The sequence below is a fragment of the Simochromis diagramma genome, unplaced genomic scaffold (assembly GCF_900408965.1).
Source record: "Simochromis diagramma unplaced genomic scaffold, fSimDia1.1 OVJJ01000531.1, whole genome shotgun sequence".
NCBI lineage: Eukaryota > Metazoa > Chordata > Actinopteri > Cichliformes > Cichlidae > Simochromis > Simochromis diagramma.
In genome coordinates this window covers 1-144,179 of record NW_024387353.1, presented here as the reverse complement: position 1 = coordinate 144,179, position 144,179 = coordinate 1, and the positions used below count along the sequence as shown (strand labels likewise).

The window sequence follows — 144,179 nt, the reverse complement described above, 5'->3', positions numbered from 1 at the left end:
AGCTGGGTTTTAGAGCAAACCACAGCACAGAGACAGCTCTGCTCACAGTGATCAATGACGTGCTAGTTGCCGCTGATGATGGCAAATTCTCTGTTTTAGTTTTATTATATTTGAGCGCTACAGCATTTTGGGGGGTCATCTTCAGTACTGAATTGGCATTTCTGGTTCAAAGTAGGTCTTTTACTATTGTCACTGGCAAGTCACATCCACTTTCTATAAAGATGACCTGTGGTGTACTTCAGGGGTATGTTCTCCGACAGAGTTTCCATAGATACATCTGGTCCAGAATGCAGCAGTTGGCCTTACTAAAACCAAAGAAAGAGAGCACATTACTGTTACTTTAGCTTTCTTTTCACTGGTCACCCCCTCTTTTTAGAAGTGACTTTAATTAATTGATTAAATGCTCACTTTTAAGACTTTGAGCTTACACCAAAATATATATCTGAGATGACTCACTGACACTGTATGCCCCTGGTCATAACCTAGGGTCCTTAGCCAAGGCTCTGCTGACCATCCCACAATATCAGCTGACAAAAAGGGTGATGGGGCTTTTTTCTGTCAGGGCACTCTTTCATTGGAAAAACAACATCCCTGAGCAGATCAGACCTGCAAGCTCCTTGTCATCCTTTAAATCCCTCATAAAGACACATTTTTAGAATCAAACCTTTTCTTTGGCCCTGGTTATTTTGTTGCTCTTTCTAATTGTTTTATCATCTCTTTTTAGTGATAATTGTAAATCATATTAATATTTAGAAAAATGCTTTTAATTGACCTGTTTTTATTTTTATTTTTAAATGTTTATGTGAACGTTCTCATTCATCCAGATCATCATAGTGTAAGGAGTTTGAAAAGAGAAGCTTCTGGACTTCATTAGGTTTCTTAAAGATGTTTCGCCTCTTATCCGAGAAGCTTATTCAGTTCTAAGAGCAACTAGAGGAGTTCCAGATTTTAAGTCCTCTGGGAGTGTCCCGAGTCATGGACCCCCTAATGATCTTCTACCTAATCACACGAGCTAAGGTGTGAAAACGGGTGTAGGTCATAATCAGCCAAGGTTTTGGGTGAACCCACTATGAAACCTAGCCCCACCCTATCATGTGATTTCCTGAGGTCAAATGGCCCAGTCTGGGGAAGGGACTGTCGTAAACCACCACATCTGTTCGAAAATGGTCATTCACAGTAGACATAGATGGCTTCTTTCACTCCTCTTTCAAACCATTGATCTTCTCTGTTCAAAATGTGAACATTGGCATCCTCGAAAGAGTGACTTTTATTCTTTAGATGGAGATGAACCGCTGAGTCTTGTCCCGTCTAGTTGTCTCTTCTATGTTGTTTTTAAATGTTCTTTTTTCCTTGCTTTTAATCTCATTGTGCTGCCAGTCTCCCCCTTCTGAATGTAGTTTTACCTTTATCTTTTTAAACATTTTATCACTACTTGCTTCCTGTCTTGTCATGTGGAAGTTTGTTTTGAAAGGCGCTACAGAATAAAGATCATTATTTTAATATCTGCACCTCTGATTTTTAGCTAATCCGAACAGTTTCATGTTGTGTGTTCTTCACAAACATTCTATTTCTGCAAAGAAATCCCCCAAACAAAAAGCTACATTGTGGTCATTCATCCAGCAGAATAATTCTCCTTCTGCAATTACATGAGATGGAGTGAAATGAGAGAGGGATGAGAGAAACAGGAGGATGAGTGCCAGGGATGAGTGATGCTCTGATTAAAAGGAGGAGAGCTGTGATGTTAATGACGCGTCTGTCCGCTGCACCTGACCCTAATACCTGCAAATGGCCTCACTGACATCTATCGGGGGGTGCATCTGTCTTTGAATATCTGTAACAGCCGTTATCCCTCTAGGAATCTGACACGTCTTTCGGCATCTTCTTATTTAGACACCTGGGGAAGACAGTTACGGATGGACCACCTGCAGCAAGATATTTAAGGATGGACCGATGAAGGCGACCGAAATGCTGAAAGATCCACAGACAGTGAATATCTCCAAGGCAAAAAAAATTGATCCTTATGTTGAGGCAACTCAGGTCAAGCTGTAGGCATTGAGAGAGGAACCACACACAGATTTGTTGTTTAGCACTGCTTACTATTCAAGACGATTTCTTATTTTGTACAATAACTTTAACATATCTAATGACTTTCACCCTGATATGAGTTATGCGTCGAGCATATCCTTTTTCCACATTTTAGACTTTATTAGTTCATGTACAAGTGCATTAGATTTTAAGCTCATATTTCAGCTCTCTACAAAACTGCAACTGCAATTGTTACACCATCTACAAGCGTAGTAATGCTTTAATTAATTTTTTTTCTTTTTTTTTTTTTACTTAAATGACCTTGGACAAGAAAACCTAATTTCTGCTGTTTAATACTGAAGAAATTAAAACTTTTTAAAATTATGCAAAATTGCAGAATATTTTTAAGGTTATCTGCTATAAAAAGCCAGGCCAGGAAAATCTCCTTCATGTTTTTCTGTGTTTTATTCTCAGTTACTTTGACACAAAGGCATCTGCTGTGATGCTCACACCTCTGATAAAGTCTCACAGTATCAGTACTGATAAATGATCAGAAATTTAATATTTCTGACTATGTGAGGCATAATTGAATTGAATCGGGACCTCGTGAATCGGAATCGAATGGATTATAGAAATCAGTGATGATACCCAGCACTAGTGAGCAGCCTAGGCCCGGCAGAAGTGGATGGAGCTGTGGGTAAAAAGAAAAGATGAAAAGAACTGTTGATACATTTTTTATTAAGGCCTGATCCGTCTGAAATTCATAGCCAGTGCTCTGACATGGAGCCATCAATCTCTCAACGCTGAAAAAGCACAGTGTGTCCAGAAAACACATTATATGCTGCTATAAATGCACTGCCCAAGTGTCTCCTCTCCCCACTGCCTTTCAGTGGCAGGCAGCAGCAAACAGGTCATCAGAGGAGGCCTGTGTGATGATTAAGTTTAACATTGTCTACAATATTGCCAAAGAGTGCCAAATCACTTTCAGCACAAGCACTTTTTCATTTTGTGTAGAAATGTGCTTCAAATAAAGAACTTTGTGTTGACAAGATTGTTAATTAATCGTTTGCAAATGAATATTGTCTGTAATAACAGCAATTTCCCCCCAAAAAAGTGCACATGTAAAACCGCAGTGTTAAAAATTTGGGTGCACCTAAATTTTTTTTTCTTTTTTTCTTAGGCGCACCAGTGCAACCGTGGCAAAAAGTTAGTCTAGAGCCCTGCCCTATGCTTAATCGCTTTGGGGAAGAGTTCAAAAGGGCAGTTTGGGTACAGTTTCAAGGGTCATACTACAATGTGGGGTATGTGGCTGTTGAAAACAAGTTATAAAAGATGAAAAAAAAAATCATTTTTGTAATCTACATTTTGATGCCAAGTTCATCTTCCTGACATGAAGCCTTCTGTTTCAAAAATGATTTTATAATAGAGTCATATGCCACTTATATCACACTTGTGATAATAGTTTTGGCTGTAAAAAGGAGGATAAAAATTGCTGTTCATGTTCTAACATATAGTTTTGTGCCACCGTTCATTTCTTTTTATGTTGCTTGGACAATGGAAACAGAGAAAAGGAGGCAAAAATAGAGATTGTGCAGTGAGCTTGCATGTCAGTTTTTGTGACCACCTGTGTTCTTCACCACAGCCTTAACTCTCTTAGACAAGACTTGTAATTTCTTTAAGTAGTCTTCAGGAATAGTTCTTCAGGCTTCTTGAAGGACATTCAAAGCTCTTTTTTCAGTGCTGGCTAGTAGTTGTTCTATGCTTTGTAAAGACGGTCCAATGCTGCTTCAATAATGTTGAGCTCCAGGCTCTGTGGCGACCAATCAATTACTGATAGTGTTGCGTTGTGTGTTTTCTATCTAGGTACACTTTTACTGCATTGGCAGTGTGTCTGGGATCACTGACAAGCTGAAAAATGAACCTGTTGCCAGTCACTCTCCAGATGGCATTACATGGTGGATCAACATCTGATTGTACTTTTCAGTGTTCATGATTCCATCAGTGTTGACAAGATCTCCAACACAACTGGCCGAAATGCAGCGCCAAACCATGACCGAGACTCCACCATGTTTTACAGATGGCTTTAGAGACTCACTGTTGTATCGCTCTCCTGACCTCCTCCCTGCATAGTGATGATAATTTGAACCAATAATTTCACATTTGTCCAGTTTTCGAAGAACACACAGCACAAAGTGCATATGGCACGTTTTGAGCTAATAGCTCTTAGTACTATTTTATGACTTTCAAACATAAGTTACATGTGTCTTTGCCATTTTTAGTAGATTCAACTGAGCGCTAGTAACAAAGTGCCTATCACTGTTAAGGCAGTGTTGTGCAGACATGACACTTTGAATGACTTATAGGTCAATCTTTAAAGTGGCTTAACAAACAGACAAACAAACTAACAAAGAAAATCATCTAAAAAACATTAAGGTACAAGGATTGTACTAAAAGTGAGAGAAAAAGCAGCCAATTTCCAAAGAAAGCATGAAGATCAAAGGTTCAAGACCGCTACAATATTACAAAAAAAAGTCAGTTTCCTTCGAAACAAAATGTAAAGTAATGAGAGGTGGCTTACGGTATTTGCACAGTACTTTATAACAGTTTGGATTTATAACTTTCTTAGTTATATGTTCAATTATATGTCCAACTATTGTTTGGACATAAAATTGGTCCAATAACTTTCTTGAACAAGTTTTATTAATGTGAATTACCCTGGTAACATTACATTTTTGTGACAACCCTGATCAACACACAGAATGGTCGTCAAAGTGAGCAGTTTGGTTGGTTTAATGAAGAAAGTACTGTGTGATGAAGTCTGGTTTCACCATGCACTCATACAGGCTTTCCATTTAGTCAGCATGTTTTATCACCTTATATTTCCATTCAGTATTATTTATATAGCACAGCAGGTGCTTTTTCCTTTCAGAACCTAAATAATCAGACAAATCCTGAAGAGCAAGCACTTGGCGACATCAGAGAGGAAGAACTCCCTTTACACACGGGGCATCTGACAGAACCAGTCTAAGGGAGGGGTTGCATTCTACCACAACTAGTTGAGCTTTGAGGGGAAAGTAAATGGAGAAAAGCAAAATAAAGACAGACCAAAATGAACAAAGTTAATGACCTACATTAGAAGCATGTAAATGCATGAATGAAAAGAAGGGAGAGGCAAATCATTCATTACAAGAAGTGAGATTCAGTTATTTGTTGGACTGGCAAACAGCCCACCTTGTCATCCTGCATCAATTCAAGAATACATTTACAGAAAAAAAATACTTGTTTTCTCCCATTTCTCTCTCACCCGACCTGTGAGGTTTAATTTATGTAAAAATTCTGCAATTAAACGATCAGAACTTCTCCACCTTCATGACGTCATTTGTCCAGCTTAGAGGACTAAATGAAAACACATAACCCACAGTGTATTTAACATTATCAATGTGTCCTGACTGGCCATGGCAATTTATTAAAAGGAAGGTCATAAATGTTGGTTGTTCCATTAATTTTTTATAAAGCCCTTATTTAAAAACATCATGATTTCCATTATTAAATATGACGCTGTCTCATCTCGTGCCCTCGGTAATGGCGGCAGAGGTAATCCTGGGTAAGTCTCCATATATCAAGCCTCCAGCATGAGTTCACTGCCAGTAATTGCACATGTGGCATCAGGTCTCATCTTTATGGTGAAACACTGAACAACAACAAGAAAATGGGAGAGATTTACTGTAATGCTGAGGTCAGTCGTTTTTTATAACTCACAGAGAAAAACACACACACGGATCCACACAGTATCAAGCCAGACAGATATGACATCATCGTGGTCTGTGATTCAGTCGCCACTGGCGACTACCGCAACCAAAGCACATGACTGCACACTCGTATATCAAGACCCCTGTGGTGTGTGAGCGTGTGTGTGTTTTCTGATGGGGGATCTTTGAGTTTGGAAAAGCTGACAGCTCTATCCATTTTTCTGTCCACATGCTCCCCTGATGAATGTCAGTCTCTCTCAGCTTTTTCAGCTTTGATTGAGACTGCCTGTTTTTAACTTTTACCCTACGCATGTTATGTGTCTCTTTTATTGTGACTTTCAAATCATCCCAAACAAATACACTTCTCGTGACCTCACAGCCATTTTGCAGCACAAAGCACCAAGAGAAATAAAGAGGAAACGTTACTGGGGCTTATTCCATGAACTGCATACAAAAGATGGACATAGGCATGATGTCACCCATTGGTTTTGGACTCTGGAGCCTTAACGTTAGCATTTTGGCCACTGCCACGTTAGGGCTTTTCTTAGAACTAGAAGTTAAGGCCAGGAACCTGGGTTAGACCACAGTCACACACTCTAGGCCAAGTGGCTAGTCAACAATCTGTCTGGTTTTAAAGAAAAATAGATATTCCTTGATTGATTTTGAAATAGCTGGAGGCCGATGATATGGGAAGTTACACAGCAAAATCTCCAGTGTTAAATTAACACTGGAGAGTGTCTATATGGGTCCACACCTCTGAGTGTTAAATACAACACTGTTGAGTGTTAAATTAACACTTTTGACAGTGTTATATGTTTAAAAGTAACCTAGTCAGTTTTGAAGATTAACAATGGCTAACACTGAGCAGTGCTGGTTTTCTAACACTGGAATATTTCTAACATTTTGAGTTATTTTCCAGTGTTAGAAAATCACACTCTGTCAGAGATGTATAACGTTAAATATGATCCTTCTGCTCTAACGGCTATCTTTGGGGTGATACCTCAAGACATCACTTTGCCAAAATGCTATTCGAATTCTATTGCCTTTGCTTCACTTATCGCAAGGCGCCTTATACTTTTAAGATGGAAGCAGGAAGCTCCTCCCACACATGAACAGTGGCTTGCAGAGCTCATGAGGTTTTTACATTTAGAAAAGATGAGATATACACTGGCAGGTTCAACCACCAAATTTCTTAAGGCATGGCAGCCATTCCTGATGTACATGGAAACATTTAAAATGACCACCTTATCATGACCGGATGCCATATCTCTATATCACTATCATAGTTAACTGTACACTGAATGTCCCTTATACATTTTATTTTTATATTTGTTTGTTGTTGTTTGTTTGTTTTTTGTTGTTTTGTAGGGGTTTCTTTGGTTTGTTTGTTTGTTTTTTCCTTCTCTATTTCTGTTATCTTTTGGGGTATTGTAAATACTGAACAGCAAACTACTGTATGTTCAATGTTTTGTTGTTAACATGCTGCTGTGACTGAAAATAAAATTTATTAAAAAAAAAATTGTAGCACACTGTTATTTCTGCTTTATGATGTCATCATATGCTGAGGTCCACCAGTGACCTCTGATGAGGTGTAAATTGCACCAATTAGCTTCATGGCTCCTTCTGTGTCCGTCTGCCTCCAGAACGGTGCAATCAATTGATCTCATAAATATCAAATGCTGAATAATAAACGCAGACTCTCAGACTCTCAGACTCAAACTCTTAGACTGGATTGACCCCAGCCCTCCATTAATGCCCTGTGGTGCCCAAAGTGATCAATGCAACAATTTTCCTCATGGCGTCACCAGATATAAAGCGACAGGGCTCTTAAAACCCATTTTCTATTACCTGTTTAGGGAATACAGTTGCCAGTAATATAAGAATATTCAACTTAGTGGATTTAGCAGTATATTGACAGAAAGATAAATGTCAGTCATATTTAAAGACTGAATGATGTTATGCTTTGTTCAAGACGTGAGTGGTTTCTTATGCGACTGCTGTGTTTATAATGCCCAGGGTATGCAACCACAAATAAGCAGCAGACTGAAGCATACACTTTAACCCTCTATAACTGTTTAAAAACAGATCAATTAAAAAAATAATAATCAGCAGATGCAAAAATAATAAAAGCCAAAACAGACACGATGGAAGATGCAAGATGGCCTGACAGCAAAGACAGAGCTCATGATTCAGTCTAAGTAAAGCCAGAGTATAACAACCAATATATAACTGTAAATCTATGACTGTGTGACAGTTCAGCTATGGGAGGCGTAGAAAACACTGACCATTTCTCTGTGTCAGGAACAATTAAGAATAATTAGTATGTAATGCTGCTTATTGCAGGTTGAGCCATGTGCAAAGATGAACACTCAGAGCAAAGACATCTCCAAACAGCTGCATGCAAAATGTTCAAATCATGGTTCCTCATTGCAAACAGGGTCAGAAAAATCTCTTAGTACAAAAGAGTGTAGCAAAACACAGTTACCAGTGTGGCTTTTTCATGGATGCTAAAAATATATGCATACACCTCCACTAATATTTGGTTAAAGATCTCTCAAGTTGCAACTCAACTAGATGCTTTTGGTATCATCAACAAACTTCTTACATTATTCTGGCTGGATATTTGACCACTCCTCTTGTCAGAATTGGTAGAGTTCATTTAAATTGGTTGGTACAGAGGGCTTTTAAAAATAATCCACAAATTTCAGTAGAGTTGAGGTCAGGGCTTTGGGATCCCAGAAACTTTATGTTTCATCCATTCAAAATTTGTTTTTGATGTGTTTGTCATCATTTACCTGTTGGCACACCCAACTGTGTCCAAGTTTCAACCATCCATTGAGGTAAATTCGAAGAATTTGGATGTAGTCCTAATTCTTAATTATTTCATCCACTTTGCAATGTTCGAGTACCATTGGAGCCAAAATATCAGCAGAACTGTATCGCATCCATCTGCACAGGCATACGTCCCAAAACAGTCCCAAAGCTTGATGCTACCACCACCATGCCTGACAGGTGATACAGTGTTCATAGGTTTTAAGGTGTCATTTTTATTCTTCCAAACATACCTCTTGTCATTGTCGTCAACAGTGTTGGTCAAGTTACTTGAAAAAAGTAATCAGTAACTATTTACTGATTACTTTCCCAAAAAAGTAATCCCGTTACTTTACTGATTACTTATTTTCAAAAATAATCATACAAAATGTAATCAAATGGAAAAGTCTCATTTTAAAAATTGTTTTATTAGTTTTAATCTTTTAACTTTATGCATCAAGCAAAAATTTAATTATATGCAACATTCTCTGGTAATGAATGCTTTGGTTTAAGAAATTTGTTTAACATTTAAACTTATTTTCTGCACATTCCAGCACATAAAATAAAACATGTTTTTGTGTTTACACTCACTCTTTCAAATAAATGCAAGTGAAACACAGCAGAAAATAAATAAAATCAAAGACTAGCGGTCCTGTTGCTCTATTTTCACCTGTATAGCAGGCAGAGGTTTACCCTGGTGCAGGTGTGCCGCAGCGGTCAGTTGAAGAATCCGCGAGTTTCTCTGTGAATTTCACATTACGTGGTAGCGCACTCGGTGCTTGCTCAGAAGTTAAGGGGTTTTTTTGCTGTAAAAAGAAGTTTCCTTCCCACGCAGTGAACAGCGGTACACACAGCTGTTGTCACAAACATCGCAAGAAAATCACGGTTTTAGTAACGCAGTAACGCAGCGTGCTTACGGGAAAGTAACAGTAATTTAATTACCGTTTTTGCAATAGTAATCCCTTACTTTACTCATTACTCGAAAAAAGTAATCGGATTACAGTAATGTGTTATAAGTAACGCGTTACTGCCCATCTCTGGTCGTCAATGCCTCAATCGCTGACTTGTTTGAGCATAAAACTTTTCTCCAGAAGAAATTTGGCTTGTCCATGTTCTTGGTGAGGAACCTTCAAGTCCAAGGTTATGTAAAACTAGCTTCACTGTGGACAGTGATATGGTTTTCCAGCAGGTTCCAATTCATGACAGGCTTCACCCTTGGTGGGTCCTGGGTTGTTCTTGAATTTCCTAACCAATTTCCTCTGACATTTAGGGTCTTCTTCCAGACTCTGAATAAGTGGTGACACACTCAAATAACTGAAAACTGTTTGAACTGATGACCTTGACAGTTAGTGTAAATAGGTTTTGGACTTGCCAAATTGCCACTTGTAAAAAAGGATTTAAGTGAGTGTATGTATATCTATTTCTGCCTATATGTGTACTTTTGACACTGTGGATTAGACGAGATTGAAAACAAATTCAAACTTGTGCACCCAATTTTTGTTTGTTAAAGGCATTAAAGGTGTCAGTGCTGTACAGTTCAAAGAAATAATGAAAAGCCCATGATGAGTGGATGTAAATATCTGATCACAACTGTATACTGTGTTGTCAAAAAAACACAAACTATGAGCTGTAGTTGGTTTTTAAAAAAAAAAAAGATATGTGTGTATTTTTGTCTTTCATATGCCTTTTGATCTGCTGTTTGTGTACCAAAATGAAGAAATAGCAAGCAAGTCAGAAAGTCACTATATCCCCTCCAGCTCCAGAGGTGCTGCGCCAGCGCTTAAGTCTGAACTTTGACCTCTGCTGGATCAATAAACTATCACCTTATTATCAAAAGTTGGACGATCCCTCTGCTGGGCCAGCACTTTAGTTTCTTCCGCTTTTATCGGGTTTCACACTCCGGCAGCTGTTGAGTTTGAAAGCAGCAGGGTGTCCATCTCAGTTATGGTGTGCGCGGATGAGTGTGTGTATTTGTGTGTGTATGAACAGCATCAAAATGTGTTTTACAGCCTGGGACGGTACCGGCCTCGTGTTATTAGTGGACTGCATTCTTCTCTCTCTTCTCTTAATCACGTACAGACCTACAGTTCAACATCAGGGCAACACAAAAACACACTGCTTTCATCACAGAAAACATCTCTCATTGATATATTTTTCTCATTAGTTCAAAATCTTTTTCCTATTAGCATCTTATACTGTTCAATAGGATATTTTGCTGGAGTATTTGTACATGATAGCAGTATAATTTTCAAAGCGTGTCATGCTTTGAAAACTATATCGTTATCTTGCGTGCCAATGTTTTCCAAAAATGATCTCGCTTCTTATTTAAAAGAGGTTCACCTTTTGCTCCTAAGATCCCTCTGAGCCATGTTTATAGATTTATTTTTCTTTCTAATCAGGATCAAAGAAGCATTTATGATAAAGCTGCAGTCATAAAATGTGCAGAACATTTTGCTGTTTTGAAAAGTTGAAAAGAAGTTTTTTTTTTCTGGGCCAAATGATGCAATTTTCAGTAAACTTTTAATTGAAATGTAAAAGAACTTATAAAACCTAAAAGAAAAGCTATATTTCTAAGGCATCTCAGAGGAGAAAGCATTGACCTTCTTTTCATTGTTCTGTTCAGTTATTGTAACAGTTTTGAGGCAGGTCCTAATAAAGGACGTCAGTCCCTCATGCCATGGTCATAGAGACGGATGCTGACAATTTGGAGAAACACGCACATGGGTAGCCTGTCAGAGGTCATTTTGTAGGGCTGTGCAGCAGTTCAACTCCTGTTCCTCCATGCACAAAGCAGCAGATACCCATCCTAGTACTGAGGTAATGCCTTTCTACAGTGCTATCCAGCTCTTCCCATCAAACTGTCCTGCATACTCGTAAAACTGGAGGAAGTGAACTGCATGTGCAACTTTAATGCGCTGCAGGTACTCTCATATGAATGCAGATTTCTGAGGAATGTTTCCAGTGCCTTGAAGAATCAAGGCATGGCATCAGTTTCTATGTTGAACAACAGTCATCTGTAGTCATATTCATGGCCAATCTGTCTCCTCTATATAAAAATCTGGATATTTTCATCCCACTGTTTTCTTTGAGTGCTGTTAGCATTTAGTGATCAATCATTAAAAACTTCTGCATAGCATGTTTTAAACAAAATTCATTGGACCAGTGAAAGTGAAGGCAATTAATAAATTACTTACTCAGTTTCTGTGGTTTTGAAATTTACTTGCAGTCATTTTATGCAGTGGCAAATATATCAAAGGAAGCTAACATAAACAAAGCAAGCTAGCAAGCTAACATAAACGAGCAGGGCCGGAGGGGCAGTGTTAACATGCATTTTCACTCTTTGTTGCACATAATGTGTTTAGAACACAGTGGTCTAAATAATTATGTAATGAAAGAAGTCTGAAAACACTAAGATTCTTCCAGCTGTTGGCAGTCTGGCCAAACTCAGTATCCAAGCAAGAACTGCCACCCCCAGTGTTAACCAACAGGCTCTATGATAGAGCCCCATTAGAGTTTGTGAAAAAGGTTCAGAACTCGACAAGATGAACACCAGGACAACTCAACAGGTAGCTGATATCATCTCTATGGCAAAGCACAGTGGAAGCAGCCTTGCGCTTCTCAGAGGCAGTTAGAGAGACAGTCTGTGGCAGGGAAGGACCTGTTTCTGACGAACGACCTGAAATTGGGCTGTTGATTAAACTATCAGTACAACAGTGACTAATGTTTTCAGTTTGTGATTATGATTTATGTAGTTCAGATTAACCCTCTGTACCCATAACAGCCACAGCCAGCTGCTCAATGGATGCACTACAATTTGTATGTAAAACATTTTCTGCACACTATGTTTTAATGTCTTTGAATAATTTAACACTTACTATGAATCAGGAATAAAAAAGTGCTGATTAAATATTTTAGTGAAATTTTACATTTTTACCCCAAGTCACCTGTAATGCTCTTGCCAGCATTCATTGGTAGCAAGCAGGCAGTAGGCAACCTTTATTGTGGCAAATGCAAGCTCCAGAGTCCAAAAAGTTAATGACAATACTCAACATTGGCTGGTGACAAGCAGGGAAAGTTAGCATAATAAAAACAGCTAGACAAGACATGACACCAAAGGACAAGAGAACTGAGGTCATAAATACACAGAGGCTAATCAGCAGAAAAGAGAACAACAGGCAAATGAACCTTGCAGGAACCTCAGGATATCAACACACTTGCTTGAGTCAAAAACTGCTGGCAGAGCTGATAGCTTGTTCTTTAAGAGAAATTGGCTGCAGAATTCAGAGGAACAGTTCAAACTTCTCACCTCTCCCTCATCTCCCTCGCCTGTAATCTTCTCTAAGGCCATGAACCTGACAGGAGTTAAATTATACCTTTGTTCCTCCTTCCTTTCCACCACCTCTTTCCTCCATCATACTCTACTGACCTCTACACATGTACGCACACACATGTGGCACATGGGATGTGAGTACACGTGGGACAGGAACTAGCATGCTTGAATCTAAGAGATCTCTGCCATATATTATTGAAATGTTGTATCGTGTATTAAATTCAGGCAGCTGCAGTGGAAAACTGACTGACTGGGTCAGATAATATACAGCAGGAAGAAGGATAGCTCAGAGAGGCTGTTTGACAGAAAACACATTATGTTTTAGGCTTTATTTTAGCCATTTCATACAACAAGTACATGCATACCTAGATAAGAGAGGAAGCTTTCACAAAATGAAATGTTGTTTTTATGTGGTGAAAAAGGAGTGAAAATGAACAATTTAGTCATGAACTTTAGACAGATTAATTTATCTGCACAGATTTTAAATAACTGTAACATAATTTAGTATAAAAACCTGTCACTCTACATGCAACAGTCACAACCTGACAACATTGCAACGACACTGAAACTGATCATTAATCAATGAGGTTAGTACTTTAGGGTTGATGTGAGATTGAAAATATTTGAAATAACTGATAGACAAAAGATGGGAATTGGATCATTAAAATTGTAGGATGCAAGTGAAATAAATATATATATATATATATATATATACAGTGTTGGGAAGGTTACTTTTAAAATGTATTCCATTACAGAATACAGAATACATGCCCCAAAATGTATTCTGTAACGTATTCCGTTACGTTACTCAATGACAGTAACGTATCTGAATACTTTGGATTACTTAATATATTATCATGCTTTTTACAACAACATGAATGTACTATTGCTGTGTGATTTATTACTATTACTGAAGGTCTGCGACTCCGAACTGTAGTAAAGGGACCTCTGACTAATACGTCGGGGTCCCTGTCGGCTCGTAGCCGAAAAATAGCTTTACTTTGTTGTGTGGGTCAACTTTTCTTGCGAGAGACAGAGAGAGGCGTTGAAAGGCTGCTCCAACGGAACTTATTGTTTTCGGAGGAAAACACGAACACGGTGTACAGTCGAGTCTTAATAGCTTACTTACAACTGGGCTCGTCAGGCACTCTTCTTGGCTGCAGTGGTTATTATTATATTTACATGCTTCCAGCTCCCGTTTTTCCTCGATGACAACTCGTACCTTTCCACTCCCCTTTTTCTCCCTCCTCGCGCTCACAGACACATAACGTGTATGGCAGTCCATTCTCCCTGCAACACGGACTACACTGCCCATGATGCTACATTCTTTAGAGCTATGCTTGTAGCATTCTGCCTGTTAGCTTAGCACAACAACAACAACGAAAAGGCGCTCTCTCACCCAGGAAACACACAGTCGCAGAGAGAGAGAGAGAGCATCGCCCTGTAACCATGGCAACCATAACGCTGCCGCCTGGAACAAAAGAACATAGCTGTCAAACAAAACCCAAACAGTCCTGACCCGCGACAAAATGAAACAGGAAAGTACCGCAGTGTAATCCATTTATTTCAACAAAGTAACTGTATTCTGAATACCACCTTTTTAAACGGTAACTGTAACGGAATACAGTTACTCATATTTTGTATTTTAAATACATAACGGCGGTACATGTATTCCGTTACTCCCCAACACTGTATATATATATATATATATATATATAGGGTCCAATGATATACAAAATTCACGGTTCGGTTTGATACTTTGGTGTCACGGTTCGATATTTTTTCGATACAAAAAAAAATGTTCATGCCTTTTTAATTTGTTATTTATTAAATTTTCACCGCACATTCTGCACCACATCTCTGTGCGTTCATCATTTGTTTGAAGCCAGCTCACCTCCTGCAACTACTTTTCCGAGAATACGCGCTTCTTTTGTGGTTCGGACTCCTTCTGACATTTCTTTGGAGGTGGAGGAACATCACAGTAATTGCTCAAAGGAGCTTCTTCGACATCTTTAAGAGTTCTAAACAAACGTCTGTCCTCCTCCTGAAAATCTTATGTACGCAAACACGCATTGCAACTTCTTATCTTGTGCGCGTTTTTTAGTTTGACAGCGAATGCGCACCTGCGGACCACTTATGTGCAGCCCTGGTTATATAGCTCGTCATATTGCAGCCACAGAAATTATTTTGTCCATGAAACCATAAAGCTGCACTTTCTTTTTGCCTTATAGTCTGATTTGTCATAACCTTCTCCGTTTTGTGTTAAGCTTTTCTTTGGCTGTCACTTCTTCACCCTGACCTGTCTTATTTGGCTCAGCAGAACTGAAATATATATCCTGCTGCTTTTACACACGCACTCACATAACGCTCAGCGATTCTCTGCGCGATCAACCTCTCACATGTTTAAGCTTGCTGCGGGAGATTTTACTTGTCATGTTTGCGTAGTAAGCTAACGATAGATAAGACGATGTCAGAGGAATTGGTGCACAAATTATCATCACTCACCAATCAGTGCTGTCGCTCTCTATACACAGTTGGCGCGATTGGAAAAGTGAAAGCAAAAAACAAGCGCAAATTCAAACGCGATTTCAATATGTCACATATTGACAGTGGCTCACAGATGCCAATGACATAATTACCCAGCTACATTTCCGAAAGAATGCAAAAGCATTGACATATATTTTTCCTTCCTAGATAGCCTGACGGGCAGGGCAGAGATAGATTTTGGTAGCCCGACTGGAAAAATCGCTAGCCCCGAGACGTCGGGCTAGCGATTTTGCGAGCCCTGTATCTGATTGAGGAAACACTCATCTTTGGAAAAAAGAGTTTATTACAGAGAAATGGCTCTCTCCAAACTGAAAGCTATACTATACGCTTCTTCTGGGCTATATTCTCAGCAGCATATTAAACATATCAGGTCCCCATAAGGAGAATCATGTGCTAACGGCTGTCTAAATGACTCGGGTAAAGTTTGTAGCATGCGTGCTTGTTGTTTTTGTCTGCTTCCACTTGTCTTTGCACTAGGATGATGTAAATGTGCAGTCATATTCGTTGTGTTCCCACTAGTGCTGTCAGCGTTAATCTCGTTGAAATGACGTTAACACCACAACACGGCAAATCTCCATTAACGAGCTACCGCGGATCGCCCCGTGCATGGGGCTGGACGGCCAACATGTTAACGAGCTAACTGCGCTAACACACTAGCTCCCACCCATGTAATTGAGCATTGCGTGGCACATCCAACATACTGTTTTACTTTAGTCCATGACGCGCTTACCATCAGGGTCATACTTCACATGAAGACCAAAATAGTTCCAAACGCCAGATCTGAATGAGGGTGGGGGAGGTTCAATTTGCCATGTTGCAACGAGCTTAGCTTCTGTCTCGCTAGCTTGCCCTGCGCTCAGTGAATCTGCGTTCGACTACTCCGCCTAGGCTGCACTGTCGAGCGCAGATCTACTGAGCGCTCAACACAGACAACATCGTCAGAAGGAAAGTTGATAAAATAAATTACAAATTTTGTATTGTTCGATACATATGCGTACCGAACCGAAAGCACTGTATCGAACAGTACAATATCGATACAAATATCGTTGCACCCCATATATATATTTATATACATATATATATATATATATACATATATATATATATATATATATATATACATATATATATATACATATATATATACATATATACATATGCATACATATATATATATATACACATACACACACACACACACATACACACACACACACATATGAGACTTTGTGTTTTACACATCTTAAACCAAAGCATTCATTACCAAATGTGAAAACTCTCTGACACCATTGAACTATATACATATATATGTGACCATCACAGTCACAATGTTTCAGTTTGATTATCTGACAGTTTTCTAGCACCTGACCACCTCTACATGTTAAAATGCACTGATTTGCTGCCTTAATATTGGCTGAATACATATTTGCATGATGAAAGCAGCTAAAAAGGTGGACTAAGCAATGTGGACAGTGCATGCATATTGCGAAAAACATTTGTTTTAAGAGATTGAATGTTTTTTGGAAGTAATTTCACAAGCTCTTTTATGGAGATATTTGTGAATTGTCTTCAAAGCCCTACTCACTCATGGCACTCACATGAGCGTGTAGATTTAGCTGTGATGAAGCTGAAGGTTCTACGTGAAAATAGCACCTGTCCACATTCATAAATCACAGTTGGTTCATGTTTTAGCTACACTTTTTACAAAAGGAATTATTATTATTTTAGAGCCTTAAAGAGAGAAAATGTAGTTTATTATTTTGATTGACAACCAATAAAGTCGTCAAATGCATGAACTTCAAAAAAAAAGCAAAACAACGTTAGCGCTCATTTACAACTTCCAGTAGGTTTCAGCAAGTACCACTCAGGACTCGAGTGTGCATGCTTGCATTAGGAAATATTTACACATTCATGCGTCACTGTGCACGATCATGTGTATATGTGATCTTTGTGTGTCACTACGTGCGTCACTGAATAAAGTGGCCGTGTGTGTTCCCATTATGAGCTCCCTCTAACATAGGCAATGTTACAGTCTTACATCGGTAACTTGCGTTTCTTCCCACCCGATCATGCGTCAGCCTCCGGTTAGTAATCGCTCTAATCGATGCAGAGACAGAATTGCTCGCCCGTCTTGCCTTGCTCTTCTGAATAAATGCTGCCACAGAGTTCGACCTCCACTCTTTCCCCTCCTTTCATTCCCCACACTTTTCCGTTTCTTACAGTTTCTTCCTACTCGTGTTTCCCTTGCACTGTGTGTTTTAAGTTATTCATGGTCTAGATCCCATGTGTCGCACAGCTGCACCACAGATCTCACCAAATCCTTGACCCTAGTCTTGGATGGATAGGTGGACTGGATGAAGTGTGACTGCTGCTGCCAAGGTTCTCTCTGCACTGAAGCTTTGATCGTGTCCTCACCTCAGGTTTGTGTGATTTTGTGAAATGAAGATGTCTTAACATGCAAATCATGAGCACTTCTAACTGTAAGAAGAACAGTTATATAAAAAGAGATGTGATAGCAGCAGCATTGGTAGAATGCGTTTTGCTTTAGCTTCACCAGTGCAGGTGCTAATCCCCTTTGTGTTCAGTTTTTAAGTTGAAAATATTCACTTGAAACTCAGTGCTTTATTATAGCACTTCTGTTGTTATACTTAATATTCAAAACATGCTGATGATAAAGAACAAGATTTCCATACCAGATGGGTTAATAAGGACCGCCTCAGGTGCTGTTAGCCAACAGAGTGCTGGTGGAAACTGTGCTACTGTTGGCTGAAGACAAAGGCAGAAGATAGGGGGGGGGAGGCGTGTAGAGTGAACAGTGTTGTGGAGGAGATAGTAGGGACTTTAAATGTGGAGAAGGTTCATAGATGTAGTGAATAAGGACATGGAGAGGGTTGGTGTGATAGAGGAGGATGCTAGACATAGGGTGAAGAAGAAGATTATCTAATGTGCGTCCAAAAAAAGAAAGAAAATGTGTCTATTATATTAATTAGCATCTGGTTGCTTTGCAGAATGAATATCCATAGTTTTCAGACAGATTAGTAACTAGTTAAGGAAGATTTTCTTCAGGGGGAACAGGTGGAACGTAAGTGCTATGGAAAAACAAAATCTATTCATGTGCAGTTTCAAGTCTGGTGTGCAAAATTAAATAAAAGAATATAATTGCTGGCTTAGATGTTCCATTAGGAGGCTGCAGCTTGGCAAAGGCCTCACTGAGGATCAGAGTTTTCTCTTAAATGCCTGGCAGATCCCTTTGACAGAGGTCAACAATCAGAAAAATAAACGCTGGGAGGGTGTGGTGCAGTAACGAGAACAAGTAAGCATTTATAGATGAAGAAGGGGATTATTTAAGGTGTGGTCCAGCTGCTGAGAATCTGATAAACTGTCATGATCCTGTGTCTTTGACCCAGGTTTTTGAGTTTGCTTAGTGTTTTGCTCATTTCTCTCAGGTTATTCAGACACTTAACCCTTTAAAACAGGTCAGAGCGGGCACGCTCCGTTTTGCGTAACTATTTTTAAATCCCTGTAGAACCGAAACCATGTAAGCTAGCGCAATAATTTTTTTTGCATATGAAACCGGAGGAGTTGAAATTACATCTTATGCCATCAGCTTGTCCTAGGTCACAGTTTCCTTCCACATATCGCTTTGCAAAGATTGCATAAAAAGCACTTGCAGCAATAAAAACATAATATTCCAGAAACACGCTTTGCCGATCCGATCAGCTGTTCATAACACTTCCCACAATGAAATAGACGTCAGCGTGAACTATCGCATGTCCGCCATTACCTGCCCGAAACCAGAAGTGACGTCATTTTCGCAGAAAATGCAGTTTTATATTTATAGGCCTTATAAGCCTATAGTGGTGTTTTTAAAAGTTATGTTTGACATCAAGCTTTTCTGAATAGTTGCTGGGATGCTTAGAACTCAAACTGCACTGCTTTAAATAGTTTATTTTGATGCACATGCTGTTTTCTTTGCAAATTTGCATAATAGGATTGTTTTTCGTTTTTCCTGCAGTATATTAAAATTGATGTATCTCAAAAATAAAACTATGAAGACACTCAAAATAAATGTCATGTTGTTGTAAACTATTTTTTCAACTTTTCTGTATTTAAAGCTTTGAGGGATAAGCCTCTTAAATTTCTCTAAGTAGAAATATATGTAAAAAAAACAAAACAACCCAAAAACAATTTTCAATTTTTTTGTAGTTTATTGCACTTTTTTGCAATTTATGTAGTTACTATGGACTTAATGCATACATATTATTAAAATTTGGGCTATAACAGTTGTATTGATGTATAGCAACTTGAAATGCTCCCAGAAATGGCACTACAGCATGTAAAAATATAAAGTAAGCTCTGGCGGACTTGGTTCTGTGGTAGGTCTTAAAGGGTTAATTTGAGTTTTGGTGTCCGTGGTGTGTAGTCTATAAGGTCTGTTTATGGATGTCAAGTTTGGTGTTGCTCTCTTTTTTCTTTTGCTGTCTCTCTGCCTTTGTCTCCCTCTCACTCTCTTGTCCCTTGCTCTCTAGCTCCCTGGCTCTCTCTGTGTTTCAGCTCTGTCATGCCCGTCTACCATGTGTGCTGTTGTCTTCCCACATCAATTTGTGTGTCTTACTCTGCATCTCGGTGTGTGTTTCTTGCACTTCCTGTTTTATTCTGATAGTCACTTGTTCTTTGCGCATCATGTTCAGTTTTGCATCCTCTGTCTCATCGATTAGATTACATCCAGTCATGTTCCCCAGGTGTTTCCTCTCTGCCCTGATTCCCTTGTTTTTATTGTCTGCATTTCCTTCTGTTCCCTGTTGCGATCTCTCTCAATGCTGCATATTCTGTCCACCTAGTGTCTTTTCAGTTTTTTGTCTCTAAACCCAGCAATAAAGATGCCTTTAAGCTTAGTTCTGCCTGAGAGTCCTACAGTTTGGGTCCTACCCTGCCTGCCCCGCACCATGATAATAAATCATGTCAAATACAGCAAAACAGTAACAATAAAGTAAGTTTTGCATTCATTAGTAAAACCTTTGAAAACTACATCCCCCCCCAACACACACACACAACTAGCTGCACAGATTAAAATAATGTTACAGTGCATCTTTTGATTTTTCTGCAGTCACAGGGTGTTCCTGGTCTCTCCGTATTAACAACCAAACCAAGCAGGGCTAATCAAGCCCCAGCTTGCTGGTCAGAATAAAATAACCTTATAGTAAAAGTTGTGCAGAGTAAATTCTATCAAAATCTAATAATAGGTTTGGTTCCATTAACAGCCGCCCAAGGATAGATCAGCCCTGGCTATCTAGTGGCTTTCTTTGTGGCCCTTCTCCTCACCTGTCCTCTAATGTCCATATGCTTGAGGACTTTGGAGTGACCATCCAAACAAAACTCTACATCCAATCTCTGTGGGCTCACAGAACATTTTGTCAAGACACAAAGTAATGGGGATGAATTGTGTTTTTGTCATCTCATAGATGATGGTCGCATGTGGCAGCTGCTTGTCCACATCCACATGTAATCGCAGACAGAAGACCTGTCCTCATTTTTGACTGCAGTAAGAGTCTTTCACAAACGGGATCTTGTTTTTCCTCTGATATCATTTTCTTCTGTTTCATTTTTTTATTTTTATCGATCCTTCTTTTTTTAGATATCTGTCTCTTAACCTATCCCTTCTTTCTCTTAAACTTTATGTGTACAATACTCTGTCTGTGTGACCAAAATAGCAGCTCAGGTACAGTACCATGTTTTCCATATGGCTCCCATTCACTTACTGTGGAGAAAGGTTATATTGTAGCAACCTGGCCTGTAAAAACAGAGGCAACTCTTAAAATATAATGAAAACCCCACTTCGACATTTACGTTGCCTGTAGGAGTAGTTTAGCAGTGAAGTAGTGTGTCTGTGTTTGATCCTGGAAGAAAAAGCAGAAAAAAATATTAAAAAAAAAAAAAAGTCCTAAAAGTAAGAAACTGAGCATCAACTGTACCAACCACCTGAGGTACATTTTTTTTAATCCAGAGGAAAATTTTCCAGGTGAAACATGTCTGCACGAAAATAGAAATCACTAACTGTAAAAAAAAAAGTATTACTTTCATAATCATTTTACAGCGGGAAGTTACTTTTTACAGCTTTAAAATTAATTATTACGATTGTTTTTGGAACAAGCTATAAACAAAAAAAAAATCACAATTATATACATATAAATACACAAAAATGCACATTATGATTTTACAATGACAAATGTAAGCAGATAATTGCCTACCGTTTCATCACCGTCCTTTGAGCTCTATATTTGGTCTTCACCACCTCAACCAATTCAGATACTAACTTTAAAACTGAGGGTTGGAATATAAAAACAATACAACTAAAAGCACTGAGTGATGATTCTTTGTGCCTTCATCGTTGTGGGTAATCTCTTTCATATTTCTTTTCTATCTATTGTTTATATATTTCGGTTTAATGAACCGGCTTTAAATAATCGTGTAAACTTTTAGCAAACATGGAAACTACAGGGAAGTGAACCAGATAACATGTAGACATTAAAATAAACTTTTTTTGCTCTTCGTAAAAGATCTGTCTGTATGGTTTTCTTTTCTGATTTAAGCTGGAACTGATTTAAACTGGCACTCCATTGAAGTGGACGAGTATAAATGAAGACAAAATGCCAACACCGAGTGCGACTCGGCTGTTACTCATTGTTTGAACTCAGGAAGGAACCACACAAACCGACATGGATTAATTTAAAGATATCAAACATACAGGCAGAAACAGGCATTACTAAAATAATGAACTCTACTTTTCAGGCCCATTGTATTAGTAGAAACACATGGCTGACACACACAAACACACACTCTTCTTGGCTCACAGGCATTAATATCAGGGTGATATAATGACTCCCGAGGGCTCTGACCTTTTTAAGTGGGATGGAAAACAAAGGCAATGCTTAGACAGTGGCCCACGAGCTTGTACGCACACATCCACACTCAGGCGTACCATTCCAACTTTTTGCTGTGATTTATTGTGATAAAAGGGAGGACCATGGCCTTGGCAGTCTGTGATACATTTTCTGCCGTTATTTGTGTTGGTGCTCGATCGTGTGTGTGTGTTTGTGTGTGTGTGTTTCCCTGTGTGAGGGTCTAGACTGGTGTTAGTCTGTGTAGCCTTCCCACTACAGACTTGATAACTTTCCAGCTACTGAAAACATTTATTTATTCTTTCCTCCCTTTTTATACAAATGGTCTTTAGCAGTCGCTGGGAGCATGTGTGTGCAAGAGTGTGTGTGTGTATGTAGTAGGTTTATGTTTGAGTTTATTGGGTTTATTTGTCTAAGGTTTAAAATCAGTTTTGTATATTTAAGTTGTATTTTTATAGGTTTTATGTATCTCTGTGTGTAAGATTTTCTTTTTTTTTCTCATAGGGTGAAGTGAAAGAGTGTCCATTTATCAAACATTAGAAGGAAGAGAACATGTACAGAGTAATACATGAAGGATATCATAATTAAATAGCCATATGAACCAGTGCAATGCTTGATTGCGTCTGAGAATAATCTGTATAACTTAGAAAAAGGTCAGACAGGGTTAATGATCAGCAGCAGGGTACAACACCGCTTTCCTGCTTTCTTTACTCAAGTGCCTTTGAACAGTGATGTGACCACTTAGCTGAGAGGGGGGGGAAAGAAAACGCCAAGTGTGAGTGAAATTCAACAAATCTTTAGAGGAGGGGGGAGGTTAGATACCAGAAGGGACTACATTTGACTAATAATATACTATATGGGCGCATTACACAGACATATATATATATATATATATATATATATATATATATATATATATATATATATATATATATCGGCCGTAGTGATCGATGTAGCGGTTCCGAATGACAGCAATATCAGGAAGAAGGAACACGAGAAGCTGGAGAAATACCAAGGGCTCAGAGAAGAGCTCGAGAGGATGTGGAGGGTGAAGGTAACAGTGGTCCCCGTGGTAATCGGAGCACTAGGTGCGGTGACTCCCAAGCTAGGCGAGTGGCTCCAGCAGATTCCGGGAACAACATCGGAGATCTCTGTCCAGAAAAGCGCAGTCCTGGGAACAGCTAAGATACTGCGCAGGACCCTCAAGTTCCAAGGCCTCTTGTAGAGGACCCGAGCTTGAAGGATAAACCGCCCGCAGGGGCGTGCTGGGTGTTTTTTTTTTTTATATGTATATGTATATATGTATATATATATATATATGTATATATGTATATATATATATATATATATATATATATATATATATATATATATATATATATATATACAGGGCTCTAGAGTGCGACCAATTTGGTCGCAAATGCGACCAAATTTTTCAGTGGTGCAACTAAAAAAAATATTTGGTTGCACCTGTGCGACCAACTGTTCGGGTAGCAAAAGAAAAAAAAAAATCTGCAACCTTCACTGTGGTCAACAACAGACACACATTATGCCCCTATCGTGGACTAAACCAATCTGAGATAGTAAGGGGCGGGACCTCTCTGATTGGCCGTGGTCCAGTTGAAAGTGCAGGTGGAAGTGTGAGGTGACTAGCTTGAATAAAGCGATATCAATTCATTAAATCCTGAATCGACTTTTAAATATAACTGTGTTTTGCCAGAAACGCCAGATTCTCAGATCAAAGCTCACAAAACCATTTCAACAAGAACCAAACAGCAAGTGAGAGCAGGTACACGGATTCCACACAAAGACGTAAACACAGAACGGAACCGACGCATCAGAATCAGCTTTGTCTTTCTCGGCTTTCTCACCCGATGGCCCGTAGACGGACGCGCTGTCGGAGCTTAGCGATTCTGATGCGTCCGGTCCGCGCTGTCATTACGTCTTTTTTGCGCTGATTCTGAGCTGCAGGTTTTGTCTCTCTCCAACCAAAATTCACCGAGCCAGCAGCAAAAGAAGCACATTTGATCAATGTCGTCATGAATTTTGCTGTTTTGCTTCCACGACTATTAAAATCACACTTCATGCACAGCTAGCTCTCTCTCTATCTCTCTCTCTGTGCTTCAAGAACAGTTTCCCAATCTCTGTTTTCTGTATTATTCATTCGCTTATTACCCACCAGTCTACCGTTGTTTACAGCGCTGTGGCTGCTGTCTTTTTCTTTTCTGTTTTTTCACTTAAATGACCTCGGACAAGAAAGCCTGTTTTTTCTGTTGTTCAATACTGAAGAAATTTAAACTTTATATGCAGAACATTGTTGAATATTTTTAAGGTTATCTCCTATAAAAAGCCAGACCAGGAAAATCTCCTTCATGTTTTTCTGTGTTTTATTCTCAGTTACTTTCACACAAAGGCATCTGCTGTGATGTTCACAATTCTGATGAAGTCAGTACTGATAAATGATCAGAATTATAATATTTCTGACTGTCTGAGGCTAAGTTGAATCGAATCGGGACTTTGAAAACCGGAATCGAATGGATTATAGAAATCAGTGATGATACCCAGCCCTAGTGAGCAGCCTAGGCACGACAGAAGTGGATGTAGCTGTAATAGGAAAAGAACTATTGCTAACTTTTCTGTTAAGTTAAGGCCTGATCCTTCTGAAATTCATAGCTAGTGCTCTGACACGGTGTCATCAATCTTTGAATGCTGAAAAAGCACAGTGTATCCAGAAAAACACATTACATTATATAAATTATTATAAAATTTGTGTGCGCCTAACTTTTGTGCTGGTACGCCTAACTTTAAAAAGTTAGGCGTACCGGTACGCCCATGGCAAAAAGTTAGTCTAGAGCCCTGATATATATATATATATAATGGTACAGTTTTACTGATATGTCTCAAAGGAAGAAGGTTATTCCTGGGTTGCATGGAAGTTCCATGTTCTCCCCATGGCTGTGTGGATTCTCTCTGGATACTCCAATAGACCAAAGATATGACTATTAGGTGAATTAGTAATTTGGAGTGTGCCCATCAATCTTGCTCTAGAATAGCTGGGACAGACTCAAGCTTTCTCAGGACCCTAAATTGGATAAGGGGCAGAAAACAAGTAGATGGAAATCGTTTGACAATAACTGTCTTTGCTTTACTTTTCTTTCTTTTTTTGTTCTACCCTGTGAGGTCTAAGTCTATGATAAAAGATATCATTTGTAAAAAAAAAAAAAAAAAAGAAAAATCAGGGAACAAAGAATGAATGCAACTGAAACACATCAAAAGCTATTTACCCTTTTTTCTCTAAAAAAAACAGTCCTTTTGTTAGGGTTTGGGTCCTCACTGATGACACTGATTTTAGAGGATCAAACCAAGCTGTAAAGATGTTTATTCCCACATATAAATTTATGGAATTTTAACAAGGGGATCTATGGGGATTGGCTTGCTTTTTGAGTCAGCCACAAGTGGCCATTCCAGGAACCAAAGGTTTTGGCACTAACGTATTGTCATTTTTCAAACCAAGAGGTCTCGGTCTTATCTGGGAAGAACCACTTGCTGTAGTCTGCAGTTTGGTTAGCTTGAAGCAGGGTATGGGGTTTAATGTTTGGGAGACAACTTTAAATATGATGTCATCTTAAGGTGATGGGGCAGACGTTTTTATATTTACATTTTATAATTGCTTATTCATACTGCTGCCAGAGGGCACTTAAATTTTAAACCCAATGACAAAATGAGAGCTGTAAAAATGAGCTAATGGGTTGTTTTCTGGGAAGGATGCTCATTTTTTTCCACCTCATGCTTGCTTGATCTTTTTTTTCTGGAAAAAACGTCAAGGAACACTTAGAAAACACATCAGATGTCAATGGAACAAAAAGCCATTCTGGATATATATTCTGATATGAACTGGGTAATGTGTTGGGAATTAAATTATGCACATTGTTCGATGGAAATAAAAATTATCAACCTACAGAGGGCTGAATTCAAAGACAATCTGAAAACTAAAGTGAAAAAATTATGCACCAATCTGGTCCATTTCATTATAATCTGTTTACAGCAACTCAAAATGGTACTCAATAGTTTGTATGCACCATTACATGCTTGTGTGCAAGCTTGACAATGTGAAGGAATACTCCTAATGAAACTACAGATGGTGTGCTGGGGTGTCGCAGGTGTAACCTGGTGACATTGGATGGACTGAAACATGATGTCCCAGAAGTGATCTACTGGGTTTAGGTCAGGCGAACATCGGGGGTCAGTCAGTAGTATCAACTCCTTCATCCTTCAGAAACCCCCTGCATACTTGTCATCACATGACGCTGGGCATTGTCGTACAGTGGGAACAATACAGGATTCACTGCACCAGTTTGGGATCTGACAGTGAACCCATGGAATTCAAATCAAATCAAATCACTTTTATTGTCACATCACATGTGCAGGTACACTGGTACAGTACATGTGAGTGAAATTCTTGTGTGCGAGCTTCACAAGCAACAGAGGTGTGCAAAGTACAATAACATAAAACAAGCAAAATATAAGGACGGCTAAATCTGAGAATTATATGAATAAATATATGTACAATATAAGAGTGTATGCACATTACTGAATGTGTATACTAAATATGTATGTCTATGTGTGTGTATATGTGTGTGTACATATTTTACAAATTAAATAGAGTAAACAATAAAATAAATATATAAAATATACAGAGGTTGGTAGTTGGACATGTGCAAAACAAGTGGCATTTATATACAGTGTGGAGTGCATAATGTTGAAGTTCCAGTAGTGAAGGTGAGGTGTCTATGACGTGTTCAGCAGTCTGATGGCCTGGTGGAAAAAGCTGTGTCTCAGTCTGCTGGTACGGGACCAGATGCTGCAGAACCTCCTTCCTGATGGAAGTAGTCTGAAAAGTTTATGGCTGGGGTGACTGGAGTCCTTGATGATCCTCCCCGCTTTCCTCAGGCACCGCTTCCTGTAGATGTCCCGGAGGGAGGGAAGCTCACCTCCAATTATCCGTTCAGAGCACCGTACTACTCTCTGGAGAGCTTTGCGGTTGTAAGCGGTGCTGTTGCCGTACCAGGTGGTGATGCATCCAGTGAGGATACTTGAAGACGTTTCACCTCTCATCCGAGAAGCTTCTTCAGTTCTAAGGTCAAATGGTGGAGAGTCCCAGATATAAACCTAGTGGGAGTATCCCCCCACAGAGGGACAAAAGGACCCCCTGATGATCCTCTAATCGCCTGAGCCAAGGTGTGAAACTGGGTGTGGGTCCCAATCAGCCAGAGTTTCGGGTGAGTTCATTGTGAAACCTGGCCCCACCTTATCATGCGAATTCCTGAGATCAGATGGCCCAGGATGTGAGTGGGTGTTAAGGCGTCTGGGGAGGGAACTCAAAACTGGATTATAGATGGCAGAGAGTTGGTGTCGTAAACCACCACCTCTGTTCAAAGATGGTCGCTCACAGTGGACATAGATGGCTTCTTTCACTCCTCTTTCAAACCATCTGTCCTCTCTGTCCAAAATGTGAACATTGGCATCCTCGAAAGAGTGTCCTTTATCCTTAAGATGCTCTGGCTGATTGGGACCCACACCCAGTTTCACACCTTGGCTCAGGCATTTAGAGGATCATCAGGGGGTCCTTTTGTCCCTCTGTGGGGGGACACTCCCACTAGGTTTATATCTGGGACTCTCCACCATTTGACCTTAGAACTGAAGAAGCTTCTCGGATGAGAGGTGAAACATCTTCAAGCAACTTAAACAAGTCCAGACGCTTTTCTTTCCAAGCTCCTTAGACTACGATGACCTGGATGACTGAGAACCTTCACAGACACCCAGTGAGGATGCTCTCAATGGCACAGCGATAGAAGGTCCTGAGGATGCGGAGGTTCTTGCTGAATCTTTTCAGTCTCCTGAGAAAGAAGAGGCGCTGTTGTGCCTTCTTCACTGACAATTTATCTCAACACCTAATGGTAGTCTATGGCAAATGCCAACCACTAGAGAATGATGGTCCCTCAACCCACCCTCATGAAGTCAGTTTCTGATTGTTGGGCAAAGAAATTTACACCAGTGTCCTCCTGGAGGTCATTTTGTGGCTGGCAGTGCTCACTCTAGTGGTCCTTGCGCAAAGGAGCAGATTCCCATTGTTTGATGGGTTAAGGGCCTTCTACAGTCCTGTCCAGCTCTCCTAGAGTAACTATCTGTCTCCTGGAATATCCTTAACACTCATTAAGCATGCTAATCCGCTGAAACTGATAACCAACTCCCTCTGCTACTTATTTCACCAGATCAATATCCCAGAAGTTTAATTGACTTGATGCTATACTCTGATTAAAAAGTGTTCCTTTATTTATTTATTTTTTGAGGTGTATATAATAAATAGACATCTATTTGCAATGAACTGAAGAAAACAAAGGACAAAAATGTAGGTGGTCCTTACCAAAGAATGCTTTACAGTCTCATTTACTTTTGAAGTTGGGTCCCATCAGATCAGCCTGGAAACCCTTGCAAACTTGACATACCTGCTGAAGATGTGGAATGTTCCTCTGACCCCCTTACCACCAGGCTACTATGGAAAGCCTACTATATCCACTCCCCTTATTGGTTTCTCGCAATATGCAGAGGAAGCATTTTAAATTCTTGACCGCCCACACACACGCACAAACACACACACACACACACAGACACACACACAGACACACACACACAGAGTTAAAAAGTCCTGATTAATTATTGAAGCTGACTTGAAACAAAAAAAACATACATTACCTTGGGGGGGTAAAGCTAAATCAACTGGTGAGACTGTGATGAAGGTCACAAGCACAAAACACACACACTCACACACACACACACACACACACACACACACACACACACACACACACACACACACACACACACAGAAACTGCACCGTAATAGCCTGGGCAGTGCAACAGAGCTGTTATCCTAATGGGTTACTCTGCCGCTGAATCTGCAAAACACACACACGCAAGAGTTTGTCACACATGAAAATATACATGATATACTTTACAAACACACAGAAATACCGTGTATTATGTTACAGACACACATACAAACACACACCAACAAGCCTGTAAAAGCTCCATTAAATGTTCTGCGCTCTCTACCTTCAGCTCTAATTGGCGGAGGCTTGTGATTGGCTGCTGGAAATCTGCCAGCAACCAGTGAGAGGTCTCGGTCTGCTCGATCAAAACCATGGCTCCTAAAACAGCAGGGGGCAGAGAGTGCGTGGGTGTGTGTGGTCACCTTAGTCAACATTAATAACACTCACTGGCATACATTCATGGTTGTACCGCCCCACTGGCTACATGGATTACAGTGTACATTTACCATAAAACCTTAGATTAATGAAGTATGTGAAACATCCTGTGTGTTTGTGCCACATGTGCTGGACTCATAATACTCACAGTAGGAGGTCTCAAAGCCACAATGGGCACTGTAATGTAATTACCGCTGCACCACGAGGTGTCTGACACAACTTCAGACTGATACATACCACAGTGCATTATAACAAGACCCCCAAAAGATTTGCAGGATTCAAAGAGGCATATACATTTAAAAGTCAAGTGCTTTTAGTATTTCAATATAAAGTATGTTGCATATTACACAAGCTTTAGTGCCAGGCTGCAATCATGTTTATGTTGGGAACTATTTCTTGCACCTCTGTGTTGGCTTCATTTTATAACAGCTGGAAAATGAAGCCAACACAGAGGTTTGCACAGAGACATTGAAACAAAGTAAATGAACAAAAAACAAGAAAAAAAAAAAAGCCATGGCCACAAAAAGACACACCATCAGGCGAAACTGCCTGTCTGGCAATTCTCACCATTCACTATCAACCATGAATGAGCTATTCTGCTAGTCACTTTTGAATATTACATGATAGTATGGTGTTTAACCCAATGTGTAAATTCCCACGATTAACACATTAAGTACATGGAAACAACACACTCACTATACTAAAGAAAAAAATCAAAGTTATTCTGTCCAAAACAAAGAACCTATTAAATTCTAAGGAAGGGTGCACACCTACACTTCTTACTGGCTGGACCTGTGGGTGTGGGCCTTAAAAACAATGATAAATCATGTATATATATTTTTAAGGAGTTTAATCTAAAAGCTCAATGTTTTTTATGATGTGTCAGATCCTGGACTCACAGAGGGCTGCTGCTCCCCTGATGCAAACCTGGATAAGCAGCAGAAAATAGATAGAATTTTCATATATATATATATGTATATATATATATATATATATATATATATATATATATATATATATATATTAGGGGTGCAATGATACACAAAATTCACGGTTCGGTTCGATACTTTGGTGACACGATTCGATATTTTTTCGATACAAAAAAATGTTCATGCCTTTTTAATTTGTCATTTATTAAAATTATAAATATATATTTTAACTCAAAAGTACAGTTTTTAAATTTAATATTGCTGAAGCAACAAAGTAATAAAAAAAAACTATCTGATCAAGAAATCACTCCTCTTTGGAAAAGAGTGTATTACAGAGAAATGGCTCTTTCCAAAATAAAAGCTATACTATACGCTTCTTCTGGGGTATATTCTCAGCAGCATATTAAACATATCAGGTCCCCATAAGGAGAATCATGTGCTAACGGCTGTCTAAATCAAGGTTATTATTGCTAACGAAAACTAACGAAATAACGAAAACTAGAAGTGAAAAAACATTTTCGTTAACGGAAATAAAAATAAAAACAAAAAAAGGAAAACTAACTCAAACTGTAATGAGTGTTCACAAAACTAACTAAAATTAACTGAATTTATAGCAAAAATGTGTTTAGTTTTCATTGATGTGTGTGTGTCATACAATAGTCAAGGGTGAAAATGAAGTTTAGTTTCCAGATTTTTTTCTTGCTGTGTCTCATTATGCCAGCAGGTGGCAGTACGTTAGTCGAGTCGTCTGTGTTGCTGCTCCATCCACGCGCAGATTCATTTCAGGAAAAGTCGGGAGAAAGCGCCAGAGTCCAATTTGGGATTACTTTGAATATGACTGTGTTTTGGATAAAGCAAGTGTCATGTAGTGGAAAGAGACAAATTATGAGGGACATTTCTAAAGGGAAAAAAATCCCACAAACCTTAAAGTGCACTTGAAAAGCTCACACAAGAAGGCTAACCTAGCTTACCTTGAGAAGGTAAGGGAGCACTCTCAACCCTCATCCCCAGAAACAGACGCTAACCCCAGGCAAGGCAGCGTGATGCATCCCGAGACAACAGGACGGGGACATCTACATAACTGTGTGAGTCAATTGCCTTCAAAAAGTTTATCAATTCACTTGAACCAAAATTATGAACACCCGGTGCTGCAAGAGTTAATAGTCTCATTGGGGCCAAGATATACATTTTATAGTTGCCTGGTATCAATGGTTGTTCATCTGCCTTTATTTATTTATTTATTTATTTAAAGAACCCATAGGTGGGAATGTGAGTTGTCTGTCTCTGCGTGTTAGCCCTGCGACAGACAGGCGACCTGTCCAGGGTGCAGGGTATGGTAGCTGGAATAGCAACATACCCAAGGATAAGCAGAAGAGCATGACTGATATGATGAAACTGGGATTTTGTTACACTTAATTATTGCAAACACAACTAAAACTATAACTGAAACTAATCAAAACTAAACTGAAACTAAGGATTTTCAAAAAATAAAAACTAAACTAGCAAACAATTGGTAAAAACTAATTAAAACTGATATAAAATTGAAAATCTGAAGTCAAAACTAAATAAAAATAAAAACTAATGAAAATTGCAAAACTATTAAAACCCTGGTCTAAATGACTCGGGTAAAGTTTGTAGCATGCATGCTTGTTGTTTTTGTCTGCTTCCACTTGTCTTTGCACTAGGATGATGTCGGAGTAAATGTGCAGTCATATTCGTTGTGTTCCCACTAGTGCTGTCAGCGTTAATCTCGTTAAAATGACGTTAACGCCACAATACGGCAAATCTCCGTTAACGAGCTACCGCGGATCGCCCGTGCGTGGGGCTGGACGGCCAACACGTTAACTAGCAAACTGCGCTAACGCAGTAGTTCATCCCACCAGTGTAAATGAGCATTGCGTGGCACATCCAACATACTGTTTTACTTTTGTCCATGACGTGTTTACCTTCAGGGTCATATGTCACATGAAGACCAAAATAATTCCAAACGCCAGATCTGAATGAGGGTGGGGGAGGTTCAATTTGCCATGTTGCAAGGGGAGCTTAACTTCTGTCTCGCTAGCTTGCCCTGCGCTCAGTGAATCTGCGTTCGACTACTCCGCCTAGACTGCACTGTCGAGCGCAGATCCCCTGAGCGCTCAACACAGACAGCATCGTCAGAAGGAAAGTTGATAAAATAAATTAAAAACTTTGTATTGTTCGATACATATGCGTACCGAACCAAAAGCACTGTATCGAACGGTTCAATATCGATACGAGTATCGTTGCACCCCTAATATATATATATATATATATATATATATATATATATATATATATATATACATATACACACACAGCTATACGTCATATATATGTATATATATATGACATTATAGATACAAGACAGAGGTAAACTGCATAAAGAAGATACGTTGTTTAAGACATTAGGACAGAAGGAATAATGGGGAACGTGAATGCATGCGATGTGCAGTGTGTTAAAGGAGATGCTGCACTGCGTTTTGTTCATTTCCAGCACGAGAGAGATACAGACTAGAGAAAAATTATTTTAAAAGAATCAATAACAATAACAACATCCATTATAAAATATATAAATAATAGTTATTATAATAACAATCATCATTATTATCTTCTTCCCACTGTCATGATCATCTCATCATCATCAGTATCATCAGTACCACCATCTCTTCATCATTTTCTTTCTTTCATGTATATAGAAGATGTTAAGATGATCATATTTTAATAAGTTATTTATATATACATATTAGGTAATATAAAGGCTGTGACTAATATTCATATAAAGTATAGCTCATATAGATATATAAAGATAACATTTAGCATGCTTGGAAGGCCAAATAAATAGAAATTATCTTGCTTCATGTGTTTATAAGAAAATAAGATGGATCTCCATATTTTCTGCCGTATGCAGATTTATGCAGATTATAGATGCAAGTGAGCGAGGGAATTTAGAATGAGTCTGATTCAATAATGACTCCTCTTTCTTTTTGTGCTGGGTACGATTGTTTCCACACACATATTAATGAATGGAAGTCATAATGTTGTTTGTCATGTTCTCTGTAAATCACACAGTTTTGAAGCATGAATTCCAAAAAGAGCAAAGTGGAGGTGGAAAAAAACACAAAAACTGAAAGCTTCATAAAGGGACTTCCAAGTACTGTCTGTGCATCTGAAGCCCCACCGTCCCAAAACTGGTAAAAGCACAATAATGACCCCACTTCAGCACTGAGCAACGTCCTCCAATCACATGCATTTATAAACAACAGAGCCAATATAATGCAGTGTAAACAATATGGATGTGCCTAAAACCTGCATTCTATCTGAATGATGATGGCGCTAACCATGGTTGCAAAAAGACTTCCAGTCTATAGGAAAAAGACTGTCTGACATGACCTCTGTAAAAACTTTTACTGGGTGAAAAAAATTCAGTGGATTTGTAAATCAACGATTATCTGGGGTTTTGATATCTATTTTTGTGCAAACAAGATGAAGACGTCGGCTGATCAAGCCAAATATTTATCGATGCCGACATCGACACCAACGCTGGTATCAGTATCATACTCAAAGTTTAGTATATATAGCGCACAGAATTAAAAAAAAATGTTTTTTGTACGAGGTATCAGATTGGTAACAAATTTTGCAGTATCAGCCAGCACTAACATACACTACATTAGGGATATTCAAGGCAATGCAACATACCCACAAACATTTAGAGACATAATTAAGCAATGACAGCATGATGGAAAGTGCACTCTGACCCACTTGCATGTGGAAAATATCTGTTAATACACTCCTGTTACACACAATCATATAGTAGGTCAGCCGATTAGAGCAGACTAATAAGGGAAATAGTTTTATGTTAAGTGGAAACTGAGCAGAGCTGAGGAACAAAACTTACACTAATGTATAGCTCTATTGTAGCTCCGAACATGCAAACACACACATGAGCACACACCAGTGTCATTAAATGTCAGAAACACACACACACACTTGCTCACACATGCGTAAAACATTAAAAGTTTGGGTTTGTGCACATGCACACACGACAACCCTGAAACAGGCTGGGAAAACAAGCGGTAACCTCCGTTAAAATGGATTTATTTTATGAAATCTAATAATCGCAGCAATAAAAACCTATTGGAATAATGTTTGGGTCGTTTCCTCTCTGACGTCTGAAGCCCATTATTCCCGCTCCCATTCACAGAGGTGAGCGAAAGGATATGAGACTGCATGTGCGCCTTCTCGAGGATGCAAAGGGGAAGAATGAAAGGCTCCAAGTTACCCTAAAATAAAAGGATTTAGCCCAACGGGATGTTACATCATGGAGCTGGCCGGCATCCCAGCTGTCTGATTGGTCATTTTTCATCATTCCAAGTCCAAATGTTTAGTCTGCACCGCTTTAACTTTTACTATAGCGCTATAAGCCTCAGCTTTAGGAATTACACATAAATGGGCCATTTCATTTAAAGAAATACAGCAAGACGAATGGAGGCAACGGTGAAAAAGGGGGAAGAATTGGCAATAAAATTAATGAGAAGCACAGCAAGCAGACAGGAAAGTAAAAATAAAACAGCAGAATACAAGGAAAACATGAGTTATATTGCTTTAAAAGGAAAATAAAAGAATAATGTGAAAGACTGAAGTGAATATATATATTTTTTAAAGACCTGGGTTAAAAAAAATGACTGCAAATGGCTTTTCCAGCTTCCAGTTTCTTTACACAGCCAGTCGACATTCTTCAGCCTTCTAATGTTTCAGGATAAGGTAAGGAGATGGCACACACTCACATCCACTGGGAGTAGCTCGCAATATTATAATGGGATAAAAGTATTAAGCTGGGGGTCGTCTCATCCCTGAGACTGAAACCTCTCAGAGAGTTAGAGATCCATGAATAAATAGATAAATAGCACAGAATATACTGAGCAGGCCTGCTGGATATTCATTCTAAAACATCTGCACACGCAGGGTGAACTCGTCTCGGTGGTTCATGGTGGCTGGCATGCAGCGCTACTGAGAAAGGTCGTGACACTGGAAGGTCTGGAAGGGGTTAAATATTGGGTGCCGGGTCGGTACAGGGAAGTGTGTGATGTCAGAAAGAAAGTACTCTAGTGACTGTTTGCCGTTTATAACTCTTGTTGTAGATGAAGCTTTTGAACTCAATCCAGTTGACTCACTTGAGTCTAGCCTTCTGCTACAGCTTCACAGTTTCAAGTCTGAGCGTGAAGAAAATTTGCTAACTGAATATGACATACTTATTGGCTTATCTGACCTGGGGAAAACATGGAATAAAACACAAGGAGGGGAAACGAGGACTCACAGATACACAGGGGGTAAGTCACGAGGGGAAATCAAATAAGCAACATCTTAACAGAACAACCTAGGGACCATGGAATAAAAGAACAAAATACAAAAACACGAAAACTAAGAATGTTAGTGGATCATGACACTTACATCACCTGTGATAGGTCACTTAACTACGACCAGTAAAATCCAATCAGAACCACATCTTACATAGGTCAAAAAAATAAAACATCTAAACATCGTAGATATTTTCATTGCACGAGTCAGAAAAATCTGTGCCTGGAAGAGCAAAAAGGAAAAAGAACAAGGAAATGAAAAAACGAGCAACTAACAGAAGGGAAGACGAAAAATACAATGTGTCCTATTGGTTAGACAGATGTGAAATCTACTCACCCCTGTTAACTACACGTGACATACGGTATCTGTTATGCAAAAAACGTGACTACTATGACATACAATCAAAAGAAACCCTCAATAAGGAGTTCTTACACCACCATCAGGCCACTCCATCCTCAAGTGTGAGAAAACTCCTAAAGAGGCGCATGCATTGTTGGATGCAGTTATAAGCTTGTTCGCACTTTTAGAAGCCAAAGCATAAAGCTTATGAAACTAATACAGAACCTTTGCAAAGCATGCAAAAAGACTTTTTGTAGCTCAAGGTGGAAACATCAAACTTGTTTCACGACTTGACAAGGAAACACCGTGGAGAACAGAAGAGATGCTAGCAGATGGTGATGCGCAACCTAAATGTAAACAAATGAGTCCACTGAGCATCGCTAGTTGCGCTTTATGTGCACTCTTAGAGGCAGGTTAAAATGCTTATATAGCAAACCAGGTTAAAAAAAAAACATTTTTCATGTTATTGTGTGACAATATTGAGCAGCTCCTGAGGAGCCTCAAGGTTACATCACTTTAGCTATTGTTGAACTGAAGTGTTAAACAGTTATTTTATAGTTGTACCTGAAAGTTAGAGGCCTTCTCTGTGCTTACATTTGACTTAATTTGTTCATTTTGCTAAACAATCAAACTTACATTAAGCAAAAGAGGAGAAAAAAATCAGTTTTATGCTCAAATGATCCGTTTTTGACAAAAATATATATTGAAATGATAAACAAAATAAATGATGATGATAGAATAGAATCGTTTTGTGTATAAAAGCAGAAGTTTCTTTTGATCTATCCACCCTTTCATTTCATCTGTATTCAAAACACGCAACATGGTAGGAGTCTTGGTTGATGGTTGGAGACTCGACAAAAAACGTTCTAAACTTTTTAAATTTAATAGCGAAACAAATAAAAACTGAAGTGAACGTAAACATTTTTCAGACAATAAAAAAAACTTAAACGAGCAGCTCTGCTGTGGAAACGAACTAAAAACTAAACTCAACTACAAAAAAACTATAAAATCAAATCTAATTAGAAAAAAAATCTATAAAGCTCTGTGTTCAACCACAGTTTGCTTTGTGGGGTTCACGCTTTTGTTAAAGAGGAATGTACGGTAACATCTGAGCTCAAAGCCTTTGTTCCTAATGAACACACATTGTGGCCTTTTTGAAGACATCCAAAACTATGGATCTACCAGTAGTTTATTAACAGGATTGGTTTTCAAAAAATGCTGGAAAGGGCAGAAATGTTGTTTTATTTCGTAATTTATTGTGTTGGATTTAACAACATTATTAAAATGTTGGTCTTGACCTGGACTCTCTTCTGAACTGGACCAGGAGGAGGTCCGGACTCTGGCTGCGAGCTCTTTATGACAAATCGACATTTCCTCAGAAGTGTCACCAGCATTAACTCTGCTTTGCCAAACAGCACAGCTTGGTGTGTATGTGCGTACTTTTTTAAAAACCACAGCTGAGGGGCTAAGAGATGATGAAGATGGTGATGAAGAGCCCGGTGACCAACCAGCACGGCTCTCACACGAGACAAAGAACAATGAGCTGCACTAAAACACACTCAGTGTGCACTTAGATTTATAGAGCAATCATCACAGTACGAAACTAACTTTACTATCTATTGTTGCTCGCAACAACACAGAGGGATATTGTGCAACTGTGACCACCAGAAACCGCTGCAAACAGACACACAAACAATGGGCACACAAATATACTTTGCAATGCAAAAAAAAGAGAAGTGTGGGCTAAAACGTAATACACCAACATGTGCAATAAGGCACATAAACGCTGACATGCATGCTTGGAAACCCACACACACTCTTTGAAAGCATGAATGCAGAAGACAAACAGACAAACAAACAAACACGAGAGGACAACTGCCGAGGCCGGGAACATCTATGGCAAAAGCCATTCAAGCAGTAACGCACACTTCATTTCACTTCATTGCTGTTTTTACTGTCAGCCTCTGAGCTTGTTAAGAGCAGCGCTTAACGAGCAAATAAATAAATAAATTAAATGTTTGTTTCTGTTTTAAATTCCCTCTTTTTTAAAGCCTGAAATCTTATTAGTACTGATGCTAATTTGTAATCATAACATCCCGCCGCTGAGCTAAAAACTACGTTCAATAAAAGGCCACACGCTTTACAGGCACGCAACGATAGGAGGCCAAACAAAGATGGGCATTGTTGTTTGTTGGGGTGGTTCTTTGTTGTGTGTGTGTGAGACAGGACAAAGTTACAGTTCCCACAGTGGAATAAAGGTGAGGCCTGATTTTTTTTTTCATCCCCACACTAAAAAACAGGGCATTTTGGGTTTCTTTTGTCAGCTTCCTGTCCAGCACAGGAAATGGACAGGCATTCTACAGGAGCCTCTCTGCGACCGTGTGAGTGACACCCGTCAACGATGACCTTGAAGGTGCCTGAGGTCGAGTCACCTTCATTTAACGTTCGTCATGATGTCTGTGTCGTTTCCTTAAAAAGTCCCTTCAGGATAAGTCGGGACGTCCGCCCTTTGGCTCCTCTTCCTCCTTTTCTGCTCACTCGTAACTTCAGCTCTGTGGTTTAAACGCCTCGGACGTCCCAGACGTGGAAGCAGAGGACTTGGGAATATCTTGGGAAAATTACAGGAAAACATTGTGACCCTTCCCTGAGTCTTCAGGCAGACATGTTGAGTGGATGACGCCAGTTTTTATGGGAAAAAGAACTTTTCAAAAATCACAATAGGCACTGGGGACGGCGGGCATTATATTGAGGGTCAGATCAGTGGCAGAGCCTCTTTAGGAAGCACTGGGACATACCTCTGCGGCCCATACAGTTTGTATGGGTCAATCCGTCACAAACGAGCCAATTTTTCTAACAATTTCAGCTCAACTATCTCAGTTGCAAAGACAATACTGATCATTTCTGAATGGTTGATATTTAAATTTCACAATAATGCAAAATTAAACATGTAAAATGCTTAGAATTCACAGACAATGTAGAAAAATGATGTGCACCCTGTCACCATATTTGGAGAGAGGAGTGTGAAGTTATCAGCTCCTGCACAGGATAGACACACATATCTGCTAATTCGCTAGCTGGGCCCACGTCCACATTTTAGGTTTGACAGCATTTTATTAGATAAAGATGAAAGGCTTGGACGTGAATTGTGCTGCGGTTTGGGGAAGGCCTCGAAGGGGACTGGCGACAGCTCCCGAGCCTGGCAGATCGCCATGTACTAAAGAGGAGTGAAGAAGTTAAAGAATTGAAAAGGACAGGGAGGGTGGGGCACGTAAATGAGAATGAACAGCTTGTAGAACTGGGGGAACCTATATAGATAAGAACCGGAAGGAGCATGTTTGGAGGCGTGGTCCCTCTCTTGAAATGCAGATACTTTATCTCCAATTAGTGAAAGAGACTCACCAAACCTGTAAAAAAAAAGCTTTTGGGATGTCTGTTTTACACAACAAGTCATAATTTAGGTAATAATCCTTTAAAAACGGTCCAGAAGGCACCAACAGTAATCACAGAGTTAAGATGTCCAGCATAAGGAGGCGAGGCCTGGGAGAAATCTCTCAACTCCTCAGCTCAGTCAGTGTTGGGGCACCAGTCAATCTCATCTATGCCTCAAACTGAATTTTTTTCTTATTAAGACGAGATTAAAAAAAAAAAAAAAAAAGATTAAAGAAGATTTTAAAAAAAGATTACAAAAAATCCATCCCCTGAGAGCCATAGTACCCATAGTACCCATAGTTGCCCCAGCTACCAGGTTTTAAAGACACTTGTTGGGAACGTTGTGTACTTTACATGGAAGTCTATGGGGAATGATTGAAGTGACACTGAAAGGAAATGTAGTTATTTGACTTAAGATAATATAAGACTTTATTGATCCCACGATGGGGAAATTGTTGTGTTACATCAGCTCAGGTACAGATATCAGAAGGAAAAATGCAAGTACAAACAAATAAAAAATAAAATAATACACTAGATACAACGGTAGTAGTATGTGATGGTGGATATGGTTGTGGAAATATGCAAGACATAAACTATACAGCTTTACATAATTATTGTACCACTACTATTCCTATGTATAGACATGTACACACACACACACACACACACGTATACACTAAATATAGATATGTGCGTTCCCAACTCCCGTGACATGTCCTCTTCCCACTGTTAGTGTTTGTTGTCCCCGCTTCTCCGTGTCTGAGCACCCAGTCCTCGTTGCCCTCTCGTCTCCGCACTTCTCCTGGGGAAAGAGGCAGCCGTTAGACACACCACAATGCGGCTGACTAATCGTACTCACTGGCCGAGAGACCAACGTGAAGTCACGCAATGATGAGCATCAGAGAGAGCTCCACCACACTCTTAAGTAGCTCCTCCGACGAGGCTTGATCAGCTGTGTGATGCTCTTCAGGTGTGGCCAACCACCTGGCAGGGCCCCACCCACCAGGCCTGAAGTGCACCTGGAAACAGGTGCTCCCAGACACACCCATACACACACACACACACACACACATACCTGCAAGCAGGGAGGACAACAACACCAAAAACACATATAATATAATACAAGTCCATAACTGCTCAGGGACCCTGGGTCGCTCAGATCCAGGTCCCTGACTGGCCCTTCTTATACAGGATGTCCGTATTTGTAGTCCAGTTTATTGTTGAGGTGAACACCCAGGTACTTGTAAGAGTCCACCATCTCAATGTCTTTCCCTTGGATGTTCACCTGTGTTGTTGGGGGTGACTTCCTCCTGAAGTCTATGACCATCTCCTTTGTCTTGCTGGCGTTGATTTGGAGTACGTTGGTCTCACACCAGCCAGCAAAGTCACTGATGACCCCCCTGTATTCCTGATCATTCCCGCCTGATACGCATCCAATGATGGCTGTATCATCTGAGAACTTCTGTAGACGGTAATCGTCCGAATTATAACAGAAGTCTGAAGTATAAAGGCTGAACAGGAAAGGTGAGAGAACCTCGGACACACAGTCATGGAGCCTCTCATACTGTGGTCTGTTGGTAAGGTAGTCGATTAAAATGCAAAATTGCCACAAAAAATGGCAGAGGAAATTATGTGTTCCCGGTTGCTCCATCACAGTAAGAATGGTAACAAACAGGTAAAGTACCTATAATATAAATAATGCAATATACTATGAATGTGAAACATCCACATTCACCTCAAGGTTGTTCTAATCATAAGGAATTAAATATAAAACTTAAAATCCCCTTAAAAAAGTAACTCATTATTTGTTTCCTGAGGGAAATAATGGAAATGAATCAACACTGTGTTTTAGTTATGAATCATCTCTGAAATGAATCCTGAACAGGTGCTTGTCAAAAAAAGAATTCACAAATCCATTTAAGCAAATAAGCAGAGGATACCTGCACCTCTGGATCTGGATCTTCATCACACCGGCACAAGCAACAAATTCCTGGTTTGGAGTCACATGACTGGGATTCAGCTTCAGACATGAAAACAGAAGGACTAACTGAGGAAAAGGATAAGCACATGCCCTTCTGAGCACTTGTTAAAATAAAGTACCACTGCAGATGTTGCAGTGTCTTACTGAAAACATATTTGCAGTGATCTCTGAGTTAAAGCACATCCAGACTGACTTCATTTGGCAAAAGCACATTAAAAGCACATGTAAAGGTTAAGAACAGTGTGTAAGGCTCAGTCAAAAACTAATCACCATTCCTTAGATAAACCATGTCCAAGATCTCACAGGCAAAGCATGAATGTATTAAAAATGTTCATGTGGAATAGTGAAAAATATCACTATTGACAATCAGCTGCATGTAAAAGATGTAACATGTCTGAAAGCGAAGCCACTGAGGAAATGTTGCAAAACAAACACATTATTTATATCTATGAGAGTCTATGAGAAAATGACTCCTCGGCTTCTTGATGAGTGATCCAGTAAATGCTTACAGGATGAGTTTCACAATCTCAAGCCTCAACTTCGTGTCTTATTGCAAACGACATGACATTCATTCTGTAAATTATGGTAGTAGCCAGCGGTGTTTCTCAGTGTCAAAGTCAAGCTCGCAACATCTGGTTTCGAAAGCCCACAGTGACGACATCCAAAATGCTCAGATCCTCAAAAAAGGTGATATTTTTAAAAACGGCTTTGACCATAGAAATCAACAATAAAACAAATATAAAAGAAGTGAGGCAACGAAACATACCCACCGCCTCGCAACACCACCCCCACCAGCAGCCTGAGCCGTTGATACAATGTAGGATGGAGTCATGCTTTCATGTTAGTACACAAATTCTGACTCTAGCAGTGTTGCAGCAGAAATTCCACATAGTGCAGCTCGCCTTGACTCACACCAGAAACCCTTTTCCAAGCTTCTGTTCACCAGTTTTGATGAGCCCATGGAAATTGTGGCCTCAGTTTTTTGTTCTTAGCTGACAGGAGTGGCACCTTGTGGCGGAGGTATGGTCCCTTGCTCAGCTGCAGGGGAGGGGTGGTGCAGTGAGCTCAAGGGAAAGTGCGAGGGAGGTTGGAGAGACAAGTGCACTGAATTAACTAATGAGGTTTCTCCCTTATATATAGCGAAGCCGAAAAGCTGAGGAACATGGTGCTGAACCTGAAGAACAGCAAACGGTTTTGCCACCAAATAAAACTGACAAATAAACAGTGTGTCGAATTGTGGTCCTTTCCACACACCTGTTGTGGTCTTCTGCTGTTGTAACCCCACTTCTTGCATATTCAGAGATGCTCTTCTGCATACCTGGGTTGTAACAAATGACACTTTGAGTTTGTGCTGCCTTTTCTATGAGAAATCTGATCACTGGATATTTTCTCATTTTCAGACCATTCTCTGTAAACCCTAGAGATGGTTATGTGGGAAAATCCCAGCATATCAAATAGTCACACCGGCCCATCTGGCACTAACAACCATGCTCCAATTAAAGTAATTGATTCACCCTTCTTCACCTTTGTAAAAACCAGCAGTTTAGCAGGTGTACCTAATTCAGCAACCAGTCAGTGCAGTCTCCCGATAGAAAAAAATCTGTGATTTCTTTTTCCATTTAAAAGACATTGTCTACTCTTCACATCCACCCAACTGTTAAAGCCGGAAGCCTGAGACAAACCATAGGATGAAGTAAATAGCGAGCCCACCCTCTCCTTACCTGAGCTCCCAAAGACGTCACCGCGTGCAGCTACACGGTGACTAAACCCCGCAACAATTTGGTGATTAGCATCTTGTTAAATTATATTGCTTTTTCCACTGAGCTGTTCAACTGCATTCCTCACCCGTAGTTAACACGAGCACTAATGAGAGGAGCATGGCATGTAAAATGAGTTTACAGCCGTGCACCGCTGATACATGGACAACAGAAAACAAACAATAGGGAAGACACACTGAGACTGGCAGTCACAGCAAGGCAAACCCAAGCACAACGGCTGCGCACAGACATGCATGTAACATGTGGTCAGCCCAGAAATATGAGAGTTACAAGGTTTATTATGTCAGTCTATGGCTGCTGATGTTAAGCCATTACAGTGTTCATCCCCCTTATCTGCTGACTTCCAGAACTTTTATCTTCCACATAGTGCAGCTCGCCCTGACTACAGCTACAAAAAAAATTCTCCATAATTTCATCCAGAAATTATCTGAGCTCGAGCCAAACAGTGAACATCAGCGCTCACTGACAGACAGCTTCATCGAGGCCGGGATTTGCACTCTGGATGGCCTCGGAGGTGTCAGCGCAAGCTGTTAACGCACATCTGTACACATGTGAGTGTTTGCAAGCTGATATCATATGTCTGCATGTGTGAGAGAGTTTGTAAGCTGATATCACTGCTCTGAACTTTGGCAGTGAGAAGGATAGACTCACAGGTACAGATGGAGCTACTACAGTTTTACTAGCTGCAAGTGCTTGATGTTATAGGCCTTCTTGCCCCGACGTGTGTGTGTGTCTGTGTGTGTGTGAGTTTTAGGTGATAATGAAACAACTGGAATTCTGTTTGCGAGCCTCCCCTCCAGTCATTTTCCATCACGTCTGGTGAACGAAGTGCACTTTGACCCCATGTTCAAAGCTGCCCTAAGAACACAGGAGATAGTCTGCGAGTGCTCCCCTGTGCCTGGCTGTAAACAGAAGATTGCTTTGGAGAAATCACGTTTATTTCCTCAGCGAGTTTAATTAACATAGCGGCGAGATGAGGCAACAGGGCGAGGAGAGAGAGCAAGTCGGGAGGTCGCAGGGAAGGGTGGACGATGGAGAGGTGGATGAGAAGGACTGAGTGTAAGGTAATAAAAAGGACAAAAAAGGAGGGGGATACTTGTGTTGGAGCAAGTGAAGATAATTCTAAACTTACATTTTCTTACATTTTAATGTGTCGTAAAATAAACATGACAGTTGCCACGGTTTTTATCATGCATCTGTTTATCTTCTTACCTTTTGCTTCAGATTTTGGGTTATTAACTGAATCGGACATAAAGCACACTTAGGCATTAGCTAATGTTCATAGTTCATTCATGGTTCATAGAGATTTCATATTTGTTTGAGAACAAAAAAAGGCTTTATCGTGAGGAAAACATGCAAATACAAGCAGAAACATTAATACGCCAAGAAGTACCAAGAAGCTAGAGATTGTTCTTCTGTTATTTTAAGTGACTTGAGGCAAAACTGCTGTTGTGATTTGGTGCTATGTAAATAAAACTGAAAGGAACTGAATCAACTGAATTAAATTGCAAGCAACTTTAATTTTAGCTGAATTTTCATAGGTTTTAGAGCTTTTCCTGGTGAAAAGGTCTCCCCTTATGGCCATTCATACTATACCGAGACTTTTATGAGTAGTTTCTTTTCTTGACTGCTAGGTACATGTCTTATTTAATACAACATGGCATTCATTTTGTGAATTATGACATTAAAATCACTAAATTTATATTTTGTGGTGGGTCTACCTTGTGACTCATAAAACACCACCCATATGAGCGTCCAGCATCTTTATTTTCACTGAAGATCACATTCTCAAAACACCAGGGTTGATAAGCCGATGGATGATGGTGGAGGATAGTTCTTATTGCTGGTGCACACATAGCTGTTGCTATATGGTTGGTATCTTGAGTAGTGGTGTTATTTTGAGTTTAAGATACCAAGCAGTACCTTCAGGTTTTACCCCAGGTTTTTAGGGTTACAAAGTCCTTACTGAGATACGTCATCATGCACAGCTCACCTGCTATGGAGTTGTGTATGACAGGTTATCTGGAAGATAGCATCACTGCCCTTAAAAGAGTCTACAAAAGTCTTTGTATTTGATAAGCAAAAATGGAAAATACTGATTTTAGGGACCCTGCTGGCTATAATTATGTTTAAAGTTATTATATTGCTGTATATGACTGAAAAAAAGAGTATAAATGAAGGAATCTAAGCTTTGCGGCTTGGGGATCGAATATTAACTTTTTGCATATTCATGCTTTACATGTTTATCAGTGCTGAGATTGCAGCTGAGTGAATAAGGCTAAAACACACCATAAGACCAGCTTTATCTCAGCAGCACTTGAATCCATAATTTAACATGTTCGTTATGATAGAAGAGCAATTCTAGTGAGACCTTTCTATGTCTTAATAATGGCTCTGAATGGCCTAAAAAACACAGTTTTAGCTTATTTAGATTCTGTGTAGGTTGCACGGGTAAGAAGATATTTTTTCCGCAGACTTCACAGAAATAGTCTTTGACTGTGATGGATGGATTCTGTAACTACTTTCTTTCTTCTGTTGAGTCTTTATTTAGATTTTCAGTGCAGCTTTTCAGATTAGAAACCACCCATTCTTCGAGAGAAAGCCATCACACGTGGGACGTTTTCAGCTGCAGCGCGAACGCAGCCAAAAAACACAGAAGGACTGATGTGCACGACAGAGGAACTGATAAGGAGCAAAAACTGTGAAGGAGTTCAAATGGAAGAAGGAGGATGACGAGGGAGGTCACGGAAGGGTAATGAGGAGGAGACGGAGGAAGATGTGAAAGTCAAAGAAAATGAAAGAGAAAGAAGAGTGAAGACAGCCCACCCACACTGCACACACACACACGCTGCAGTCAGAGGTTCACCTGCAGTTCACGCTGACCATAACAACACCCCTGAGAAAGAGCGCAAAAGCCAGAACACGAGACGGACAAGGAGAGGAAAAAAGAAAGAGGTTACGGGACGAGGAGGGATGGAGGGAGGAAACGAGGGAGAGGTGGGAAAGCAAAGTAATAATTTAGGGCTGAGGGAGCTCAGGAGAAGAATGAAGGAAAGAAGTTCAGTTCAACTTCTGCCGACGCTGCAGGTTCAATCCGAGGTCAGCAAACGAAACCCCCTCAGCTTATATGTGCATCCAATCTTTCTTATTACATACACAAAGATGTAACTTCAAGCTGCCCAAAACCTCTTTTTTTTTTTACTTTTTTTGGGGGAAAAAATTGTTTTCAAGAAAACTGTTAAAGTACACTAAATCAACCTGTGGTCTCTGGTGTGCTTTTAGATCTTTAGATCTTGAAATACAATTTACTGCAATCAGAGTTACTAGTCACAGCGCCAACTCATTGATTTAATGATTCAGCCTTGAAGAAATTAATTTGACTGAAAATACAATCATTTACTTAGTGTGTACTAGTAAAAAATTGCTGAGATGAGTATTATTGGCCCGTCCCTTCAGGCTAAAACTTTCCACACACTGGCCAGTTTTTAAAATTGTAGTGCTTTTTTTCCCATTAAAGGTCATATTTTAAAATAGTGTAAGGAAAATGTAGAAAACTGAGTGTTAGTTGTACTACACTGTTTTATATTTCCACAGGTTAGTGTTTAATGAGTAATACTCCCTTGAGAAGAAACCGTCTTCTCAATGCAAGACAGTTTCTTGTTGGCATTTGCAGCGCTGTGAAAAAGTATTCGTATATTTTTCTTTTTGCATATTTGGCATGCTAACATATTTCAGATCATCAAACAAATTTTAATATTAGACTTGATTTATTTAGGGAAAAGAAGCAATCCGAACCTACATGGCATTGTGTGGAAAAATAACTGACAGCTTGCTAAATCATGTATCAGCTGTTAATTTCCAATCAATTTTGTAATTTATTTTTTTGGAAAGTTGTTTGGAAATATAAGTTCAGTGTCAGCAGCAACACCCAGATCTGATTACTGCCAGACTTGCTTTGTCAAGAAATTACTTAAATAGAACCTGAAGTAGCGTAAAAGATCTCAAAAAGGAACACATCACTCCATGATCTAAAGAAACAGCTGAGACACAAAGCCATCAACATCTAGCAGCCTGGAAATGATTAAAAGCTATTTTTTAGGCTTTGGGACTCCAGTGAACCACTATGAGAGACATTATCCGAAAATGGAGAGAACATGGAACAGAGGTGAAGCTTCCCAGGAGTGGGCAGCCTACCAACAACACATCGATGACTCATAGAGGAGGGCACAGGAGAACCCAGGACAACATCTAAAGAGCTGCAGGCTTCACTTGTCTCAGTTAAGGTCGGAGGTCGTGATTGAACAATAAGAAAGAGACTGTGCAAAAAATGGCATCGATAGGAGAGTTTAAGGAGAGAACCACCGCTCACCAAGAAGAACACAAAGGCTCGACTACTACATAAGCCAAAAACTTAAATTGATGACTTTTGGGAAAATATTCTGAACTGACTGACTGATGAGAGAAAAGCTGAACTTTTTAGAAGGTTTGAATCCCATTGCATCTGGTTTAAAACATAATTTCATAAACAGAACATCATACCAAAAGTCAAACATGGTGGTGGTAGTGCGATAGTTTGAGGCTGCTTCAGGACGACTTCCTGTTAATGATGGAACCATCCTGAAGGAGATCTGCCTTAAGTTTATGCTCTGAATGTCAGACACACCTAGGTTCAGCAGCAGGAAAATGTCCAAAACCGAGCAAGGCCTCCTTTGAGTTGTCCATAATTCATCTCGCCATCCAATTGAGATGGTTTCACATGATCTTAAACAGGGTATTCGTGCTTGAAAACTCAAAAGTGTGGCTGAATGTAAACAGTTAAATGGCCTGTATTTGTATAGTGCTTTACTAGTCCCTAAGGACCCCAAAGCGCTTTACACATCCAGTCATCCACCCATTCACGATGGCAAGCTACATTGTAGCCACAGCCACCCTGGGGCGCACTGACAGAGGCGAGGCTGCCGGACACTGGCGCCACCGGGCCCTCTGACCACCACCAGTAGGCAACGGGTGAAGTGTCTTGCCCAAGGACACAACGACCGAGACTGTCCGAGCCGGGGCTTGAACCAGCAACCTTCCGATTACAAGGCGAACTCCCAACTCTTGAGCCACAATTGCCCCTATTCTCACAAATAAGAGTGGTCCAAAGTTCTTCTAACTCATTGCTAGTTGTCTAATCATGTAATTGCCCCTAAATCAACTGAATTTGCTATAGAACCAAAGAAGAGTTTCTGAGACCACTGAAGTTTGTAGAGCATAAGATTCTTTCTCTTAGGCCTTTTAGGAGTGTCCCCCCAAGAGGGACAATGGACTCCCTAATGATCCTCTACCGAATCACACGACCCAAGGTGTGAAAATTGGTGTAGGTCACAATCAGCCAATGCTTTGGTTGAGCTCATTGTGAAACCTGGCCCCACATTATCATGTGATTTCCTGAGGTCAGATGGCCCAGGATGTGAGTGGGCGTTAAGGCCCAGTCTTGCCGAGTCTTGTCCTGTGGAGGTGGCTCTTCTATGTTGTGCCATGCGTTTATGAAGAGGCTGTTTGGTCTCTCCAATATAGAGGTCTGGTCATACCTCTGGGCCTCTACCATTTGACCCTAGAACTGAAGAAGCTTCTCGGATGAGAGGTGAAACGTCTTCAAACACCTTAAAGAAGTCCAAAAGGTTTTCTTTCCTTAGACTATAATGACCTGGATGACTGAGAACCTTCACAGACATATCCTTTTCTCTGGTCTGTTAAATAATGTATTCTGCATCACTGGCTCATTATCTCTGGAAAATCCTCACAGCGTCAAATTAAATGCTGCTTTTATGAGCATTTAAAACACTGCCTTGACTGGATAAGCAGAACACTCAGCACTGATTGAGTAAATTGGCAGTTTCACAGCACAAAACAGGATTAATCAATGAAATTTGTTCAATCCAACATTTAAAAAAAAGATAAAAAGTCAAGAAAACTACAGGAATTTTATTACAGGACACAATGCAAGATATACCCACATACAAGACTGGTGTATGTACTCTGTGTGAGCATGTACTTTAATATTTGAACCCTCATCTGTTTTTCCAGCCTAACGGGTCCCACTGTGTGTGTATATGCATTTGTGAGTGTGAGCCAGCAGGTTAATAATCCCTTAGTAGACACCAAAGCCTCTCTGATCTACTTTGTTCCACTCATTTAATTCAGGAAAATGTGAGTCTTTACCTCCACAAAGCACACTCATTTATTTTCTTCTACATGGGAGTGAACTTGTTTATTTGAACATGAGTGGATTCCAGATTTCAAAATAATGCAAAGAGTCAGAAAAAAAGGTATATTTATCTTTTTGTTTTAATTACAGTGGAGCAGACAGGCTCTGGTATACAATACCAGTCTGTGCACACTGGGCGGATGTTTTGTGTCCAAAAAGTTGTCAGTGGAAATCAGATGTTGCTGAGTAAACACTGGTTTAATTTCCTTATTGCAATAATCAGATCAATATTTCTTGTCGTCCTTCGTGGATGGCACCTTTAAGAGGGTTTCCAGGCAGTGTTAATTTCATTGTCCAATGGTTTTCATCAATTTTGTTCCCCAACGAAGCACGAGAACAAAAAATATGATAAAAAGTATTGACACTTCAGGTCAATAAAATATTGTGGAGAAATTAGATCCGATCAGAACTTTTTTGTGTGTGTAGACTGGCCAGGTGAGTTTGAATGTGATCCAGTTAGAAGTAATCTTCTTGTGTAGTAAGGTGATACACAGAGTACAGGATCATCAATAATGTTTTTTTTGCTGTTAACATATCCAGTCACTGATTGTTTAAAATATATTATGATAGTAAGATTAATATACTATCTCTCAGGTAGGCTGTGGCATTCAAACCATGCTTGATATACTAAGGGGGCCAAAGTGTGCCATGAAACTTATCCCCACACCCGCCTGCACTGATAATAAAAATGCAGGATGGATCCATGCTTCCATGTTGTTTATATCTACTTCTGACCCTGCCATCTGAATATTGAAGCAGAAATCAAGAGCAGCAACATTTTTCCAATTTTCTATTGCCCAGTTTTGGTGAACCTCTGAAAATTATAGCTTCAGCTTCTGATTCACCTGGTGTGGTCTTCTGCATTTATAGCCAATCTGCTTCAGGGCTTGAGATGCTCTTCTGCATACTTTGGTTGCACTGTAATTTCTGACGACCTCTGGTGCCTTTGTCATACTCTGTTTCTCTCGTTAATGTACAGACAGCTGTTTATAGAGAAGAGTACTCACTCTGGTAAGTTTTAGTATTTCTAAGCCGATGATATAACAATTATATACTCACATCTACTTACCGTGTCAGTCAAGCTGAATCTAAAAACATCTGTATTGTGTATGAGTCTTCACTTCAGGTCACGTTTTTTCATGTGACGTACACATGGCTTATGTTTCTTCTCGCTAATTAAATTCACAAGTCGAAGGGTAAGAGTGCAGTTTTATTGATAATACAGACATAATGCAGTGCACACAGTATTTCTCTCTGTCTAATTCATATCTTGTGTAGAAAACATTCAGTGCACATCTCCCACAAAACATTAAACAGTAACAGCAAAGGGCTTTGTCCTTTCACATGACAAAGTCCCCGCGTGTTATTTTTCAGTGCAGTTTTTTGGCAGCAGGAGTTTATCACAGCCAGCAGCAGAGCCCTGCTTGTGTCTAAAACTGAAGCACAGTGCAGTTTACAAGAAGAGTAAAACAATAGGTTCAAACAACAAGATCAACCCCTGGTTTCTGCAGATAACAGTGAAGAGATAAGCAGCATTAAACTGTCACAGAAGCATGTGATTTTGTTTTCGTTTCCTGTTGAGGAAGGTGTTAGCTAGTGTTGCTATACGACAAGGCAGCAAAGCTAAAGGCTAAAGACTTGAAGGCACGTTGCATTCACTGAGAAGAATAATGTCAGGTCAAAACAGCGCTGAGTCAATGTTCGGCTTCTCGAGACTTCAAATAACCAGTGTATATGGCACTGTAAGCAGGATTGTTCCAGTAAAATTTCACCCTTTCAAGACTTGTTAACATCAGCAGAACTTCAATATATAAAGGTATTTCAAAACTCTAAAACAAAAGTTACAAACTTAAAAAAGCTGAAGAAATATTCTGCTTTTTCTGCTTAATTGACAATAATGCCCACCTCTAAACAGAGATCTGATGCATTACGACACAAAGCACAGGAACTTTGCATGTTGTTTAGCATTATGGTCTTTTTTAAACGCACAAATGTTCACCTGCAGATGACATTCATCCATCCATTATTACTGTAGGACCTGCAGAACTACTTAAGTTTTTAAGCTTTTAATTCAAACAATTCTAAACTATACTGTTTGCATCATTTTTATTAGCTATAATAACAACAACAATAATAATAATTATCATTATCATTATCATTATTATAATAAACTTTTATATGAACCAAGAATATCTGCAATATAAACATCTGGAAGAACCTCAGGCCAGTGAGAAGTAACCTGAAATACTTCCCCATAACTAACTTGAAACCATCAGAGACTTTAAACATCCCACAGTCAGGCAGATTTGGTGTATTTGGTGTTCCAGCTGTGTCTGCTGGAAATGTTTTAGAATAAAAATGTAAAGTGTGTGTGGTTTTTTTTTTTTTAAATAAATTTGAAATTTATTAGTCTGATCCTTCTTTTCTCTCACAAACTAAAATTAGAATAAAGTTTTTTTTTTTTAGTGCATTAAAGTTAGGAAGTCAACAGTGGAGGACTAAAACTGTCAAAATTTAAACAAATTATCATTTTAAAAAAGACCTAATAAATAAATATGGCATTACACGCATTGCAACTAATACACTCCATGTAGGATTTTTCTTCTTTTTTTTTTTTTTGGTTTCATTTAATGCTCGTTAATTACCTGTACAACCAATCTATTTACTTTCCTATTTTTTCCATTAAAATTTTTTTTTCCCTCAAACCTTTTTATTTTACATTTCAGTTTCATGATGAAAAAAAAAAAAAAAAAAAAACAGTGTGGCCACCAAGGTGTGGCTTTTAGTATTTGTTCAATATATGCTGGGAAACTTTCTTTAAGATCATCCTCGTGGTTGATCAACACCAGGATGCTTTGTGTCCAAGAAGTTAATTAATCATTGTGAAAATAGCACTGCCATTTAATACATAAATAAATACATTTAAAAATGAGTAAACTGATTAAAAAAAGCAAAATAAATGGTAAATAATAAAGTGAAAGTTACACAAAAGGTGCATAAGTACATAAAAAATGTATAACAATTGAAAATTTTGTAATATTCAAAATATATTTATTATGCATTTCATCCACAAGCTTTTAAAAGAAAATAATGCTTATATATTTATAATTTTATTTTGCTACATTAAATGCCATATTCATTCATTTTCTGATGTTAACTTTTGTCTTTCTCTGGCAGCTTTGGTCCTCCACACTTTGGCTAATTAAGACAGAAACTATGGAATTCATACTTCAAAACTCAATTCCCTACATTCAAAAAGGGAGATTAAATGCTATGCAGAAACTCAACATACTGTGAGTACTTGGAAAATAATCATAAAGCACTTGATTTCATTTTATATGTATCTGCAGCATAAATCAAATGCACTTTAGTAAGCCTTACCCTCAGAGGTTTTTGAGTTTGGTTTTCGTGAGACTTTTTGCCTTTTTAGTTGAATCAAATCTCTGATTAAAAAAAAAAAATACAAAAAAAGAGAAAAATGCAGCATTTAAAGGTGAACATTGAAATACGCTAACGTAAAAAACAAACAAACAAACAGAACACACACGAAAAACCACCTACTCTCAGAAACTGTGATATATGCTGATGTAGTGAAGCTTGGAGGTAAATCCTCTCTGACCTGGCAGGACGACAGGTTACCAAAAGCGTTCACGTTAAATGAGCTGCTTGTGAGTCGATGTGACTTTTATTTACGAGGCCTGCTCGACCTGTAACCAGCTGGTGTGAACCTAAAATGAACTAAAAGGGTCCAAGTCAACTTTTCCACTGTGGAGTAAACCAAACTAAGCCAGGATGTGGTTGCACCCACAGAAAAGAAGATAATAAATATAAGCAAAAATGAGACTTTACATAAAATTTTTCAAATCACGACTCTGTTCTTCTTTATCGTTCACCGATGTTCGGCTTTGCTCACTAAAGCTTGAGCGGTTTAAGGATCAACAACACAATGTGTCCTTGTGTGTCCATATCAGCCCACATCATCTATCTAAAACATGCTGTGTAATAATACGGCTCAAAAGCAAATCCCTGACTTAACCTGCTGAACCCTGAGGAGGAGGGGGATTAGGTTGGATAGAGAAGGAGGAGGGGGAAAACGGAGGAAGATGAGGGAAAAGAAGGAGAAGAACTGATAGTTAAGGAGAGGAGCTCGAAAATTTGTTTTTAACAGTATTCAGTAAGAGCTGGGAAATCCCACACAACCTGAAGGCATCGTATGTGACCTGCTGTAATAAAAATATAATCAAAGAAAAAAAAACACCCAGCCTGGATATTATGTTTCACTTCTAACAACTTAACTCTGATCTGAACATTTTAAAAATAAAAGTCTGATTGCACTTGAAAGCAGCAGGGCAACAACATTAAAAGGTGATTCAAAGAGAATGATAGCTGAAAACTCCCGCCACGCTTTAACCTCAGATTGAATTTTTTGGAGTGATAAAGTTTGACATGAGTCGGTAAACTGACTGCCTGACCTGACTATGCCTCTCGCAGGGAAGCAGCGGGCGGTAAAAAGATCAAACACCATCAAAATCACGATCTTTAATTCTGTTTCTGCCGTTTCGGAGCGCAGCCTCACTCAGCAGCGAGCTTTTCTTCTTGTCCTCCCCTGCATGAGGGCAGCAGAGAGAGCGCAAGGCGGGAAGAGAGATGAAAGCGGTGACTGAGGGATGACGGCGATGCAGACGGCACACGCTGAGTTCTGATAGTAACTTTGGAAATGCTTTCAGCACAGAAGTACAGAAGTGAATCTAACTGTAAAGGCACAAAATGCACACATATCAAACATAAGCGCACATACAGCCACTGCTAATCAGGTGTGACTATATCAAAGGACATCTGGATCTGACAATTTGGCTGACTTCATCACTCATGACTCCAGGAAGACAACAGAAAAAGTCTCAAAAAGAAGAAGAAAGGGCTAATAAAATCCGTGCTTGTTTCACTCTCAGAACAGTGGTGTGGTTTCTCATTGTCTCCATTTGTTCACGTCTGTTTGTCTTTTCCTTCAAATGCTCCTCATCTTAAGTTGTTTCCTTGGCTGGTCCAAATGGTCCCACCATCTTCATGGCAGCATAGTTCTGTGAGAGGAAAAACACAAAATAATGCAGGAAGTTCCTTTCTTTTTGTTGCTAATGCTTTCTCTTCTTCATTTTCTCCCCCTCAACTGTCATTTAAAGAGTCAAAATTTGTTTTTTTTTACATTTTCTTATTTTTTACATTGATTTTGTAATTTCTTAATGTTCTTTTAGTTTTCAGCACACTTCTTTTGCCTTGTCTTTGCCTCCGTGTCTCATTTTCCCAGTGTTATTCCGTGTACGGCTTCAGTCACAGAGACCTAGAGACTGGTTGGCGGCACCCTGGCAACTTCTAGTCCCGCAGGAAAAACTGTTATTTACTGACTGACTGGCAAGCGGTTGCTGGATGTTTGCATTCGGTCTGCAATCCCTTGACAACTAACCATGAAATTTAAGAAAGTGAGATACAAACCAAAATAAGTTGTGTCTTTTTGACTTCAGTGGTAAGTCACAACCTTTCCTATGAAAGCGAATTTCAATTTCACTCCCGCTCAGTAAACATTTGGCAAACAGCTTTTGGAGACAAGTCCGTGTCTTCCATGCAAACTGGGGCCGCGGCAATCTTAGAAGTAATTGCAAGGAAGGTTATGGTGCAGCTTGTTAAGCATCTCCAGCAACCACTTGCCAACCAGTTGGGGATTTTTCCCTAGCAAGCGGTGATTACCACTGTCTTCCTCGGTGGTTACCACCGCTTATCAATGACCGATCTCTAGGCCTGCATTACTGAGGTTTTATCAGTCAATTTCACTGAAACTGCCACCAGCCGGTTGCTGTGATTGCTGGAGGCTGGTGCTGATTGCTTACTCATATTTCAATAGCATCTAGAGGTTGCCAGATGGTTGGCAACCAGTTTCTAAACCTGTGTGACTGGAGCCGCCTCCTCTCTGTCTCTGCTGCAGTGAAGCTCCCTGAATCTGCTTAGTCACAGTTTCTTTCTTTCTTTCTTTCACACATACACACACACACACTAAAACTTGCCGGGAAGGAGTAGAGGAAGACTCCAAGGAAGAGGATAATGAAGAAGAGGAAAATGAAGAGAATGATGAACCACTTGAACCGTCTCCACAGGATGTATTTGAGGGTCTTGTAAGGGGAGGAGAACCACAGGAAGGATGTCTCTGGACGCCTGAGAGAAGAAAAGACGAGGATGAGAAACTATATTTGTGTGTGTGGTTTTTAGTGTGTGTGTGTGTGTGTGTGTATAGACTCACTGAGGCTCCTCCAGGTGAGGGTTCATGTTGGGTTCATCTCTGCCGAGGCCGGCTGGTCTCTCCTCTTGCTCCTGCTCTGTCACTATCTCCAGAGACATCTCCACCTTCCCCTGAAATGGAGGCAGCAAACACACAGTTTGTCTCATCCTTTCTTCAGAGAACAAAGTAGGCACGACTGGCAGGTGGGTAAAACGGTTATTGCTCAGAGGCTGAATGATGTTTACGTTACTTTGTCTTTATGGGAATTAAGGGATTTTAAACTTCATGTCAATACAAAGTAAAATACTCAGTGCCAGTGTTTGATAAATAACTGTATGGCATATGAATTACAAATATTTCAAGGTTTTCTTGCATTTGGCATGGACTTTGTTTACTTTGATCTATCATTAAAATTTGTTTCATGAGCCTGAAGCGTGCTAAGTGTGACAAATATGCAAAAAACAAAAAGGGCAGTGGTCTTATATGTTTTCGCACCCTGTTGAAAATGGTTGTGTGTGTGTGTGTTTGTGCTCTCACAGCGATGATCTTCTCTCCATTGTTCTCGCAGGTGCAGGGCCACCAGCCTTTGACAGTCTTCTGTTCAAACAGAGACACCAGTTTGTCCGGTGGCTGGTCAAGCACCTGAAGGGTACACTTCTCTGGAGACTTTGCTGGACGCAACATGTGGTTCAGGTCCATCACCAGGTGACCTAAAGAAACAAGCACACTACAGTTAGACAGAGACTCATATACATAATAAATTAATAATGATGATAACAACACCTGCTGAATATACTGATGTCTGATATTTTCCTTTTTTTTTCCTACATTAAAACGTCTAAACTATCCAGCCCCAGGATTATCAATTGATTTTGTAGCATTCATGTCGCATATTGATTATGTTGCGGGACGCTCAGACGTGTTGCTATGACGACAGCCACACACATAATGGAAAAGGGGCTTTGTTAGAATGTGAAAAAATACAGCCACCAAGCAGATTAAACTAAACAACAATGACACAACAGCCACCTTAGCAGGAAGAAAACTCATTACCCACAATCCACCTCACAGAGAGATGAAAAGTGTTTGATTTGTAAGTATTTCTCCTGCTCTCACACATACATTTGCTGCTTAATTTCATACTCTTTGAGAACGGGTCAATTCAAAAATTCACACTAGGAAACATTTTTATGAATTAAAAGGTCACAATGGCACATATAGTTACTCAGGCCCAAAAAGGTTTACTTAGCTACTCAGTTTAAGACGATGGTGCACAGATAGTTAGCATTAGCTTTACACTTGTGAATACAAAAAATGACTTCATTGTCCCACCTTGATGGATCAGAATAATAAAAGCTGGGGAAACATGCAGTGTAAACTCACGATAGGGCACCTTTTCGTGCAACAACATTAACCAATGATATCCTCTTGTTTCTCTTCATGTTGTTTCCCTTGCAGCTCTTTCCTAATGACATTGTACTAGATATGAAAATGTCAAGCTATGATTGGCTCAAGGTTTAACATCTCATGAGACGATGTAAAGACCTAATCACACAAACAATGGAGGAAAAAAAAAACAACTTTCTGCCAGGTGAACATCCATAAATCTGCCAGGAAGTCAAACTATGTCAACCACGACAATTCCCGGGAGTTTTCTGTTAGCCGATAAACTGCACTTTTCGTGCAGTGAAATATTTTACAGCCTGAACTCTGTATTTGTTAAAGCAGGGTTGGAGGAGATGGATATTTTGGGGCAAGCAAGGCTTAGATCTCTAAAACTCAGCAGATTTAGCTGTCTGTTTAGCCAGTTTTTCTGAATGACTAATTACCGAGCGTGCGCTGAGTGAATCATTGGCGACCCTGTGGTGAAGGGTAGCTAGTAAAAGGTTTGATCTTTGTTGACATTAAGTTGTGGGCTGAAGAGAGACCAGAGATCCACTGGAAGTGTTTTTCCAGAGTTAGCTTCAGTTTGACAGTACAACCGCAGGAAAATGGCTCGTGTCTGACCCGCACACCGTGCAGGAAGATTAACAGTCGGCGGTCCGAGCCGACGAGCTGAAGACAGGCAGGCATGGAAAAAATGCTTTGAGGTGGCCACACACCCGCAGACTCTATGAGGTGAATAAAGTCGAGCGGGAGAAAACGCTGCAACAGAGCGAGACGGTGACAGACAGGAACAGGTCAGAATCTGGATTCCTCATCTTCCTCCTTGTCTCTCACCGCCGAGGGACGCTCTGTCCACAGACTGTCATCCTCCCTTCTTTGGCAAAAATAAAGAAAAGAAGCTGAACCCATGCAGGGGGAGTGAAAGGGGAAAATCTCGGTGGTAAGTTATTTTAAGGGAATGGGCTGGGGCAGCGTTAGGGGTGAAGGAAAGGCAGAATTTGGACAGCTTGAGACTCGAGAAAAAAAAAAAAAAGCAGAAAAAGCAGCCCCTCCCTTGCTGTAAAATGTGCAGACACAGTGGAAACGGGCGAGTGCTAATTCTAAAGATAAATGTTATCACAGTAGCTGTTCGTACATCGCACATATGGTTCCCTGGATATATTTACCTCTAAACCTTGAGCCAGAAATGAGGGGAAATCTGTCTAAATGTCATACACAAATGAGTTAAGTGCATTTCAACCATCCAAAGTCGAGCACATGTGTTTCTGACCTGGAGAATACGGATCCATTTACACGTTTTACAATAAATCAACGAACAGAAGAAATGGCTTTTATTCCGACTTTGATCTCACTGAAGTTTCGTGAAGGAAATCCAATTATGTTTTTACCACACATCATGGGTCTAAAATCTCTGGGACCAACCAGCAAATCATGATTTTTTTTTTTAAAGACCTCACCTCATTTTTCACAGTAAACACAATGTGGCACGCCAGAAAAAACAAACACAGACAGTCAAAGTGATGGTTTTTACCTAGGTAGTCGTCAAAGGAGAACTTGTCGTTGTCCCAGATCTGAATGGTCAGTTTAGGAGCCAGTTTAGTCTCGGCTTTATCCAGACTCCAGAAATGTTCCTGCAGACAAACAGAAGGCAGAAAATGGGAAACAGCTGCAATTTCATAACACCAGGTTCCTTCTTTCAATGATAGATCCTCAAAACATGAATTCTGATTCATTTTGTTTATTCTTGTACAGAGGTACAGGGTCAACACTTGGGTTATAGAAGCCCTGAAAGAAGATCTGCCTTTTTATTTATGTCCATTAAAGACTGAAACAACCGCTTGGTGCTTGGAAAACATGCCAGCTGACAAGGCTGTTTTCAGAGAAAGAAAGAAACGTTGAAAGAAAGAAAGGAACTCAAACAATACATGGAAAAATTACAGATAAAAAAATATATTTAAAAAATTCATCTATAAATGGGTTATATGGAGATATGGAGCAAATACATTGTGATATGAAATGGAAATTATGAAAAAATTTAAGAATAAATTTGTTTACCTAAATATCATAAACCTATTTCTCCTCAGCTGTGTCCATTTCAGGCTGAGAAAAATATACATAATGCTGGAGGTACCAGCAGGTTTATCACACGGAGTTTGGGAGGGTTGTCACCACTCATGGCTGCACTGACTACATCACTGGTGGGGATTTCATTAAAGTCAATGACTCCAACCTTAAGCAACCATTTTTAACGTGAAGTGGCTGTAACAGTAACAGAGCTCCACTTTGTAATTGCTGTGTGAATCCAGTCCACTAGAGGTGAAAGGAATCAGTGAGTGTGACTGATTTTTATGCGTGTAGGGAAGATCTAATCCAGATCTGCGCTTTTTTCACAATAGCTATCAAAAGTTTTTACCGTAGCTATCGGTGTAGCATCCACACATTTCCAGCAAGTTATGTGCAACACCATTGTTTTGTATACCTGACATTTTGTAGCTTACATAATGCAATTTTAAGATTTAGCATTGAGGGCACAATAAGAAAACCATGCACCTTTATTATAATATTTGTTTTCTAGCATGAGCTAACGCGTTGACGCCGTGTAGCCCCACGCGCGGGGTAAGCTCGTTAACAGAGATTTGCCGCGTTAATGCTGTTATGGTGTTAACGTCATTTTAACGAGAGTAACGCTGACAGCACTAAAATATCTATCTATCCCGATGAACTCTCTTTCAGGTCCGTTCCTCTCACACTCAACCCTTCTTCTTCCATCGAACTTGGGGCTTGGTACTTAATCTCGGGTGGAGGTGATGATATCTCCCCCCTCACCCGTCATCCTGGCTCCCCTTGCTGTAGAATTTGTGTTTGGTATTGAAGATTTCATAGGTCCTTCATCCTATTCATGTAACCCCTTCCGCTTGCACAACCCTGGACATTATATTTCTTCATACCATTTAGTACTTGTACAGCTGCTGTTATTGTTCTATATTTCTTCATAATTTCTTATATATATATATATATATATATATATATATATATATATATATATATATATATATATATATATTTCTATATTGTGTATTTGTGTATTGTGTATTTTGTTGTACAGTTATTTTATTTTTAACTTTAATTTTTATATTTTATTTTATTCCTTCTTAGCTAAATTTACCCTTCATTTTAATTTTCATAATTATTTCCTATCCTATTCATAGTCTTTTTTTCTTTAGGTCATGAGCAGTTGTCTAAGCATTTCACTGCATATCGTACTGTGTATGACTGTGTATGTGACAAATAAAATTTGAATTTGGGGTTACAAGTGTACTAACATTCCCACAGCGAGGTGTTCTCATAACTTGCCCACTTGTGTCTTCTTGTTCCAGTAGGCCAACTCTCATCAGTGTGTCCTGGTATCCGTGTAGTCTTACCACTACCACCACTATCCAGCTACTCAGCAGCTGTATATCTATTTTAAAGGAGCGATAGAATAAATCTTTTGGTCAGTGTTACTGTTTTTAATGTCGCTCTTAATGACCTGCTATTGCATATGATTCACACGTGCTCACTGGTTTGTACTGAATATTTGGGTTTCTACTTGTTATGCGATTTGTTGTTACGTTTGCTGCCTATTGACCAGGTCTCTCTTGGAAATTAGATTTCAAATCCCAATGAGACTTTTCACCTGTATCAATAAAGGATAATAATAATAGAAGGTGATTTACCTTTAAAAGTCTGCTTCATTCTTCTCTAAATGTTCTCAATTTGTGCTGAATGATGTTGCAGCCACTCCATCAACACAGGTCTCACTGCATCTCCACTTCCATACTGGAAATCTGTGTGTGTGCGTGGTGTGTGTTACAGTATAGCTATTATGGCCTCTGGTAAATTCTCGCCACACTGGCAGACAGAAACTGATCCCGTCTCACCTTTGTGCTAATGGGCTTCACTGTGCAGCTGCTGCACATCAAGTTCCTCTCTTTCTCTTTCCATTCGCTCAGTCGTCCTTTTTATCTGCGTGTGAGACTTTGTTATGCTGACATAAAGTACGGCTTTTCACACCTGAATTAAAATTACCCCCCTCTGTGATTTGCAGAATACGACAGCATGTTGCTGTTACTTAATATAGCAAGGAGATTTTCCACAAACAAAAAGTTGCACTTGGCAACCTTTGAATGCAAATATTAATTTTCTCCCTCTGACTCTTTCGTGTCTGTTACTGTGGAGCAATAATCCCAGGATCTGTTCATTCCTTTTCATGCTGGTGTTGCGGTGCCATCATGGTGGCATCATGGAGGCAGGACATACCACCCACTCAGTACGATCAGGTCGAGGGGGCAGCAGGTTTTAGTCTGAGACCCTCTTTCAGGGGCTGAATATTGTTTTAAATGACCTGAAGCCATTAAATGCTGACCCACTGACTGGATAACAGAGTTGATGACATTTGTGGACTGGTAGTTCCTCATGTGGACACTAGAGGCTGGCTCCCAAAGTGAGTACATATCCAGAAACTGTTGTTTTAAAATATTGAACTAAAAAGCATTAAAAAAAAAAAAAAAAAAAAAAAAAAAAAACATATTTGCAGTGTGCTACAGAAAAAACACAAATACATTTGGATAGTTTGCTCCTTCATGTTATGTTAGGTGAACATTTTTATAACTGAGAGCAGACATTTGAATTTAGTTTTTGTCACCCGTAGGAAAGAAGAAGAAATTACACATATGTTTTCTGTGTGCGGCACTGTATACTTCCTCGCCTCTTTTTGGACGTAGCTGTCGCTAGGTGGCAAATTCTCCTAGCGACAGAGAGGAAACCTCCAACAACCATTCACCAAGTGGTTGTGTGATACATACAGCGGAACCCCGACTTACGAAATGTTCCCGAGGGTCTTTCGTAAGTCGAAAATTTTCGCAAATGGTAAATGGTCTGTATTTATATAGCGCTTTACTAGTCCCTAAGGACCCCAAAGCGCTTTACATATCCAGTCATCCACACATTCACACACTGGTGATGGCAAGCTACATTGTAGCCACAGCCACCCTGGGGCGCACTGACAGAGGCGAGGCTGTCGGACACTGGCGCCACCGGGCCCTCTGACCACCACCAGTAGGCAACGGGTGAAGTCCGTTCCCAGCAAGGCTCCAATCGAAGCTGAAGTGAAGCCGTTTCGGAACATTTTGCTCTACATATTTGAGTTGTTTGCCATGCTTGGTAAGTCATTCTTTCAAAGATTGTTTCAATTATTATTATGAGCTTTTACTTCCGTGGCTCTTTGGAGTTGAGACAAAGCTGTGTGAAAGGCATTAGCCATGTTGCTCGGTGATAGCATAATATTCTGTTTTAGCTAGCTGAAAGGTATTGTTTGCGGGCAAATACCACAGCCTTGAAAAAAAGCTTGCATGTGAATTTTCAGTCAAACTTTTGGTCAAATACGCCTAAAACAATGTCTAGAATGTGAAATGTTGGTATAATGGTGCTACTTGAAGCCTGAAAACGATCGCCCATAAAAAAAAAAACGAGCAAACAGCAGTAGCTGACGTCCTGACTGGATTCTACGTTAGCATAGATCCCTCCAGAGTTTTGTGCACACGGTTTAGGTAAAAATTAAAAAGGTTGACAGTTCAGAATAAATGTTTTTCAAGAACCATTGCGTCTTTTAAGTAAATGTTTATTTCCAAAAGAAATTTCTAGAAGTTCAGAACAGTAAAATTCCCGCTTTTTAGAATGAATTAGAAGATAACTCTTACGTAGTTAAACTAAAATACTCTTTGAGAGTTAATATATAAACTCTTAACACCAAGTGTTAAATTATCAACTCCAGACAGATTTGGTGTTTAACACTAAATCAGAGTTAACGTACCAACTCTCCAAAAAGAGTTAAATTAACACTCTCTGGTGTGGACCCATATAGACACTTTAATAGTGTTGAAATCAAATCCGACAGTGTTAATTCGGACATGCTGGATTTGCTGTGTAAGCTATAGGCTAATTGCTAACTAGAACAACAATATGTCGTTCAAGTGGAACAGCGAAGCGCAATTACGAAAGCCAAGGGGTTGTCACATGATTCGGAAGGCATTGTGGGCATTGTAGGCTTAGCCAATCAGAGCCAGCGGATTTCGTTACGCGAGCATTTTGCCGTAACACGGGCAGAAATATTGCCGTTCAGTGCCTTCGTAACTTGAATTTTTCGTTAAATGGGGTATTTGTAAATCGGGGTTCCACTGTAATTTTTCTTAGCATCTGGAGGGACAACTCGGAGGCCAGTTAGTTGAATAGAACAACAGACCTTTATTTACTGTTAGCGGAACAAGACCACAGAAGCCAGGTCTCCACAGCTCTACTCTGTCTGTACATACATGTGCCAGGGTTAGGTAGTCGCCATCCTGTTACAGTAAACACACTACACCCTCTGTGTGTGCGTGTGTCGCTCCTAAAGCTTTGTAAGCTCCTTGGCTCACTTCATCCACAAACTACATACATCCAAGTTATCACTTCACACATGTCACAAGTCAGGGTGGGACGTCTATATATGTGTGTGTGTGTGTGTGTGTGTGTGTGTGTGTGTGTGTGTGTGTGTGTGTGTGTGTGTGTGTGTGTGTGTGTGTGTGTGTCAAACTGCTGCAGTATCTAGCAGCAGCAATCAGCAGCCATCAGCTTGTCATTTTGTTGCCAGAGCACTAAGTGCAGAAACTCGTTTTGTCTTCTCTCCAACTTCCTTGACTCATCGTCCTGAGTTGATGATGGAGCTGAGCTACATACAGCATAAATAAATTCAGCTAGTGTGCCTTTGTTCTTTGGGCATTGTCACGTTTCAGTAACAAAACAAGTATACTTACAGTGGCAAAATTTGACAGGTGTGTAAATGTCTTAAACACTGTCAAAGAGTTTGATATGGAAAATCTGTGCAAACAAGGCACGCACGGGAAATCAATTTCAAAATCATAGTTAATTAAAGAATTTGAAACACCTGTAACAAAAGCACTGGAGCAATGTTATTGGTCAGTCGTGCTTCAAAGGGCGGTAATATTTTCAAACTGCTGGTGTGCCTACAGGGTGTAGCTCAAGAGTCTCCAGTGGAGCCAATCAAAAAGAGTCAATGTGCTTTCTCTTTCTGCTCCCCGTCAGTACTCTCACTTCAGGATTTTGGATCAGCTGATGGTTTTTCAGTATTTTAACCTGAATGAACTAGTTTTTCAGCATCACTCTGAGTCAATAAGTTTCTAATTTTAGAGATGTTGCACAAATGCACATATTTGTTGCCGACATTGAAAGACATATCCTGGTTAACAATCCCAACATCCTTCACAGCCTTACTGGAGGCCAAGGTAACGCCACTGATTGTGAAGGAAAATGGAGAATATTCCAGTTTGGATAAATTTGTTTGCTTTCACTGGCGAGCAATGCTGTCTTACTAATATACTTGATCTGCTGCTAGGAAAATATTTTAATGACCTCTGTTAGTGATGTTAATGGGCCTGTGATGCTTAATAATGCCTGTGTCTCTAGTTTCTCTAGTTGTTCATTATTTTATTAACAGATATCAACTCAGCAAAATTATATTATTGGAACATCCAAATGGATGAGTGAGGAAATGTTTCTCCTGCTGAAAGTGTGGTGTTCAGACAAACTGAATCAAATCTTTCGGATTTCTTTACCTGGATTATTGAGCATCAAGAGGCTACATTTCATCCGCTGTCCTCCCATTATGCAAATGATCGGTGAGGCACCAAAGGTTTCGGCGATCCAAAGTGTTAAAATTCAGGGAAATCTCCCCAAAATGACTAATCTGTTTTTGTTTTTTTAATTAATTTGCCTAAAAATCACATTCCCAGTTACCACACTGAATTGTACATTGACAACTCCATCACTACTTGACTTTCAGTCCTTTGGTTTATGTGCGAGTCAATCTGAGTGTGGTTGGAGTTCTGGTCAGACACAATGAGAACACTTCAGATATCACACTGCGCTGTGAGGGAACGCGAAAGGTATATTTAAACATTTTAATCATTAAACTGAATGATAGATCGACATTACAATTGAAGGCTGAATTTTAAGGCTGAAGTCAGAAAAACAGACGTCATGGTGACATGGTTGAACTAATCAAGCTGGAAAAGACAACAAGTGTGACTTTTCCTTCCACACACCCCATCCGACCATCACACAGCAAGACTGCAGAGTGTTGATAGCGCCGCTGATTTGTTCCTGTGACTCAGTGATTATATCACCAACCGCTGAGGTTTCTGGCTTCATAAACTCCGTTTCTGGCCGCAGCTCTGTTTTCGAGCTGAGGCTCTCTCCGCCCAGCGGAGTTTTTCATTTAAAACTCCCTCTCGTCTGTTCAGCCGCTCGCTGATTGAAGATGCTGCTGCAAGTGAGAGAATGCCGTCGTAAAACATGTCGGCCGCGAGCGGCTAAAGAGCCTCTGGCTCATGCCAAGAAAAGCAAATGACAGCCGGGTTGTTATTCCAGTTTTCGGGAGTGATGTTATTTTAGCTCTTCACTCAGTGTTATTGTTGAGTCTCAAAGATTCAACAACATTTCACTCACAACTCTTTCTTGTTAAATTGTCACATCATTATTTTTGTTAACTGAAGGCCACAGTAGATTCGTTAGCTGACTCTGGAGGGACGACCTCGCCTCGGAAATTCCCCCTGACCAAACTTTGTGCACTGGCTCATGTTTGGGTGTGATGGTTTTGCCACATGTCTCCAGCTCATAGAAACTAACTGGTGATAAGATTCAACTAAATTTGAGGCTGTTTTTTGGACTGAGCAAGGGGCTTGTAGCGAGGTTTTTTTTCATTATAACTGAACAAGTTTACAGTGTGCGTCTGTTTGCAGGAACTGAATGTTATCAATACATAGGCTGGAGTATGGGGGTAAGGAGGTGGGGGTTTCTTCATCAGGATATTTTCAGGTCAGACAAATTTTCTGCATATTTGCAAACTTTTATGAATCTTTTTGTAAATTTTCTGCATCACTTTATGACAAAGTAAGGTATATTACAACCAGTGTTGGTCAAGTTACTTCAAAAAAGTAATCAGTAACTAATTACTGATTACTTCACCAAAAAAGTAATCCCATTACTTTACTGATTACTTATTTTCAAAAGTAATTAATTACTTAGTTACTTACCGTAGTTACTTTTTAAAAACATGATTTACAACCTGAATAGGTGAAAAAGTGATAGATCTTTCAGCCCAATTCTACTTTTTCTGCATAATCCATACAAAATGTAATTAAATGCAAAAGTCTCTTTTTAAAACTTGTTTTATCAGTTTTAATCTTTTAACTTTATACATCAAGCAAAAATTAAATTATATGCACCATTCTCTGACTGGAAGAAATTTGTTTAACATTTATTTATTTTCTGCACATTCCAGCACATAAAATAAAATAAAATATGTTTTTTTTTGTGTTTACACTCACTCTTTCAAATAAATGCAAGTGAAACACAGCAGAAAATAAATAAAGTCAAAGACTAGCGATCCTGTTGCTCTATTTTCACCTGTAAAGCAGGAGTGTCACGAACGTCGCACTCGCTTACGTCATTGTCATGAGACATTCTTGCAAAAAAAAAAAAAAATCACGGTTTTAGTAACACAGTAATGCAGAGTGCTTACGGGAAAGTAACAATAATCGAATTACCTTTTTTGCAATAGTAATCCCTTAATTTACTCGTTACTTGAAAAAAGTAATCGGATTACAGTAATGTATTACTTGTAACACGTTACTGCCCATCTCTGATTACAATACATCTCAGGCATTCCTTCCAAATACGTGTTGTTCTATAGCAGCCACAACCTTTTTTGTGCCACAGACCTGTTTAATGTCAGACAATATTTTCACCGACCGGCCTTTAAGGTGTCGCGGATAAATACAACAAAATAAAATGATATGACCAACACAAAAAAATGCAGCGTCCTCCTGAAATGTGCCAACAACATTGAGAGTAACATCCTCTGCCCCTTAATGCTCTCTGGTCACTATGGTAACATGTAAATAGTTCTTTCAGAAGACCCAGGGAGACCGAAACCGAGTTAACGATAAAAACCCTGAAAACCATAAATTTCAAGTCTCAAATCGTGCGGCACGGTACCAAGCGACTCATTGACCGGTACCGCTCTGTGGCCGGGAGTTTAGGACCGCTGCTCTATAGAATACATTTTCTATAATAATTTGCATATTATTTCTGCATTTCTGTACATCCCACCTTAACCCTAACCCTTGATGCCTGTGAATATTTCATTATTGTAACAAACTATAAACACCTCATTATCCCTGTGTTTTTATGTTCAAAACGTCAAGTATGTCAGGAATATCTGTGCTCCAGGATGATTTTCAGGAATAGTATTAATTTCAAATGTTATTGAAGCATAGATTAGTTAGCATAGTAGCAACAAAACTACTCTTAAAAATGTCATCAGGTCACTCAGAACTTTCTCGGTTTTAAGTTAAAGTATCCTAGTATTCTGACTTCTCTGTGGTTTTTAATCTACTTGTGTGGTGCGCTGTGACAGAGGTGATGACGTACATGTGCTTTAACTACTGAGGGGTAGCTCGTCCCTGCATTTCCTCTACTTTGGTGGTCAGATGCTAAAATCATACCCTGGCGAAGTTACAACAAGCTGGATGGATGGCATTTCCAAATGGGAATCCTCACATTTACTTGAAAGGTTAGTTCACAGAAAGTGCATTAGTTACTCACCAATTACTGAATGGGAAAATGTAGATTGGTAGCCTAATTGTATCAGTGTCCAAACACAACTTTCAAAGCCCAGTATAAGTATTCCCAGAACATCTTTCTTTCAAACTTTTCAACACTCGTCTCTTCGTTGGTTTCTAAACCGCATATGCAGCATAATAAATTATTGTCAAGTGATTGCTAAATTTAGTCTTAAAGATCATGACGATGGCATGAAATCACAGCCTCACCACAGTGGATTTTATGTCCCAGTGGGTCTAATTTATTTAAACCAAACACAGGGTCCTTCGCTGTATTTGGGCTCGTTGTTACCTTTTTGTCGACGACGCACAGTTGCTCTGCTGGTAAGTAGTTGAAGGGAAACAGGAATCTGTAGTTGAAATTCCCCTCTCCTCCCAGAGAGCGGTAGTGGACGTCTGTCTTCTGCTTGTTGTGTTCATGTCCGTCGAGCCAGCTGAAAGACAGAATCAGTTATTGTGACCCTCACCCAGTTTATTTAGCTTTATTTTGAAGTTAAATGATTTGTTCCTCTTACCCTTTGACATAAATGTCGCTCATCTTCTCCCCGCTGATGCTGACATCATCCAGGATGACATCACTGGTGTTCCAGATGATGCAACGCAGGAAGAACCTGAAAAAAAAAAAGATTCAATTACCTCAGATACTGACTGACTTGTTTTGGTTATCAGAACGGGAAATGGATTTGCCTTTCTTGACATATTTGTGTGTTTGTGTTCCTACTTTTTGGCCTTTCGTGGCGTGATGTTGAACGGCGGTCCAGGTGGTCCCAGAGACTTGGGGAAGAGGTCAACCCACATCATCAGACGCCCCTGACAGAGAGCACCGACAAGCAAACAAAAGGTAAGAAAATGCTCAGGAAAAAAAAAGCGGGAAAGGATAAAACTGAGAAGAACTTAAGCACACACACAAGTGCAGGATTGTGTGTGTGCGTGCTACCTGCTCTATGTCAGGTTGGAGCGGGCTGTAGAGTGGTCTGCTTTCCACATGTTCGGGTACCAATCCCAGTTTCCTCAAGATGTGAAGGGACAGTCGCTCCTTAATCGGGCCAAGATGACGTTTGGACACATTTTTGTCCTCTGAAAACATGACACACACACAGAGACACACACACACAGACACACACACACACACACACACACACACACATGCAGAGATTAGGGTTTAAGTACAGGGCCGGGCCACTCAAGAGTGGAGAATGGAAATCCAGAATACTGGGCAAACTGGGAAGCAAGCAGGTCACTTAGGAATAATTCATTATTCATACGCACATACACACTTAGTGAGACACTAACACACTCTAAAGCATTGGTTGTTCTCTCTGCATCACAACCAAATGAGGAAAATCTTCACGGCTTCCAAGCAAAATGAAAATATCAAGCTAACGTCAAAAGTTTATGACTGTAAACTTGGAGTCACCTCGGCTGTAAGAGGAGAGGAAGGAAAGACTGAGGAGGCAGAGGAGAGGAGGGGAGATGTGAAGATGAGAGCAGAGGAAAATGAAAGAGGAGCAAAGCAGAAGGACGAGACTAGGCAAAAGCACAGAGGAGGGATGAGACGAAGTGGAAAGCCAAAAGAGATATTTAATTTGACTTCTGAGACAACAAACCCACAGAAAAGAGAACAAGAGAAGCAATTCATATTAAAACTAAAAGGAAGAAAAATACAACCGAAAAAAAGAGGATGGAGAGCAAAAAGTAGAGAGGCACAAAGGATGGAAGAAGAGCAGAAACTCAAGACAGAAGAAAGAAAAAACAAACGAATGTGACGAAGAGGTGGAGAGAGTGAAGAAAAGCCAAACTCATGAGGGGAGGATGAGGATCGTGGCCTTTTGGCCAATTAGCAGCCCCGTTTGATGGACAGCAAGCTGACGCACAGTAACCGCGGCAACTGTGGAAAGAAAACGCTGCAGCAGCGCTCCTCACCAACCGAGAGACGACCATGATGTTGACGTTGGCTCGTCCACACAAGAACGCACACACACGTACCATAAATCACCCCCCCCCCCCCAAAAAAAAAAAAACGACAAGCGTGACCCCCGCACCGTAGCAGCCTGCATGGAACATATGTGTGGGTCGGCTTTGTGTGCACACAGGGATGATAATGAATCTTGAATATTTATCTCATCACTCCACTCTTCAGGTGGTCCTGCGGTTTCACTCCCCCACCTCCTTTTTCTTCTCTACACCTCCATTTCTTTAGTGGCAGAGAAGGAGGGTAAAACTGAGGCATTGGGCAGGGAAGGAGGGGGTGATGAGGGTGAGAAAGCATCAAAAGAAAGTGAGTAGAAGGAGTGAAATGTTGGAAAAATTGAACGGCGGAAGCAAAGAAGTAGAAGAGCAAGGAGAAAGTACGAAAGGATAGAAGGGGAGCAAATGAAGGGGAGGAGGATGAAAGGCAAAACCGAGAAGAAAGATGATGATATTAAATGTAAGGTGCGATTCATTTGAGAAAGTTTTTTTTTTTCCAAGAAACCAAATGTTGAGATCACATTGACTCACAGTGTTAGTTCAGGTAACTGTTAAGGTAAGTTCTTCCTTAGACGCCTCAGGATGTTACTGTACACTTCCCTGTTAGCCCTGAGGGGAGACTTAATCACAGCGTGCTGTGATTGACCCTGTGGATGTCTGATAAAGCTACAAACTACAAAGGGAGACAGAGCTTTTGCCACTGTGGCCCCGAGACTGTGGAACTCTCTCCCACTGAGCTTAAGATCTGTGGACTCAGTCGTTCTTTTTTTAAAAAACAACTAAAAACACATCTTTTTAGAATTACATTTTGTTAACTTTTGTCTGTTTTTGTTTTATACTTCGTCATCCCTGTGTGAAGCACTTTGTGATCTTTTTATCTAGAAAGGTGCTATATAAATAAAATTTTACTTTACTTACTTACAAACGTGCTCCTGGTTTCACTCCTGACCTGCTGGTGCCTGTTGGGGGTGACTGTACCTCAGGTTATCTACTAATTGGAAAGATGGTGGTTCGATTCTTGGCTGCTCCAGTTTGCATGCCTTGGGAAAGATACTGAACCCTGAGTTGTATTCATTGAAGTGTGAATGTCAGATAAAAAGCACTTACGTGTAGAAAAAAAGAGCTTGTATGGATGAAAGAGGCTCAAAGTAGAAAAGCAGAATTTAGGATTCAGTCCATTTACCATTTATAATGCCTTCAGGCTTGAACACTCTGAACTTTTCCAATAAAACATGCAAAAAATTGCCAGTGATCACAACATGGGTCAGCTTGGCACAGAATGTTGCTCAAATTGAATGCCCATGGTAAAATGGTCTGACTTTGATATTGAAGGAACGATGAGAGCCTAAAACGGGCGATGGCTCCAATCAGGTTTAATTTTATTTTTATAAACTGATCTGCACATGTGGAAACATGTGCTTTGAAACTAGACTAGAATAGAGAAAGAAGTTAAGGTGCCAGAAAGTTCGAGATAATGATGAGAGTGAGAGAAAAGAAAAGAGGAGAGGACGGTGACGAGGAGGTAAAAGGAAAGGGAAAAACAAGAAACAACAAGAGGGAAAATGAGGGTGATGTAGACGGCGTGATGGATGCTGTGAAGAGCAGAATCATGGGGTCAAACTGAAAGAAGAACAGAAAAGATGAAGAAAGAAAAGCAGAGAATAGAAAGGAAGAAGAAAAGCACAGATAAAGGAAGAAAAAGAAGAGAGCGAGGGGGATATGGGTGCAGTGGGAATACAGTGCAGACTGATTTACTTGCTGTAAATGTACTTAAGGGGCACTGAGCATACGTGAATATGTGGACGGTACAAATCTGCGGTTTGTATTTTTGGTAAGCAACTTAATCAGCTGTGTGAAAAGTGTGTTTGTGTTTGGCGGCGCCGGCGACGCTCTAATCAAAACACAAACAGCATAACAGCTGCTAAGACCGAGACATGTCCACCAAAGCTGGTAGAACGCCATTTAATATCTGATCTGTGGAGTCCTTTTACTCATTTAAAAATGTTTTACTGTTCTCAAATCAGATTTCTTACGTTTTTCATGATGGCATCTCTGATTTGTTTATTTATTTAGGCATTTAGCCATCATTTGACAGTGAAACTGAAAGTGAGACCTTCACGTCTTCTGCTCTGCCTCTGCTCCCACTCACTGCTGTAAGGTTGTAAACTACTGCTCTTCTTTGTGTTATGCAGTATTTGCCCCAGTCCTCATTGCTTAGCTTAAATACTTCATCAACCAAATTTTTATATTAGACAAAGTGAAGTCAGCTAAAAGATCTCAAAAACAATAATATGGACTATGGCAAAAAGGGGTTTGGAGGTGGTAAAAGAGTCCCTATGCAAGGTGAATATAGGATCTGCAACAAGGCTTAAGTAGGTGTTATGTGCCAAAGCACCATCCACATAGATGGTAGGACCCAGGGTTTGCCAGCAGAACATTCCCCAAAGCATCACATTATCTCGGTGGGCTTTTGTGCATCCTGGTGCCAGATGTTCCCCAAGTGAGCAACGCGCAAACCCGGAAAACATGATTCATCAGACTAGGCCACCATCTTCCATTGTTCTGTGGTCCCGTTCTGATTCACTGTTGGTGCTTTCGGTGGTGGACAGGAGTCAGCATGAGCACTCTCACTGGCCTGCAGCTATGTAGCCACAAACACAGCAAACTGTGCCTCTCTCTGTATTCTGACACCTTTCTATCAGAACAAGCATCGACATTTTTAGCAGTTCGAGCTACAGCAGCTCGTCTGTTGGATCAGACCACACGGGCCGGCCTTTGCTGCCATGTGCATCAGTGAGCTTTGGCCACCATGACCCTTTTGCTGGTCCACCACCGTTCCTTCCTTGGACCACTTCTAATAGAAACTGACCACTGCAGACCGGCAACATCCCATAATAGCGGGAGGTTTGGAGATGCTCTGATTCAGTGACAGTGCTCTAAACTGTATGCCTGATCAATGTACAGCTCAAGTATTTCATATCTATATACAGTAAATGTATCAATATAACGAACTGTATAGATTTATTATTGCACGTGTTTATATACTTCAGTTGAATTGTGAGGAATGGTCACTCACCGAGGTCGGCAGCGATGTATCGTTCTCCTTTGAAGCGGACTGCTTCGTCTTCATAGACTGGCTTCTGCAGATTTCTTCTCTCACAGAATCTGTATAGCAGCTGCGTGGGTGTCAGCTGGTCTCGCCACTGGTTTACTCCAGATCTAACAGGTGAGAGACAAAAAGCATCTAATAATATAAATAAAGTTTTATTTATTTTGTTATATCTGTCTATAATCATTGTCACAAAAAAACAGTTTTGTTCTCACATCCATTTCTGTTGGGTGACGTCCGGAACAGTTCAGGGTCTAATTTTATCAGTTTAATTGAAATTCAGTTTAAGCTTAATAAACAGAAAACAATGTCTCCTCACACATGATATGACTGTGGCAGGCCACACATGGCTCCATATTTGGACAGGAAGCGGTTCTCCAGGTCAATCACCGTCTCGCCGATCTTCTCGTCTTTGGTGAGCATGTCGTGGTCGTACAGCATCACGCGAAGGTCCTTTTCCAGTGGGAGAGAACATGTGAGCTCAAACATCCTGTAGAAAAGGAAAGCAGAAAAGGATTTTCAGCTTTGGTTCAGGCATTAGGAGCTTTCCAGTGGCCTCTCACGCGTTCGTGTGGCCACATCAATGACAGGAATTGTGATCACATTTTAAATGCATGTAGAAGTGATTGAAATGCAGATACAATTTTTGTGGTTTTTAAGGCCAAAATTATGTCCTAACATGCAATGTCAGATAAAACCTCCTGGAAAAGGAGCATAAATCTGCACGTCCACTTGAAGGAACTTCTTAAGTTTCACTCCTGTGACGAGTAATGTGTGCTGGTCTGCTAGGACATTTTTGTCAAGCCTATCCCCCTGTTGCCATCTTCATGAGTCTATGGAAAGACATTTTAGCAGAACGCTGGTGTGCACTGACTTGTCACACTGACTGAGAGCAGTTTACAGCCAGCAGTCGGAGCTCTGATGTGCACCAAGTTTCTGCTCTACTGTGGTCTGGTGCTCTGATTGGTTTGTGTGTAGTGACCCCTACTGGCAAGAAAACACACATAAGGGCGAAGGACACAAAATAGAGTAACAAGCATACAAAAGAGTGACATAGAGTGAATTCAGTATGTGTGCTGATGGAAATAATTCTGAGTCATGTATTTAGACTGGATCCTCATCATCATCATGTAAGACATTACATTTCAATACATTTGAAAAGGAAAAGCTGCACTGAAGCTGCCCTGACTTCAGTTTCCAGTGCATTAAGACAAAGGCTCATGTAGTAGGCAGATAAAGAGATTTCTTTAAAAAAAATATAAAAATCAGAACAGCAGCATGGTGGTTAGCACTGCTGCTACACAATGAAGAAGGTCTGAGTTATTTGGCTGGGTCCTTTCTGTGATGAGTTTGCAGAGCTGTCCCTGTGTCTGTCTGGTTTCTCTGGGTACTCTCACAGTCCAAAGACATGCACTTGGTGGGGTTAGGTTAAATGGTTATTCTACATTGCCCATAGGTTTGAATGGTTGTGGGTCTGTGTTAGAACTGGGTCAGACTGGCGACCTGACCAGTGTGTACCCCGCCTCTCGCCCTATTGTAGGTGGGATAGGCTCCTGCCCACTGTGAAGCTGAATAAGGATAAGTGGAATAGAATAGTTAGAGGATAGTTAGTTGGGTTTTTTTAATCAAGATTTTTTGTTTTATGAACATTTTGCAATTGATTTTATTTTAATTATTTTAAGAATCCATGTTTTATTATTGTAGCCTCTGTAGTTTCATTTTGTCAGCTTCTTTTAAAGTCATTTTATTTTATTAGCTCTAAAAAAGATAGAGAGAAGCTTTAATAAAATTATACAAAAGTTCTCTATAACACTGCTTCATGCTAAATTTATGCAGCAATCACCAGAGCTGGATTACCAACTAAGCAAAGAGGCCACCTCCTGATGACCTCTCATACTCAGCTGGTTTTATTAGTCTCCAAAAAAGTCTATTTGCTTTATCGACCACCAATTGATTACTTTTTTTCAAATAACGTTTAATTATGCTCATGTATAGGATGGTTGAAGTTGACATTAAACATGGCAAATGAGCAAAGGTTCAAATAATACATTCTGTATATGTATAAGTAATCCCTGTGAGCACAATGCTCAGGTTTCAGGCAGTTTTTGTCTGCTCTTAGGCTCTGTATGGTGTCAGAGTGGATGTAGTCATTAGAGGGAAACTGCTCTGTCTGTGAGCACAATAGCCCCACCCAAACCTTCTGTTTGTAAAGGACATCCAATCACAGGAAAGTTAGCTTAACAAGGAGGTGGCCTTAAAAGGAAGGGCAGTAAAACAGCTAGAGGAAAACAGACAGAAGAACAAGTCCTAATATAAGATTAACAAATATTTGAAGTTTGCAAAGAGACTCTAGTAGAGCTCAAGAATAAACATGAGGATGTGGAAATGAGCATAATCAGTCCCAGAGTGCTGAATATAAACAAATGCAAAATTTAAACTTCAGTTTAGTTAAAGAATAACATTTAAAAGTTAGTTTTTGTACTGCATCCTCAATTATTATTATTTTTGTCCAAACTAGGAATAAGCCGGGACATACAACCTTCATCCCTCTACACATACACAAAGATTTGTGGCACAGTTAGATACAGGCTGAATCCACATCCTTTTAACTTGGGGACAGATTGGGACCTTTATACATGATAAGTGACAACAGTGCAACATGTGTACACTTCATCCTACCCCTGTGTAAATTGTGTAATAAATAGTTTCTCATGGTATATTTTCCTGTTCTGTATTTTGTTTTTTAACATTTTATTGATATTAAGACGTTCGATATAAAACAATTCATCAATTAACAGGAACCCATGGGTAGGTATTCAGTTCCCTGTGAACCATTGTGGTTTATGGCACTGAAAATGTCAAGTGATATGAAATATGTGCCAGGGTGTGCTGGTTTGCATGGAATAACAGAGGATAGAGGAGTGAAGATTAAGGAAGCCTGCCTCTAGACCAGATACTCTGAAAGTCTGTGGATCGCCTCCGAGTCGGCAAGATCGGGGAAGTCCAGACTTTTGGTTTTAGGCACAGATAGACAGAAAGGGGGGGAAAGAGGGACAGACCAAAGGGGCATTAGTGTACGTACTTTCCAAAGACTGGGTCCAGTGTACAGGGGATGTAGTTTTCATGGTCGTTGACTGACTTCTTCCCCAGCGTGATCTTCACATATGGGTCACACTGAAAACAACAAGCTTTCTGTTAACTCATGTCATCTTCCATTTACTTGGTATCACTTACACCCTCCTTGGTACAAATCTTTTCCTTGACATTAATGAGTATCCTAACCATGAGTACCTAATTCTGGTTACATTTTCTAGCCATCCTCTTCTACATTTCTCTCCCTTTCTCCCCTTATACCTTCCCATTGGGGTCTTTGGGCTGGAGTCCATGAGCCTGGATGATGTAGACTCGGACCAAGCACTCCTCGATGCCATTGGGAGGCAGCTTTCTGAACTGCCTTGGGGGAGCAGGGGCACCGGGGTCATCTGGCAGGGGGTAGATCTTAAACATGCCCTGGTTCATAAGGGAGAGGGGGTGGAGGGATTGTCAGTTAAAGAAGTAGATGTCAAGTGGTGTAAAGGAAGCTTTTAAATTAAAAAGTACCGACAAAGATGAATGAATCGAGATAAGCTCTAGGCATAATTTATCATGTGATATGTGATACGTAACTTCACATCAGGCTGCAACAACTTGCAATGTGGCGACTAGAAGAAAATGGCAAATAGTGAGACTCGACCGAACAACTTTTAAACTTTGCATTTACCTTGAACTCTCCCACCACTGAGGGATCTTCTCCTTCATCTTGAGTCTTTCCTCTGTACAGTTTGAATGTTTGGCAGAAATCAGAGAGTCCTTTAAAATCCTCGATCTTCTCCAGCTCCCGGTCATACACCTGAGGAGGAAGAGCAGAGCGAGATAGGAGTTTATTTAGCCCTAAAACAGGTCTATTTCAATAGCTGACTCACAAATTACAACGTAATAGATACGTTTGGGGCAACAACAAAAAAAAGAGAAAGAGGAAAAGCAGAATAAGGAGGTAGGAGTAAAAAAAAAAAAAAAAAAAAAAAAAAAGGACATTTAAGAGAGTGTAAAAGAGGGGCAGAGATGGATGAAAGTCCACAGCGCAACAAGATGTGGAGATGACAGAATGAAAGACATATTTTAAATTACAGAAGACTCAGAAAGGAATAAAAGGAAGAGATACTTGGGGTATGGAAGGAGGACACATCATATGCTTACTATTTAGAGTAGTGAACATGAAAACATCAGAGCCAATGAAAATTGGTGAGTAGACAAAGAGAAAGAAGAAGAGGGGCTGTGAATGTAAATGCAGAGAATGAGAAAGAAAATGCTTTTTGGATCTGTCGCAATCAACATGTTTAAAATTTCAAATAATGAGGTCAGAGTATGTAAAAGTAATCCCTGTGAGCCAAAAGCTCAGCCTTCAGACTGAGGTTTTCCAAGTCTTGGATCTGCATGATGTCATAGAGAGGGGATATCCCCAAGGCCTCAATTATACTCTGTTGCAGACAAGGACACAGGCAGTTGGAGGCACCACGGCTGAGTAATCATTCCTGTTATACTTCACTGAAGTCCACTGCCTCGGATGCATGCAGATGCATGCAACGCAAAGTGTCCACAGAGGAGACCACCTGATGTTCAAGCCTTTTATGAGGGGCAGCCAATCACAATAAAGTTGGTCAAAATAGGGAGAAGCCAAACGTGGATGAATTGAGGTCCAGTAAAAGATACACAAGGCTTATTTTAAGCTGTGAATCATGCAAAGCTAAAGAGCCCATCAATATATAAGAATAACAGTGGTGTTTACATCTAATTCATGTTCAGTTTTTAAGACATTATCAAGTTTATCAAGTTTTTTTTCAAATTAGATACACATGTGTGAGAATTCAATGGGTCCAAAGCACGGCTAGATTAATTTGTTTTCATTAGTGATGATTTTCTACTTCACTAACTCAGTCAAATTCATTGACTTTCTTCAGCTTATCAAGTTCTGGAAAGTAACAATCTAGTATGTGAATGAGGCAGCCAACTGAAATCTCATATTTGTCACCAGCTACAGGTTGTGACACCAGTCACTTTTGTGTTTGAAATTTCACATCTGTAACAATTATGATGAAAAAGTAGGATAGACTGAAATGAGCTCCAGTCACACAGGCACAGAGACTGATCTGTGACCATCTGGCAACCATCTGTGAGGGAAAAACACATATTCCCCAACCAGTTGCGAGTGGCTGTTGGATGTTAATGGGATTTGCTGCTGAAATGCTTGCTAAAGTCTCTACTTACGCAGTCCAACAGACCAGCCAGTGACCCTGTGATAACAACCTGTTGCTGGGGGAACATGTGCACTCCCAAATCTCATTATTGGAAGATTGTTGTTAAACAAAAGGCTGTTGTTTCTTTCTTGCAAATGTTTTTTTCAAGTTATGCAGAAACTAAGACAGTGGTCTTGCAAGCACTTTTTCAAAATGAATTGAAAGAGGGAGGAGAAAGGTTGTGAAAGCAACGAGATGCTTTCCATTTACTTTGTTATTAAACTGGGAAGGGGAGGAAAGAGGATTGTTAGGAAATGAGGAGAAACAAGGGGGTTGTGTTGGATGAAATGAAGGGTGTACGGTTAATGCTGTGAAAGGAGAGAGGTGAAAGAGTTGGAAAAGCAGGAATGGGGGCAGGAACTGTGGAAACATACCGACGACGGGGGTGATGTAAATGAATGAAAGGTCTGGAAACAGCGATTCATTTCAGTACTTCAACACCAAACCCAAAAGGGCAAGGCAGAGCGTGGAGAAAAAGGCTCTGGCAAAGCATATACAGTTAATAATGTATAGGATACACACAGGTACTAAACAGATACCTTGCTGATTAAACCACGATATGATTAAATCATATCACTTATAGAAAATGTACTTAGAAATTACGTTTTTGATATAAAGCTAAATTAACCTTACATGGAAAAAAAAGAGACAGAAAATAGCAAACCTTTCTCGATCAAAACGTTAAAGGTCACCTTCTCAAATTCACCAGTTAACAGTTTGCATTTTATTTTTCTTTCTTTTAAAAAAAAGCTCAAAATAACACTTTGAACTTGTACTGACATCTACCATGAAGCAGAGACTCAAAAAAGCCATTGGTTCTGACTAAGAAATAGCTGGCTTGTTCTCAATAGAGCAAGACAAGTTTGGAAATGCACCCAATACCAAGGGAGATGGAAGGCGGTGGGAAAGGAGACGCCAAGAGACAGGCGAAGTCATAACAAGGGTGGTAACAGCGGTGTCTTTGTGACAGAAGCAAAACTAACCAGTTCTGCTGTCTGTTGCAGGGCAGAAGCAAAGATGTGAAATGAGTTGTCAGAGTGTGGAAGCAGTGGAGTAAGCCCAAGGTTTGAGAGAACATCACTGTGTGGATTGAAAAGGACAGTACAAAGAAGGTAAAATGGAAAAATTAGGAGATGAGGTAAAGGCTGATGTAAGACAACAGCACCCACTAGAAACCACAGTGGCAATCACAGCTCTTGTTCCTGAATGTCACCAGTCAAAGCTGTTTTATGACTTGGTTTACCAAATTGTTTAAATCATGAATGTTTTTTTTTTAATTGCTATAATCACTTTAGTGCTCGCTAACTTTTAGAGTGTTACAAGCTATGCACTAGCATTAGCATTATACTCTTTCTTCTAGCATGTATTAACTTTAAAGTCTTTGAACACAATGAGATAAACCATGTAACATGTGCCCTGCATAAAACTCAGATGTGACAAACATGAACTTAGTGAAATACCACATAAAAAACTTCAACTGACTCTTGCTCATGTTTGGATGCTTGATTAGGACTTGGTGTCACATTTAAATGCAATGATAACCCTTTAGGTTACATCCACAGTAGCCCGGATAGATTTGAAAAGAGCGTTTTCATCCGAAAACGCTTACGTTCCAGTACTGTGCATGCATGAAATGCAAGAAGATTCGACCTGCCTCATTTCTGTCTGCCGCTTATTTCTGTCTGCTGCTTATTTACTCTTTGAAACGTCGCGGCAAAATGTCGAGGAAAGGCACCGAGTTTTTTAAATGGACTAACAATGAGGTGGAGTTGTTGCTGCGAGTAACACAAAAGTATAAAGTATAAACACAAAACAACTGCTGTATAATGCCCTCTACTATCTTAGTTTAATTGGTCACATGACTGCATCATATGACTAACATGCATCATCGTTTTACAAAGTCTGCGTTTTCACTGTCTACACTGCGACGCGAAAGCACCATTTTCAAATGTATGCGTTTTCGAGAGCGTTTTGAAAACGCTGCGTTTTCCATGAGCGAAAACGCCGTCTCAGTGTGGACGAGAGGCCAAGACGGAGAGAAAACGATGCGTTTTTAAACAAAAACGCATTAGTGTGCACGTAGCCTTAGTGTCATTTGTTTGCATGTTTCAAACCAGAGCATTAACACTGTCCTGACTGTGCCATGCCTCCTGCCTTTTTAAGTTTAAGTTCAAAGATGTCTGCGTTGCTGAAACTGGAGCTAATAAATCTTACAAAATGGTAGGAAACACAAAATACATGCAACTCCGCACAGATTATTACAGTTGTAAAATAGTATATGGAGAAATATTAGCTTTGATATTAGCATTGCTAGCAAAGCATAGCATTATCTTTGTGCTAATCATTGCGTGTTGACAAAGCATATTGCTATCATGTCTATCTAACACAGCCTTTGTCTTCATCATGTTTAAACCATGTATTTAGCCCGATAATGTAAAGTAAGTTTTATGTGAACTTTTTGGTGTTTTCAAACTTATTTTATTCAAACACTGTTGCAGCTGAAGCATCATAGTGGCAAAACCAAAGGCTTTGTCTGACAGCAAACCCATGCATTTAGCTGTACTTCAAACGTATCATCAAAATGAAGCTGATTTAAATGATTTTGAATGTCACATGGTAATTGGTGACAGACAGGCTGGTCTGAGTATTTCAGAAACTGCTGATCTACTAGGATGACCAAATGGAGAGTGGTCAGGAAAAAGAGAAAATATGCAGTGAGCGGCACTTCTAGGGGTAAAAATGCCTCACTGATACCAGAGGTCAGAGGAGAACAGCTGGACTGCTTTGAGCTGTAACACAAATAATCACCAGGGTGTTTTCTATTTTCCAAATGAAGATTTGCAAAATAGTATCTCTTAATTCACAAGAAGATTGGCTACAGTAGCAGAAGACCATACCGAGTGTCACTTATGTCAGCCAAGAACAGGAAACGGAAGCTACAATTCACACAAGCTTCTATTGTCAAAACTGGACACTAGAAGATTGGAAGGACATTGTCTGGTCTGAGGAGTCTCGTACAATATAATGATAAAAACATGTGTTTAAAAAAAAAAAGGTCTTTCTTAATTTTGACTTTTTTATAGTGATAGCGGGGAACTGGCCACACTGAAGTTCAATTCAATTCCATGTTATTTATATAGCACCAAATCACAACAACAGTTGGCTCAAGACGCTTCATATTGTAAGGTAAAGACCCTACAATAACACATGCAGTGAACATTTTCATTCATTCTGATGAAGAAAATCTTTGTGGTATTTACTTATTCTCTAGTGGATTGCATTACTCTTCCAGACAATTAATTTTATTCTCCCATTTATGCCAGTTTATTATTATTATTATTTATTTTTTTTAGCAAAGTCTCTATTTTCCCTTGTTCTCAAATATTTAGCCCTTTTCGAATGTCATTTTCTTGTCCACCTTCATATGAGTGGCACACCAGTGTGCTAAATTGGTGATGTAACCGAAAAAGTTTTTACAGCAGCGGGAGGAGATGGAAACAGAACCAGAAAGGTGACAAAATGAGGGGAGCACAAAGCCAAGGCTGAGAAGAAAAGTAAGCAAATTTTCCTCAGGTCAGAGCAAGGGCTGGAAACTGTCTGCTGACAGTTGCTACCCAAAGACAGTGAAAGGTCAGAGGAAATCAGAAAAAGAGGTTGAAAAAGGTTGGAAACAGCAGCTAATTTCTCTGTGACAGTAGCAGATCTGAGTAAAGGACTTGTCAAAGACATAAAGGAAACAGAGTGGGAGAAAAGTGGAGAGGGGCGGGGGTGGGGGGAAGTAAATCAAAAGGAGGTGTTGGCACTGAGCTGGTCGGTGAAAGGGTGAAAGTGAGGCAAAGTGACGATGGAATCAGTGGCTCACTGGTCATTTCACTAGTTTCCATCCAACTGTCAACTGAATTTTGAGCAAAGTTTTGAAATGTCGCAAAAACTCAGAGGTGACTTAGATGTGTTTCCATCGGCCAGGGTGAAACCATTTAATAGGCTCCTGACTGAAAAAAATACAACCACTAGAAAAATGGAAAGAGTCTTTCAAGGGTCAATGACTATTGGGCAAGATGTAATTGTTCTCTACTGTGCCATTTAGTTTGAGCTCTACTTTAATGGCTTCATATAAAGAAAGAGGCAAAGAAATATTATTTGACATTACAGCATATATAGCATGGCTTTTATGGAAAATCTCTGGATGTTAAAACCTATTTTTAAAAGTTTTTTCATTAGATTCATGACCAACTGTGTTGCTATGTGATTTAATAATATTAATAAATACATTTAAAAGCCTATTAATTACTAATATTTTACTTTTAAGCCCTTGATTTTGACTTTGTACAACATGTATGTCAGGGTACATGCAGAAAACCTGTTGTTATTGCTGTGATGATGTGAAAGGGCTTTCAAGGCAGAGGTTAGAGCTCTAATTAAAGAGTAATAAAAAAGGCAACATTCTGACATGATTAGTCATTTGTTTGGGAATCAGACAAGAGACTGACGTGTGCTTTGAATCCCGGTGGAAGGAAAGGTCGCCGTTTGGGCCAAGAGAAACGGGATAAGGGTTGAACAGAGCGTGGGCGATCAAGGGTTGCTCCTGGGATGGCGGCAGACTCTTAAAGGACCAGACTACAGACAAACATTGACGACGGCTCATTTCGGAGTCGCCAACATCAGAGCATGGCCTTTTCCCTGAATCTCTCCCACTGTGGTGTTCCCAAAGCAAATTCAACATGGATGAGTCATGGATGAAGAAGTTAGGGAAATGGACAGAATGTCACGATGCCGAGACTTTTGATGATGGAGCATGAGAAGAGAGGGGGAGGAGGGGAATGACAGACTGACAGAGGGAACTGGCATTAGGGCAGATAAATGATTTAAATGGTGAGGTTTAGAGCAATGAACGGGTTTTAAGAAAAAGGAACAAAGGCTAAAGGCGTCTCCATCTTTTTCATGTTTTCTTATTACTTTCTCAGTTTTTTATTCTTTCTGCTACTGTTACCTTTACCCTATTATACTCTCAGAAATAAGGGCATGGTAAAAGTCAATTTCTGTCCATACAAGTCCAAGGTACATGAATTACACATCAATTAATTGTTGGGACTCCAAGCTAACTATGAGCACATTTCCGAAAGCCAGTGTCCCGAGATAGAAATGGTGTAGTCTTTCACTTTTACATCTCAAGATGCAATATTTTATTGCTCTGTTTATTTTGGGTAAATTAAAAGCATATACGCATACACTGAAAAAAGGACACGGGCCATCTCTTGGATTTATGTAAGCATCTTAGGTGTATTTAACGCAATTGCTTTATGGTTTAAAGTTAAGTGTTAATTTAACTCAATTGTTCAAGTTGCTCACAAAGCAAAACATCTGTGTGCAACCAACATCTATATTGAATTACGTAATTCCAACATGTTCTTTTCTTCAATGCATATTCCTTTGCTTCCACTTTGTTGAGCTGATATACAGTGGCTAACAAATTTATTAAACCACCACCCAGTATAAGGTTTATGCCAGAGCTGCCCTAAACAGTACTAATAATTAAAATAAATACATTTTTACAAAGTTTCTATAGTAAATAATCCACCAATATACACATACTCTTTCATCAAAATTATATTGTTAATAATGCACATCAATGTTCTTTGATTAAAATACCCATGTGCAGTTATTTACTTGCATCTTGAATGTTAAGCTTCTCAGAGAAGTCTAGTGTACCAGCTCACATTTGGATATAAAATCATGATTTGTTAGTTGCATAATAAATAATATCAGGTTTTGGCAGATTTCAACTAAATTATGTTTTATTGTTTCTGAAAAGATCTAATAAGGCAATCTAATACATTTGTTGCTTTGTAAGATGAAAGGTCCACTTTGTGCATTTACATTAAGTTTCGCAGTTTATGTCTGCAAGACACAAACTGCAAAGTAAATATCAAGGGTCTAAAGTATAATGGTGGTTCATTAAGGGGTACTTTCCCAGTGGCAAAAAACTGTTCCCCTAGAAATAAAACAAAAAAAAAAGCGTCTGTTTATTTAGTGACAGTGTACATGCACATTGATGGAGATGTTAAATAAGCATTTTGGAAGATACTGTCAGATTACCACTGAATAAAACTGTCTTCCCACCCACAATGCACGTCAGGGTTATTTTTATGACAAAAGCGTCAACAGAAGAAATACAAAACCCCAAAACAATGTACAACACTTTTCCAATTATTATGTGACTTACAATACTAATGAAAAAGAATAAAAACTCAATAAATACTATGTAAATTAAATAGGTAAACTCTTGTAATTGAACATGATCTTTATTTTTGGTCTGAAACTACACAAATCATAAAAATAATAGCTGCAAACCTTTCAGCTGAAAGCTGACAATTACCTTTTAGCGTCTATTAATCTTTTATTTATGAAGGCCAGGAAACCACACCATATACAATAAGTAAACTTTGTGGAATGTGAGTTAACATATGCCTTAACAGGGAAAAATGGGGAATGTGTTCATAAATTTCATACTATTATAGAAATACAAAGATATCACAAGAACTTACATATTTCCTCAAATAGTAATAGTATGTAGTGCAGTTTTACAAGATGCACATGTCGCATAAAATTATTTACTCATGAAAGCAGCCCCAAAGAGCGCAAAGACAATTAAACAATTAAACAATTACATTTTTTAATTTGTCATGTTCCTTGGGTTCTTTTTTCCTTTGACTGTTTTTGGCTATTTTGTATTTGACTTTTGATTATCTCCTGTTATTTACTTATTTATTGTTTTACGTTTTAACTTTGAAGCATAGTTTTCTTTGATAGTTTGCATTAAAGGCTTGCCTATTGCTTAATATTCAGTCTGCAGTGTCCTGTATTTGGATCATCTCTCTTACCCATATGGAAAAATGTTGTATTCCATAGTCCTTCATAGATGATAAATGGCCTGCACGTCACATTAACCCTTTACATTAACCTACCACCTGAGCCACAGCTGCCCAAAAGCTACAGGAGTGTTGTTGCACTGATGCATTGACAAAGCAGAGGTTAGAAAAAAGTTTAAACTCTGTGACAGCAGATGTATACAAAAATTATTCAGGTAAGTGCACTTATAATTGTACTAATTTAGCAGTATCCATAACATGATTTGCTTAGTGCTCTGGTGTGATGAGCCAAAGACACTGAACATGCTGGCACACTGAGTCATAAGTGAAACCATAACCTTGTGCAAAGGTTTTATCAGATTTGGCAGAGTTCTGTTGACCAATGGCTCAACGAATTCATTTACATACATCTGCTTCAAAATAACTTCAGATATGCCTTGTAGGAATAAAGAAGACACACTTCTCTCACCATCAGCCTCCCCATTTAAACTAAATTTAGTACTAAACCAATGCTATCTTACAAGCTGTTACATTATTGGTGTTGGTTCATGCTTCAGACAGCTGGAACTTTGAAGCTTTACATTTTGTCAAATGTGAGTCAGAATAATCGAATGTTATTTCAGATTTATTAACTGATTAAGCAGCCCTCCACAACTGTCCCATTTTCTCTTGGGAAAACGAATTGTCCACCCCTGGGATCTAAGAGGTTAATAAAGGGTTAGGTGGTTAATTTTCTCATGGATCAAATGGAAAAAGTAGGGCTGCTGCAAAGGGCTGGACCAGTAAAAGATGGATACAATTAATGCTTTAAATTAACTTACCACTTGAGCCACAGCTGCCTAAAGAATATAGCCAATTGCATGTTCGAATATATGAATTCCCACATCATACTAGACAAACTTAATAAGAATCTTGTATCTAGTTGTAACATATGTATTATTTGCAAGTTTCATTTGAAAGATATATACATTTAGTTAAGGAAAAAACAAAAAAACAACAACATTTGTTTCCTACAAGCACTTAACACACATCCTTACCTTGAGAGTGTCAAAGCCTTCCTCCAGATAAGTCGCACACTTGTTTTTCTCTCCAGTCGATGCGTAGAACTTACTCCACCAGTCCATAATCTCTTCTCCCTGTTGGTCACACAATCAGATGTCAGAGTTTGGAAGGTTGAATAGGAGGTGCTGAATATAAATAAGGCTGTGTTGTTTGGTAAAACCCAAATGATACTTTTGAATCATTCAGGTTTGCTCTGCATGCAGTCTTATGGCTTGCGTAATATTATTTAAAAAAATATTTGTGTTGGTTTGACTTCATGTTTGCGTTACTTTCTTGCTGCTTCATTTACCTGACGAGTCAAACTAAAAATAAGTAAATAAATACTTGAAAGGTCATTTCCAATCCCACCAAATTGTCTGTGGCTACTGAAAGTGATTTTTGTGTCGTTTATGGGCTGTGTTTGTTTGATATCTGAACTTCTTCTGAAGAACCTTTGACCTTTCAAACCTGTTCAAAGTCCTGCAGTGAGTGCTATTTGACTTTGTAGAGCACTGCAGCGCTTTTCATGATTTTTCCAATGATCGCATGGCAACATCGAGTTAGCCAAGTTACGTCAACACAAGTAAAAATTGTCTCTGGTGACTCCATGGCATTAAGGTCATGGTATATGGGCGTTCTGAGGCAATGGAAACGGGCAACACTGGGATGGGAACTGGCACAAAGTGGACGAAAATCAACATGGACATAAGAAGAACCGAGTTATGCCAAAAGAGTCCAAAAATGTATATTTATTCATGAAGAAATTAATTATTCTGCTACCTTGCTCCAAGCTGTTTTTCACCACGTCTCTCTATAACCTAGTAATATTCTTCAGGAACAAAAAATACTTGGTGCTTTCATTGTCTTTTTTGGGTGTTTTATGCTGATCAGACGAGGCCAGATGTAGTGAAAATGTGAAAATGTTAACAACCTTCCTGAAAACACAAACTCACTGAGGCTGGACTGAAGTTATCTACCGAGAGATTGGCTGGTGTAGTTCATGTGATTAAGAGAGTATGAAAGAGGTCAGACTAAGAATCCAAGGAATCCAAGTTTGTAATTTGTGCACAACCCTAAATTTAACATACCCCTGCTTAAATTTAATACCATTTAAAGTTCTGACAAAAAAAAATCCCATAATCTAAAAAAGGTTTTTTAGTGTTAGAAGCAAAATGTCTCTTAATTTGTTTTCTCCAAACGCATTACTTCTCAGTCTCTGGAAAACATTGATTGCTTTGATTTTATTGTTTCCTAAGTATTTCTTTCTTTTTTGGAGCCAATCTCCACCTGAAACTGGGACTGTTGTGTAGGGCTGCACCAATAACACAGAGGTCAAATGAAAATTGAGCAAACCTGAGTTCAGTTTATTGGTGTGGCCCTCCACAACAGTCCTTGGGTCTTACGAGGTGAGAAACTGGGATGGTTGTGAAGAACCGCAACAGTAAGCTTATAAAGAAATAAAATTAATACTGAGTAATATTGAGCTCATCCTATTGATGCAGCCCTCCACAATAGTCCCACTTTATAAAGATAGAAAGTTAATACTAAGCAGAATGGAGTTGTTGAACTAAATTAAGCTGATCTCACTTTTGCTTAATATACATTTTTAAGCTTATTGGTGTGGCCCTCCACAACAGTCCCAGTTTCTCATGTAGCCTGCTGGGAAAATTAATTTTCCACCCTGAGTTAACAGATGGGGCAAATGCATGCAAGTGCAAAAGTTACCAGAATGAGATGCATTTACACATATTGCACTGCCAACATAATTTCACACCAGATGGGTGTCAGATACTGCAGCTCCATCATGATGCACAAGGGTTTTGGGTGCAGTTGGGCATATAGTTTCCCTTTTAAAAGGTCCACATTAAATGTTTTTTAACTGCAATAAATCACTGGTGTAATAAATCACAGTGTTGTATTTCGTGCTTTGTTTCACCTAATTTTAATTTCTGCTGTTAGTTTGGCTTACAAAAGCTACTCTGTTGGGTTTGGGAAACGATTGTGTTTTGGTTTGACAAAATTAACCCTGCAGCTAAAAAAAAAAAAAAAAAAAAGCCTACCAATTTAAATGTGACACCAAAGGCCCTTACAATCATCAATAACCCGTTGCATCATGGCACAGATGCCAAAAGAACAGCAGCATCTGACGCTGGGGGATTATAATGCACTGGTAGTGCATAATGTGTGAAAGATTTCAGTGGTTTTGGCAAAACCACACCATCTCACACCCTTGGAATGGCATTTTTTATAAGTCGGTGCGCTCCAAAACTTACCCACTGTAACATCTAGTGTCAGCGTTAACAACAAAAGACAGGTCAGAGAGAAATTAAATTTCACCGTAGACTGCACGATCACTCAGTGCAGACGCACAAATGCTGACAGAATTGTAACCACGCATTAAAGTAGAGGGATTAAACACATTTTAAGGAGCTTTTCAACACATTTCTTAATACTTATTCTCATAGCACATTAGGGGTTTCAATCCAAAATGAAACATACACCATAATAAAAAAAAAGTAGAAGAAGAAATAAATCCCTTTATTACAAAATGACTGCTGGCATTAAATCAAAGGCTGTTAAAGCCTTACTATTACAGCTATGAGTCATCCTGCGCTCACAATGTCGTTCTGTTTTGGAGGGTAAAATATATATCTTTGTTTTTGAAATCTTGACTGATGGCTTTTTGAGGTTTGGATTCATTTTGATTTATACGATGTGATTTTTGGGGAAATATGTGACATCTCGGAAAGAAACCCTATTTCATGTGTTTTATCAAGACTTCCATTTTCTCAAGCGTGAAGCTGCCTCATCCATCAAATTTACTAAAAGTCTGCTCACATTGGCAACGCCGACCGCAGAGCTACTTAAAAGCTCATTTTTGATTATTTTCTCACAGAAGCGAAAAGTCTGTCCATCTCAGTGTGTGTGTGTGTGTGTGTGTGTGTGTGTGTGTGTGTGTGTGTGTGTGTGTGTGTGTGTGTGTGTGTGTGTGTGTGTGATGGCAAGCTGCTGGCCCTGACACAACAAGGAAACAGCGACCACAAAAATGGAGAATACAGTGGGGACAGATCAACCTACAGTGTGTATCTTCACACACATACAAAAACACACATTTCATCCCCGCCCTGCAACCTTCAACCCTCTGAGGAACACTCCAGAAACACAGTTGTGACGCATGCGCCACTTTTTCCTTTGTGTGTGTGTGTATGTGTGTGTATGTAAAGGCATAAATGTTTAACAAAAGTGCTCTTATGGCACTGGGTTTGTGTGGAATCCCCTTTCTCCTACTTCCCACAAACTCTGAGACAGAAACACACACATGCACACAGGAGAAGCAGGGGGACTATGGAATTCCTAATTTTTCCAAAGTGGCAGCATGGCATGGAAAAGGTCAGCACGTGGCGTTTAACTAGGACATGACACACACACACATGCACGGTGCCCTGTGTCTGAGGCGTGAAGTGTCTGCTGTGTGTTTATGTGCCCTCTGTGTGCTGCTGGTGCCAAGCATTGATGACCAGGGCGCCAGAAAGTGAGTGTGTGTGTGTTCACTCAAGTCCACGACTCCTGATTCAGACAGATTAAGGCCGCCGGTGGAGTGTTCCAGACTCTGTACTAAGTATACACTCTGGAGATCGAACACACACACACACACACACACACAGAGCCTGTAGTGGTCTGGTCAGGGTGTCGGTGTGGTTTGCAGCCTATCATTATGCCCTGTGGGGAAAGCCAGCCTAACCAAACCAGACTGGCACTGCCAAGAACTCTACGAGCAGAGCGACTGCATTTACATAAGAGTTCATAAGAGCACCGAGCTGCTTCATAAAAGCTTTTTTGTGGGGAAACCCCATCCACAACAGAGTCAGAGGTCACAGGTGGGGCTGGAAGAGGCCTCCTTTAAAGTTCACACACATAAAGAGCCAAATCTGACAGAGCGTTTAGGAGCTTTTTGTTGCCTTGTAATGTCAAAAACATACACATTTATCACGAGGGAGCTGCTCTCTAACAAGAAAAGAAAAGTGTTTTTAGATGAATTATAATCTGTGATAAATTCCAGCATGCCAAAGTTCCAACAGCATGAATTGTGACCTTACATAATCGACAACATCAGGAGCCTCCCAAAAAGCTGCAATTCACCCAGTGAATCATCTGTGGAGGTTACTCTGTGGAACCGTAGACTGTGAATAAAAGACGGACTTTGCCACCATGACATCATTGCTTGGTTTGCCTAAATGTTAGCATTTTGGCCACTACCACCACCTGCTACTTTTAGAGCCAGAAGTGAGCATATTTGGACACAAGGGTGGAGGTCTAAAGGATCTGCTAACACTAACAAGCTCGGTTGGCAAGCACTTATTGCACCAAATACATGCTAATTAGTCCTGAGAAACACAAAAGTAAGTAACTAAACGTTTACTTATCAAAACTGTAATGCACATTTCTTAGCCTAACTGTACAACTAGTACATCTTTTGTCAGATAACTGCATTAAAAAAAGAAGTTTGTGCTTCAGTTTTGATCTGTAAAACATGTTGTGCATTCCTACTTTGTAGTAATTATTTATGTGTGGGTGTGTGCGTTTGATGAACCAGCACAGTCCATGAAAGCAGTTTGTTTGGAGTAGCTGATAACTTAGCGGTCCAGATGATGACCTGGATGACTGACAACTTTCACACTAATTAAGCTTAGTTTTCAGCTATAGATGCTGCTTGGTTGGATATGTTGGCTCACTTTGGTGGTGTGCAGCATACCCGGGAAGCCGTGCAGTGTCCTCTAATTTTATGCCAAAAACGTATGGTCCATTTCAACCAATCCGGCAACGTTGACTTCAAAGCACCCGAATCAAAAACTTTTCCTACCCAAAGATCGGTTGTCTACATGAGAATTTTCTGAAGCAGCAAGCCATTCTGCCAAAAACTCAAATTTTCTTTGACCTCATTCCATACCTCTAAAATAAACTGGTCAGTGTGAAGAAAGTGGAAAAACTATGTTGGCTTCTTAGGCACAACTGTTTGCATGTATTTGTCATTTGCTCCACTGCGGTTTCAAGGCATAACAGCAAACCTCAAGTAAAAATCTGTGGCATTTGCACATAAATGAATGTCTTCTTTGCTATCGTTGATTGATATTACACAGGGCTGACTCAATCTACAGCATGTCCAGTTTCTGAAAGCTTTTTTCATATGCTGTTCTAAACTCATACCGCCGACTAGCCCATTTATCTGAAAAGCCAATCTGATATGCAGAAAACAATTTGTACTCACATTCTCCCCAATTTAAAAGAACCTCAGAAGCCTCAAAAAGCGACACAGGTTTTGAAAATAACAAACTTTCTTGCATTTGCTACTGACTGTTTGAGCAAGCTGTGGCTGCTAGTAAACAGTCCATGCTATATGTAACACCAAAGACAATTGGGAATCATATATGGAGGACTAGCAAACATTAACTGACAGAATAGGAAGTCATGGACACTGATTTAGCCCACTGGGTTGAGAAGGTAACCCATATAGGCCTGGGTTCAAATCTGCCCTGAGGCCAGTAACTGTGCGTCTTACCCCTCATCCTGGCTTTCCTGGTATCTCTCCACTGTCCTGTTAAATAAAGGTTAACAAGTATAAAAAAAGAACAGATAGCCTTAACCCTGATGCCCTAACTACCTAAATGTTGACTGTTGGCCTCAGATGCCAAGTCGGATAGGCTCTCTATAATGTGTAGATGGCGCGGCCACGTCCAGACGCCTTCCTGACCGCTCCGCTCCGACTATCCACTTTTCTTGTTTTTTACCTATTTTTTGCTCTGGTTTACATCCCAAAATCCTCTAGTCTTATAGTATACGACAGCGGATCACTTGTAAACATCGGTGCCAAGGTTGCACATCTAATCTTGGACACTTTTAAACCTGACCCTTCCTGGCCGCCAGAGATTCTACGCGGCGCGGAGAACAACAAAGGACGGGCCGCTCATCCGAGGCACAGAACAAAGAAGCGCCGGGGAAAACGCGCTGGTATTAGGAACAGACTGAGACAGCAGGCACATCGCGCACCACTGCCCAGTATCCTACTGGCCAATGTACAATCCATGGAGAACAAGCTCGATGACCTAAGAGCAAGGGTCACCTTCCAACGTGACATGAGGGACTGCAACATTCTGTGCTTCACAGAGACATGGCTGTCCCCCACCGTGCCGGACCAGGCCGTAACTCCGTCGGATTCATTCTTTGTGCTCCGCGCAGACAGAACGGCAGAGTCAAACAAAACCAAAGGTGGGGGAGTGTGTTTCATGATAAACAGAAAGTGGTGTGATGCCAGGAGCATTTCTACTCTCTCCAGCGGCTGCTCGCCACATCTGGAGTTCCTGAGCATTAAGTGCCGCCCTTTCTATCTGCCCCGTGAGTTCACCTCAGTCATCGACCACGGCGGTCTACATCCCACCCCAAGCGGACACAGGTATGGCTTTGTCCGAATTACATGATGTGCTGAGCTCGCTTCAAAACAAGGACCCGGGCGCAGCCCTCATTGTAGCAGGAGACTTTAACAAAGCGAACCTCAGACAAGTCATGCCAAACTTTTACCAGCATGTCTCGTGTCCAACGAGAGGGGATCGGATTTTGGATCACTGCTACACGCCATACAAGCAGGGCTACAAAGCTGTCTCACACCCGGCTTTTGGGAAGTCTGACCACAACGCCATGTTCCTCATTCCCCAGTATAAACAAAGCATACGGAGGGAAGACGTGACCAAGAGGGTGGTAAAACGGTGGACTGCCCAATCAGAAGCTACGCTACAGGACGCACTCAACGACGTAGACTGGGACATGTTCAGAGCATGCGCAGTCGACATCAACGAGTTCACGGAAGTAGCAGTATGCTTCGTCAATATGCTAGCGGAGGAGATTATCCCCACTGCGAGAGTCACCACATTCCCAAACCAGAAACCGTGGATGGACAGATCGATCCGCACTGCAGTAAACGCCAGGACCGCCTCCTACAACGCAGGTCTCGCCACTGGCGATATGAGCGCCTACAAAGCGGCCTCATATGGCGTGCGGCGCGCGGTGAGAGATGCCAAACGCAGGTACCGGGAACGTGTGGAGTCCCGCTTCCACCAGGGCGACACACGGAGTATGTGGCACGGACTACGCACCATTACGGACTACAAAGCCAGGGACACTGCGCCGATCAACGCCGACTCTGCATTCACCAACGAGCTGAATCAGTTCTACGCCCGTTTCGAGGTTAGCCAGGCGGCTAATGCTATCTACCGCCTGACTACCGAGGACAGTGACGTCATCAGCGAGAGCCCGGTGACCAGCATCGCGGAGCATGACGTCCGAGCGGCACTGAGGAGAGTGAACACAAGGAAAGCGGCGGGGCCAGACGGCATCACCGGCCGTCTGCTGCGCTGCTGTGCTGACCAGCTAGCAGGTGTGTTCACTTACATCTTCAACGAGTCCCTGGCAAAGTCTGTGGTCCCCACATGCTTCAAAAGATCCACCATCATCCCTGTGCCCAAGAACAGCAAACCCTCATCCCTGAACGATTACCGGCCAGTTGCACTGACCTCGGTAGTAATGAAGGTGTTTGAGAGGCTGCTGAAGAACATCATCTCCTCCTCCATCCCAGACACCACAGATCCGCTGCAGTTCGCCTACAGATCCAACAGATCCACAGAGGATGCCATCGCCCACGTCCTACACACCACTCTCAGCCACGTGGACAAGAAACAGGGTAACTATGTGCGAATGCTGTTTGTTGATTACAGTTCAGCGTTTAACACAATAGTGCCCTGCAGACTGTTCACAAAGCTGAGGGATCTGGGACTTAACAGCCGTCTGTGTGCAGTGGGTGTTGGACTTCCTCACTGGCAGAACTCAGGTGGTGAGGGTGGGCAGGTGCTTCTCCAACAGCATCACCATCAACACAGGAGCACCTCAGGGATGTGTCCTCTCGCCACTGCTCTACTCCCTCTACACTTCAGACTGTGTGGCCACCCATGGCTCCAACACCATTGTGAAGTTTGCTGACGACACAGTGGTGTTGGGTGCCATCTCCAACAACGATGAGGCGGCCTACATGGATGAAGTGAAGAATCTGGCATCGTGGTGCCAGGACAACCACCTCCAGCTGAACGTCAGCAAGACCAAGGAGCTGGTGGTGGACTTCAGAAGGGGTCAGCACAGAGACTACAAGCCCATCATCATCAATGGAGCTCCAGTGGAGAGGGTGCAGTCCTTCAAGTATCTTGGTGTCCACATCTCCTCAGACCTGACATAGGGCTGCCCACATTCAGGTCCAGACCAAAAAGGCTAGGCAGCGCCTGTATCACCTACGACAACTGAGGAAGTTCAGGGTCTCTCCAAAGATCCTCAGGATTTTCTATACAGGCGCTGTGGAGAGCATCCTCACACAGAACATGACATCGTGGTTCGGGAACAGCTGTGTGAAGGACCAAAAAGCTCTCCAGAGAGTGATCCGTACAGCAGAACGCTGCTGCAGGATTGCTCTCCCCCCGCTTCAGTACACCTACACCAGGAGATGCCGGACTAGAGCAGCGCAGATACTGAAGGACCCGTCCCATCCTGGCAACAAACTGTTCCAACTTCTGCAATCTGGTAGAAGGTTCCGCATCTTCCGGGCAAGGACAGAGAGACTCAAGAGGAGCTTCTATCCCCAAGCCATCCGTGCCCTAAACACACACACCCGCCCTCTCACATCATCTATAATTGACTGAGTCAGGACTCTTCCAGACACTAAACCAAGGCACAATGTACATTTCAATTCCTTTAATTTTAAATATGTTTATATTGTCTATCCTGTAAAATAGTCAGATGTCTATTCATATTAATGTACAGAATTCACCTGCTTGCTGCTACTACTGCACATTCACCCAGTGTATATACTATATGTGTGTATGTATATATATATATATATATATATATATATATATATATATATATATATATATATATATATATATATATATATATATATATATATATATATATAGTTCTTCCTCTACACCCCCCCCCCCAATTTTTGCACATGTCGAGGAGCGTGTCAGGCTACATTTCACTGTGTGTTATACTTGTATAACTATGCATGTGACAAATAAAGAACCTTGAAGCATCTGTGTCTGCATCTTTAGCTGCTAAATGGTCCGCTATGGTCACCAGCTACAATAAACAATGTCCTTCTATTGTCAGCAAGATGTTGGGTGAATCAGGCTTTTCACAGCAGCTTTTTGAAAGTCTGTCTGATATCTGAAAGTTCAAACACTAACTTGCGACTAATGATAGACTTAAAAGTACACCAGTGCCATCTTTAAAAGCACAGACACATCTGGATGATGGTCTGGGCAACAAATATGTGCAGCGCTCAGATTCTGGAGTTGAACAGCAGCTTACATCAGCCTGTGGCTGAAATTAGCAGAACAAGAAAAACAATAATGATTTACTAAGCTATTTTGACATCTTGTTTCTGGTTACAGTGTCATTATAGGGCCATAAATGTGTGTTTCACAAACCCCCAAAAATGCCACAAAGTCGCCTGGCACAAAGCCATGTCAGTTAGTTTCTCTGGATCCAAAGCAGCCAGGAAGGATTTATGGAAGTTGAGGTAAACTGCAACATTTTCAGAGCAGGATTTTTAACCAAAACGGACTGCTTTTTGGAGAAGAAGTGGAATAATTCTAATAAGAATTAATGGCAGAGGTACAACGATAGAAAAAGCAGACACAAAAACCAGATTATAGTGACCTGACAGATTTTTGAAATCCAGTTTCCTTATGGAAATGAGAAAACACAGAGGTTGGTTTGAACCACGATATATACTGTCATCGTGCACGCATTCTGCCGATGAGACGTGACATATAATGTTCATTTTCCATCTGAGCGACGTTAGATCTCAGATATCACGAAAGGGGGGCTGGAGCCTCCGAGCTTTGAGGAGCCATGACGCTCCTGACAGCCGATCTTCTTAAACTTTTCCAACTCTGAAACTAAATCTGACTGATCTGCTTTGGAAGCGGCTCTGCTGAGCGCACACTCTGCTGCAGTAATCTGGTAATCATCAGACATACGCGCATGACCTGTTCTTTTGGTTGCGACCCAGAGATTAAGGATGCCAGGATTTACGGCACATGAGAGAGCATGCTTTCTTTCTCTGGTGCCGTGAGATATTAGCCGCCTCTTTTTGCTCCTTTAGTTGAAACTTTTCTGATTCTTTTCATTCTCTCTGCTTCTCTTTTAGTCACTTTCTCCCTCTCTCATTCATCCATCCTTCCTCTGTCTTTTAGTAAGAGCTCACAGAGAGTTGTGGTATAGAGGATCTATAAGCAGCTCTGTTGACTTTGGCCATGGCCAGACAGAAAACTGAGCTTTTAATTTGACTGCTTTAAATATCTGACCCTTAATAAAACAAATATCTTTGTTTGGAGAGGAAGAAATCCCCCCCCCCAAATTCGAGCAAGAAAGGAAAGAGCACTACTGGATGTGTATGTTTGTGTGCTCAGGCTGGTCCGGGTCATGCTTAGTCTTCAAATTGACCTGGCTTAGATAAATAAAATAGAAGAATGTAACAAGCAGCGGAGCCCCCCTCCCCCAAGTTCAAATGTGGGATTAGATTTCCTGTGTAACCGCACAGCTCGGTGTGTCGCTCTGTAAAATCTGGCTTTCTCAAGTAGGATGCATTTTTCTGACACGAGACCAGCAAAGCAGCAAGTCTCCCGTTTCATCCTGGCAGCAGGAAAAAAGCCCCACTTTTATCTCATTCCAGATCGACCCTCATCTGTCTGCATTCAGTGTTATTCAACAGTGTCTTACTTCAAATAAACTTCATCGATAGATAGCAAAACTAAAACTGTGCTACTGTCTACACACTGTGACCTGGCATCACCTGAAACATTGTTTATTAGTTTTAGATTTTGACTGCCTTTTTACTAATTAATGTGTGTGTTTTTGTTGTTTTTTTTTTACTTAGAGATGGCAAAAAATTCCCACAGACTGTTTTGGACCCCATCCATTTATAGGGTCTTTTCAGCCCCGTTTTTGGGGTATAATAGGCAGGTAGGTGCTTCTAAGTAGTGCTGAAAAACAGCTGGTTGGAAGTGAGGGCTCACATTCACACCTATTGCCAGATAAGAACCACTGGGCCACAGGCATAAGGACTTGTCAGCAATCCCCTGGCAACTAGTCTCTGACTGGTTGGTGAGTGCTTGCTGGCTGTTACTGAGCCTGTGTGAGTAGGAACCTAACCTGGAGTACCCAGAGAAATACGCAGGCAATGGAGGAACATGCAAACTCCACATGAAAAGGCCTCATTATTGCAGGCACATGCTACTATAGTTTGTTGGTGCAGTAATAAGTAATGAATGTCACTGCAAAAAAACAAAAAAACCTCAGGTTTTGAATCCGAGGTGTCAGACATAAAGAGAAACCTTTTTCCAGACATATTTTCACTGACCTGAAAGAGCAGCATTTCACAATTGATGTTTTTTTTTTTTTTTACCCAAATTCCAGCATTGTATTTTGAGAGCATATTAAACATCTTTTCAACAAGTTTTTGCTGAGTGGCAAAGACCTTCTTCATGAAAAGATAAAACACCTTGCTGTTTTGCAGTGGAAAACAGCCAAATGATGATATCCATTAGAGAAACAAATTAATAAAATACAGTTACATACAGTAACTTGAATTTAAATGTAAACTTTGGGAGTTTTTTTTTTTTTGACAGCCATTTTCATTTTACAGCAGCTTTTTCCTTGTGGACTCCTAACAACATCCACTGTATGAATTTTATCAACAGTTGCAACCTCGCTAACATCTTGAGTTGTAACAGACTTGTCTCATGGTGCATGTGGTGCACAAATGAGCCAAATGATAAGAAGGGAGACCGAACATTTGGCTCAATGCTGTGTTCAATATAAGAGCGACATCAGTTTCCACTAGTATCCTCCGCCTGGCGACCACTGTAAAAATTTCCTGGCTCTGGTGTAGACCTTTTTAAAAAAATCTAGACAGTCTGTTGCCAATATGAGCAGATTTGCAGTAAGTTTCCACTTTCTCTTTAGTATGTGAAAAAAAAGACAATTAAGTGGGAGGCTGGGAGGTATGATGTATGGATGGATGATGAAAAAAAACAAGTGCAATGAAAAGTAAATGCAAAGCATGACTGACATTCTTGTTCAATGAATGAAATGAATGACAAGATGAGTTTGTTACCTACATGAAGGCTGGAACTAGAGGTTGAAAGGTTAATGATAGCAGAACTGGTTCCATCCCCAAGCTACAACACATATATACACACACAGAAACACACACTTTCAGGTTAGTTTGTTAGAGTTAGCTTCAATATTTGCAACACATCTCAATGATGAATCATAAAAGACAATTTGAAAGTGTTAATCACTCAAAAAGAAGGAACATGATATTAGAAATATACATGAAAATTATAACATTAGACACTGTTAGACATTATCTACTAACATTTGAAGGGACATCAGCGACTCAAACACAGAAACATCACTGTCACCATCGTGGGTTCTAAACATGAACTGAGTGTGCAATTGTGTTATTTCCCTGGAAGGTCCCACTATGGAAGAAATGCAGATACCCAGGTCTAAGTCATCACTGTAGATGACCACAGCCCTAACCCCAACTCTAACCCAAGGCAATCAGAATATGCCTTTTTTTTCTCCATGATACTGGTAAAATACAGAAGCAATAAATCTGTTTTATCTTCCACCAAAATACACATTAGAGAAGGATTGGGGTTAGGGTTAGTAACGGCCTTATACTTCAGAGAATTTACTCTGATGGACTGTGACAGAACCCAGATTAGGAGGACAAAGAGCCAGATTTACTAAACATGAGTGATTTACAACAGCTGAGCTGTTTTTATTATCATCGCACAGTTAGTTAATTTCAAAATCAAACATTAAAAACACACCTTTTTTTCTGTATTAAATATCATACCATGCATCATATCATGCATAATTAGCAGTAAATTATGTGTCGCAGATGCTAGTAAATCAGTTTGAGAGTCTTTATAAAAACAAACAGTATTTTTGCTTTTACACCACTGTATAATTGTACAGTGCTATATAAACACAACTCACATGAATTTAAAGGCCAGTTTGCATTCGCACCACTCATTAGTAAATCTGGCCTCGAGTGTTTAGACAAAGTTAGAGATCAGCTGAGAACAGAGAAGGATAGAACAAAGATAGGATGGGAAAATCTGAATGCAGTTATTGTATTTTTGTGCCGTCATCACCTTGCAGTGGTAGACTTTATATTAAAAAAATGTATGGACATAACTTGTAGATATTTGTAACAATAAAGTTTACACCTTCAGAAAAAAACTCCTAATGACTTTATGACCTCTTACATTAGTCTGAACTCTTACTATAATTTAATTTACTTTATAGTCCCATAATAGTTATAAATCAGGATGAAAGCATCGTTTATGTTAGGTTGGGCCAACCTTGTTATTTACATGTCAGTACTCAATAAGCATGCAGTGACCTTGTTTTCACAGTCAGATCCCCACGTCCTGACAGTTCCTCGACAGTCCTTAGAGTACCTCTGCCAGGTCTAAGGGGTAAATACTGATGCCTTTATAACCAAAAGCCTGAGTAGCAAAATGGGTGGAAAGAAGGTTTGTGCTCACGGAAGATGATGCAGGCAACCGACGATGGTCAGACTGACTGCCAAAAGTTAACAAATCGTGTTAAATAGTGATATTTGGCTTGTTTCCCAACTGATTATTGTACGATTCCTATTAAAGAGAATCTATCTCACTACTGTGCGATCTCTTGTAAAAAGGATGCTTGTGCACGTGCAGATCCAACCTTTTTGTTTAACCAGGTTTTATGTTTGTCATTTTACTGCTGAGTTTTTGACTGCGGAGTACAGGGAAGAGCAGCGTAGAGAGAGAGACTGAAAAACTTAGATGAACTATAGGCCGAAAGAGAAAAAGATTTTACTAAATATGGAAATGGAAAGTGAAGACTATGTCTGTCTCTCTTTGTGTCTCCAGGATTACTGCTGCTGGTGAAACGGTATGTATTATGGAAGTGGATAGTGTCCCAGACTTTGGAGAAAATCGTCCAGCCCTAGTAATAGTAGTAAACCCTAGTGAATTTTCAAACATGTGTAATGATTTCAAATTGGAAAACAGAGTATCAGTATTTGTTTTGTTGGAGCAATCTGAACTAATAGCAATAATTCACGAAAAAACAAAACAAAATGCAGCTCTTAAATGGTAAACTTCTTTAAAAATCAGAACAAAGTTAAGTGGTTTTCAACCCATGTTTAACCAAGGTTACATGCAACCTGATCTCAGTGAATAATGTGAAGTGACCACAGCCTCCTCAAAATGCATTATGTGGTGATGGCACACAAGGCACCAGGAAAACAATGCCAATGGAAAGTCAATAAGGAGTTTGGTTGTGGTGGGTGGACAAATTCCCTGGCAATGATGTTGCCACAAAAGCTGACGACCCATCCAGAGGTGGGTGTGAGTGTGCTGGTAGCTTGAATTACACAAAATTCTCACATAAGGGAGTGGAGTCATTATGAATTGCTGTGGACATCACTGTCCACTAAACTGTGGACAGCGATGTCCTTGTAGTACTATAAATAAATTAGTTCCAATATTCAAGTATCCAATTGGACACTTGATTCGATTTGACTACAACTGGTTGCCACATGTCTCTGCTGACTTTGACTTTCAAGAAGAAACCTCAGCGTTTAATCATTTTATTTTGCACAAGCTGTGAACTGATCACCATCCCACTTTTATTCTTTAAAAGTTTGCAATCTTCAAGTTAAGAAGAAACAGATGAAGCTCCACAAAGATTGATTATCAAAGACCAATTTAATTAAACAAGTTAGCTGTGCGCCAAGTTTGGGTTTTTTGCATTTTTTTTAAAGTGCAACGAAGAATTTCAGCAGTACAAAGAATCTGCTGAAACAAAGCTGCTTGTTGCTGATCAAATGTTGCACTTTGCTCCATTAATTTACAACTTCTAACTCATCGCCCGGTCTGAATCTGCAAATTGGGTTGACAAGAGTGCAGATTTTCTTTTTTCTTTTTAAGCTGTCACTGCAAATTTATCATCCAGTTGCGTGACTGTTATTGTACCCACACAAAGCTGTTCTGATGATGAACTGCACATTTTAATTGGATAAGGGTGTTAATGTCAGGGAGTGTACACTGATTTCAACACCCGCAGACGCACTAATTAACCTCGCTTATTTAGCTCATGTTGTACATATTTTTTTGAACTCCCATGTCACTAAACATTTACCACTGCCCTCCCCCCTCAAACACAACAAGGCAATTGAGGTTTTGCATCAGTGCAAGAGAATGGAAAAATGGTCAGTGTCGTAAGAATGAGGTAACAGCAATATATTAGAGAAAGTCCCATGATGTCTCCTTATGTTAAATAGTGCACGTATTTGTGTGTATGTGTTTTCCTTATGATGTAAATGCATAAACACGTCTCCATAATGTTGATCATTCAGTTTTAACATGAAGTTTTGGTAGGTTTAGTCAAGGGTTTAATTATCATTTAGATAAATTAAAGTCAATGTAATGTCCTCTAAGTGACAGAAACACAAGTGTGTGTGTGTGTGTGTGTGTGTGTGTGTGTGTGTGTGTGTGTGTGTGTGTGTGTGTGTGTGTGTGTGTGTGTGTGTGTGCGCGCGCACGCGCGCGCAGCTTTTGTGGCGCCTGTGGGTTAAGGGATACCAAGGAGGGCTGCACAGAGAAATTAAAAAAGGGAAAAATTCCAGCAGGCATTTCAAGATGATGAAAGGATCAGTGAGGGGATGATTGGCTGATGAACCACAACAATGAAGCGAGAGAGAGGAAACGGAGGAGGATAACATGAGGATTCCCCCTAATGAGCTGCCACATTAAAACAGCTGCCAGCTTGATCGATAGAGAAGGGAAGAAGGAATGAGAAAATGAATTAAAAGGGTAAAGAGGGGAAGGCAAAAGACGGATGGAGAGAGAGAGTGTGAGAAAAACTGGGTTGACTGGAGAGGGAAAATAAAAAACAGAGGTGAAGCAAGCTTGAAAAACAAAGATGGAGAACAATAAAATGGAGAGATGAAAGGATTACTGAATAGATGAAAACTGCGCAAAAGAAAGTATGGCTAAAGTGAAGATAACAAGAATGGCGATAAATAGAGATAGTAAAGTAGGAAGGAAATTAGAAGGGAAAGGGCAGAGGGATGTAAGGAATGGAAGGATATATAATGAGTGAAAATAAGGACAGAAGAAGAGATGGAGCAAAGGAGGTTTTACTGGGAAAAGGGAATAGAGTTAAGTAAATTTTATGTAACAAGGAAAAGAAGCAAGGAAGGAAGGCAGAAGAAAAACATAATTTGGTAAAAGCTAAAAAGAGCCAGGAAACTGAGCAGAAAAGAAGGAACAACAACTGATAAATAAAAGGAAGAAGTTAGTTAGACGGCAACAAAAAACAGATTTAGAGAGTGCATCTAAAAGAAGGTAAAAGGCCACTGAGACATCAGCTACTACCTTGTGGGCCAATGGTCATTATGCTAAAAGGCAGCAACAGCACAAACGCAATTAAGTTATCAAGTTCAGTGAGTGCTATTAGTCAGCTGTGTTGGCACATCTACCAGTCAAACTGGCGGTGTTCCTAACTTTAAGCCCCAGTTTGGCACAAGTTTTATCTGTCGGACAGATGGCCCCACATTCGAGTCTAGAATACTTTGGTATATAGAGAAGTTCATGGTCGACACAGTCAATACATGGTGCCCAGGTCCTGTGCCTACAAAGCAAGCCACAATGCTCAGGCCTCCACTGCTGTGCCTGAAATTTAGTTTTCTTTTGAGATGTGGTGCCGTGGATTATGGACACCACTTTTGCCATGTCTTTACACAATGTTCCAAGAAGCAAATTGGCAAAGCAAGGCCATATGTCAATAGTTGTTTTTTGTTTGTTTGTTTTTTAGAGGGAAGAGGCTTTGTCTTGGCAACCCTTGCAAATCAACCAATTGCATTTGAGAAGCAGCATCTGTCTGTAATTTGTCCTTTTAAATCATATGGAAGCAGTAAGGGTGTAGGTAGTACAGACTTTATGGACTTCATAGAGTCCTATAAAATCATTCTTTTTCATATGACTGGGCATTTCTCCTATTAAGTTGGTCATTTTACCCTGGGAGTCCATGAGGGGTAGTTCACTTCTCGAGGAAGTCCAAAGTGGCTACTTGAGGAACTGCAGTTTTTGGCAATTAAGCATCCATTTTTCAGCACTGGATATTTTACAAAGAAGGAAAGTGGCAGGAAGTGATATAAAAGTAGTGTGGAGAAAAGCTGAATGTAAAGAATGAAAAGAAGCAAATAATCGTTTTATTGTGCAGAGGAAAGAGAAGAGGGAGAACAATAGACAGAAGCAAAGGAGGAAGACCGAGGGTTTTGAAAAGCAAAGAAAATGAATGACAGCTGATGACAGCAGAGAGGGGAAACTGAGGAGAAGAAAAGAAGAAGTGATAGACATCAGCAAGAAGGTGCAGGGCTCCAAAACAGAAGTCTTGAATTGTTTTACTCTCACAGAGGAGGCTGACAGAAATCACGAGCTTGGAATTCTTTCCAGAAAACTCACAAGTCCTCTGCAGATTCACTGTCTTCAAAAGTTACTTCAGTATTCTCAAAGGGGCCAATCCAGTGGTTTTCCATGTTGTAGCCCATTAACTTCAAATCCTGCACACTTAAACATTACTGCAGAACATTTTCCAAGGCCTGCCACACTGTCTTTAGTGATTTCTGAACAGGCAACCATTGGTTTTGCATAATTACAGTTCAGAGCAAATACCAACCAGCAGAGACAACTCGTCTATTCTTTTAGTTATGTTAAAGGAATATTTTCATATTTTGATGAGTGTTTACTTTCTTATCATGGCTGCCAGATGGGTATTTTAGCATAAAGATTGTAGACAAGGGTGCCAGTACCTTTACCATCTCCAAAGGTAAGAGCAAGACTTCTAACCTTAATGATCATGTAGGCTGTTTGTCCCTACCCTCTGACCTAACATACAATCATCATAGAGGCAGAAATATGCCATAAACTGTTAAAAGTGCTGAAAAATAGATACATTGGCCATTTTTGATGACACAATGCCATTGTAAAAGTATGGTTAAGTTTAAACAGAGTTAAATGTTGAGACTTTTTAGAACTCCTTTAATGCCACTAAAAAGTGCCCACAAACATGCTCAACCAGTGTGTTGGTCCAAGTGACAACAACCCAGGGCTTTAAAATGAAGCCAAAACACGAGTGCCAAAAAGTGCAGTTCTTCTAATGGACACATAGGGCTGACTTCACAAGTTTGTCAGTCCCCAACAGGGTCTTATGTTAAACTGTTAAAATAAAAAACATATTTGTGGGGCAAGAAAATAGTGTTTGCTTCAATAGACTATAAAGCTATGTCTTCACAGAAACCAGTACAGTGCCATGGCGACCAGACACCGCAGAAATGACACTTGTTGACTTCAAGCTACAGGTGACACAAAGTAAGCGGGTCCTGAAATACACTTTCCTCAACTTTGAGGCAACCAACTGAAGTGATTGTCAATAAGAGTGCCAGATACCACAGATAAACCTATGACCTGGTAGTGAATACATTAGCGGATTACCTAGGAAACTGGAGTCCGAAATGTCCACTGGCGATCAATGGTCAACTTCGAAGAGATACATGACAAGTGAATCGCTCCCTGTGTGAGTGACAAATGTGCCAATGCAGGCACCTGGAGCCAATCAGTGTCTGCTAGACCTCATCCATTGCTTCAAGTCATTAAATTCAACTGAATTCAATTTTTGTTTACATGTGGGGTAGCTGTAGCTCTGGTGGTAGAGCAGGTCATCTACTAACTGGAAGGTTGCTGGTTCAGTCCCCGTCATGCCAAATATCATTGGGCAAGATACTAATACAAAGTTCCTCTCCGAGTAACTTGGGATCTGAGTAACTCCCAAGTTAGATTTTGATTTTGTCATCCAAATCAAATTGGTTCTGACTCTGAATAAAAAACCCATCACATCAGAGACCAAAACTCTACTGGTGAACCTTGAAAATGGAAAGTTTATATTGGCTGTGTGGTTATGCATGCTGCAAATATAAAAAAAAACACCTTTGACATAAACTACAGTTTGGTTCAGAAGCATTTCCAGACATGTTCTTGTACCATTAGTAGTTATTATTATTATTAATAATAATCTTAATAATCAATAGCCCAGCAAAGCACTTATTACATGTATTTACTTATTGTTGGGCCTACTGGTAACTCTTCTCCTCCTAACACTATTTTTAGAAAATGTAACAACAACAAAAACATCTTAAACATAATAATGACTTTGCGTTTTTGCAGTTTTTGGGGGGACCACAGTTTGATGACAATGCATTCCTCCTGAAACTTTCCAGCTCCCTTCAGTCCTCAAACATGATTACACAACGATAGCTGCGGTCTGCGAGTGTGTGTTTAGCATTTATAGCGCTGCATTATTTATGTTTGCTCCCTTCAACGGAACCTCGTGCGGTCTGCCAAACCAATAAAGCCAAATTATGTCGCGGTCTAATTCTATACAATCTTCTATTCACTAATACACACAATGAAACCACTTACGACTGTGGACCAGGAGGGGGGTAAGAGGGGATATTAAAAAATGCTTTAAAAAGACTACATTTTGTTAGTAATTGACTTTATGTGTTCTTCAAACTGGGATGTCAAAAATCTTTGACCAGTCATCTGGTGAAAGAAGAAAGAGAAAAAAAATGAAAGGGTAAGACAGTGGGACCTGTTGCTATGAGCCTAATAGGGCTGTGTCCTGTATATAGGTTCCCTCCTCACCACTATCCTTGGCAGTTTTAACTCAATGTGAAAAATAGCCTTTACTAAATAAACAATTTTATCTGCATTCGAGTGATATTGTTGGCTAGGCTCTTTTTTTCCTTTTCTTTTGTTAAAGATTTTGGATTTCAACAGGAAGGTGAAAGTCACAGCCCAGCCAGAGAATCCTTAAGTTAGTGAGAGGAAATTTAGAGATGAACACAAAAGTGTTTTTGATGCTTTAAAGGCAGTTTTGTGGCAATTATTTAAAGTACTAATTACCAGTAATTACCTACAGAGTAATTAGCCAATAAATGTACAGTGTTGTGTACACAGAGCAGGTTTAGGCAACTAGCTGATACAAAAAGCTCTTTTACCTGGTCAGACACAAGCGGCTGCTCATCATCGATGTCAATAAAAACCTCCCCAGAAATTAAATGGGGCGTCTCACCTACACGTGCCAACACACACAGGAAAAGAAGACACTTAACATTTATCATCAGTGTTAATCATTTTTGCTCTATTTTTTTCCACTGCTGTGTGCCTTACGTCTCCATCCTTCCTCCTCTCCCTCCAACTCCACAGCTTGCTCATCTTCTTGGTTGTAGCGGTACTCCTCCAGCGAGCGGATGGTGCACTGCCCAACCACCGGCTTCCTCCCAAACTGACGATTGTCAATGACTTTGATGACAATTGGCGGCATGTAGAGCTCCTCTTGGGGAAGTCTCTGTGGTGAGATGGAGGAAGATGAAAACACAGAGACTTAAGCGTCTGGCTGCTTAACGTCTATTTCTAATTGGTTATGCCACCTGCCTGCGTGATGTTGACTGGCTGTGGCTGCTGATTGCCTAAAACTGATTGGTCACCAAGGCATGACCAATCAAGGCTTAAATGGACCTTTTCAGACGTAAGGGAAGAAATAGCTGAATCTGCAGAGGTGCAGATACCATCTTTGTGATGGAAATCAGGGTACATACAACACTTTGAGTTAAAGTGTCTTGACGCATGCTCAATCATCCAGGTAAGGAAATCCCCCAAAAGTTGATTCTGTTCATCTGGACGTAGCGTTTTCAGTTGGAGAAACATTTTGTCACTCATAATCAAGTGACTTCTTTAGTCTCAGCTGACTGCAGGTTCCCCCAAAACCTTTCAACAGTACCTTTGCACAACGCTGAAATTAGCCCACTGATTGAACAGTAGGATGGGAGGTCAGTTTCTTGATCATTGGATTAATATGCAAATTGTCATGACCACTGATCATTGACAATCTTACAATTCTGTGATTGCAGCCATTCCCCAACTCTGCGAATGGTACTGATGGCCATTGATCAGTTGTCACTGACAGTAATGAAACATTTCTCCCACTAAAAATACGACATCCAGATGAAAAGAATCAACTTTTCGGGACTTTGAGTTAACATATAAGTTGAGGATTTTAATATAAGGTTTGCAAGTAAAGTGACACAAAAAAAAAAAAAAAAAAAAAAAAACACACACACACACACAAGTTGCGGTAAACTCTGTCCTTTTCAGTATATGCCATTTTGTTCTGTCATGTAAGTGTCACTTCCTTGCATTATATATGGCTCCATTAATCTTAATCGCACACTAGAGATTTTCACACCAGTGTTTTGCAAAAACAGACTGTTGTGAACTTCTGGGAATGAAGACCCTGAAGGTCCAAAATGAAGGCTGTTACTGCGTTGTAGGACTACAGTTTGCTCTGTAAAATAAAACAATGAAATGAAATGATATTTCATCCTAAGTCTTTCTTATTTATTATTATAATTATGTATTTATTTTAAACTAAAGGTACTCCTGTGCAAACACTTTGGGAAGCTGTGCTTTTTTTCAGACTTCCTCCTCAGTAGTGTTTCTCCTGTTATTTTACTGTTGTCGTCTTTTATGGCTGCACAGTGGTAGGAACATCACGTTCCATGTGCTTTTATTTTGTTCTATGCACATATCAGCGTATGAAGCCCATTCTCTTTAAACAAACAAACAAACAAATAACCGCAAAGAAAAAACAAAAACCAAGAATGGACCTTATTCATGTGAATTTATGGAAAAAATCTAATCAAACCTTTCCAGAATTACTCACAGCTCACTTAACTAGAGCAGAAGGAACAACTTATATCTGCCACAGCCCAATAAAACAATTAGAAAGTTACAAAACAACCACAAATCTGATCAACACTGAGCATTTTATCTTCCTGTTTTCATACAGTCATCATGATCTTCTATTAAAGAGGATTCAATTTAGATTTAAATGACATGTAGCAACATATTTTGTGAAATCTATACAATCCTCTCTTGCGATTTCCTGTATAAGATCTGACTTTTGGTCCAGAACGTCTGCCCCCTTTAAGTTTGCAACCTTCATTGGGTTGTACGTCTGCAGGCTTTAGAAGACAAGCAGACCATCACTTGACCTGCCAGGCATGTTCTCCCGCTTGATGCTGATACTGTAGGTGCTGCAGCTGGCAGAGCTTCTGCAACAGCTATATACTTAAATAAAATTCAACTGGCTCGAGTTCCCTCAATCCCTCTGACTTTTACAGAGAGCTGCAGAAGGAGAATCTCAGAGAACCAGCTGCATGATGAAACCCTCAAAACATTTACAGCAGCTACATCTGAAGACAATATGGCAACACAACCTCATTTATCCAAACTCACTCAAAGGTAAATAAACAATGGGCTGGCAACTGTAATCTGTTTGACCTCTCTGGCTTTAAGAAAGGCTTAAGTGAGGCTGATGATGCTAAACTCACACAATAAACTGAGAGAGCTAACATTAGGTGGTTAGACACTTCAAAGAGTAATATTTAAGGAAACTATGCCCATGACATTTTCTTGTGCTCCCGTGGCATAAGAAAACACTTACGCAGTCATCTTAAGGCCTTAATATTGTTAACATTAAATGCTTGGAATTGGTTCAGGGGCTAAATTTAAGGGGAAAAGAAATGTGCACATTTCCACAGTCCGATTGAGGCTGTCACACTCGTGCGGTGGTCAAAACAGGACCTTAATCTTGTTAACATTAAACTGCAGGAGCCAAAGCAAGGATCTGCATTTAAGGGGGAAAAAAGTGAATATTTCCATACGCCAGTTATAGCTGTCATAATAAAACACGGAGGTGATCAACTTCAGACCTTAATATTGTTAAACTCTCTAGCCTGTTTGGAGCCGCTGTTAGGAAAAATGTGTTTAATATTTCCATATTTCAGTTTAGGTTTTCATAAGAAAACACTTAGGTGGAATTCAATGGCACCAATGTAAACTCAGTGGAAACATATTCTCAGAGGACAGTGTTACATTCGAAGGATAAGTAACGACTGGTACGATTCCCTGCTCTGAAGGTTGCGGCTGGTCTGATTAAAATAAATGAGTGAATTAAAAAACGCTCTTTGCAGAGTGACAGCGAGGGGAACGCAGGTGTCGACGTGCATGCAGTTGGGTTTTTTAGCGACCATACAACCCTTTTTTTAACCCGTTATAACTTGTGTTCTTTCATAATAGCCCACTATATTCAACTCTGCAATTCCTCTCAGCCTTACAAGGCATTTTAGCTCACTTTTGGCTCCCACTTATACATGGAAATAAATTTAGTGAAACAAGAGAGATGAAAAAGATGTCATAAGCCAATTTCATGTGAGTAGTCTTGTAGTCTTCACATTGGTAGCCTGATACAAGACCCCAAACATAACTCTCAAGCTACAACAACTGCCCAAATAAAGTTTTATTTTTAAAAAAATGCATATAGATAGACAGCATATAGGGCAGAGGTAGAGAACTTGTCCTGCGGGTGCTCAGAAAATAACCTGACGTTGAACCTCCTTAAAACAAAATAACTCATAATGGACTTGGGAGGCACAGACAGGTCCACTCCCCTCTCATTATAAATGGAGAACGGGTGGAATCTGTCTCCACCTTCAGGTATCTGGGCACCGACATCTTCGCTGATCTCACTTGGACCCACAACACCAACGCCCTGGTAAAGAAAGAGCAGCAGCGGCTGCACTTTCTCCCTGCCGGCTTTCTATTGCTCCTCAGTGGAGACCGTGCTGGCCATTTGGTACCCAGGGGCCAAGACTGAGAACAAGAAGGCCGTGCAGAGGCTAATTAACACCACCCAAATAACCACTAGCTAACACTTGAGATGGGATGACCCTATTAGTAAAACCTGATAACCCATAACTGAACTACATGTCAGATAATGCATTATGTGTGAGACACCCCTGATATTACCAGTGTCAGCTGGTTAGCAATTTGTGCCCTTTTATGTACTTACTTGCAGAATCATGTGCAAATGTGACCATAACTTCATTACACAATCACAAAGTCTTAACAAATATAAAACTTCTACCTATTTTATTTATTTCTAGGATCCCTGAACAAGGTGGAAATGTCTGCCTCTTCAGTGGTGGAAAATATGATGAATTGGTTTATCCAAAGAAAACTACATCGCTGTTAAATGTATTATCCCTGATTTACTAAACATCAAATTCAGCTTACTATTGACCTTGTACTACAGTGACATCCACTTTAAGAACATCCAGTAAGCATCTGTACCCTCCACCATACCCATGGCAAACATATCCACCCTGCATTTATAGTACATTAGTAATGCCTATGCTAATAGCCATGGAAGATAATTAACTCTTATCTGAAGAAACATTCACTTTTCTAAAAATAAATTTTTAAAAATCTGCTGCAGCACACAAGGAAACCTATAATTTTCTTGGAAAAAGAGAAGGAATTTCTCTATTCTGCCATTATTGTGGTTTCACTGATGAAGATAAATGAGTAACACAAACCACAGCAGAGCTGTCCTTAACATGGAAGCTGTGGGCACTGATTACTCTGTGTGTTTAAGTCTAGTACAGCATAGCTCACCACATCAAGGAGAAGCGTATTAATGTCAAAGTTAGGCTTCTTCTTCACACTGCGGATGACACAGCTCTGGACCATGCTGCCTCCACACTCCACCTGCAGGCTGGGGGAGGTAACGCTGGCCAGCTGGAAGCTCTTCAGGTTCCGGACGCCCCATGCTAAAATCTGTCAGGATGACACAGAAAGAGTGGTGTTGGTGTTGTCATTTTTAGACTTGTAATAATTAAATCTATCAAACTGCTCATAGATATTCAAAATTAAAAAACAAAAAAAACAAAATGAAGATCCTTTAAGTTTCTTTGAGTTTAAATTATAAAGATATTTAAAGATATTAATACTGAAAAACAACAGAAACTCTCAGTTTAACAGATTTTTATCATATATAATGACTGAAGAGGACATCAGATCCAGACTCATAGAGAAGCATTAAATGAAACCAAGCTTTCTTTAAGGCAAACCAAAAATCCAGCAGGAAAAGCAGGAACTTGTGGGAAACACTGGGAGCTTTAAAGAAATAACTACAGTGACGCTACAAACAGGGACGGCAAGAAATAGGAAACAGGATAATACAACAAAGGACAAGACAAGACAATTTATACACATGGTAATGAGGCGAGGGGTAAACAGGTGGGAGACACAGTGGAAACAAATCATGGATAACAAGACACAGGACGTCAAACCCAACACAGGACACAGAGTTCAACATGTACCAAAATAAAACAGGAAGAGAGACACAGCAGAACAGCAATATTAGATCAACGTAACACAACTAAACTAAGGACCATGACAGACAAGACCAACACAAAGACAAGCCTGAGGGAACAGCAAGGGAAGGCTAAAGGGAACTAATAAAGCTAAAGTCATCTATAATTAAGACACACATAACACAATAGAGAATCAGTACCAGGGATCAGAAGACTATGATCATTTTCACTGTTTCTCAGCACCCAGGAAGGTGGTGATAATGAAACAGAAAAGTTAAGGCAGATAATTAGTGATACCTCGATGGCGGTTCTCTGCAGAACAGGTTTGATTCCCTGAGGAATCATGAAGACATTTGGCTCTCTCTGAGGCGGTGGGTAGGGAAGGTCTGACTCCTCCGGCTGTGAATATGGATGCAGGAAAGTAGCAGGTCATCAAATGGAATCATCTGAGAAATGACTCCCCGACTAGGAAAATCCCCTTTTCTGGGTGACTTTAGTGACTTGAAATTACACAAAAATCTGGTAAAGGTTTGGTTTAAGGTAAGAAACTTTGAATCAATTGACTTATATGGCTAACGTTTAATCAAGAAGGTGATATGACATGGTCACTGTTTAATGCAGTCCATGAGCAATAATGTAGATTAGGCAGAAAACACATTTATTAGCTGGATAACAAGTCTTTAATCTCTGTAGTGTTTTTGCTGTTTCCAAATTCAAATTTAAGAACACATCAAATTCTGAAGAGGAATTTCCCAGGTCGGGAACTGGGACCATCCAAGCAGCACATGAATGCACAACGATTTAAACAGCTTGCCGTGCTATTTATTGCCAGGTGAATTGTTCTATGGAAACAAACATGAAGAATGTTAAATGACAATGTTTAGGATGAGTATATCAATTTTGTTTTGGAGTGTTAATACCACACAAATGTAATAACATTTAACATTAAAAAAAAACACTTTAAAAAGCATAAAATAGTACTTTACAACAAGCAGCCTGTTATGTATTTTAAAGCATGAAAATTTAACATTTATTTGGATTAAATATTTTGAATACAAAAGTAATGTAGAAGACCCAACAAGCATGTTAATCCTAAAATCATATAAAACACGTTGAATGTATTTGAAACTCATTGTGTTTGTCAATTTTAAGTTTGACTGAAAAATATAAAAATATTTATAATAAAAATAATAAAGTGTCTTGCCCAAGGACACAACGACCAGAACAGAGAGCCCGGGGATCGAACCGGCGACCTTCCGGTTACAGATGCGCTTCCCAACCCCCAGCGAAATTTTATGCATCACATTAAATTTCCTACATTGTAAATTTATAAACCACATAATCCAAATATATGTAAAATTAAGATGCGATTAAAATGCATAAGAGGCAAAAATATTTTTGCACCTACAAGAATCTGTAGAAGACCAAAGACAGCATCGGTAAATATTTCTCCTTCTGAGCTTCAGTATGTTTTCCTAAAAAGGTGTAATTATATTACCAGAAACATTATCTGATTATGATATAATGTTCTCTTTCTTTCTGTGATCACAAAATAATTAACTGTACTCACTAATGATAAAATTTAATCTGGAATCTTCTGAAAGTGAAACTTTCTTGAGCTCCTATAAAAAAATGTAAAAATAATTTAAAGTCTGCATGCGTGCTGTCTTTGGACTTCCATACACATCTGCATACAACATACAACAAACCACGTGTAAAAACCACACAGTGTTAGATTACTGCTGATCAAAAATGAGTAAATAAACATTTCAAGTTTTAGAAAAAGGGGATGGCTTTTAACATGCACGTGAGATAAAATTATCAGCGTATGCAGTAAATGGACAGAGACATCAAATGGGATGACCATGGATGGATTTGACTTTGTGTTTCTATATTGTACCCATTGCTGCAGGTTTTCAGAGAGGAATCCTGGAAACATCAGCTGAAGAAGCCAGAATGAAGAAAAAAGAAAATAATTCAGCACAAAAGATAAATGAAAAGAGCTATAACTGCACAAATATACTGCAACATGTGGGGTGTTTTTGATACAACTGGAAGACAAGCTGTATACTGCATACAAGACGCATAAAGCTGAAGTGAAGACAAATGCAGAAGTTCTATGAATCTGGCTACTGGAGGAACTGCAGAAGTTAGCGTTAATTTTTATTTGCCTTTGATGTCACTTGCTTATTTTATGATCTCCAGTTTCAAGATGCTTTTGTCAATTATGGCTCCCAATTACAGTAAAATAGGTCATAAAGCACCGTATTGTTCATGGTGTAGTAGCTTTGTGACCGACAAGTTACGTTTGATCCGATCCTCGATCAGGGAATTACAAAAAAATGTTAAAGTTGTGGCTTCAAAATAGAACATCACTGTGTCCCCTTCTATCTTTTACATACAGTTTATGAAGAAAGCAGCAGAAAGAAAAACTGAAGAAAGGACTTCATAATAAATTATTCTGATTTAGCCAGTTTGCTTACTTTGAGACTTTTCCTAACAAAAATCAAAAATGGGGAAAAAAAACAAGTTATTTAAATTTTTTTATGAATATTTACTCTTTGACTCTCCTAGACTGTGTGATAGTCTCATATCAGTCAAACATTTAAATTTAGAGAAAAACGGTACAATACTTGGTGTGGTTTTACCTCATCTAAGATGTGGGTGGAAGTCAGGAAATCTCCCTGTAGGTGATACGACATGAGTTATATTTCAAAGTTAAATGGAAAAGACAAAAATTCAAGAAGGAATGGGAAAAAATGGAGATAAATGTACCTCTTGACCTGGAATATGGTGAAGTGACGGCTGTTGGAATAACAGTGAAATCAAGACTCATCCTCAAAGACTAAAGCATCCATATCAGAACCACATGCCTTTTTAAAAACTTTGAATATGACAAGAAGGAAAAAGACCAGTAGGTGAAAGTGTCAAGTTGACCTCTGACCTTTTCTCTGCGTATAAGCTCAAAGGCAGCCAGCAGCTCGCCAGCGTTCTTGTCCCCTCTGCGAATTGGGAACCAGGCCAGGCGTGGCGACCGAGTCAGTGAGGGCTGGCACACGCAGCGACCCATGAACTCATCAGCTCCCTGAAGAATGAAAACACAACATAGACATACATGTTACATCCATGTTTTAGCAATATAGAAAAACAAACAGATGTTCAAAGACCTCTAAATAGCTTTCATGAGATTTAAACACTCACGTATGTGTCCTGATCGTAGAGTTCCACTATAATATTGGGGGGGCTGGCCATCGTGACCTCGGAGTCGCCAAAAATCTCCACTTCATAGAAGATGAGCGTCTGGTCCCAGGTGGGATTGAGAGTGTTTCGCACCGTCACCGTCTTCTGGGATTGGTGGAGGAAGGATACGATCGCGTAGGGGTCTGGGGAGAGAAAAACACTGTGAGCCTTTCTTTTCGCTAGTTTAAACTTGGTGAGAGTACATATGACTCGAGGTCTGGACGTTTGGCAGAGTGAGGTCATTTATTTTTTAATGGCTCAATACTTGTTTACTCAACCTATAGTGTTTCCTTTACCTATGGAAGATATAATGTTATTGATGTATTAGACTGGATTATTAAAAGGATTTTTTGCACGACAGTTCCATCCATCCATCCATCCATCCACTTATCTGGGTCCAAGAGAATACCCATTTTAGAAGGGAAGCCCATAGCGCCCTCTTCCAGCCATTTCCTCCCACTGTGGACCTTCACAGGGAGGATAAGGAGTATTATCCTCCTGGAGTTGGAACATAACCTCAGGTCCTTTTCCTTTAAAAAGTTACCACCACCACCACTATAATCTGCTAATCCAGACAGGCCTACCCAGAACTTCACCAATGCTGCAGAGGAGTGTCAACCAGGGCAGCCCCTCAACATCCAGAGCCTTAAAGGAGTCCCTGTGAATTGTATCCAACCCACAGGCCCAGTGAAACAGAGTCATCTCCAGACCCTGCATCGTCTACAGAGGTCGTACTAGTGGGGTTTAGGAGGTGGGTGAACTGTTACATCTAGCTTGATGGATACTGAAGAGTTTCAAGAAGCTGGCCCTTAGTGATGCATTAATGAGAAGATTCGTCACTTGCAAATTAGAAAGAATGAAATATAATGCAACTTCTCAGAGAGAACAAACATGTATAAGCAGAAAGGGCAGTTTCTGTTTTTCACACTGGGTCTCATTTTGGTCACTCCCAAAAAAAAAGAAGAAAAAAAAAAAAAAAAAAGGAAAATTAAATGGTTGCAACATCTTCTGGGCGAAGGTTTTGGAAGCTGCTTACGAGCTTTTGCCGCCCTAATTTGCAAAGCAGAGAGCAAGGTTATTATTGAAGATGCTGAGTGAGTTTTTAAAGACGGTCCTCGCAAGTATAGCAGTACAAACTTATGCACGATTATGTCCAAACTGTCCTGGCGTCCTGCACAGTGACATCAGCAGCTTGGGAATGCCAAGCTCGAGACAGAGGGCTGGGAACGCCGCTCTGGGAAGTTTGTTATTCCAGGTTAAAACGGCTCTCCTCCATGTTAAACACACACACACACACACACACACACACACACAGAATTAAACACATGTAGCCTACGTACAGTTACACAGTAAACTGAGTAGTTTGTTGTTTCAGGCCGGGTAAAGAGTCTCTGTGGAGCCGTTAGCATTGGAGTAAACAGAAGTTAAGATGCATTTTCCCACCAGCCCTCAATTAACCCTATATCTAAGACACACACACACTCACACACAGTGTACAGACACACCACCCATGGTGACCCATTCAATTACCGTCCATTTCCAACATCCCATTAGCTCATAAAAACCGCAATACAAACAGCCCCGGGGGGTTATGTAAGTCTGTGCTTGTGTGTTTTTAGTGAGAGTGTGTGTGTGTATGTTTGTGTAGAGGGGAAGCGGCAGTAGTCAGGACCCCGGTGGGAGCCACAGAGGGACATAAGCAAACGAAGACTGGGAAAAGAGAAAGAGGAGAGGAGGGAGGATGGAAAGAAAGAGAAAAGGAGGGAGGAGAGGACAGGAGGAAAAGAGCATTATCTCTAAATGTGGAGATTTTGATCCAAGATTAGATACAGTTTAAAGGAAGAATGATGAAAAAAATCCAAGAAGGGGGAATCAGTGGAATCAAGCCACACAAGCATTCTTCATGACTTTATTTCTGCTTTTTGAGGGAACATAGATCCTTACAAAAGACACTCTGTCAGAATAAAATACTAAAGAGCTTCGCGGCAGTTAAACCTGCAATGTTTAACTTTTGTCTCCATCTTCTGCGTACAGTATGCCCATGAATGACCGCAAAAAATAACAAAGTACAGCCAGCTTGATAGAAATAGTGGTGAGCACAGTGCATAGCACTTTCTATAAAGTGCTATGGGTGTATTAGAAGTTAGTGAGGCCTGTACAGCCTACTTGGGCTACCAAGAATCTAATCAAACAAGTTCTTAAATTCCAAAGTCATCAAATATTGTCTCTACGGGGGAAAGAGTTACGTCATTTTAACATGAGAACATGGGAATGGACTCCCGTTTGAATACAGCTTCAAGTGGTCATTTGAGGAACCGCAGTTTAAGGGATCGTCAGGGCTTTTTTTTTTTAACCTCAAGAAGTTAAACTATTAAGAGAAAATAGTCTGGCCTCTTTGTGGCTTTTGTGAGCACAAAGCTTAAATCAAAGCAGGAAGTAAACAAAACATGTAAAGAGAAGAAACACTTCATCAGCTGATTGCTCCACTAGTTGCTTCGTCAGCAAGCAGTTTCTTGCTCTGGTAAGATCATTGCTTCAGCAGGTTGAAAGAAGCAAACAAACAGAGGCAGACGGCAAAGGGCAAACGGGGAACTATAAAGAGAAGCTTAAAAAGACAGATGTGCAGGAAAAGCAGAAAGAAACACAGACAAAAGATGAAAGGCAATCAGAGAAAAAGACAACAGACAGAAGGAAAAAGAAAACAAGAAAGACCTCAGCGTCTTTAATCATGGATGCCCAGACGCCATGTTACACCAGATTAACGCACAAGTGAAGCCCATCCATCAACTCTTCTCATCCATTACATTGTGTGTGTGTGTGTGCGTGCTAAGGAGACCGAGTGAATGAGAGTGATAGCGATTCATCATGTCAGTCTGTGGCCAGGATGCTCTCTGAGCTTCTTTCTCTCTAACCCTGTCTTTAACCAACCTCCCATCTATCATCGCTCTCCCCCTCCATCTGTCCATCCATCCATTCGTCTGTTCTCTGAGAGCTCTGTTTTTACATGTGAGTCTGCGGTGGGTTTCTGATTAACACAGGCTCGCAGCAGTCGCAGTTACCGTGACCTCTCTGAATGGAAGAAAAACATGTTGTTTTGTGCGTGTGCTTTGCTCTCTCATTCTGTGCGCCTGTTTTCTGCGCTGCTTCCCTCTGCAGTGCAGTAACACCAGCTGCACATACACAACTCGGTGCTTCATATCAAAGCTTCTTTTTCTTCATGTCCCGTAAGGTTCACCTGCTGCGGTGCATTTAAAGACTTTATTTATTTATTTGAAAAGTCAAAGGATTGTTAGCAATGACAAAGCGAGAAAAGACACTTGTCAATAGTGATGTTTTAACTTATGAACATATGTTTTCGGCCACATGGGGGCAGCAGAGACATGTTAAATGCAAGTTTATTATTCGCTCTCTTTGTATGGAAGCTCGTTTCCGCCACAAAAAAAAAGAAAAGAAAAAAAGGATCTCGAAATTTCGAGTTATTTTCTCGAAATTTCAACTTATTAACTAAAAATTTCGAGAAAATAACTCGAAATTTCGAGTTATGGATACTTGTTGTTTTGTTTTTTTTAGTGGCAGAAACGGGCTGCTACTTGATATGAAGTAGCAAGTGAGTGGAAACAATCCACCCTCCCTCAACAATGAGCCTGTCATGGCCTTGGACACAATTTAGTTTTTTTTTTCTTTAGTTGTGCATTGTTGTAACTATCCTTGTGTTTTGATCTTTCGATCCTATTCACAGATGGAGATTCATTGTTCCAGGTTTTGCTTCATGTTGTAGTTATATTTGCAGCTGCAGGCCTCCTCAGTTTTTGCTCTCATGTTCTGTCTTTGTGTGTTTATGCACCCAGAGTCAGGAAAATCTATTTCTAAGACACAGAAAGATGAAGGCATCCTACAGATAATGCAGTTTGGGATTATTTTGCACTTTGTATGTTTTTAAAAGCACCATCACTTTTACTGCCTTTAACTTTTTTCCTGTATATGTAAACATAACACTCCGATAATCACCACAACCCTAATTTCTTCCTGGAGGGACGGAAGAAAATCCATCTTATGTAATAAACAGTGAATATACGGTAATTTGGCGTCTGGATTGGAATAAAGGGGGAAAACAACATGCAAGATTAAAGGTGTCTAACAAAGTAAAATCATCAAAACTGCTGGAAAAAATGATTTGGGGTCAACTTTGGCTGCCAGATGATGCAGCAGTTACAACATTGTCTTCAGTACCTGAGAAGCTGTCTTTGTCCATGGGCAGCAGGTCTCTGGCTTGATACAGATAGCAGCGCAGATGGTATCGAGTGCCACCTGCATATATACAAATGCACACACAGACACAGATATGTACACACATCATTATACACACAAAAACAGGGACGGGAAAGAAAGGGAGGAAAAAGGAAGCTGCCTTACGCTCAAAGAAACAGGAAATGGTAGGCCTGTTGACTCCAAACGTGGTCGTAACTGACTTGTCTTCATTCTTGTCCTCTATACTGCTCTGTGGAGGAAAGGTCGGAGGAGAGGAGCAGAACAGAAACAAAACCTTTTACAAGCACAACAAGCACTTTCTTTCTGTGTGGCCTTCAAAATAAAAGACTGTGTTACTTTTACTGTACAAATAATGATAGGCCAAATCACTTTTTTATTTTATTTTATCTGTACCATTTTTGATGATTTTGTCCACTTAAGCCCATCTTCAAGTATGTCGCCAAATACCAGTGATAAAGCACAAAGCCAGGCCAACTAAGGGATAAATTACTCAGAATTTGGATGAACTTGATTTTGCAGCAGGAGGTGGAGCAGGTCATGTGCTAATCAGGAGACTGGAGGTTTGACCCCTGGATCTCCAGTCTTGTGCGAGTATTCATTCTGTATTGGCTCTTCAGGTCTGGGTGATGGCCACTTTGTTTTTTCTTTCTAGCTCACTTCAGGTCTCAGCCTGCGCCTCATCAGTCTGTTTCTACTGTTCTTCATTTGGTCTGTGTGACGTTGTCTTTGTTTCTTAAAAATGGCACTTATGTGGTTGACCTTAAAGAGTTTAACCAATCAAATGTTTTCAGGAGAACCTAGTCCAGACACTTCATTTTTCCTATGAGAAAAATCCTGAAAGAATTCCTACAGGTGAGACCATCCAAAAATCACCTGATAGTTCCTGTGGTGGAAAACAACACATGCCTGCAGGCAGCCATCAAAAATTCAGGGTAGGACTTTTCAGAGGAGGATTAGCAGTTTTGAACATGTGAAATCAAAACACCTGGGTTATATATTGTTTAGGTGTCTACATAATTTGGGGCACTTCCTCACCAGAGAACACTCAAGGGCAAAAATGGCTGCCGGTCCTGTCTTCTCCAGCGGCTCCATGCGGCGCCTCCACCTGCGCCTCCTGAAGCTGTCCGTCTTCCTGGGCTTGAGGTGGAACCTCCAGCCAAAAAGCGAGGCGTACTCCCAGCCCTCCCTTTCCGCCTCGTCTGGACGCTGCTGTGAACACGAACATAAACTTAAATCAGCTTTTCATTTTCCCCAAAATTAAAAACATGAGGGCAGAAGAGACGCTCAAAGCAAACTTTCCTAAATTCATTTGTGGAGCTTGGCCACCATCTAGTGGTTACTATGGGGAACGTCAGCTGTTCATGACTTAATTTTGTAATTTCATTTTTATTTTAAAATTCAATTTAGGAAAAACTATTAATCCACATTTTTGACTAACATCATTTTTTCACTTGTCTTCGTCAGCTCTTTCCTTTATACATCAAATCAGGCCAGCAAATCCTTACTGACATGATATTTTGGTCAAAGATATCTTCTCAAAAGATAAACAAAAAAATAAATAAATAAATAAAACATACAGTGTGTGGAATAAAATAAGCCATCAAACTGATGGAAACTTTAAGACTTTAATGTTCCTCTGACTATTATCATGGTTGCCTTCTTCACATCACCGGATTTCTTAGGATGGGCAGACATGATGGAAATGGGGATACACGGATCCGTGACCTAAAAAGAATGGGATGTAAAGTAGGATATCTTCTGTGTTACAGAATGTATCATAATCCCAGAGTGAGAAAAGTCCATAAACAACATAATTTCTTCTTAATTTCTTCCTAGAAAACAAGAAAGAAAAAAAAACACTTGAGGAATTTACAATATGCAGCATGAAGAAATAGGATTAAGAATTCCAGAGACCAATATGTATTATTTATGAGATTATTTGACAATCATTCATGCAACACCTCAAAATTAGCTGGTAATGCTTCAGAATATGGCCGCGACTCAGAGTGAATAATAGAACATCATCATGTACATCAACATAATACAGCCCACGCTCCGATGGGCAGTTTATTTCTGATGTCAGACGGAGAAATTGTGTTGGGTTTGTTGCAAAGTTACCATAAAATTACACTGAACTTAAAACTGCTTACAGTATATTTTGCATCTCTTTTCCTGAAAACACCCGAAGTTATGCAAATACACACATTGAAACTGTATTTATCATGCCCTTGTTATAAAGTGTCACCGCTTTGTTCATTGCAGACTCATTTGTCCTGTTTTTGGCTTTGTTGAAGCGCCGATATTTAATATGTCTGAAAAAACAGTGAATGAAGTATATTTTGTTCAAACTCATTTCCTTCTCTTCTGCTACCTTTCTAAGAGCGTCCATCTTCTGCTGGTCTCGTCGCCTCATCCGTATCCATCGTCTCCGTCGGTTGGTGTGGTACATCTTCTCTGCCGGCACCCACGACTTGGGACGGCGGTCTGGGGGAATGGTGATGCCGTACTCCCAGCCTGAACACACAGAAAAGGACTTATTAGTTTTAATTTACTCTCTATTGTTGAAAGTGGTATTATTGTGTGCCTGTGTGTACCTTGATCATCCACAGCCCTGTTGAGATCCTCACTCCACTCCACCTCCTCCCATACCCAACCTGGTGGACACTCAATCTCGTCCTTTGGCACCGCCTTCTCCCCGTTCTGACAAAGACACACTTGTTTAGATTTACTGCGATGACTGAAGCCAAAATATGTTACATAAGCACTTATACATACCACATCCGTGTATCCTTCCTGCATGCCGATCCACTGGCCACCTGGTAGCCTCATCTGGTTTTCAAACACTTCCTCTGTGAAGGTCATGTGACCGGCATCCACATCAAACAGGAGTCTGAAGTATTAACAGCACAAAGCAACAGATACATACACATTCATTTACAAATGACCTTCATGTTTAAATATTTTCATTTGCCACATTTAACTCACTGCTAAACAGCTACAGTTGTGGTCAGAAGCTTACATCCATCATCAGAGGCATGAATGTTGGGGTAATTTTGGACTTCTAATTTTGGATTTCTCTAATCTACACATGGTCAAAAGTATACAGATTTACCCCCCACACACTCTAATATTTAGTTAAATGTTCATTAGCACAACCAGATGTTTTTGTTAGCCGTCAACAAGCTTCTGGCACAATTCTGGTGGAATATTTGGATACTTTTCTTGGCGGAAACTGTAGAGTTCATTTAAACTGGTTGCTTTCCTGACATGGACCCAACTTTTAAGCTCACTCCAAAAATATTCAGTAGGGTTGAGGTCAGGCTATGGGGACGGCAATTCCAGAAGCTTAACATGAGATTGCTTCATCCATTCCAGACGCAGATTTGAAGCATGTTTGTGATCACTGGTTTGTTGGAACACCCAACTGTGTTCACGTTTCAACCAACAAACTGTTGATTTGAGGTGAAGTTGAAGAATTTGGAGGTAGTCCTCTCCCTTCATTATTCCACCCACTTTGTGCAATGTAGCAGTACCACTGGAAGCAAAACAGCCACAGAGCATGATGCACCACCACCATGCTTGACAACTGATGCAATGTTCTAGTCCTCCAATATCCCTCTTATCATTGTGGCCAAATAGCTCAATTTTTGTCTCGTCTCATCATAAAACCTTTCTCCTTGAGGTATTTAAGCTTGTCCATGTGGGCAGCTGCAAATTTCAGGTTGAGCTTGAAAGTGTTGATTTTAAAGTTCACTTCACTGTGGACAGAGATGCTGGTGTTTCAGAAGTTTTCAGTTCATGGCAGGCTTGAGCCTTGGTCGTTTCTGGGTTGTTCCCAAACATCCTAACAAATTTCCTTTCATCTGATTGTGACAGTTAGGGTCTTCTTCCAGACCTTAGCAAAGTCATTATACATCTGATTAACTTGTGTTGAATTGTTTGAAATGACAGTCTATTAATCTGTAGCTGTTAAGAAATGGAAACAGACCTTCCAAACTTGTGGAATCTAGAGTTCTCCTTATTTGATCCGAGTTGCTCGGACTTTCTTATCGTTTCAAGTATCAATCAATCCAGTAAGTGCTGTCAAACAAATCCTTTCTATGCTGACAAGAGAAACTACCAGTTGCCACTCAATCACTAACCGTGATTTAATAGACCTTGAAGTTGTCAGGTTAAGACCTTCAGCCAGAACCTTTAGCTCAACTTAATCAAAGATTTAGGCAACTGTACGTATATTTGAGTCCGTATGTATACTTTTGACCCTGCTTCAATTCAAGATAATTATATAAATTTCACAAGAAAGCCTCTGAAAATTTTGGAAAGAATCACATCAAGATATTTGCCGTAGCTTTCCTTTCACACATGTAGCAATACACCAGGAAATAGTCTGGTTCAGTCCGTTTACATATTATAATGTCTAGAAAAGTTCAGGGCTGCACCTGTGAAAATAAGCAAATCCACAGACTAAATCCATAAGTGTTTTAAATATATATATTTCCTAACATGTATAAGTGTCTCCATCTTAATGTATAAAACTGACTGATGGGTTCCAGCCTGTCCATTTGTTGATATCTGGAGCAAATATGTTAATCTTAGTGGATAAATTAAACCTAAAAATGTGCCTCTAAAAAAAATCAGTTAAAGCCACAAAATTCCCATGTTCTTTCCAACAGCTTCAGCACACAACAAAGCTCAGAGTTTTAAACTGTTAATCACAGAATAATGAGAGTGCGAAAGGTTAAAGGCACAGACTCACGTCCTCTCGGGGCTGATGTACCAGTCTCCAGCCCAGGACCAGCCGGGCGAGGGTTTGAAACTCTCTTTGGGCAATTTAACTCTCCCGGTGATGTCGCTATACTTGGGGTAGGTTAAACCTGTAGTTCCCCAGCTGCCCACCAGGGCGAGCCGTGTCTGGTTCTCATACTACAGACAGAGAGAAAGAGGCAGGCTGGGATCATTGCTAATATTTAAAGACTTCTTTATGAGACTTCATTCTAGTTCTGTCGACTTCTTACCGCCTCGGCAAAGACAGACAGTTTTCCTTCAGCGTATTCATTGAAGTGTTTGACATCAGCAGCCAATCCAAACCAAACTTTAACCCTCAACTGACCGGGAAGTTTGGCTTCTCCTCCACTGCCCTGTGGACACTGCACAGCAAACACATACAAACGGTGAGTCACACTTTGTGTCAAGAAGCTGATTAACGTAAGAGGTGTAATGTCCTCTGATGTTACTCGACTGTGAGTGTGCACCTTAAGAAAGACAGTCTGCAGCTGACCGCAGTGTTTCCCACAGTGCTGCTGGGAGAAGATGACAGTGTGTGCTGGGATGCGGTGGTACGCTACCCTGCGGTCACCCTGCAACATCCATATCACGATGTCTGGAAGGCTGTTCTGGGGCTGGAAGATTGACGTAAAGGAAGAGAGAGAGAAATTAGTGGTAACTGGTTTTCTCATTAAAGGATAATTTAAATGAATAATAGTTTATGGAGAATGTGTCTATGCATCCATCTCTAGGCCAGATAAACTTTCAGAGAGGAAATGGTTGGTCAGCTTGTTTTTTTCCAAAGCTCATCACCTTGAATAACATTTAAAATTAATACTTGAATTCATTATAGGAAGACCAAGAAAAGGAGAAAACTTATATGACGTTTGCTTAAAAATGACTCAATTTATTTATTTTTATTTCCTGTGCTCACTTTCACCCACCAGATATCAAGAGCTTCTGACTCAAACTGTAGCAGTTTATTTAAACGCACCTCTTCAGTCATGGTCCTCAGCCTGTTGGCCCAGTCCTCAGCCTGCTCCAGCATCGTGGAGAGCTCAGTCTCCGGGCCGTGTTTGAGAGCCAGCGCTGCCGCGGCGATCTGCTGCAGGTGGAGGGTACGAACGTGCCTCAGCGAGCGATCCAGAGGCGTTGCACACTGCCACTGATCGAGTGAGGGCAGCTCATCACTGGGAAAAGAGAGCGAAAAAGACGGGAAGCAAACATGGCAGGAAATGAAGAGTTCACCAGTGAGAAGTCACGGGGCTAATGATGTGTGCAGCACGTGCTGGTTGATAAATATCTTTTTTTTAAAACAAAGAACAAAGATTATTGTCACTAAAAATAATTAATGTACTTTTAATGCTCCAGAGATCACTTAAACTGAGTCAGTTCCCTGGATAGAGATCATTTTAATTACTCTATAATTTAACCAGCAAAAATCTGTCGTTAAAGGAATTTAACTATTTTTTCCAGCAAAGTCTTAATGACACATTAACAAATAAAAAAAAAAACTTCCCTGGATCACATAAGTGGATCACAATAAGTTTAAATAACACTGAGTTTACCTGCAGTCACTGATAAGCTGGTCCAACAACTCCACCACTCTGAGCTCCACCTCCTCCAGATCACCGCCAGCCTTTACTGCCAGCTGCACCCTCTGCAGGTTCGCCTCCTGGACAGACAAACCCGTTCACTCAGTTAAAGCTCAGCATACAAATTTAACAACCGACTCCAGGGAGCTTTGAGTTAAATTATTAACACAGATTTTTTTTAAATGTAATTTTAGATAAAAATAACATAAAACAACTATTATTTTCATGTTTAAATATTTGCATAAAAAATAAAGTATTTAAAGCTTCAACTCGATTTAGTTGTAACAAGTACAGATGAAGACACATTCGGGCACACACCAGCCTGTCTGTGATGGCCAGCAACATGTTGAGAGCCTCGATCCTTGGCTTGATGTCCTCCCACTCAGAAGAGAGAACAACCACCGGCTTAACATTTCCCCATGGGAGGTAGTAGTAGTGGCAACCTGAAACATATGCACACACACACACATTTACATAGGCAGTAAGAATAGAGGCAGTGCTGTAAAAACAATTAAATCACAGTTTTTAAATCACAATCTGCATGAAATTAATCTGCGTTATAAAAATACACATTTTTAATCATCTGAACTGCAGATCCATCGAAATCTGATACTGATCATTGAACACCAATCATCCTCTGTAAACTATATTTGACTTTATGATTTGAGAACTAATACATACTACCTGAAACATAGTTCTTTGTTCACTACATATGCTGTATATCATTTATTTATGCGTAATTGTTATTATTATTTTCACTCATTTACTGCTCAAGTGTACCACTTTGTTACATTTGAACATTTCTCTTGCTTTTCTGCACACACATTTAGGTGTACAGCAGACATAAACTACCCAACAGCTCATGATTTCAGTCCTTTTTAGTTCCCAGAGTGTCAAATACTCTGAGTTGTTGGTATCTCACAGATAAACATAAGGTGTGTATTGGCATCTTAATCTGTCTCATATGGAAGATTGCAAAGGCGTCATATTTATACACACGGGGTAAGTGTAATATGTTTAGCATTGATGTTTTTCATGGCTATACCTAGCCAGCAAGTGAAAACTGAGGAAAACAAAGTTTCAAATGAGAAGTTGACTACACTCGTCTGGATGGCAAAAACTTTTAACATACGCCAACTACACTGGGGTGCCAAGTGCATCACCGCAGGCTTTAGTACGTGTCTGTAGTGGCAACCATTTTTTGACACCTCGGGATCTTGAAAATGTTTAAATTTTCTTATATTAGTACATAAAGTTATATTTTGAATATTATCCTTCTGAATGTCACACCGGTTCCAGCCTGACCTTTGACCTCTGACTCACCGTCAAACACTGCCCTGCTAAACTGAGTAGTGGAGGCCAGAGGAAGGCAGGTGTAGTCGAACTTGTTGCCGTAGTTGCCGATGCTGACTTCAAACTGGATGGCGTCGTCGACGTCCTGGAGGAGCGTGGCCGAGTAAAATGCAACGAAGAGCGAGAACTTCCTCTTCCTGAGAAACTTCTGCATGATGGCGAGGGGCGGTGAAAAGAGGGATCAGTGTATCTGTCTAATTATCCATCTATCTTTCTATCTGGAATCAGGTCCTAATCTCTCACCTCCACCACCAAAAGATCATCTGAGGGTATGTCTTCAGTTTTTTGCTCCGGCTTGTCCACCAGTTTCGTGGTAAGTTCCAGTAAAACCCGGCCTCGGTATGCCACGCCCTCCCCCTGACGGACAGAAAAAAGGGACAGACGCTGGCACTGTCACAGTTTGTCATTACAAACCCAGTCTGTGTAGATAACCATAGATAACCTTTAAACAAATACACCTCCACAGCCTGAATATACTGTAAAACATGTGATACCATTCCTAATGAAGCCTTGAGCTGAATGTTCTGATCCAACAACATCTTGATATTTTAAAACCAAAGGACACTGTGCGCTCATCTGATACAGACTGGGCCTGCACAAAAGCAGGCTAATTCTCTGCCTAATTCTCCTTTTTGTGCTCCAAATGGGTCCATAGTTTACAAAATGAACATGATATTGAATTCAAAAGGACTTGAAACTAGCCATGGAGATCATGAACGCATTAACAAAGATAAATAGGTTACTTTTCCCAAGTTAAGAGCCTCGTGGGGGTCATTGAAGGCGGTGAACTCTCTGGGGCTGCCGTATAGGTTTACAAAACATGGACCAAACGTTGGCAGGAAACCAAGACTGTCATCCACTGTGGGGACAAAAAGGACATAATGTTTTATTATGGAGGGGTTAAGATGCAGAACTATGATTAGAATCAAGCAGGTATGATTAAATACAATTGCAGTGATTAGATATTTTCTAGATTTCTCCAAAATTTAACCATGATTGAAGGAGATTTGAGTTTAGAGAAGAGAACATCACAACAGTGAAGTGAGACAGTGCAAATGACTGCCCAACTCTTGCACACAAAAGCGTTACAGTACAGAGAGGATGGTGGACGTACTGCCAGAGTGGACGCTCCGTGGAGTCAAGTCATCTGAATGCGTAGAGAGGAAGGATGGTTCAGAATCACAGAAAAAGAGGAAACAGATGTCTTTTGAACGCCACTCAAACTCAAAGCCCAAACACGACATGCAAAACACTTCAGCTTAGCTTGTTTGAAGTACATGACTTTAAACAAGGTGGGCAACCGAGTAATGGCAGAAAAAGGTACTTAATATAAAATACTTTTAGAAAAACTTTAGAAAGTCTATGAAAGATTAAATATTTTTGTCCCTGATTATTGTTATTTTTACCACATAAACAATGCTGATAAAGTTAGACCCTTGCTGCCAGAAGCAGCATCAACACTATGTGTGAGTCAGATTTGGAGGGAAATCTGGTTGATGGCCTTACAACATGAAACAGGAAATCACTCACAGTTATTGGCAACAAAAGATAAAGAAAGGAGGAAAAGAGCTGATGAAAAACATGAAGGTGAGTGAATCACTTTTAACCATGGGTGGTTATTAAAGATGTACACAGCCACCATGGATCGTTAAGTCCTCTTTCGAAGCCTAAAATTAAGCATTTTTGCTCTTGCCAACTTGTTGGGTTTTTTTTTTTTTTTTTCAAACCAGGTGTAATGAGGGATGTAGTGGATGAAAAAGGATGTTTTTTGCAGCACCATAGAATACAACATAGAGTTTTCTTGAGTACTGCAATACTTCTGGCACAGTGACACAGCTTACTGCACTGATACAATAGAATAAAATAGAATAGAACATAATAGCCCTTTATTGTCAATGTACATGTACAATGAAATTGTGGGTGCTCCACACTAAATAATAAATATAAATGGTAGACTGCAGGAATTAATAGCAAAGATGAGAAATATATACGGGGATATATACAAGACAAGAGAAATGTATATAAAACACTTTAGAGAACATGTTGCAAAGTGCTTGGAAGTAGTGCAAAAATACTTGATCTGAGTATAAAGTCTGTATGTGAGTTGCCTGAGTGATGAAGGTTACTCAGACCATGGCTCAGAGAAGCATACAGTCCCAGCAGGACAAGTTCTCTGCCTCTGCTCTGTACACTGTCTCATCTCCTTCAGAGATGAGCCCAACCAACAGTGGTGTAATCATCATACTTGACGATGACGTTTGTTGGGTGGGTTGGTGTACAGTCACATGTGTACAAGGCGTATAGTAGGGGGCTGAGAACGCAGCCCTGGGGTGATCCGATGCTGAGTGACAGTGGAGGGGAGAGGTGGGAGTCGGACTGATTGAGGCCGGTTGGTCAGGAATGTTCTATTACTTTTCTGGTGTTTCCTTATCATGGTCTGGTTAAAATGGCTCATTATTATTCACGTATTCCAGACAAAGAAGAAATTACATTTACCACAAGCAGTGACCAAAGCTCATGCACCTTCTCTTTTTTTGCAGCTGGGGGCATCAAAGACTGAAAACTCAAGCAGTGTCAGTGTTTCCCACACAAACATTACCGAGTTAGTCTTCATGCATGCCACTGAAGAAACATCCATGCATTTTATTCACAAACCACGGGTTCATTCGGTGTTTCAAAACTTTACACTTCAAGTTTTCAAACGCTAAAACAAAGACATTAACTGAGATGTGCACATTTGGAAGTCACCACAACAGTAAAGACAGTACGTTTATTAGATCCTGGTGAAAAGTAACACACTAGCAAAGCCATAAACTATAAAGTGATGCATTCAGTTAAAGTGGTGTATTTCAAAGCTGCACACACTTGAAGGCATTCCTTCAACACAGTCAAAATCTCAGTTTTAAAAGTGTCAGTAATACTGATTGTGTTGTGTGCACAACAAAGTGGGAAGGGAAATCCTATAATATGCACCACTTGTAAGGATGGTTTTGCTTATTCAAAAACAACTTATCCAGTAGAACTGCTGTCGAAGCACACAGTCAACAAGGTTAGCAAAAGTTTCATCAGAGAGAGTGGAAAAGTCTGTTGTGAACACAGACAGCAGCACCTGAGACAAACAGTTATCACGTCTAATTGTTCAAGTAAACGTGTGAGCAAATGGTGTAACAACACACACACCGTGGCAGAAGTTGTTTAAGGTCTAACAGATGCATCTACTGATTCAGGCTGCAGCTCCTGAGGGTACTAAGTTAATAGCTTAAGTGTTTGGAGGGAGTATCAACCACACCGATCAAACTGGGTCATTTCCTGAGCTGACGTGTTAAAAAAATAAACCGAATAAAGCTCAGTGTTTGATCTATAGTACTGTGTTCACTTTTACCCTGTAGGGTGTAGAACTTCATTGTAGTCTGTCATACACCTCCCCAGAAACTTTACCGCAGCAACCACTGCAGGTCTGTTTGGTAATAACTAGCACAAGGATAATCCATGAAACAAAATGAAGCAGGCTGCAGGCTGTCAGTGTAGACAGTGCTGTTTCACTCATGTTTAAACCGGTCAAATTACACATATTTATATAAATAGAAGACAGAACTAAGGTTTTTATAGTTTTGTGGCTCAAGAATAAAGTTGAAGTTAAAGTTGACAAAAACCTTATTTTGACCTGTATGATCAGCTGAAACCTCGGTGAAAATATCTCTAAAACAGGTTGGGCATTTTCCCTAAGCTAATGCTAACTGCTTTCAGGCAGAGCTGAATGTGATGTTAAACACTTCAAACTGTGTGATTATCACTGGATGTCAGTAATCAAACCAGGCAAGTTTCAACACTTTGGTGCAGTTTAAATCCAGCCTGAACCAGCCTAATCTGATCTGGTAGAGTCTAGTTCAGACTGGTTGCGACTTGTTACTCACCATCTATCTCTCCTCCGGGGGCGGAGATCTTGGACATACAGAGGTGGGTGGTGCCGATAACGTCGTTGTGACTGGCTCTATCCCTAAAATGAGAAAGCCATAGAAGGATGCAAAGCGCATAGGTCAAAATGACATAGGTCAAAATGTATCTTATACACTAGGGCGTGGTGGGATAATTAATGTTTCTATTTCTACATGAAATACTAGGACTTATAAAGAGATAAAGTTAATACTGAGCACAACTGAGTTCAGCTTATTGGTGTGGCACTGCACAACAGTCCCAGTTCCTCGTGTGGGAAATTAACTGCCCACCCCTATTTTTTGGTGTGGGTCTCCACAACAGTCCCATCTTTTAAAGAGGTCAAAATAATATTGATAATGATGCTAAGTTTGATGAACAAATGTGAGAAAGGGAGATTTTAGCTGAAAATCACCAGTCCAGAATTCTGATCCTCATCTTCTCACACATGGAAGGAAACTGGGAAGAAGAAAGAAAAAAAAACATGTACTTTCTAGTGTCAATGAAAATACAACTTCTTGGCACAAGAATTGTCTGTCTTTATTTCTTACTCTGACTGGCATGGCCAGGCGCTGGTTCCACTGTGGATTGGCATTCTTTTCCAAAGTCTTAGTGCAAATCTGACAACGAAAAACAAGACAATCCACATTTGTTTTTATTAACTAAAAACGTATTCGCTTTCCAGTTTTATTTTATTTGGTTGTTGACTAACAATCATTTTAGTCAATGTAATGAACTTCTATAGAGTCATATGCACCGTTTTGCCAGCAAAGTGAATCTCCACCAGAGGATCCACCAGATTCTTCCTGTTGCTATCAAAGCCAAGAATCTGCCTCATCCCATCCATGAAGGCATCGTCCACTTCAGACAGAGAAGCATATTAGGAATCTTTATACATATATATATATATTTTTCAAGCTTATCAAATGTGCATAGAATAACAACAGAGACTCACTCTGTGGCAGGTCTTCAGCTCTGAAGATCCTCAGGTTGAACGAGGCTCCTCTCAAAGACAGACCTGCAGGCCTCAACAGGTTTGATTCTATATCCTCTTTATCCTCCACACACTCACGTTTATCAGCCTGCAATCACATTAAAGTACAAATACTCACTTGTGATAATGAGTTGCACAGAAAAAGCACAACCATGTAAAAATAGAACAACTCATGTTACTTGATTGACCTCATAGCCTTCTAGGACTATCTTGTAAAAGAGTATGAAACTCACCGGTGGCTCATCTCCAGCTGCTAAGACAAACAAGCTGACCTTCAGGTAGCCTTTGACCCCAGCAGAGAGGTCGTCAGGGTCACAAAGCAGAAGCCACTTCCTCAAGAAGCAGTGCCCTGAAAAGAGGGGAGGAAGACAGAGGTTTAAAGCCAGAAGCTTGTAAATTCAGGATAAACAAAAGCAGCTTTGACACACGTCAGGAGAAACTTTTCACAGTTATCCTTTCTCACACAAAGCAAGACATAATGACACCAAGCTGCAACCCGTGGGGCATGTGACAAAAAAAAACTTAGCTTTCTGATTGACATGGACCAAAAAGTGATCTTGATTTTCTAAATATTATATACAATCATCACCCTGGATTCCTATTTAGCTGTAAGCATCATTGTTTGACAGACTTAATGGATTTTAACACATTAGTATCACTAATATGAATACATCTTCAAATATTTAAATTTTGACTGTCCCTGACAGTCAATGATAATACATTCAAATATGTTTTGTTTTGCTTTTTGTTCTCTTAACACTTGTATAAATGTTTGCTGGACCCTTTAAAGTGAGATGTTACAGCTTGTGAGGTCTATGAATACAGCTGTCCATCCAAGCTTGCTAGCTTTAGCTGATAACTTCGCACTCCAACTTCTTATCCAGATATCGTTATTTCTGGTCCAAAAAACAAAGTGGCAGCAGCAAAAACAATTACCACAATGGGTTCAAAAAGTGGTTCAGAAAACCAGTGGGTGACATCATCTAATGGTTCAGAAACATTTTCATACCTGGAAATACTCCATGTGTGGTTTAGCTAAATGGACACAGGCAGTAGGCAGCACACAAGACTCTGACTTGCTAGTGTTGAATACACTGGACAGTTAACTGCATTTGCACCCTGACTCAATCTGTTATCATCAAAGTCTTTGGACCTGGCAGGTTAAAGACCGTTTTAACATTTGTCAAGTTTTCATTTGCCAGGTTGCTGTGTAGAACAGCAGCAGTGCCAATGTGTGAGAACAGCTCTTCACTCATCCTTTTTCATAACCACGTATCCAAATCAGGGTCATAGGGATGCTGGAGCCTTTCCCAGCTAACACAAGGGAAAAAGTCAGGGAATAAGCCCAGGAACCCTTTTGCTGTGAGGTGAGGTGAGAATGCTAGCTGCCTGACTAAATGGCTAAAAGCTAAGTAAATGAAAAATGTCATCAGACTGATGATCAATCTGACATAATTTACAGTTTAGCATTTAGATCTTTGTTTAAACTTTTTCAAGCAAATACACCTAAAAATGTTTAAATCATACAACCATATACTCACTGTGCTCATTGTAGATGGTGCCCACATCCATCTGTGGAAAACAGAACACAGAGACAGATGTTTGAGTTCTTCTAATTTCCAAAGCACACGTGCCCCCCCTCCTAATTTATCACAGTACACCGCAGTCCAATATTCATAGAAATCATAGACTCGAGTTAAAGCTCTTACCTTGAATTCACCTATCACGGCGTCAGTTCTAAGCGAACGAGAGTCACATACCTGAAAAAGAGAACGATTATAACTCTGATAAAAATAAGAAACGCTGATAGTGTTGAATTTCTCCCACACGCTGGATTTATTCAAGGTAAACAAATAAAAAAAAAAAAAAAAAAGAGAGAAAAACGTCACACTCACAGTGATGAAAATGGGTTCGTCAAACAAGTCTGAGGGTGTCTCGAAGAAGTTCAGGAAGAAAGTCTGTGGAGGGAAATAAATGCAAGTTGAAGTTTGAGTAAAAAGTAACATGTAAAGTTATAATAAAAAGCAGTGTAGTGCAAAAAAAGAAAGTTATCAAGACAAGCATACTGGCAAAAACATTTACTCACCTCATCAAAGACTGGGTTGTTCCCCTTTCTGATTCGGGTCCTCTTGGACTGCCCGGCAACTGCTATCTTAACAACAGGTTTAATGTTGATGCCCGGCAACTGTCGTCCCTCAATGACCCGCACACGAATCTGGAAGAGGACACGTGTGGACAGCAACATGTATGGAGTGTAAGTATTCCTTTAATGTGTCTTTTTTTAAGTATCGTAACTAACCTGTAGATCCTGTGGTTTGTTGGGTAGCTGTTTGGGCTGACTGCTGGCTCCTCTCCTCCTCTTCCTCAGCCCTCCTTGGGTGTGGTAGGATGGCGGTGAACGCTTGGGCGTCTGGGCGGTGGGGGATTCCTGGCCCGGGGGCCCCTGAGGACCAATTATCACCATGGAGCGTCCATCGTCTGCTCCCTGGTCCTCTGTGGGCTCAAGCATCATCATACTCTCTGTATCCTCCTCGCCCAAAGTATCCAGAGAGATCACTGCACAGAAAGTAGTCCCAGGAAATAAATCTTGGGGTAAACTAACAAAATGGAGACACTGGGTTGGGCAAATGGAAACAGAAGAAGGGGAAAAAAAACATACAGTGGTGTGAAAAGGTGTTTGCACTCTTCCAGTGTCTTTGTATGTTTTTTTTTTTTACACATAAATGTGTCAGATCATCAGATAAGTTTAAATATTTGATAAAGATAATAAGTAAATACAAAATGCAGTTCAGTTTCTAAATGAAGGTGTTTATTATTAAAGGAGGAAAAAACCTGTGTGAAAATGTGATTGACGATATCACTTAAATAGGACCTGCCTGACAAAGTGGTGTAGACGAAAAGCCAGACATGGAGCCACAACACAAGGAAATTCAGGAACAAATGGGAAACAAAGTAATTGAGATCGCGCAGTCTGGAAAAGGTTACAAAGCATTTCTATAGCTTTGGGACTCAAGTGAACCACAGTGAGAGACATTACCCACAAATGGAGAAAATTTGAAACAGTGGTGACCCCCCCCAGGAGTGGTCAGCTGACCAAAATGTGTGTGTGTGTGTGTGTGTGTCATTACATCTGCTGTAAAAGTAACACAGCATCTCGAAAGGGGTAAACACTTTTTCACACCACTGCAATTATTGTTTCACTATATGACACGCTGAGGTTACTTGTGACCGTGTCCAGCTCCACACTAGGGATTGTTATGAGGCTGAGGGTCCAGCTGGGGAGGAGGCTGAAACATCGGAGCCGATCCCGGAGGAGGAAGGTAGGAAACTTGCAGGGTCAGCGTGGCCTATGGGAGGCAGAAAACACAACTTGTAGAAGATCTGTCATGTTTGGCTGTGTGGCAGGCAGAATGTAGGACCCAAACGCAGGGCTTGGAGACAAAATGCTTAACTAAAGGTGGCAGCTTTATTGCTGGAGAACACAAACTAAAACTAGGTATATGAACGCTGAAAGAAAACAAAGAAAAGATAAACTAGAACTAAAAATCTTGCACTCAACATTTCATGACATGGCTAGAGAACATGGTGCTTACGCAAGAACACACAGCAAATGTGGAGGCCACAACAACAAACAGAGGACCATTTGTTGTTGTGGCCTGAGGACTGAGGACTTAAATACACAGGCAGGATAACGAGAGGATGGCGAACAGGTGCACACTCAGCTGGAACTAATCATACATAAGAAAGCAAAGAGAAAGAGAAAGTGAATGCATAGGACACTTGTATACGTCTCTGGAGAAAGTACAGTAAAAGATGATGGAAGAGCAGGTCAGCGGATGGCACTTAATAAGTAATTTAACTGCAGTGGCCTTTATGCTACCCATGCTATTCATCTGTATCATCCGGGTTAGGCTTAGAGACAGAGTTTGCCACCCTACCTTCAGATTTACTAAAACTGATGCAAGACTGAGTTATAAAAGCATTTCACTCTGTGTTCAGTTGTTTTGGTGGTGGAAACTATCCAATGAGGCCAAAACAGTTATTTAAACCAGGCTGTGATTAATGCTGTTAAGTTTAAGCTTTTAAGACAGGAAGTCGTGACTTCTATTTAGTGCCTCTACAGGCCTTTTGAGGAACTGCAATTATTTTTTTAGCACTTTTTAGCAGTTTTATTTGTTTTGGGGTTTTTTGTGCCCTACAAGTTGGTTTAATTAAACTTAGAGAATTTCACTTCATCATACACCTCAGCACAAATTATGCATAAAACATGTGGCTCATTGGTCTAGGGCAGGGGTGTCAAACATGACTCGGCCTGGCAAAGATTCCAGTCTGGGACACTGGATCGCTTTCGGAAAATGCAAAGGAGAACATAATATTCGGACTTTTAATTGTGTAATTGTATAGTTTATTTGTATAAGCTACAACTTTTCCTACTGATGAAGACCTCCCCTGTAGCCATTTGTATTTCACCAAAGTAATTCAATTATAGATTTCTGTAGTTTAGTTTAAGCTCAAAGAGTTGTGCTGACTTTCCTTCAGTTGAAATAGTACTTCACTTTTGTATATAAGATATCTCAGGGATTAAATATGTAGTTAAACTTCTGCACACTGGCAGAAAGAACCGTTTCACTGGTCTGGTTCAAGTTTAAAGTGCAATTTGTCCCTGGTTTAAATCCTGGACGAGCCCACCGTTCTTCACTTATAGTTCTCTACCCAAACTCAAAGTGGCATTTAACCTCACCACCACCACCACCAGAAAAGACCGGTTTCCTGCACACTGTAATCAAGATGAGTTACTCTGTGGTAGCAGGGGTGGCTTCTACTGTTTCCTTCAACAGGAAAAAGCAGCTTAAGTGATAAGCTGTTATGTTTCTGTAAACAAACTCATCAGACTCGGCGTGTCCAACTCTGGTCAGACTACAGTTTCTATGGAGTAGATGTTAAGAATGTGAATATCTTGACATGTTTTTCTTGATTTCTTGGCTCTATCTCACTGAATCTGTATAAGATTTTGTTTGTGGAAGCAAACAGTTGTAAGGGCAGATGCATCAAGACATCTTTGAAGAAACAATATTAGTTTTATTTTTGTTTGTAACAGAGTTTGCTTTCTATGACTAATGAAGAAAAAACCTGATAAATCACACATTGTACATACCATACAGTGTGTGTGTGGGTGTGCGCACATGTATGTGGCATCAATCAGGTCCAGTCTGACAGTGACAGGAAGACTTTGTTTTGGCTTCAGGAAGCAAGGATGGGGAAGAGAACAGTGTTTCATTTGCTGCTATAGGTTTGGCTGCCAAGGTGTGTGCGTGCATGTGTGTGTGTGCGTGCCCAGATCTTATACTTCTGCATCTTCTTCTTAAAGACCAATTTGAGTTTGAGCTTTTTTGGAAACTAAAACTACTGAATAATTTTATTTTAGTTGGTGTTGGGTTAGACCAGTAGCTGTGATGACTGGTTTTCTAGGCTACACCTGTATTATGTCAATGTGGGTCTCCATAGAGCAATGTTGCATAATTAGAGGAAAAAGAAAATCAAGCATTTCATCACTGAATAACCATCAGCTGCTGAAGGTTTCTCATCATTAGAAGTGTTTTTTTTTGTTTAAATTTTTAAAAAGAAAAAGGCTCCAGCAATACTAGCCAGTAATAGATACTGTATTCTAGGTGTCTTTTCAATGACAATAATAAAAAACAAAACAAAAAAAAACACCTAGAATACAATATCCCAGCTGCCATAAGGACCCTCAGAGAATACATGCAGAACGGAGAGAACATGCAAGCTAGGACTTTCTTGCAGTGTGGTACCAGTGCTTACTAGAGTTAATTAAATTTGACATAACCTTGCTGATATAAGATAAATAGTAATGCTCACACACTTGGAACAAACGGAAAAAGATGAAAAACATAAAGAACATCTCTTGCTTCCAGCAAGACCTTTGCCTAATTTTGAACTCATGAGTTCATATTTTCCAACAAAAAAGTACAAGAAATATAAACGGAAAATCCATGTTGGATTTCCCCAGCAGCACATGAACACATCAGTGCCTCATCAAGTCCAAGACCCACCCACTAACCACCTGTCGACCATTTTTCTTGACATTACAGACCTGATCAGCCTTAGTCAGCAGATTAGCAAAAAACCCATCTAATAAAATCAATTGCAGTTATTTATAGTTCATTTTATTTGTTGTGGAGAGACATTTTTGTGTTTCTGATTCTTCTTTTTTTTATTAAGGATCCCAAAGAAGGAAATAACAAATCAACTATGATTCAGAAATGTTGCTCACTTTATTTTAAGCTCAAAAGAGGAAACTTGGAGTCATTTATAATCGACTTGTGACGCAGTTAGACTGCAGATTAATCAGTCAGTGCAGTTCCGTGTGCTCACCCCTGTGTTGTTCCTCTTGGTGTCCAGCAAGGAGACGGTGAAGGTGGCGGCGAAATTGGGAGAGTTGAGCACATCTCTAAGACCTAGCCGACACTCCCCCAGAAACCTGAAAGAGACACACACCAGAAACACAGAGATGGATCTTAAAAACAACTGTGTTATTTACAAAATAACATCTTTAAAGACACAGCTGGAGTTGATCCCAAGTACATTTTCCCTGGAAGTCCCAGTATGAGAATCAAAGAAATGACAACATTAATATGTCGCATGATCTGATATAGTCGTGTTGGTGTTGTTCCCAGATCAACATAGTAAATGTTGTTCCAGGATCAACATTGCAAGTGACCAATCAGAATGTTGTGACGTCATACTTTTGCGACTTCGGGAAAAACCGGTAAAACAAAAAACTGTACTTAAACCGCCTCTGTCCGCCGATCAACGGACCCTGACCCTAACCCTTTAATAAACGCTAAGCAGAATTGATATTGTCCTTGCAACATTGGAATTTCATAAATGCACGAATGGCTTGGCGCGCCAAAAGAATAACGTCACAACAATGTGATTGGTCACTTGCAATGTTGTAAATGTTGTTCCAGGAACAACACCAACACGACGATATCAGATCATCCTAATATGTCAGCCACCATTGGGCTGAAAAAAATCAAATAAACATATCAGAAAGAGAGAGAAAACTTTAGGACTGGTAAATTCTTAAAAATTAGGAATGCACTAACCAGCTCAGCAACAACCAAGAAAAGCTTATGATCCCAAAATTCATTCCTTCGTTAAAAAAAACAAAACAAAAAAACCTCTTCCCAACATCTGGCCAAAGCACGAACACTCTTGAGGAGGCATGCATGCCATTGCCAAAGTCTCCAATAATGAGATGCATTATCTGGCAAAGCCTCTCAAAGAAGGAAACCCAGTATTTGGTGATATCCATCTGTTATAGACTTCAAGGACTGAATTACGGCTCTTACCACATGACCCTAACAGTGTTGCACCTGTGCCTAGTCTCTGATAAACTCTTAGTTTCCCTGTTTCCCCATTCACAGTCATTTTCTGACATCTTACAACATTTATTCCCCAACCTTGGTGGTTATTTTTGTTACTGTACAACATTGTCAAGCAAAGTTGTAACGCCTAGAGAGATCAAAGGAACATGGTAAAGCAAATACACCCCAAAATGACAAATTTGTACTTCACACATTAAGTCCAGGTGAACAGAAAATCACCGACAAAAAAAAAAAAAAAAAAAAAAAAATGCTGTGTAAGTTCTCAGTCATCCAGGTCATGGTACTCTATCCAGCTATGAAACAAAAAGTGACTTGACTTCTTTAAGTTTCTTGAAGATGTTTCATGTCTCATCTGAGAAACTCCTTCAGTTCTAAAACCAAATGGCATTTAAACTCTAGTGGGAGTTGTCCCTCAAGAGGCTATCTATCCCCACTGTGAATGACCATCTTTGATTAGAGGAGGTGGTCTGCCACCTACAACGCGGTTTTGAGATCCCTTCCACAGGCGCCTCAACCCCCAATCCCATCTTGCTTTAGGTGATCTCAATAAGTCACATGATAGGGTGTAGCAAGGTCTCACAATGGTTTCATTGGAAAACTCATGACCCATGCCTTTTTTCACACTTTGGCTCATGTGGTGAGGCACATGATCAGTAGTTGGTAACTGAAGAAGCTTCTCAGATGAGAGGTGAAACGTCTTCAGGAAACTTAAAGACGACCAATCGCTTTTCTTGAAGCTCTTTAGAAAACAAATACTTAGTACAACGATAATGGATTTATGCTGAGAGCTGAGACACAGTCAAGTTCCACTGTAATTTGAGTGGCTGATTTATGGATCCATTCATCTTTCAGCACAACAGAGAGCGAATGGGTGGGAATTTGGCAGAATAAATACCACAATGAGGGGAAGACCTGATTCTTTCGTTCCTGCCCCTTCCCTTCCGAAAGAACTGACTGGTGTGACATCTTGATCGAGTGAAGTAATCCAAAAATAACCCACTGAGGGGTCCTCTGGCCACATCTCTACTGTGACAATGTGCAGCTCCATCTAGTCAAACATAGTATGACAATCCTAAATTTATTATCCCAGGGGTGATTTGTACATATCGCCTCTTTATCTGTCTGTTGGCCAGGACAAGGTTTAAAATGATTTACAAACAGCTGCCAGTGATGAGAGATTAAAAGTAAATATAGCCCGTTTGGAGTTTAAAACAGACCTTTCCCTTTTACTCTTCAGTTGTATTTATGGGTTTGATCTATTTTTCTTGTTTAAAACCTGTTAGCAGTCGGACGTACCGCCCACGGTACATTGGATGGTTTAGGGTGATTTGGTTTAAATTTGTAGGACTGCTAAGGGGTTAAAACAATTATGCCTCTTTTTTTTGGAAATCTCTAATGATAAGATCTGTCACCATCTGAGACACTTGCCTGCCTATAAAAGGAAAACTACTTAAAGAAGTTTTTTCAGGGTCATTTTGTATATTTCTTCAGTGTTTTGATGCCACATCTGAATGCATATAATTAGCACAGCACAGAGTACCTGTTTCTCCCCATTTTCTCATGATCTTTAACAACACAGTGAATCTCAGCTCCAGAGTCCAGAGGAATCCCCTTCAGATCCCACTCAAAACCCTGACGGACACAAAGGAAAGAAATGTTTAAAAAAAAAAAAAAGAGTGAAAATGGGATCCTATAGGCAGAACATTTTAATGATGATATTTTGTAATATCCTTACTGCACCTTTATTGCATTATATTTGTGAAGTACTTGCAAATTGCAAATAATTTTTTTTGTCTGGTTATTTTGCTCATACAGAGATGTTGTCACAATTTCACCAGCTCGTAATGTTGCAAACTTACTAAATGCACTGAATGTGTTTTTAGGGTATGCTAGATAGGTGGTAAGCTAACCCAGGGGAAAGCCAATTCAGGGTTGATTTCAATTCCCAAAACATCATTCATACAGGCTTGTGTAAGTAAAATCAAACAGGTTTTTTTTCTGACTAACGTTAGCTAATGTTAACTTTCATGTTAATTGCAAATTGCTGACTACATACAGCAAATTTCTATCTTAAGCAATTATGTTAATTATTACAAATTTCCAAGTCAGATCTAACTTTCAGGTAGAAAATGTTTTACTCACTTTGAGCGGCCTGATGTTGCAACCAGATATGAATAAAGAAGCAGTCAAAACTGGCATTGTTAGGACCCAATGGTAGATTAATGTACCATAACAACAGACTTACCTAAATTGCAAGGCTGCTGCCATTCTAACAAATAAAACATTATCTTTATATCTTTACTAGATCTTTTTTTGTTTTCAGTTATTTTTGTCTGTATTTTGAGTTTCTATATGAATCTATGGATGCTTCACTTTGATGAGGACTCCAGGACTGTATGCAAGAGGAGGACTCATCCTGCATTTTCCACTTTGAGTCCTTTACCAAGCAATGCCTTACTTTTAAATTAGGTTATAACTTATTCTCACATTAATAATTAAAATATACTTAATATTTGACATTGCATTATCACACACTTAGGAACTTTAACAGATGATTGGTTGATGAATTTGTGGCTTAATGGGGGACTTACCTCATTCCACACAGGGTTAGGATTGTTTTTGATGACCTTTGTCTTCTTCTTGGACCCTGAAACAGATATAGAAAATGGAAAATGTAATGTTTGTAATTTTTCTATATGAAGATAATCCTACAACTTAGGATATTAACAACTTCAGGTCAATACAGATATTGACCTGAAGTTGTGTCAGAAATGAGAAAAATAATTTTTAACGCCATCTCGGAAAAACTGAAAATCTCCTTTTTGCAGTAACCAACAACTTAAGTTAGAAACCTGTGTGTCAAATATATTTGCTCTGCTATTAGCGCAACTAAGTAGTGCAAACTTTACTTACAAAGTAAAGTTTTGACCAACATTTATGAGCATAGCCATCTTATAAAAACAAATTTTTAAAAATCAGATTAGTGGGAAAAAAATATTTTTAACAATAGAAAAGAAAATGTTGTGTCCTTATCTACTCCAACTTTGAATAAGCATAATACAGTGGGGCAAAACAGTATTTAGTCAGCCACCGATTGTGCAAGTTCCCCCACTTAAAATGATGACAGAGGTCAGTAATTTGCACCAGAGGTACACTTCAACTGTGAGAGACAGAATGTGAAAAAAAAAAATCCATGAATTCACATGGTAGGATTTGTAAAGAATTTATTCGTAAATTAGGGTGGAAAATAAGTATCTGGTCACCTCAAACAAGGAAAATCTCTGGCTCTCACAGACCTGTAACGTCTTCTGTAAGAAGCTTTTCTGTCCCCCACTCGTTACCTGTATGAATGGCACCTGTTTGAACTCATCATCTGTATAAAAGACACCTGTCCACAGCCTCAAACAGTCAGACTCCAAACTCCGCCATGGCCAAGACCAAAGAGCTTTCGAAGGACACCAGGAAAAGTATTGTAGACCTGCACCAGACTGGGAAGAGTGAATCTACAATAGGCAAGCAGCTTGGTGTGAAAAAATCAACTGTGGGAGCAATCATCAGAAAACGGAAGACATACAAAGACCACTGATAATCTCCCTCGATCTGGGGCTCCACGCAAGATCTCATCCCGTGGGGTCAAAATGATCATGAGAACGGTGAGCAAAGATCCCAGAACCACACGGGGGGACCTGGTGAATGACCTGCAGAGAGCTGGGACCAAAGTAACAAAGGTCACCATCAGTAACACACTACAACGGCAGGGAATCAAATCCCGCAGTGCCAGACGTGTTCCGCTGCTGAAGCCAGTGCATGTCCAGGCCCGTCTGAAGTTTGCCAGAGAGCACATGATGATACAGCAGAGGATTGGGGAGAATGTCATGTGGTCAGATGAAACCAAAGTAGAACTTTTTGGTATAAACTCACTCGTCGTGTTTGGAGGACGAAGAATACTGAGTTGCATCCCAAGAACACCATACCTACTGTGAAGCATGGGGGTGGAAACATCATGCTATGGGGCTGTTTTTTCTGCCAAGGGGACAGGACGACTGATCCGTGTTAAGGACAGAATGAATGGGGCCATGTATCGTGAGATTTTGAGCCAAAACCTCCTTCCATCAGTGAGAACTTTGAAGAAGAAACGAGGCTGGGTCTTCCAACATGACAATGATCCAAAACACACCGCCCGGGCAACAAAGGAGTGGCTCCGTAAGAAGCATTTGAAAGTCCTGGAGTGGGCCTAGCCAGTCTCCAGACCTCAACCCCATAGAAAATCTGTGGCGGGAGTGTGGAAAGTCCGTGTTGCTTCGGCGACAGCCCCAAAACATCACTGCTCTCGAGAAGATCTGCATGGTGTGTAGTGTGGCCCAAAATACCAGCTACTGTGTGTTGCAAACCTGGTATAAGACCTATAGTAAACGTTGACACTCTGTTATTGCCAACAAAGGTATGTTACAAAGTATTTGAGTTGTATTTTTTTGTTATTTACCAAATACTTATTTTCCACCCCCTGATTTACGAATAATTCTTTACAATCCCTACCATGTGGATTCATGAGGATTTTTTTTTTCACATTCTGTCGCTCAACAGTTGAAGTGTACCTCTGGTGCAAATTACTGACCTTGTCATCATTTTAGGTGGGGGAACTTGCACAATCGGTGGCTGACTAAATACTTTTTTGCCCCACTGTAATAACTCAGTAAAGGCCTTCAGAAAAGTCTATGCAGTCACCCCTATCTATCCTACACTATCCACACTGACAAACATTTTAATGAAATGTG

At 40.1% G+C, this 144,179-nt stretch overlaps 1 protein-coding gene across 1 annotated transcript; it reads right to left on the bottom strand.

The window, feature by feature from the left end:
• Nucleotides 1–50,900: 50,900 nt before the first annotated feature.
• On the bottom strand, nucleotides 50,901–142,112 carry dysf (dysferlin, limb girdle muscular dystrophy 2B (autosomal recessive); the record flags this gene model as incomplete). The annotated part of the gene is given in 58 exon segments (XM_040007057.1): nucleotides 50,901–54,786; nucleotides 55,762–55,909; nucleotides 55,995–56,104; nucleotides 56,511–56,683; nucleotides 58,891–58,990; nucleotides 68,370–68,511; nucleotides 68,593–68,688; nucleotides 68,799–68,887; nucleotides 69,015–69,154; nucleotides 73,122–73,264; nucleotides 73,474–73,644; nucleotides 76,237–76,328; nucleotides 76,509–76,664; nucleotides 76,915–77,043; nucleotides 86,394–86,492; nucleotides 88,671–88,682; nucleotides 98,619–98,678; nucleotides 106,628–106,701; nucleotides 106,800–106,977; nucleotides 111,147–111,308; nucleotides 112,145–112,246; nucleotides 113,748–113,789; nucleotides 114,496–114,531; nucleotides 114,623–114,652; nucleotides 114,792–114,932; nucleotides 115,049–115,230; nucleotides 119,318–119,395; nucleotides 119,501–119,585; nucleotides 120,392–120,565; nucleotides 121,728–121,870; nucleotides 121,951–122,056; nucleotides 122,132–122,246; nucleotides 124,113–124,279; nucleotides 124,372–124,503; nucleotides 124,609–124,755; nucleotides 125,115–125,310; nucleotides 125,689–125,795; nucleotides 126,034–126,158; nucleotides 127,039–127,216; nucleotides 127,312–127,425; nucleotides 127,812–127,927; nucleotides 128,183–128,215; nucleotides 130,983–131,065; nucleotides 131,417–131,460; nucleotides 131,553–131,621; nucleotides 131,759–131,862; nucleotides 131,957–132,083; nucleotides 132,229–132,344; nucleotides 133,537–133,567; nucleotides 133,705–133,755; nucleotides 133,891–133,953; nucleotides 134,082–134,210; nucleotides 134,295–134,551; nucleotides 135,218–135,242; nucleotides 135,244–135,342; nucleotides 138,389–138,494; nucleotides 140,945–141,036; nucleotides 141,996–142,112. Coding segments are annotated over 58 exon segments (6,393 nt in total), but the record flags the coding sequence as incomplete, so codon positions are not given.
• Nucleotides 142,113–144,179: the final 2,067 nt, after the last annotated feature.